The sequence below is a fragment of the Coregonus clupeaformis genome, chromosome 27 (assembly GCF_020615455.1).
Source record: "Coregonus clupeaformis isolate EN_2021a chromosome 27, ASM2061545v1, whole genome shotgun sequence".
Taxonomy (NCBI): domain Eukaryota; kingdom Metazoa; phylum Chordata; class Actinopteri; order Salmoniformes; family Salmonidae; genus Coregonus; species Coregonus clupeaformis.
The window spans coordinates 6017658-6131220 of NC_059218.1; the positions used below are offsets into that span (position 1 = coordinate 6017658).

The 113563-nt window shown below is 42.7% G+C and overlaps 2 protein-coding genes and 1 long non-coding RNA gene across 7 annotated transcripts; all 3 read left to right on the forward strand.

Moving 5' to 3' along the window:
- Positions 1–57597: 57597 nt before the first annotated feature.
- Positions 57598–58702, forward strand: LOC121541751. 2 transcript variants are annotated; one of them, XR_005995789.1, is made up of 5 exons: positions 57598–57657; positions 57909–58055; positions 58176–58321; positions 58430–58566; positions 58691–58702. It is a non-coding gene; the product is annotated as an uncharacterized LOC121541751 (long non-coding RNA). The 2 variants fall into 2 exon arrangements; XR_005995788.1 differs by lacking the exon at positions 58691–58702 and having other exon boundaries at positions 58430–58684.
- LOC121539384 lies at positions 58702–62828 on the forward strand. The gene is made up of 6 exons (XM_041847850.2): positions 58702–58782; positions 58873–58984; positions 59073–59296; positions 59388–59559; positions 59693–59820; positions 59947–62828. Exons 1-6 carry the CDS (start codon positions 58717–58719, stop codon positions 60262–60264), a joined length of 1020 nt encoding a protein of 339 aa, XP_041703784.1. The 5' UTR covers positions 58702–58716; the 3' UTR covers positions 60265–62828.
- Positions 62829–66356: 3528 nt separating this feature from the next.
- LOC121541753 (signal peptide peptidase-like 3) lies at positions 66357–106069 on the forward strand. Of its 4 annotated transcripts, none has more exons than XM_041851033.2 (11): positions 66357–66912; positions 85786–85863; positions 86104–86195; positions 86465–86584; positions 87207–87285; positions 87838–87953; positions 91168–91274; positions 92072–92235; positions 92572–92759; positions 99358–99467; positions 103438–106069. In XM_041851033.2, the coding sequence occupies exons 1-11, from the start codon at positions 66887–66889 to the stop codon at positions 103507–103509; spliced, it is 1152 nt and encodes a 383-aa protein (XP_041706967.1). In that variant the 5' UTR covers positions 66357–66886; the 3' UTR covers positions 103510–106069. The 4 variants fall into 4 exon arrangements, with proteins under 4 accessions (XP_041706967.1, XP_041706965.1, XP_041706968.1 ...); XM_041851031.2 differs by having other exon boundaries at positions 66359–66912; positions 86104–86213; XM_041851034.2 differs by having other exon boundaries at positions 66361–66912; positions 87841–87953.
- The last annotated feature ends 7494 nt before the right edge of the window (positions 106070–113563 follow it).

Below are 113563 nucleotides of genomic sequence, written 5' to 3' on the forward strand. Positions count from 1 at the left end.
TTTGGTAAAAACAGGCCTTCTGCTTATACCCATAACAAGGGAACACACACACACAACACAACCACACACACACACAGGTTATATTACTGAAGCCACTGCATGATGTTGACTGCACATCCATCATTAAGGACAAGGGCTGTATGTGTAAAGAGACTCCTCGGTTAGAGCCAATAGCAGTAAAGGAAGTATTCTCACACACCCTGGCTAGGAGAAAGAAACCCAGTATCAGATTGCTGGGGGTGTGGTGAGGAAATGAGAATTGTAATTCTTAGAACACCTACAGTATACCATGCTCTCAATAAATGCTATTAAATAAATGCTCAATGAATTCACTAGATCCAGTGTGGAAGAACACATCTGGTGGGGTAGGTACTAGTAGTCTGCCTCCACTGACCCCTGACCCCTCACCCAGGCCTGTTAATCCAGCCTGACAGGCAGATGCTGTGAAGGGGAGTCGGAGCTTGCCATTGTCCCACCACAGCCTCTCACTCCCTCCCTGTTGGCTGCTGGGTTATGGGTCATAAATGAGCTAGTGCTAGCTACTCAATCTTTCAGTCTCTCTCTAGTCTCTCTCTTTCTGTCTGCCTCTCTCACTCTCACCCTGTAAGGAAGACTGGAAGTAAGGAATTTCATCTTCTTGTTAATCCGTCCAATTTAAGAACCAGTAATCTGTCAGTGTTTTGAGTTCAAAAGAGTTAGAGAGAGTGAGAGAGAGAGAAATCAAGAGGATGAGAAGGGCTTTACCTATTTGTCTCCCTTTAGAATTCCCTAGAGGTTATAACATCCAATAAGAAAATGTGATGTGTCAAACCATAAACATAGAGGAAGGGATATGGTCCAATCCACAGTTTGCCACCAAAATTGGTCCTTTCATTCTCTCGCATAATGACATAAAACATTGGCATGAAAAAGCCTCCCTGAAGATGCCTCATAAGAAAGCACTGTCTTCTTGACCCAATTCATTGCCACTATCATATGCAACTTTAACCACAACATGTTCACCTACAAAATAACCTGGTCATTGTGACCATCTTTATGCATGAATAGCATCTTGTTTTCTTATACCTAAAGAGGTTTGAATACATAAGTGCCCTACATTTACACATTCAGTTGATTTGACATACAGTCCTCATTTATGATGCATTGAAAAGCGTACAGTACCATTTATTTTCAGTGAGTAATAAAACACAAGGTTGACCAAAAGGTACATAAAGTTTACGAGAATGTCTAAAACAGTTTCATGGTCTATTTTTGTTATTTTATTTCTAATCCCACCTGAAAATACCAGGTATACAATCTTTGCTCTGGTGCCCTGTGTGAGTTAAAGTCACATGGCTTTCCTCAATCTAAAGAGAAGAATCGCTGTATCGCTGTTATGCTGATGATTTTGCTGAGACAAAAAGATTTACTGTGGATTTCCTGTAAACTGCATTTAGAACGTCTAGGTATTTGCCATTTTGAGTACATAAGAATGTGTGAGTGTGCGTGTGTGGGTGTGGGTAAAAGACTGAGACATGCAAATTACATCTTGAAAAATAAGCATATCTGATCGTATACAGGAAATGTATCTGCATAGAAACCTTTGGGTCATGGAACCAAATTCTAGAATATAGCAAGTTCTGCATCTTGTGTTCATCCTCTCAACAGAGTTCTCACTTCCATCAAGTCCAGTGATAGACGATGAACTGAAAGGGCAAATGATCACCAGCTATCAATTACATATCAATGACAGAAGCATTTTCCAGCACCACAAGCACACAGTATCCAGCTGATGAAAATAATTAATTGCATTTTCCAACTTGCCCTCTTGTAGACCGTAAACATATTTTTCATATATTTCCTGACAAACTGACATAAACATGAATTTACTGGTATTGTTTAAAAGACAGATAAACCGTTTCATCATCATTCTGACATTTCCCTGCTATTTGTCACTATGACTCCATCCTCAGTGGCCCTGCTGTGCACCACTACTTTAATTTAGTGACAGATGCAAGTGCCAGTCCAATGGCTGCATAAAGCACCACTCATTCATAAGTTTAGTCATTTTTTTTTCAGCAGACACTCTTATCCAGATCAACTTACAGTTAGTGAGTGCATACATATTTTTTTTATACTGGCCCCCTGTGGGAATCAAACACACAACCCTGGCGTTGCAAACGCCATGCTCTACCAACTGAGCTACATCCCTGCCGGCCATTCCCTCCCCTACCCTGGACCAATTGTGCACCGCCCCATGAGTCTTCCAGTCACAGCCGCTACGACAGAGCCTGGATTCGAACCAGGATCTCTAGTGGCACAGCTAGCACTGCGATGCAGTGCCTTAGACCACTGCGCCACTCGGGAGATAATAGTTATTGCCCATCATTACCCATCCCCCCTTCTCTCTCTAATCTCTCTAATACTATTGCTCTGTCTCTCTTTCTCTCTCCATCCCTCTGACTCTGTCTCACCCTCCCTCTGTTTCTCCCCTTCTTTCTCAGATGGTCTCTGCGCTTCTCTCCCAGCTTCCTGTCTCCCTAATCCTTAATCCTGTGGAAATCGGTCAGGCAGAACGGGGCAGCTTTGATCAGGCTTTCATATCAGACGTGGTAACAGTGTCGGCTCCCCCGGATCCCAGAGAACCCTGGAGCCCAGTAGTACGAAGCGGAGCTGTGGAGCTCCAAGCAGGAGGACACACCCAGCCTGCCCTGGGAGACAGGGAGACAGACAGGCTCCCCGCCCGCCTGCCCCCTCCACCTCAGCATCAGGTCACCAGCCTCTCCATTTCCAAACATTGCATCATCACAACGGAAGTAGCATCAGTGATAACTAAGTAACCATGCTGTATCATTTCGCTATGCGATATCTGCATTGTTGTTCCACTTTTTGTATTTATTATGGATCCCCATTCGCTGCTGCCAAGGCAGCAGCTACTCTTCCTGGGGTCCAGCTAAATTAAGACAGTTAAACATTTTTAAAAAACATTACAATACATTCACAACAGATTTCACAACATATTAAGTGTGTGCCCTCATCCCCCTACTCTACTACCACATATCTACAACACAAAATCAATTTGTACGTGTGGCGCAGTGGTCTAAGGCACTGTATTGCAGTGCTAGCTGTGCCACTAGAGATCCTGGTTCAAGTCCAGGCTCTGTCGCAGCCGGCCACGACCGGGAGACCCATGGGTGGCGCACAGTTGGTCCAAGGTAGGGGAGGGTTTGGTCGGCAGGGATGTGGGTTCGTTTCCCACGGGGGGCCAGTATAAGAAAAAAAAGAATAACCATGTATGCATTCACTAACTGTAAGTTGCTCTGGTTAAGAATGTTTGCTGAATGTAAAGTGCTTGTGTTTGTATGCATGTGTCTATGTTTGTGTTGCTTCACAGTCCCCGCTGTTCCATACAGTGTATTTTTATCTGTTTTTTAAAATCTAATTTTACTGCTTGCATGAGTTACCTGATGTGGAATAGAGTTCCATGTAGTCATGGCTCTATGTAGTATATGTAGTACTGTGCGCCTCCCATAGTCTGTTCTGGACTTGAGGACTGTGAAGAGACCTCTGGTGGCATGTCTTGTGGGGTATGCATGGGTGTCCGAGCTGTGTGCCAGTAGTTCAAACAGACAGCTTGGTGCATTCAACATGTCAATACCTTTCACAAATACAAGTAGTGATGAAGTCAGTCTCTCCTCCACTTTGAGCCAGGAGAGATTGACATGCATATTATTAATGTTAGCTCTCTGTGTACATCCAAGGGCCAGCCGTGTTGCCCTGTTCTGAGCCAATTGCAATTTTCGTAAGTTCCTCTTTGTGGCACCTTACCACACGACACGGTTTAGTGAATGATTTGTCCCAAATACAATGCTTTTAGTTTTTTTTTATATATATCTAGAACTAACTTATTCCTTGCCACCCATTCTGAAACTAACTGCAGCTCTTTGTTAAATGTTGCAGTCATTTCAGTCACTGTGGTAGCTGACGTGTATAGTGTTGAGTCATCCGCATACATAGACACACTGGCTTTACTCAAATCCCTGATTCTACCTGGATTTGTTGGAGAGGCTTCCATTAAAGAACACCCTCTGTGTTCTGTTAGACAAGTAACTCTTTATCAACAATATAGCAGGGGGTGTAAAGCCATAACACATACGTTTTTCCAGCAACAGACTATGATCGATAATGTCAAAAGTCACACTGAAGTCTAACAAAACAGCCCCCCCAATCTTTTTTTCATAAATTTTTCTCAGCCAATCATCAGTCATTTGTGTAAGTGCTGTGCTTGTTGAATGTCCTTCCCTATAAGCGTGCTGAAAGTCTGTTGTCAATTTGTTTACTGTAAAATAGCATTGTATCTGGTCAAACACTATTTTTTCCAAAAGTTTACTAAGGGTTGGTAACAGGCTGATTGGTCAGCTATTTGAGCCAGTAAAGGGGGCATTACTATTCTTAGGTAGGGGAATAACTTTTGCTTCCCTTCAGGCCTGAGGGTACACACTTTCTAGTAGGCTTAAATTGAAGATATGGCAAATAGGAGTGGCAATATCATCCACTATTATCCTCTGTAATTGTCCATCCAAGTTGTCAGACTTAAGGCAAGCAGGGGCTTTCGTTTTGGAACATGATCTTCTGTCAACAGACAATGTGACTAACATTTTTTATGGGTCTCGTAAAACGTCCAATGTATTTCGTATCTCGGCACTGGTGTCTGACATTGTGTGGTACAGCCAAGGATAATACCTGCTGCCCGCCCCGTGGCAGGGATGTCACTCAACACCTGCTCGGTAAGGTGGCACAAATGTGACATGAACAGGAAAGCTAGACTCCTTTAAAGGACAGGTTTGCTAAGGACATCCACCAGAGAAAGTTCCAGACACGGCTTCCCCCCTGACACCCACCCTGTCTCAGACTCCAGTCCTTATCATAACCACATACCATTACTATGGAAAATAAAACTAATCTCTCAATCGCTGCAATTTTTTCAGGCACCCAAACATGGAGTTTAGGCTGTCGTAAATGGGTAAAGCATGTCTTGTGATGCGATGACGCAAAAGGTTAACAGTCTGGGATCTGGGATGTAAACAAGCAGGCACAATGCTATCAGACAGAGGAACATAGGGCCTATATGTGTTAAAGACATGCACTTTGGTGACTTGTAAGTCTTTTTTAAACCTCCCCCTTTGGGCTGGATGTGTCAATGTGTAGTTCATACAAACATAATCTATGAGCAGATTTACTGTTTTACCTCAATTAGCCTCAAAATCCCTAGTTTGAAAGCTGACTGTTTTTCTGGAAGCTGTGATGAGTCATTTTCCCTACATTTCCCCCCACGTGGGCCAGCCCCTAGCAATTAGAGTTCTAGCCAATGAGCTTCAGCCCCTCACCATTTGAGTGACAGCTAGCAAGAGGCACACACTGCAGCGCGAGAGAGAGATCAATGATGTGGTGCATCTGCATATATGTAGTATGCAATTTTCAGGGACCACTTTTGGCTTGTGAGCACTGCTTTCAAAGCTACTGGCTAAAAAGTATACAAAAGTACTGGAGAATCTCTTTAACAGGGATGACTCCAACACACACAATGTCTTCCCCTTACTCCATGTGACTGGCGGGTGGGCTGGAGCTCTCTCCCTGCATCCACAACAATACTGACACTGTGCTCAGACCCCATTTTAATCAGTTCAGATATGTAATCAAGCGCTTTGAATCATCCTGAAAGACTGAGCATTACCGTGGCCCAGCTGTGTACAGGATGTGCAACACCTGATATAAAACCCATCTCTCTCGCTCTCTTTCTCTCTCCTCTAGTGAAGCATTGCAGAACGCGATCGGTATCTCATTTTCAAACCCCTGAAATGAGCACAGTGCAGTTGGTGAGATGATTACACATTTGACTAACACATTTGATCACCCGCCAGTTCATCCCTGTGCCCTTGGCTTTCATTAAACAGAGAGAGAGAGAATAAAATAGTTTTTCACATCCCCTACCAGAGCTTGGAGGCACTACATCATGGCAGCTAGGACAAATGTAGTGGTGATGTATGAGTATTTAATGAGCAGGGATGACACATGATACAATGAGAGCAGAGGCAGTGGGTGGCAGGCCTGAGTAACAGAAAATGTTCAATCACAGATTTGGTACGCAGGCGTGCATCAAAGAATGCGCACTCCCCCTGTTGACCTAGATAAAATCTAACAACAGGCATCTCCATCTCTATCTCTATCTCTATCTCTTGCGCTCTCAATCTTCTCTGTTCTATCGCTCTGTTTGTCCCTCCATCTCACTCACTTCCTCACTGAAAAACATTTATATATGCATAAAAAGGAGAATAATATTCAGACTCCTCTAATTAGTAGACAAACAAGCAGATGATACAGCAACACATGTGTGCCTCTCCTCCAAGTCCATGAGATAGCATTGTGTTTGTGTAGATGAGGTTGATGAGATGATCAATGGCAGCATTTCAGGTAACAATCATTCACTGGATGGATCTGGTTCTCTATCATTGATGTGCTATCCTCCTCTGCGTTAAGACCTGCTCCACAATGGTTTGAATGTCTAGCCCGACATCTAGTGGCCAAATATGAGAATAAGGTGAGTAAAGATAGAGGAATTCAGATATGGGTCGTTCCATCAATTCAGTGCCTTTTGAGAAGTGGAACTTAGTAAATAATAATATAATATAATATAATATGCCATTTAGCAGACGCTTTTATCCAAAGCGACTTACAGTCATGCGTGCATACATTTTTTTGTGTGTAAATAAACAAATGTTTTTGATTTCACCTCATTTTAACATTCTGTCATAAAGTTCACATGTTCAACTTCAGAAAAAACATGTCCTCCCATCTCAAGAGGTAAAAAAAAAGATGTAATACTATAGTAAGTGCATTTTAAGTGCCAAATAAAGTAGGGTTGACCGTAACAGGGTTGACCGTAACAGGATTGATGATTATTTATTAAATCAGCCATAAATCCCCTTGTGACAGGGGGAATGGAAGCTTGTTGTGTGTAACACGTACGGTCAATTGAATGCAAGTTTTACAAAAAAAAAATCCATTTTTAGCCTGTCTATCTATGGGTAACAGCGTTAACATGTTATGCTCGACCAGCTCAGTTTTCCACCGCAAAACACCAGAAAATTGCCAAAAAGAGTAGAAACAGCTTACCTGCTTTTACTCTATGATTTGACTATTAGATGTTCAATGCTTCTTTCTAAAAAATATCATTCTAAATGAATAGTTTCACCATTAAAATGAGAGTACAGTTCACGTAACAGGGTTGACCTTAAAATGAGGGACAGACGTAAATTACTCACTAATCACATGAAATAAATTATCATCTTTAGGAATGACTGTCAAAGCAACAAAATAACTAGGGCCTTGCAATGATGGAGAAACTTGGAGACATTTGTTTATTAAGTTGGTTAAAATCTTCCTAGAAGTGACACAGAGTTGACTGAAGGACATGAATTTTGCCACTTCAGCAAGCCTTTATTCGTAAATCAGATTTATTGAATTCTCCATTTGGTCTATATGAACAGGCACTTAATTTGATATAACAGGCTTTTAAAATTAAATATTGGTGCACGATTTCTACTTAAAATATCAAAGGGACACATTGTTTTAGCACTACACACAGAGTTTTCAAACTACAGTGCGCCACACGGTTCAATGTGCCAATAAATCAGGACAATCTACTTTTTCACATTGCCGTTGTCTTGGAGCTGGAATTAGGATCAAGTTTACAGTGCTAATGCAGATACAAATAAATGGTAATGGAGAGCACTGTATAATACTGCGAACTTAGCAAATTAGGCAATTGTGGTAAGTACATGAGGGCCGCCTGTAACACATGTATCTAACTTAAATTACAACAGTATTACAGTTCTACAGTTTGGCAAAAATATATAGTATATTTCAAATATTGCAACAACAAAAATAGGACAGTATTATACGTCTACTATAAATAACAGCTGCCATGCGTTTGACTCTCTGTGCCAAATGCATGTGGTGCTTATATGTCTTCCAAATGGCCAAAGCCTTGTGCAAACAAGCAGAACTTTGAGCTCATCTCTTTCACACACACAACTTCAGAGTGCAAAAACACACCTATAACCACATCCCTTTTCTGCGTACTACAGCTAGTGCTTCATGTCAATGTTACAATTGGTGACCCCAGCATCAAGGTCACAGAAATTGTAAATGGGTTATATGAAAAGTTTACAACCTTGTAACAATCAGTTACATCAGGGACCTCAGCCACCTGAGCTACAAACTGTTATCCCCGCTTCCATCACTCAGATGCGGGCAGTACAGGAGCATCATGGCTTAAACTAACAGACTGGACAATAGCTTCTACCCCCAGACAATCAGGCTGCTGAATAGCCACCACTAGTCAGCTACCTGCTCCACCTGTCCCCCTCCTGGCCCCCGGACTTCCTACCAGAGAGGAGGGTGGAGAAAAAGAGGCTCAGGCTTCAGTCCTTTCCAGACTCCCAATAGATTTAGGAATACATTGCCCCTGTCCACCTCCACCCCCATCCCATCACTCTGTAAGATACAATGGACCTCCATCAAAGAGTAGAGGGCGGACATCTAAAGGCCCCACCTTGTCTCAAAGCATTTCATATTATTCTGTACCTACTCCATTTAGTATGATATGTTACGTTTCGTATGGAATGTATTTGTGGATGTCCATCATCCATTTTTTATGATATGTTACAAATTTGCAAAATCTACAATATGTTACGAATTCCAATGTGTTGTTGCTAATGTTAGCTAGCTGGCTAACGTTAGCTAGGCTAGGGGTTAGGGTTAGAGGTTAAAGGGTTAGAGTTAGGGGAAGGGTTAGCTAAAAAAAAAGGGTTAAGGTTAGGGTTAGGGAAAGGGTTAGCTAACATGCTAAGTAGCAAAAAAGTAGTAAGTAGTTGCAAAGTCACTAATTAGCTAAAATGCTAAAGTTGTCCGTGATGAGGTTTGAACAAGTAACCTTTGGGTTGCTAGATGTTCGAGTTTAACGCCAACCCATCCACCAAGATCAACCACCCTCTTTTTGCTTTTGCCTTAAGTAACCTTCTGTCTTATGTAACCATATCATACTAAACTGAACAAAAATATAAACGCAACATGTAAAGTGTTGGTCCCATGTTTCATGAGCTGAAATGAAATATCCCAGAAATGTTCCATGTGAACAAAATGCTTATTTCTCTCAAATGTTATGCACAAATTTGGTTACATCCCTGTAAGTGAGCCTTTCTCCTTTGCCAAGATAATCCATCCAGGTGTGGCATATCAAGAAGCTGATTAAACAGCATGATCATTACACAGGTGCACCTTGTGCTGGGGACAATAAAAGGCCACTCTAAAATGTTCAGTTTTGTCACACAACACAATGCCACAGATGTCTCAAGTTTTGAGGGAGTGTGCAATTGGCATGCTGACTGCAAGAATGTCCACCAGAGCTGTTGCTAAAAAATATATATTTATTTCTCTACCATACCAACATCGTTTTAGAGAATTTGGCAGTACGTCCAACCACATGTAACCACGCCAGCCCAGGACCACCACATCCGGTGCCTTCACCTGCGGGGTTGTCTGAGACTAGCCACCCAGACAGCTGATGAAACTGTGGGTTTACACAACTGAAGAATTTCTGTACAAATAGTCAGAAACCGTCTCAGGGAAGCTCATCTGCGTGCTCGTCGTCCTCACCAGGGTCTTGACCTGACTGCAGTTCGGAGTCGTAACCGACTTCAGTGGGCAAATGCTCACCTTCGATGGCCACTGGCACGCTGGAGAAGTGTGCTCTTCATGGATGAATCCCGGTTTCAACTGTACCGGGCAGATATCAGTTTGCAAACAATGTAAACAAAATATATACACTACCAGTCAAAAGTTTGGACACACCTACTCATTCAAGGGTTTTCTTATTTTATTTTATTTTACATAATAGAATAATAGTGAAGATATCAAAACTATGAAATAACACATATGGAATCATGTAGTAACCAAAGAAGTGTTAAACAAATCAAAATATATTTTATATTTGAGATTCTTCAAATAGCCACCCTTTGCCTTGACAGCTTTGCACACTCTTGGCATTCTCTCAACCAGCTTCATGGTGTAGTCACCTGGAATGCATTTCAATTAACAGGTGTGCCTTCTTAAAAGTTAATTTGTGGAATTTCTTTCCTTAATGCGTTTGAGCCAATCAGTTGTGTTGTGAGAAAGTAGGGGTGGTATACAAAAGATAGCCCTATTTGGTAAAAGACTAAGTCCATATTATGGCAAGAGCAGCTCAAATAAGCAAAGAGAAACGACAGTCCATCATTACGTTAAGACATGAAGGTCAGTCAATACGGAACATTTCAAGAACTTTGAAAGCTTCTTCAAGTGCAGTCGCAAAAACCATCAAGCGCTATGATGAAACTGGCTCTCATGAGGACCGCCACAGGAATGGAAGACCCAGAGTTACCTCTGCTGCAGAGGATAAGTTCATTAGAGTTACCAGCCTCAGAAATTGCAGCCCAAATAAATGCTTCACAGAGTTCAAGTAACATACACATCTCACCATCAACTGTTCAAAGGGGACTGTGTGAATCAGGCCTTCATGGTCGAATTGCTGCAAAGAAACCACTACTAAAGGACACCAATAAGAAGAAGAGACCTGCTTGGGCCAAGAAACACGAGCAATGAACATTAGACCGGTGGAAATGTGTCCTTTGGTCTGGAGTCCAAATTTGAGATTTTTGGTTCCAACCACCGTGTCTTTGTGAGACGCGGTGTGGGTGAACGGATTATCTCTGCATGTGTAGTTCCCACTGTAAAGCATGGAGGAGGAGGTGTTATGGTGTGGGGTGCTTTGCTGGTGAAACTGTCTGTGATTTACAGTGGGGAGAACAAGTATTTGATACACTGCCGATTTTGCAGGTTTTCTTACTTACAAAGCATGTAGAGGTCTGTAATTTTTATCATAGGTACACTTCAACTGTGAGAGGCGGAATCTAAAACAAAAATCCAGAAAATCACATTGTATGATTTTTAAGTAATTAATTTGCATTTTATTGCATGACATAAGTATTTGATACATCAGAAAAACAGAACTTAATATTTGGTACAGAAACCTTTGTTTGCAATTACAGAGATCATACGTTTCCTGTAGGTCTTGATCAGGTTTGCACACACTGCAGCAGGGATTTTGGCCCACTCCTCCATACAGACCTTCTCCAGATCCTTCAGGTTTCGGGGCTGTCGCTGGCAATTCGGACTTTCAGCTCCCTCCAAAGATTTTCTATTGGGTTCAGGTCTGGAGACTGGCTAGGCCCCTCAAGGACCTTGAGATGCTTCTTACGGAGCCATTCCTTAGTTGCCCTGGCTGTGTGTTTCGGGTCGTTGTCATGCTGGAAGACTTAGCCACAACCCATCTTCAATGCTCTTACTGAGGGAAGGAGGTTGTTGGCCAAGATCTCACGATACATGGCCCCATCCATCCTCCCCTTAATACGGTGCAGTCATCCTGTCCCCTTTGCAGAAAAGCATCCCCAAAGAATGATGTTTCCACCTCCATGCTTCACGGTTGGGATGGTGTTCTTGGGGTTGTACTCATCCTTCTTCTTCCTCCAAACACGGCGAGTGGAGTTTAGACCAAAAAGCTCTATTTTTGTCTCATCAGACCACATGACCTTCTCCCATTCCTCCTCTGGATCATCCAGATGGTCATTGGCAAACTCAGACGGGCCTGGACATGCGCTGGCTTAAGCAGGGGGACTTTGCGTGTGCTGCAGGATTTTAATCCATGACGGCGTAGTGTGTTACTAATGGTTTTCTTTGAGACTGTGGTCCCAGCTCTCTTCAGGTCATTGACCAGGTCCTGCCGTGTAGTTCTGGGCTGATCCCTCACCTTCCTCATGATCATTGATGGAGCCCCAGACCGAGGGTGATTGACCGTCATCTTGAACTTCTTCCATTTTCTAATAATTGCGCCAACAGTTGTTGCCTTCTCACCAAGCTGCTTGCCTATTGTCCTGTAGCCCATCCCAGCCTTGTGCAGGTCTACAATTTTATCCCTGATGTCCTTACACAGCTCTCTGGTCTTGGCCATTGTGGAGAGATTGGAGTCTGTTTGATTGAGTGTGTGGACAGGTGTCTTTTATACAGGTAATGAGTTCAAACAGGTGCAGTTAATACAGGTAATGAGTGGAGAACAGGAGGGCTTCTTAAAGAAAAACTAACAGGTCTGTGAGAGCCGGAATTCTTACTGGTTGGTATGTGATCAAATACTTATGTCATGCAATAAAATGCAAATTAATTACTTAAAAATCATACAATGTGATTTTCTGGATTTTTGTTTTAGATTCCGTCTCTCACAGTTGAAGTGTACCTATGATAGAAATTACAGACCTCTACATGCTTTGTAAGTAGGAAAACCTGCAAAATCGGCAGTGTATCAAATACTTGTTCTCCCCACTGTATTTAGAATTCAAGGCACACTTAACCAGCACGGCTACCACAGCATTCTGCAGCGATATGCTATCCCATCTGGTTTGGGCTTAGTGGGACTATCATTTGTTTTTCAACAGGACAATGACCCAACACACCTCCAGGCTATGTAAGGACTATTTGACCAAGAAGGAGAGTGATGGAGTGCTGCATCAGATGACCTGGCCTCCACAAACCCCCGACCTCAACCCAATTGAGATGGTTTGGGATGAGTCGGACGGCAGAGTGAAGGAAAAGCAGCCAACAAGTGCTCAGCATATGTGGGAACTCCTTCAAGACTGTTGGAAAAGCATTCCAGGTAAAGCTGGTTGAGAGAATGCCAAGAGTGTGGAAAGCTGTCATCAAGGCAAAGTGGCTATTTGAATATAAATATATTTTGATTTGTTAACACCTTTTTGGTTACTACATGATTCCATATGTGTTCTTTCATAGTTTTGATGTCTTCACAAAACCCTTGAATGAGTAGGTGTGTCCAAACTTTTGATTGGTACTGTATATCATTGAGTTAATAAAGCCGCATACAAACATGGTCTCTTTTTTGTTTTCTTGAGTAACGCAGCTCCAAAATGCAGGTGTTTCAGCCTAGCTCAGTGCTTTCTGTGGTGGTGGGGCAAGCCAGCAAAAAATACAGAGCGTTGCGCCGTGATTGGCTCAGTGTTCTGTCACTCATGGGGACACTTCCTCACCGCCAAGTCTAAGGGTAGAGCTAGAAAATTCAAGCCCCTTGGGTGCTGCCATAGAGTTACATTAGAAGTGCCCATCCAAGAAGGCTCAAGGTCATTGGCCACAGATAAAATGACGTCAAATCACATTATATGTACAGTAGCTTTGATTGGACTGATCATGTCAACATCATACTTTCAAAATCTTAGCTAGCAGTCATCATCATGAATCAAGTCAACAATCTACTGGCAAATTCTTTTTAATCCTTTTCATATGAAGAGAAATAATGAAGAGAAATTATAGATAAAATGTATCGGTGCTCATCGGCCATTGGACATAAACATTACACAACAAGTTGGAAATCACAAATTCAACAGTGAGTGTTTGGAAGGAATTGGTGACAGTGGCTAACTGCAAGCATTGCAAAGCAGCCACCAGCCTGCTATTCAGTGGAGTGGCTGTGTGGTCCCAAATCTGGGATTATGGGGCTCTTTTCCAAGTTTAAATGATAAACATTCAACATTGGCCATGCTGTCAATGAAGCATGATTTGTGCCACGCTCAAAACAACTGTTAACTCGGAACTGCGAAAACTGAACTTCAGTGAGTTCAAGACAACTGGGAAGTTAGGAATAAACGAGCTCCGACTGGGAAAATACGTTTTGAACGGTCATCCAAATCGGAATTGTAAATCTGGTCTCTTTCTCTCTATTTGATGACATAATTTGCCCACGAAGGACCGCCGCGCCATCTTCCTGTTCAAGTGAGCACAGGACAACAAGGTGAGTCCAAAAATGTATTGTATGCTGCTGCATAAATTATGTAATATGCCAGAGAGATATGTATACTGTAGCTAAGAAAGTAATACTAAGTGTGTGTTGTGTAGTAAGATGTTAGTAGCCCATGTGCCTCACCCTAATAATTTGGTATATTTACCCCTCTTAATTTTGCCTACTGTTCTGACATGGTGGTGCACATCTAGCTTATAACCTGTTTTAGAGAAATGTAATCATCAAATATTGTAAGCGCTATCATTGTCTGCTTATATGCCCCCTTTATTTATCCTATGGTTCTGACTTGGTGTACAGGGAGAACACTGTAAGAACGGCCCATGTTCTAAATTGTGTCGCTGTACATTTCAAAAGTGCTAAACAAATAGTTATATTGTCTACGTCCGTCCTAACTCGCTCATTAATGTCTTAATCAAAAGTACAGATTGCCTCTTATCTGCTTGTCGTCCCCTTATGCCATAGTTTGTACATCTCAATTGTCATTAGAAACCACATTTGTTTAAGCAAGTCAGCCATATCAGCTATGTTTTTTTAAAGGCAGTAAATGAGGCTGAATGAACTGTTTCGCTGCCAGACAAGGCTCCGCTGATAATATACTACAGGTGTAGCAGTGGTAAGATGTTGGGACTGCTGTTGGGACAGCTTTATGTTGGCCTTAACAGTTTGTTGGCACCGTTTGTCACCATTATAGTGCAATTAATGTATTGTTTAGTGTTGTGTAGTGGCTTTGCTGGCATGCATCCCACTTTCTTGTTTTTTTGCCCCACCAAGATTGACATGCTAAAATCGCCACTGCAGACTGTGTGTATAGCGTTGTGCGGACAAGCGGTTTGCTGATGTCAATGTTGTGAATAGAGTGCCCCACGGTGGTGGAGTTATGGTATGGGCAGGCAGGCATAAGCTACGGACAATGAACACAATTGCATTTTATTGGTGGCAATTTGAATGCACAGAGATACCATGACAAGATCCTGAGGCCCATTGTCATGCCATTCATCCACTGCCGTCACCTCATGTTTAAGCATGATAATGCACAGCCCCATGTCGCAAGGATCTGTACACAATTCCTGGAAGCTGAAAATGTTCCAGTTCTTCCATAACCTGCATACTCACCAGACATGTCACACATAGAGCATGTTTGGGATGCTCTGGATCAACGTGTACGACAGCATTTTCCAGTACCCACCAATATCAGCAACTTCGCACAGCCATTGAAGAGGAGTGGGACAACATTCCACAGGCCACAATCAACAGCCTGATCAACTCTATGCGAAGGTGATGTGTTGTGCTGCATGAGGCAAATAGTGGTCACACCAGATACTGACTGGTTTTCTGAGCCACGCCCCTACTTTTTTAAAAAGGTATCTGTGACCAACAGATGCATATTTGTATTCCCAGTCATGTGAAATCCATAGATTAGGGCCTAATGAATTTATTTCAATTAACTGATTTCCTTATATGAACTGTAACAAAGTAAAATAAAATAAAATGTTGCATGTTGAGTTTATATTTTTGTTCAGTGTAATTTGAGTGTCCCGGATTTACTTTTACGATGTTTTTAATTATAGTCTATGAGACCAGGCTGAGGCCACAAATGACACAATGCAGGACATGATGGGATATATTAGAACAGTTAATTATTGACATGGTTGAGCCTTTAAGGAAGTGAATTAAAGTAAGCTTGTGGCAAATACTGAAGTATTGCCTCTCCTGCCCCCTAAATCTGTGGTTGTGTTGGTAGGAACAGATTGTACATACTATCTAAAAAGAACAGCAGCTCCTTGCATATTTTGGCAATCCTAGGCTAGGGCTGCACGATTTGGATAAAATATCAAATAGTATTTTTTTTGTTGCAATATATTGCAATTGCAAGTTTGAATTCCAATTCTGTTTGAATTCCATCAGACAAGAGTCAGGGTAAAGAACATCTCTTCAAAAATTAGATCATATGAATCAATACATACTGTGTTAACTGAATACAAAACCAAATGAAATATTGTTATACTTATGATAATAGATAGGATTATTACACCTACATATTAACAAACATTCATTTTGAACATGATCATCAAAAGATAGTGTGCTATAACCACAACACTTATTCATTAATTAATAACATTGAGTTCCTACTTCACAATTATGAGTTCTTAAATAACCTAAGTTAATTATTTATTCAGGCAGCCATAGGCTGCAGATGGAATAGGAAGCTTATAATTGTGTAATTATGTATAAGTAGGATCATTATAAACATTTAAATGGTAAGTCAAAGTGCCTTAAAAACATGTAACACGTAGTCTACCAACTGCAAGGTGCAGCCTGTGTCCAAAACATTGTGTCCATTCATTCAACACGTTTGCACCGTTATCATTATGCATACTTGCTGCTCCTCATTCAGGACCCAGGCGGCTAAAGCATCTCGCAACCCCAGAGCGATGTTTTCTCCCGTGTGATCTCCGGGGAGGTAGCCTATGATGTTTGCAAGCACCGGGCTTTCAGTTGAAACTCATCAGCAAGTGTATTGTCAAACGAATGAAGCTAGGGCTAGGTTGTTCTTGTTCTACTACATTTTGGGGAAGGTGACTTTTGAGAAATATGTGCGAGATGGAATCTTGTATCTCCTGTCCAGCTTGTTTATCATCTTGAAGCCGTCTTTGTGTCAAGGGGTGCTGAAGGTGGGTGTGGTGCATGAATCAAGCGCAGGACGCAGAAGCTCAGTCCAAAAGACTTTAGTGCAATAGTCACGTAGAAAATAAGCACAATAAGCCCGAAGGCGAAATAACGGCGCACACAGGCGTCAATCAAACGGCGCACTAACATGTGCGAAAAACCTCTCCAAAACACTGGAGGGAAGTACGTAGCTCCAACACGAAACAGAAGAGCAATCACACACAAAGACAAACACACACAACGAGAACTAAATAGGACACTAACAAGGACTAACAAGACACAGGTGTACAACATCAAGACAAAACCAAACGAACATGAAACATAGATCGGTGGCAGCTAGTACTCGGGGGGACGACGACCGCGAAGCCTGCCCGAACCAGGAGGAGGAGCAGCCTCGGCCGAAACCGTGACAGTACCCCCCCTTGACGCGCGGCTCCAGCCGTGCGCCGACCCCGGCCTCGGGCGACCAGGAGGACGCGGAGCAGGGCGCGCGGGATGGTCCCGGTGGAACTCCGACAGGAGAGATGGGTCTAGGATGTCCCTCCGCGGCACCCAGCACCGCTCCTCCGGGCGTACCCCTCCCACTCCACGAGATACTGGAGACCCCCATCCGGCGTCTTGAGTCCAAGATGGACCGAACGGTGTACGCCGGAGCCCCCTCGATGTCCAGTGGGGGCGGAGGAGTCTCCCCTATCTCATTGTCCTGGAGTGGACCAGCTACCACCGGCCTGAGAAGAGACACATGGAACGAGGGGTTAATATTCTTATACTCAACAGGTAGATGTAACCTATAACACACCTCGTTCAATCTTCTCAGGACTTTAAAGGGCCCCCACAAACCGCCGACCCAGCTTCCGGCAGGGCAGGCGGAGGGATAGGTTTCTGGTAGAGAGCCAGACTCGATCTCCGGGTGCGTACACCGGCCCCTCACTGCGGTGGAGATCGGCGCTCGCCTTGTGACGAAGGGACGGCCCGCTGCAGGTGGACGTGGGCAGCGTTCCACGTCTCTTCCGAGCGCCTCATCCAATCATCCACCGCAGGGGCCTCGATCTGGCTCTGCTGCCAAGGTGCCAGAACCGGCTGGTAACCTAACACACATTGGAAGGGGGTTAGGTTGGTAGAGGAGTGGCGGAGAGAGTTCTGGGCCATCTCGGCCCAGGAATGTACCGTGCCCACTCCTCCGGCCGGCCCTGGCAATAAGACCTCAGAAACCTACCCACATCCTGGTTGACACGTTCTACCTGCCCGTTACTCTCCGGGTGGTACCCTGAGGTAAGGCTAACCGAGACCCCCAAACGCTCCATGAACGCTCTCCAAACACGGGAGGTAAACTGGGGGCCTCGATCAGACACTATATCCTCGGGTACCCCGTAATGCCGGAAGACGTGGGTAAATAGGGCCTCAGCGGTCTGTAGGGCAGTAGGAAGACCCGACATAGGGAGAAGACGACAGGCCTTAGAGAACCGGTCCACAACGACCAGGATGGTGGTATTCCCCTGAGAGAGGGGAAGGTCTGTCACAAAATCCACCGAGAGGTGGGACCATGGTCGTTGTGGAACGGGCAGGGGTTGTAACTTACCCCTGGGCAGATGTCGGGGCTCCTTACACTGGGCGCACACCGAGCAGGAGGAGACATAAACCCTCACATCCCTAGCCAAAGTGGGCCACCAGTATTTAGTGCTAAGGCAATGCACTGTCCGGCCAATACCCGGATGTCCAGAGGAGGGTGACGTGTGAGCCCAGTAAATGAGTCGATCCCGAATCTCGAGCGGAACGTACTTCCGACCCTCAGGACACTGTGGAGGGCTGGGGTCGATGCGCAATGCTCGCTCGATTTCGGCATCGACCTCCCACACCACCGGTGCCACAAGGCAAGACTCCGGTAGTATGGGAGTAGGCTCAACGGACCTCTCCTCCGTGTCATACCGCCGGGACAGCGCATCTGCCTTACCATTCTGGGACCCAGGGATGTACGTGATTTTAAATACGAACCTGGTGAGAAACATACTCCATCGAGCCTGGCGAGGGTTCAGTCTCCTCGCTGCCCGGATGTACTCCAGGTTCCGATGGTCAGTCAAAATGAGGAAAGGGTGTTGAGCCCCCTCTAGCCAATGCCTCCACACCTTAAGGGCTTGAACTACAGCTAACAGCTCCCTGTCCCCAACGTCATAGTTACGCTCCGCCGGGCTGAGCTTTTTTGAGTAAAAAGCACAGGGGCGGAGTTTAGGTGGCGTGCCGGACCGTTGAGAGAGAACGGCCCCTATACCAGCCTCAGACGCGTCTACCTCAACCTGAAAGGGTAATGCGGGATCCGGATGCGCCAGCACCGAGCCGACGAAACAGGTCCTTCAGTCTTCTAAAGGCCCTGTCCGCATCAGCTGACCACTGCAGGCGCACGGACCCCCTTTCAGAAGGGACGTGATGGGAGCTGCCACCTGTCCAAAACCCCGGATAAACCTCCGGTAGTAATTCGCAAAGCCCAAGAACTGCTGCACCTCTTTTACAGTGGTTGGAGTTTGCCAATTACGCACAGCGGACACACGATCCACCTCCATTCTCACCCCTGACGCGGACAACCGATAACCCAAAAGGAGACCGACTCCTGGAAAAACAGACATTTCTCTGCCTTGACATATAGGTCGTGCTCCAACAGCCTCCTCAATACCACGACGCACCAGGGTTATATGCTCGGCCTCGGGTAGACGAGTACACCAGAATGTCATCAATGTACACGACCACCCCTTGTCCCTGCATATCCCGGAAAATGTCATCTATGAAGGATTGGAAGACTGATGGAGCATTCATCAACCCATATGGCATGACGAGATATTCTAAATGACCTGACGTGGTACTAAACGCTGTCTTCCATTCGTCGCCCTCCCTAATGTGCACCAAGTTATACGCGCTCCTGAGATCCAATTTTGTGAAAAACCACGCTCCATGCAATGACTCTGTCATGGTCGCAATCAGAGGGAGTGGATAACTGTATTTCACAGTAATCTGATTGAGACCACGGTAATCAATGCACGGGCGCAACCCTCCATCTTTCTTCTTCACAAAAAAGAAACTCGAGGAGGCGGGAGAAGTGGAGGGCCGAATGTATCCCTGTCTCAAAGATAAAAGCTATGTAAGTCTCCATAGCTTTTCTCTCCTCTTGAGACAAAGGATACACGTGGCTCCGTGGGAGCGCTGCTCCTGCCTGGAGATCAATCGCACAATCCCCCTGTCTATGAGGAGGCAACTGCGTCGCCCTAGTTTTACTAAACACGAGAGCTAAATCCCCATATTCAGGCGGAATGTGCAGTGCGGGCACTTGGTTTGGACTTTCCACCGAAGTCGCCCCCACGGAAACACCCAGACATCGCCCCTCGCACTGAGCAGACCACCCATCGAGAGCCCTCTGTTGCCACGAAATAGCACGGTTATGGGTGCTTAACCAGGGAATTCCCAGCACCACTGGGTACGCAGGAGAGTCGATCAGATACAGCTGTATAGTCTCTTCATGACCCCCCTGCGCACACATCCTAAGTGGTGCTGTGATCTCCCTAATCAACCCCGACCCAAACGGGCGGCTATCTAAGGCATGAACGGGAAAAGGTTTGTCAACAGGTAGGAGAGGGATCCCTAAATCTAAACAAAACTTCTGATCAACAAAATTCCCAGCTGCGCCTGAATCTACTAGCGCCTTATGCTGGGAATGAGGTGCAACCTGTGGAAAACACACAGGTATACAAAAGTGCGCAACAGAAAGCTCTGGGTAAGTGGGACGTCTACTCACCTGGGAGGCCCCCCCAGTGCGTGGCCTGTTGCCTTCTCCCCCGGAGAACCCTCCCCAGCACCTGGCCGCAGTGTGCCCTCCACGACCGCACTTGGTGCAGGAGACAGGCCCCCCTCGGGCTCCTCCTCCTCCTTTCTCTAGCGCCGGCACCCCGAGCTCCATAGGGCTCGGCTCGGAGGTGCCGGAGGGCGGAATGGACGGACCCCCTCGGGGCGTCCACGGGTGGCCAGCAGGGTGTCCAGACGGATGGACATATCGACCAACTGGTCGAAGGTGAGATGGGTATCCCTGCAGGCCAACTCACGTTGAACGTCCTCCCGTAGGCTACATCGAAAATGGTCGATGAGGGCCCGTTCATTCCACCCTGCGTCCGCCGCTAGAGTCCGGAACTCTAGAGCAAACGCCTGTGCGCTCCTCCTCCCCTGTCTCAGGTGGACTAGACGCTCCCCCGCCGCTTTGCCCTCAGGTGGATGGTCGAACACGGCCTTGAAGCGGCGGGAGAACTCGGCGTAGGAGATGGTGTTGGCGTCCATCATCTATGTCCACTCGGCGTTAGCCCACTCCAACGCCTTGCCCGTGAGACAGGAGATGAGGGCGGAAACGCTCTCGTGTCCCGAGGGCACCGGGTGTACAGTGGCCAGGTAGAGCTCCACCTGTAGGAGGAACCCCTGACACCCGGCAGCTGTTCCGTCATACGCCCTCGGGAGCGAGAGCCGAATCCCCCTGGGTTCCGGACCTGGGACTGGTGGACCGGCCGATGGGGTTGGCAGGGTAGGTGGAGGTGTGGGTACCCCGCTGGACTCCCATCGGTGCAGGGTGTTGATGACTTCCTGTAGAGCGGTCCCCAGTTGTCGTATCTGGTCATCTTGGCCGCGAACATGCTCCTCGAGCGACTCAGGCGTAGCTGCAGATCCTGCTGATTCCATTTTGGTGTGTGATTCTGTCAAGGGGTGCTGAAGGTGGGTGTGGTGCATGAATCAAGCGCAGGACGCAGAAGCTCAGTCCAAAAGACTTTAGTGCAATAGTCACGTAGAAAATAAGCACAATAAGCCCGAAGGCGAAATAACGGCGCACACAGGCGTCAATCAAACGGCGCACTAACATGTGCGAAAAACCTCTCCAAAACACTGGAGGGAAGTACGTAGCTCCAACACGAAACAGAAGAGCAATCACACACAAAGACAAACACACACAACGAGAACTAAATAGGACACTAACGAAGACTAACAAGACACAGGTGTACAACATCAAGACAAAACCAAACGAACATGAAACATAGATCGGTGGCATCTAGTACTCCGGGGACGACGACCGCCGAAGCCTGCCCGAACCAGGAGGAGGAGCAGCCTCGGCCGAAACCGTGACACTTTGCTTACTGTGTAAATAGAACTCATGGCTTTGGCTATGTGATGGATACACTACATGGCCAAAGGTATGTGGACACCCCTTCAAATTAGTGGATTTGGTTATTTTAGCCACACCCGTTGCTGACAGGTGTCAGTGACTTTCAACGTGGCACCATCACAAGATGTCACCTTTCCAACAAGTCAGTTCGTCAAATTTCTGCCCTGCTAGAGCTGCCCTGGTCAACTGTAAGTGCTTTTGTTGTGAAGTGGAAATGTCTACGAGCAACAACGGCTCAGCCACGAAGTGGTAGGCCACACAAGCTCACAGAACGGGACCGCCAAGTGCTGAAGCGTGTAACGTGTAAAAATCATCTGTCCTCGGTTGCAACACTCACTACCGAGTTCCAGACTGCCTCTGGAAGCAACGTCAGCACAATAATTGTTCGTCGGGAGCTTCATGAAATGGGTTTCCATGGCCGAGCAGCTGCACACAAGCCTGAGATCACTATGCGCAATGCCAAGCGTCGGCTAGAGTGGTGTAGAGCTCGCCACCATTGGACTCTGGAGCAGTGGAAATGCGTTCTCTGGAGTGATGAATCACGTTTCACCATCTGGCAGTCCAACGGAGGAATCTGGGTTTGGTGGATGCCAGGAGAACGCTGACTGCCCGAATGCATAGTGCCAACTGTAAAGTTTGGTGGAGGAGGAATAATGGTCTGGGGCTGTTTTTCATGTTTCGGTCTAGACCCCTTAGTTCCAGTGAAGGGAAATCTTAACGCTACAGCATACAATGACATTCTAGACAATTCTGTGCCTCCAACTTTGTGGCAACAGTTTGGGGAAGGCCCTTTCCTCTTTCAGCATGACAATGTCCCCGTGCACAAAGCGAGGTCCATACAGAAATGGTTTGTCGAGATCGGTGCGGAAGAACATGACTGGCTTGCACAGAGCCCTGACCTCAACCCCATCGAACACCTTTGGGATGAATTGGTACGCCGACTGCGAGCCAGGCCTAATCGCCCAACATCAGTGCTTAACCTCACTAATGCTCTTGTGACTGAATGGAAGCAAGTCCCCGCAGCAATGTTCCAACATATAATGGAAAGCTATATAGCAGCAAAGGGGGGACCAACTCCATATTAATGTCTATGATTTTGGAATGAGATGTTCAGCGAGCATGTGTCCACATACTTTTGGCAATGTAGTGTAGGTGAAGCCCTTTCTCTCCAGCACCTAACTGCGCGCTCTAAGCAGGGACACTTGTGATTGGCCAGCATGTGCATGCCATGCAGAGTGCTAGAGCCCACTTATGATTGGTCAGCATCCTCTGTGCATGTAGAGAGTGAATGAACAGAGTCAAGTGCATCTAATTGGAGGATGCACCGTAGTCTAGTTGTTGTTGTAGTGTCAAAGAAAGGAGAAAATCGCAGCGTCTTGTGATATGGATATTGCACGTCAATATCGCAATTTCGATCTGAATTCGATTAATCGTGGGGAGGGGGAATCCCTGACCCTATGTATCGCCTCTTCGTCCATCCCAGCAAAGGCACCATACCTAATATCCTGTCCCCATGTTCACTGTGGTCAACTATGGCTATTGCATCCATTTCCTTAGAGTTGACTAGACGTGAAACTAACCGGTTGTACCACAAGCTTAACTGTTACACTCTTCTGCTCAAAAATGCCATAATATGCATTGGTTATGGCTAGCTCTCAAACGCTAGGCGGCATTCTACCTTCTCCCTACAGTTCTCAGCCATTAGCTTCGCCCATGACTGCCTCATTTGACCTACAATCCCGACGCTGTATTTTAACGTTTACAAACATCAGCAATCATCGCTTGCGATATGGCTTTCGAAACATATGGCCCTTATCTTTCATCAGTGAGAAAGAATCCTTCAAATAAAATAGATACACTTAATTCTTCTACACTTCCCGAGTTGCACCTACACACAGGTGTTCGGAGATAGCTAATTAGTACAGGTGGTCGCCTCTTGTCTTCCATCTGTTTTCCGTAAACAAACGCTGTAACATGGAACTCTGGCCATGTGGGAACACTAACCCTAACATGGCGTGTATCAATTTAACCTTTTGTTTTTTGAAAATTCTTCAAGTGTTTATTGGTGAATCACAACCAACTGACAGTTGCATTCATCGCCACCTACTGTACTGGAGCGCGAGGCTGGTCATGACCTATCTATACCACTATATTCTCTTAACTAACCCTGAAAAATATATTCTCTACGAACCTCACTACTCCCATCACCCCCACCCAAAATACCACCCCCTCCCCATTCCCGTCCAACCTCTCCCTTTCTACATCATACGTTTCACAAAATAATAATACATGTTCAACCGTTTCCTCTACCATACAGCCATTACACATTCCAGTACCATGTTTCCCTATCAACTTCAAAGAGGAATTCAATCCCATATGCCCTAATCTCATCCTACACAACATAACTTCCTTGCTATTATAGCTACTATATAATTTCCATAAACTCCTGTATGAGCCGGAATCCAACAGAACTGAATTTCAATACCATTTATTTGTAAACACAACAACAGCATCATTATTTCTAACCATAATTCCTCACCTTATGTATAAAACCACGGTGACACGTGTCCTATTGCCACATATGGCCCTATAACAAGGTCCCTGAGTCCAAGGTCCCTGAAAGGCTGGTCATGGCTCACATCAACAGCATTATCCCAGAAACCCTAGACCCACTCCAATTTGCATACCGCCCCAACAGATCCACAGATGATGCAATCTCTATTGCACTCCACACTGCCCTTTCCCACCTGGACAAGAGGAACACCTACGTGAGAATGCTATTCATTGACTACAGCTCAGCATTCAACACCATAGTGCCCTCTAAGCTCATCACTAAGCTAAGGATCCTGGGACTAAACACCTCCCTCTGCAACTGGATCCTGGACTTCCTGACGGGCCGCCCCCAGGTGGTAAGGGTAGGTAACAACACATCTGCCACACTGATCCTCAACACGGGGCCCCCTCAGGGGTGCGTGCTCAGTCCCCCTCCTGTACTCTCTGTTCACCCATGACGGCATGGCCAGGCACGACTCCAACACCATCATTAAGTTTGCCGACGACACAACAGTGGTAGGCCTGATCACCAACAACGATGAGACAGCCTATAGGGAGGAGGTCAGAGATCTGGCCGTGTGGTGCCAGGACAACAACCTCTCCCTCAACGTGACCAAGACAAAGGAGATGATTGTGGACTACAGGAAAAAAAAGAGGACTGAGCACGCCCCCATTCTCATCGACGGGGCTGTAGTGGAACATGTTGAGAGCTTCAAGTTCCTTGGTGTCCACATCACCAACGAACTATCATGGTCCAAACACACCAAGACAGTCGTGAAGAGGGCACGACAAAGCCTATTCCCCCTCAGGAGACTAAAAAGATTTGGCATGGGTCCTCAGATCCTCAAAAAAATTCTACAGCTGCACCATCGAGAGCATCCTGACTGGTTGCATCACCGCCTGGTATGGCAACTGCTTGGCCTCCGACCGCAAGGCACTACAGAGGGTAGTGCGTACGGCCCAGTACATCACTGGGGCAAAGCTTCCTGCCATCCAGGACCTCTATACCAGGCGGTGTCAGAGGAAGGCCCTCAAAATTGTCAAAGACTCCAGCCACCCTAGTCATAGACTGTTCTCTCTGCTACCGCACGACAAGCGGTACCCGGAGTGCCAAGTCTAGGTCCAAAAGACTTCTCAACAGCTTCTACCCCCAAGCCATAAGACTCCTGAACAGCTAATCATGGCTACCCGGACTATTTGCACTGCCCCCCACCCCATCCTTTTACGCTGCTGCTACTCTGTTAAGTATTTATGCATAGTCACTTTAACTCTACCCACATGTACATATTACCTCAACTACCTCAACTAGCCGGTGCCCCCGCACATTGACTCTGCAACGGTACCCCCCTGTATATATAGCCTCCCTACTGTCACTTTATTTTACTTCTGCTCTTTTTTTTCTCAACACTTATTTTTTGTTGTTGTTTTATTTTTACTTTTTTTGTTTAAAATAAATGCACTGTTGGTTAAGGGCTGTAAGTAAGCATTTCACTGTAATGTCTGCACCTGTTGTATTCGGCGCATGTGACCAATAAAATTTGATTTGATTTGATTTGATATTCATCAACCCTTATCTACTGTACTACCCTTCAGTCTTGCCCAGTATGCCAGGGCTAGCTTAACTCGTCTAAGGGATAGTGGTATTTCCCCAGTATCTACTTGTAAAGCGTCAACCGGTGTAGTTTTAAATGCACCATCACACATTCTGAGTGCCCTCGCTTGCATCCTATCAAGACACAACAGTGATGTAAAAGCTGCAGAACCATATACAAAGCACGCATAATCTATGGACGATCTCATCAAAGTACGATAAATATTCAGTCAAAATTGCCTATCTGCCCCCCAATCATGCCCAACTATTGTCCTCATAAGATTTAATATTTTCTTACATTTAGTCTCAATACATGTAATATGATGTCTCCATGTAAGCTGTTCATCAAACCATAGCCCCAAATACTTCCATTCTGTTACCCTTTCCATTCGTTCTCCATATAATTGAACACTGACATTTTTAGATACAGATAACTTGAAACCCCATGATAAGGTCCATTCCTCTACTGATACAACAGCACCTTGCATAAATATTTTTTTCCAAATGGCACCATCATCTGCATATAAGGCCTCCCCTATACAATGTCCGATATCCCCAAAGATACCATCAATCATCAACGTGACTAAGATAGGATTAATAGCACTACCCAGTGGAGTTCCATTTTCCACCTCATATTCTCTTGATAACTCCAAACCCACCCTGACCTGGAAGGTTCGGTCAAACAAGAAATCCACAATCCAGTTGTACATTCTCCCACTAATACCCATTCCATTCAACTTAATCAGTAGACCTTCCCGCCACATTTTACCATATGCTTTTTCAATGTCAAAATATACTATTGACATCACTTCCTTCATTGTCAAAGCTTTGGTTACCTCAGTACTAACTTTAACTAATGCATCAAGGGTAGTCCTTGATCTTTAACAGGCTACACAAAAGTCACCATAGCACGTTTCCATCCTGATGGTAGCACTCCTGTCCTCAAAATTTTGTTAAATAAACTCAAAATCTTTCCCAAAAATTCTGTAGGCAGATGTTTAAACATAATGTAGCATAATCGATCCTCACCTGGAGCTGTGCAACCACACCCCTCCAAAGCACTCTTTATTTCAAACATGGTGAATTCAGCATCCAGTGATTCTTCAGATTCACAGTTCTTATGGTATATATATCTTCATGCATTGTTAGCTTTTATTCCTTACGTCTTTTATTTTCATCACTTAGATTGTCAACTTAATGCACTGCTGCAAAAGCTCTTCCTAGAGCATCTGCTTTTTCTTTGTTTCTTTTTTTAGGGGGTAGATCAGCTTTAATATTGCAGATAGAATGTAACGTCCATCAATGTAATTGTCTGCATCATTTCCAATCCCCCATATGTTGTTTTTTTCGCAAATATATATATATGAATGAAGGAACTGTATATATATATATATATATATATACAGTGGGGGAAAAAAGTATTTAGTCAGCCACCAATTGTGCAAGTTCTCCCACTTAAAAATATGAGAGAGGCCTGTAATTTTCATCATAGGTACACGTCAACTATGACAGACAAATTGAGAAAAAAAAATCCAGAAAATCACGTAGTAGGATTTTTAATGAATTTATTTGCAAATTATGGTGGAAAATAAATATTTGGTCACCTACAAACAAGCAAGATATCTGGCTCTCACAGACCTGTAACCTGTAACTGGCTCCTCTGTCCTCCACTCGTTACCAGTATTAATGGCACCTGTTTGAACTTGTTATCAGTATAAAAGACACCTGTCCACAACCTCAAACAGTCACACTCCAAACTCCACTATGGCCAAGACCAAAGAGCTGTCAAAGGACACCAGAAACAAAATTGTAGACCTACACCAGGCTGGGAAGACTGAATCTGCAATAGGTAAGCAGCTTGGTTTGAAGAAATCAACTGTGGGAGCAATTATTAGGAAATGGAAGACATACAAGACCACTGATAATATCCCTCGATCTGGGGCTCCACGCAAGATCTCACCCCGTGGGGTCAAAATGATCACAAGAACGGTGAGCAAAAATCCCAGAACCACACGGGGGGACCTAGTGAATGACCTGCAGAGAGCTGGGACCAAAGTAACAAAGCCTACCATCAGTAACACACTACGCCGCCAGGGACTCAAATCCTGCAGTGCCAGACGTGTCCCCCTGCTTAAGCCAGTACATGTCCAGGCCCGTCTGAAGTTTGCTAGAGTGCATTTGGATGATCCAGAAGAGGATTGGGAGAATGTCATATGGTCAGATGAAACCAAAATAGAACTTTTTGGTAAAAACTCAACTCGTCGTGTTTGGAGGACAAAGAATGCTGAGTTGCATCCAAAGAACACCATACCTACTGTGAAGCATGGGGGTGGAAACATCATGCTTTGGGGCTGTTTTTCTGCAAAGGGACCAGGACGACTGATCCGTGTAAAGGAAAGAATGAATGGGGCCATGTATCGTGAGATTTTGAGTGAAAACCTCCAGCAAGGGCATTGAAGATGAAACGTGGCTGGGTCTTTCAGCATGACAATGATCCCAAGCACACCGCCCGGGCAACAAAGGAGTGGCTTTGTAAGAAGCATTTCAAGGTCCTGGAGTGGCCTAGCCAGTCTCCAGATCTCAACCCCATAGAAAATCTTTGGAGGGAGTTGAAAGTCCGTGTTGCCCAGAGACAGCCCCAAAACATCACTGCTCTAGAGGAGATCTGCATGGAGGAATGGGCCAAAATACCAGCAACAGTGTGTGAAAACCTTGTGAAGACTTACAGAAAACGTTTGACCTGTGTCATTGCCAACAAAGGGTATATAACTAAGTATTGAGAAACTTTTGTTATTGACCAAATACTTATTTTCCACCATAATTTGCAAATAAATTCATTAAAAATCCTACAATGTCATTTTCTGGATTTTTTTCCCTCATTTGTCTGTCATAGTTGACGTGTACCTATGATGAAAATTACAGGCCTCTCTCATCTTTTTAAGTGGGAGAACTTGCACAATTGGTGGCTGATTAAACACTTTTTTCCCCCACTGTATGTATGTATGTATGTATATATATATATGGGGCGGCAGGTAGCTTAGTGGTTAAGAGCGTTGTGCCAGTAACGGAAAGGTCGCTGGTTCTAATCCCGAGCCGACTAGGTGAAAAGTCTGTCCATGTGCCCTTGAGCAAGGCACTTAACCCTAATTGCTCCTTGTAAGTCGCTCTGGATAAGAGCGTCTGCTAAATGACAAAAACAAAATATATATATACACTGCTCAAAAAAAATAAAGGGAACACTTAAACAACACAATGTAACTCCAAGTCAATCATACTTCTGTGAAATCAAACTGTCCACTTAGAAAGCAACACTGATTGACAATAAATTTCACATGCTGTTGTGCAAATGGAATAGACAACAGGTGGAAATTATAGGCAATTAGCAAGACACCCCCAATAAAGGTGTCTGGAGACAGGCCAGTACATCAGGAGACATGGAGGAGGCCGTAGGAGGGCAACAACCCAGCAGCAGGACTGCTACCTCCGCCTTTGTGCAAGGAGGAGCAGGAGGAGCACTGCCAGAGCCCTGCAAAATGACCTCCAGCAGGCCACAAATGTGCATGTGTCTGCTCAAACGGTCAGAACGGACGACTGCACCGTATTGAGGGGAGGATGGATGGGGCCATGTATCGCGAGATCTTGGCCAACAACCTCCTTCCCTCAGTAAGAGCATTGAAGATGGGTCGTGGCTGGGTCTTCCAGCATGACAACGACCCGAAACACACAGCCAGGGCAACTAAGGAGTGGCTCCGTAAGAAGCATCTCAAGGTCCTGGAGTGGCCTAGCCAGTCTCCAGACCTGAACCCAATAGAAAATCTTTGGAGGGAGCTGAAAGTCCGTATTGCCCAGCGACAGCCCCGAAACCTGAAGGTCTGTATGGAGGAGTGGGCCAAAATCCCTGCTGCAGTATGTGCAAACCTGTTCAAGACCTACAGGAAACGTATGATCTCTGTAATTGCAAACAAAGGTTTCTTTACCAAATATTAAATTCTGCTTTTCTGATGTATCAAATACTTATGTCATGCAATAAAATGTAAATGAATTACTTAAAAATCATACAATGTGATTTTCTGGATTTTTGTTTTAGATTCCGTCTCTCACAGTTGAAGTGTACCTATGATAAAAATTACAGACCTCTACATGCTTTGTAAGTAGGAAAATCTGCAAAATCGGCAGTGTATCAAATACTTGTTCTCCCCACTGTACATACTATATACATTTTATGGACACAGTCAATTTTACAATAATTCTATTTTGTGTGTTTTTACTCCTGAACTTGCTCTACCCTCAACCTCTCCGATCATTTTCATGATGCCCATCCGGTTTGATATGCCATATCTTTCTAACTGTGCTCTTTCACAAAAGCTCTCAACCTATAACCTATATACTTATTATGGACAAAGTATGCTTTACATTAGTTATCTTGTTGATATTGTTGTTAGTTCTTATTAGTCCCATCCTTCAACTCCATTCAACACCACCCATCTATCTCTTAAAACCATCCATATTGGATTTCTATTTGCCATATATACAGTGGGGAGAACAAGTATTTGATACACTGCCGATTTTGCAGGTTTTCCTACTTACAAAGCATGTAGAGGTCTGTAATTTTTATCATAGGTACACTTCAACAAAAAAATCCAGAAAATCACATTGTATGATTTGTAAGTAATTAATTTGCATTTTATTGCATGACATAAGTATTGTCTGCTATGAATAGCAGGCCTGGTTTCCCAGATTTTTCAGTGTTCTATTGTTTCCAGTACTTGCCTTATATTATCTCCAATGTATCGTCCATGTAAAAAACCTGTCTGGTTATAATGAATAATGTTCGACAATACCTTTTTAATTCTATGCGCTATACATTGTGCTAGAATTTTTGCATCACAACACTGAAGTGTAAGGGGCCTCCAATTTTTTTAATGGACTGGATCTTTATATTTTCCACTTGTATCCTGTTTCAGTAATAATGAAATCAGACCTTCTTCTTGAGTGTCTGATAATCTACCATTTACATAGGAGTGGTTAAAACATGCTAATAACGGTCCTCTGAGTATATCAAAAAAAGGTTTGGTATACCTCGACTGGTATGCCATCCAACCCTGGAGTTTTCCCGGACTTATAGTGAGGGAAAAAAGGATTTGATCCCCTGCTGATTTTGTACGTTTGCCCACTGACAAAGACATGATCAGTCTATAATTTTAATGGTAGGTTTATTTGAACAGTGAGAGACAGAATAACAACAACAAAAATTAGAAAAACGCATGTCAAAAATGTTATAAATTGATTTGCATTTTAATGAGGGAAATAAGTATTTGACCCCTCTGCAAACCATGACTTAGTATTTGGTGGCAAAACCATTGTTGGCAATCACAGAGGTCAGACATTTCTTGTAGTTTGCCACCAGGTTTGCACACATCTCAGGGGGGATTTTGTCCCACTCCTCTTTGCAGATCTTCTCCAAGTCATTAAGGTTTTGAGGCTGACGTTTGGCAACTCGAACCTTCAGCTCCCTCCACAGATTTTCTATGGGATTAAGGTCTGGAGACTGGCTAGGCCACTCCAGGACCTTAATGTGCTTCTTCTTGAGCCACTCCTTTGTTGCCTTGGCCGTGTGTTTTGGGTCATTGTCATGCTGGAATACCCATCCACTACCCATTTTCAATGCCCTGGCTGAAGGAAGGAGGTTCTCACCCAAGGTTTGACGGTACATGGCCCCGTCCATCGTCCCTTTGATGCGGTGAAGTTGTCCTGTCCCCTTAGCAGAAAAACACCCCCAAAGCATAATGTTTCCACCTCCATGTTTGACGGTGGGGATGGTGTTCTTGGGGTCATAGGTAGCATTCCTCCTCCTCCAAACACGGCGAGTTGAGTTGATGCCAAAGAGCTCGATTTTGGTCTCATCTGACCACAACACTTTCACCCAGTTCTCCTCAGAATCATTCAGATGTTCATTGGCAAACTTCAAACGGCCCTGTATATGTGCTTTCTTGAGCAGGGGGACCTTGCGGGCGCTGCAGGATTTCAGTCCTTCACGGCGTAGTGTGTTACCAATTGTTTTCTTGGTTACTATGGTCCCAGCTGCCTTGAGATCATTGACAAGATCCTCCCGTGTAGTTCTGGGCTGATTCCTCACCGTTCTCATGATCATTGCAACTCCACGAGGTGAGATCTTGCATGGAGCCCCAGGCAGAGGGAGATTGACAGTTATTTTGTGTTTCTTCCATTTACGAATAATCGCACCAACTGTTGTCACCTTCTCACCAAGCTGCTTGGCGATGGTCTTGTAGCCCATTCCAGCCTTGTGTAGGTCTACAATCTTGTCCCTGACATTCTTGGAGAGCTCTTTGGTCTTGGCCATGGTGGAGAGTTTGGAATCTGATTGATTGATTGCTTCTGTGGACAGGTGTCTTTTATACAGGTAACAAACTGAGATTAGGAGCACTCCCTTTAAGAGTGTGCTCCTAATCTCAGCTCGTTACCTGTATAAAAGACACCTGGGAGCCAGAAATCTTTCTGATTGAGAGGGGGTCAAATACTTGTTTCCCTCATTAAAATGCAAATCAATTTATAACATTTTTGACATGCGTTTTTTTCTGGATTTTTTTGTTGTTATTCTGTCCCTCACTGTTCAAATAAACCTACCATTAAAATTATAGACTGATCATTTCTTTGTCAGTGGGCAAACGTACAAAATCAGCAGGGGATCAAATACTTTTTTCCCTCACTGTAAAGTCTTTAATTGCATCCAGAAGTTCCTCCTCTGTAGTTTCACCTTCACATTAGTATTTCTGTATGGCTGTTAATTTTACATTATCAATAGAAAAACATCTCTACAATTAGCTTCAGTTAGAGGAGATGGAGGCGACTGAAACGAAAACATATGCTTAAAGTACTTTGTTTCCTCCTGGTGAATAATGGGTGACTCCGTCATTTGTAACCAGTTTCAGTAAATTATTTATGGTAGCATTTCTATGTTGAAGATTAAAAAATAATTTGGTGCATTTTTCCCCATATTCCATCCAGTTTGCTTTATTTTTATAATATATTACACTTGATCTTTCTTGAATAAGTTTCTCCATTTCTTTTTGTTTTTCCTCTAATTTATTCTGAGCCTCTATGTTACACTTTTTATTGCTATCTATCTGTTCTGTTAGACCTTCTATTTCCTTTGTTAGTATGGACTCTTTTGACCTAAATTGCTTTTGTTTTCCAGATGAGTACTGAATTACATGGCCTCTAAAGGCACATACAAAAGTGTCCCATACAATAAGGGGATTTGCTGTACCTATGTTATGTCGGAAAAAATCAGTTATAAATCCCTCTGTCCTAGTTAAAAACAAGTTATCATCCAATAGGCTTTAATAAAATTTCCAATATCCTCACCCACGTGGAAATTCAGTAAGAGTAATGTATATGCCAATTATATGATGGTCCGACCGCATTCTGTCCCCTATCAACACTTTCTTAACTTTTGGTGCCAACGAGAATGACATAAGAAAGAAGTCAAGATGATTAGCTTGATTGAGTCTCTGCCATGTATATCTCACTAGATCAGGATATTTAAGCCATATATCTACTAGTTCTAATGTATCCATGACATTCACGATTTCCTTAAGAGCGTGAGGGTGATAGTTTGTAATGTGATTTCCTTTACGGTCCATTGAGCTATTTAAACGATATTATAATCTCCCACCATAATAATAGAGTCTTGTATTGCTTGCAGGGTTGATCATTTATTATATATATTGTCAAAGAAGTGTGGATCATCATTATTTGGTCCGTAAAGGTTAATGAGCCATATCTGTTTATGGTCCAATAACATATTTCAATTAATACATCTACCTTGCGGATCTGTTTGGACAATTTGCACATTCGGATCAAAATTTGCACATTCGGCCCCTGAGAGGCCAGGACCCATCCATCGAAAACAGCACACAGTGCCACCCACAAAACAAAAGCAGGTCAACCGCCAAAAGCATTTCCAATACTCTCACCTCAATATATATATATATATATATATATATATATATATATATTATTATTTTTTATTTTTTTAAGATATATAGCTATTCAAATATCTTGCATATCTTAATTTCCATCATTAACAATTAATATGCGTAATAATGTCGGCAGTTCATGCGTAGGATTGTTACCTATAACCCGGATTGCCATTGTATTACATTACATTTTTGTAAAGCAAATATTATTTTAGCAAACAATTATTGTGGTTCATCCTATATTCTCCCTAACATCCTTACCCCCTTGCAACAGATGTGGGATAAACACACACGCACATACTCTAACACACTCAACCCCTTTCCTCCACAATCAACCATAAGATCAGATGCTCAACGGTTGTTACATCCCAGAGCCCAACTCAAGAAAGGACCTGATTTCCGAATGCATATACAGTTACAGCTGTTTGAGAAAGCATGCAAGATTTAGCAAAAATTGACAACAATGTGAGATTTGATTAATCTATGTCAAGTCCTAGGTGATGGAGATCAGATCGACCCTCTTCCCCTGAGACACAAACACTCTGGTCCCCCGTTGTAACCATTTTTCCCAAGCATCTCTGTGCACTCAGACCTTTGATTATTTTGTGCCACCAGGGCCACAATAATATGCCCCCTCTCTGCTTGTTCGAGTGTGACCCTCTCCCCATGGGTTACTGCAGCCAGTGTTGCCAGCACTGCCACTACCTGGGTGGGGGTACCCCACTGGAATCCCTTACCGGCTAGGTACAAGGTCGTCAAGGTTCTCATTAGCAGCTTTGAGAATTTATTAGAATATTATGCTCTCCCATCAGGGGGCTCTGGCTTTGTAGGACCAACCCTGCCAGGCAGGCTCAGAATCTTGAGGGAGCGGTGCTGCTCAAGTAGGTCTCTGACCGCATTTATTTTTCTGTTTTGGCTGCATATAGGCAACTCACAGCAGGGCCATAAAACAGATGGGGACTTCTCTTTGGTGTATGGGTCGCTCAGGTGGGTGTCTAGGATATAGGGTTGGGGATCATTCCATCATGATAGGACAATAAAAAAATAGATTAGATGTATACTTTATTTGAAAATGTATATCCCTCATCTGCACAGAATTGAAAGCTCTCTCTCACAACCCCTGCTCACAGACACACGTTGGTTCTGGGATATGCAACCATTTCCTTTCTCACTCACTTATTGCCACACTTTTTCAAACACAAAAACGCATACCACACCTTCCATCACAATACATCCACACATACCCACAGACTGTGCCTTCTATGTCTTCTGTTTGCTATGTTTTTATCTCCACTATGTTGATTGAGTACTTGTGTTCTAATTAGTTGTATTTGAAGATGTATTATTTTGCTTGTTATCTTTTCTTGTAATACCGTCTCATCCCTTTATAAAATACTATAAATATTATAAATGTGCTTTATTATTACAATCCCTACCATGGCTAGTATTGGGTGTTCCATTATTCGACTCCTCTATTAGAACTTTCAGAATAGCCATGGAGTACTTTGTGTCGCGGAACATTTTGTTGTCAATATACAATTTATCGACAACGAGAGCAACACGCTTCCCTTTTAATCTATTTTCCTTGAAGATTGGGTACAGAACTTTGCGCAGTTCTGCATTCTCCCTCGGGAACTGATCATTCATGCCTATTTTTGTGCCAGCAAGTCTTTTACCTAGGCTTTTAACCATTACTTTATCCTTTAAAAAAGCAAATTTGGCAACGATTGGATGCTCATATCTCTGTCCGAAACGGTGTACACTTTCGAGTTGGATTTTATCGACAGCCTCGAGTGGGATTTGAAGCACTGTAAGAAAGTAACGGTAACCTCTCCTTCTTTTTCTTGGATACCCGTAAGTACTAGATTTTCTCTCATCGATCTAGTTTGTATGTCTAGTAAGACTTCTCTCAGAAAGTTGTTCTCCTTTTTAAGTTCCTTAACGTCCGTTTCCATCCTAGTGACTGTCCCTTTTAGTTTTTTTGTATCGTTTTCCATTATTGCAGCTTTTCCATCACTCATTTCAAGACTCGCCTTCAACTCTTTTACATCATTACTGACCAACTCTAGTATGCCTAGTTTGTCATTTATCGACTTCAACAGATCGCTTTCCACACTTACCAGTCCCAGTGGTGAAAAGCATAAATCATCTGTATCAGTCGAGGAGTCGCGTTTTCTCTTGGAGATTGATTCTCCTTGTTTATCCTCAGTCATGTTTGAGTGTTGCTTGTTGTTGTAATATTTGTCGATACATTACTCTAGCCTTATGATTTGTTTTGTGTTATTATCCAGATTGAATGTTATTACCCGTGAATATATGAAGTGCTAATATTTAGTCTAACTTACTGATATTGAATATTATGTTTTTATCTTGAGGTGATTCGTACCACTGTGTATTCAATACGCCATCTTGTCAACCGGAAGTCCTACTACTGTTGGATAGCTCTTCTTACCCAAACTCTTTCTTTGTTTGAAACAGTCATAACATCTTCCTCAGCTAACACAGGTATCTGTACTGTCTTCATCATCCTCCTGAACATTTTCCACATATCCCCCAGTTGTTTCCCTTCCTATAGAAGAACAGAATTCCCGCCATACACCTGTGGTATAGTGCATCGGAGGCCACGTGACCACTTAGCGGACGCACAGCCTGTGCACAGGAGTTGGAGAGTGGGAGATTACAGCTCAATGCACTATACTTGTACGGCTCTGGTTAACTTGAATAAAGAATAACTTATGTTTTAAAGAACAATTGTTTTATTTAGTATTTCTTAGACAAGAAAATACAACATGGTACCAGGAGTGACAGAACTCGCCTTTGACTCAAGTTTTGGTCAAAAATGCTGAACGACGCCGAGAGGCTTTACGTCAACTAGCTAATGTTAGCTAACTAGCCACTGGGCTAACGAGTAGCAGTGCATGCAGTGCATGTAGCTAGTCGTTTTGCAGTGCTAGCTGGCTAACGACATGGAGCAGCTAAAGCCTCCAAGAGAACTGAAACTTAATGGCAACGTTGAAGAGCAATGGAAGCGGTTCAAGCAGCGTTTCATGCCCCGTGTACACTAGCATGCGCCGCCGCAGGGTGAAAAGCCACGTTCAATGGAAGGAAAGCGGTGAGAAGCGGAGAGTGCAGGGGACCGTTGGGCGGCACGAACCTGGCGTGGGGGGAAGTGAAAAAGTTTGTCATAACGAATCATTTACTGCAAAGTGAATGTACAATTTTGTAAGCTTGCCTTGCTCATATTTGCCATGCAATGCAGCTGAAGTAACAAAGCTAGCTAACTATTTTCTTGCTTATTGTGCAGTGGAGGATAAAAATACCTGTATGCCTATAGATGTGTATCTAGCTATGTAGCCGATCTGTGTATGGACCCTAAAACCTTTGGAATAAATATTAGTTCAGAACCTAGCTATGAGCCTTGGCTATCATAGCCTGTTGTATTGACTTCAAAACAGTCTGAATGGCATTAATGAAGCCTATGGATTGAGTAGAATATAATAACTTTGTGCCAAGGTTGCAAGTCCTATATACATGTAGTTCTTACCAAGCATGAGATCCCCACATTGCAGCCTGTTGTCACGCCCTGGCTCTGGGGACTCTGAAATGTTGAGCCAGGGTGTGGATTTTCTATGTTTAGTTTCTCGGGGTAGCTTCTATGTTGTGTTTTCTATGTTTTGGGTTTTGTTCTAGATCATATAGATCTATGTTGGTCAGGGTGGTTCCCAATCAGAGGCAGCTGTTGCTCGTTGTCTCTGATTGGGAGCCATACTTAGGTAGGCTGTTTTCAGCTATTCTTTGTGGGATCTTGTTCTGATTTGGTTTGTGTTATACCGTAGACGTCACGTTATCGTTGTTGTTTTGATCGTGTGATCATTCTAAATAAATAATATGTTCACCTTCAACGCTGCGCCTTGGTCCGCTTCATCATGTGTCAACGATCGTGACAGAAGATCCCACCTCGACTGGATCAAGCAGCGTGACGAGGAGAGAGGATGGACGTGGGAGGAGATGAGTGCGAGTCTGGCAAGAGGGATGGAGGCCTTGGCCACGGGTAGGAGTGAAGCCCATAAATTTTTTAGGGGGGGGCTAACGCCGTGGACGGCGGGGCAGCAGGAGGACGCCAGGTTACGGGAGTCACTGGTCACCAGGGGGAAGGAGGTTGTAGAGGCACGGCGAGAGGTACTGCGTGTGTTGCCAGTCCGGTCCGGCCTGTTCCTGATCCCCACGTAGGGCCAGTGGTGTGTGTTCCCAGTACGGTCCGGCCTGTTCCTGCCACTCACACCAAGCCAGTGGTGTGCGTCGTCAGTCCGGCTCGGCCCGTTCCTGCTCCCCGCACCAAGTCAGGGGTGCGCTTCGACAGCCCGGCTCGGCCCGCTCCTGCTCCCCACACCAAGCCAGTGGTGTGCGTCGTCAGTCCGGCACGGCCCGTGCCTGTTCCCCGAACCAAGTCAGGGGTGCGCTTCGACAGCCCGGCTCGGCCCGCTCCTGCTCCCCACACCAAGCCAGTGGTGTGCGTCGTCAGTCCGGCACGGCCCGTGCCTGTTCCCCGCACCAAGTCAGGGGTGCGCATCGACAGCCCGGCTCGGCCCGCTCCTGCTCCCCACACCAAGCCAGTGGTGTGCGTTGTCAGTCCGGCACGGCCCGTGCCTGTTCCCCGCACCAAGTCAGGGGTGCGCTTCGACAGCCCGGCTCGGCCCGCTCCTGCTCCCCACACCAAGCCAGTGGTGTGCGTGCGTCAGTCCGGCACGGCCGTGCCTGTTCCACCGGTGGCTGGTCCGGCACCGGTCAGATGCTTCACGTCGGAGCTAGAGCAATCCGCTCCACCAGTGGTCAGTCCAGCTCCGGCCAGCAGGGCCAGACCGGACCAGGGGTACTGTGGGGGGTTAGAGAGGAGTGGGGATCATGCCCAGAGCCGGATCCGCCGCCAAGGCGGAGTGCCCACCCGGTCCCTCCCCTGTGGTGTTCTGTTGGCGCGGTCGGAGTCCGCGCCTTTGGGGGTACTGTCACGCCCTGGCTCTGGGGACTCTGAAATGTTGAGCCAGGGTGTGGATTTTCTATGTTTAGTTTCTCGGGGTAGCTTCTATGTTGTGTTTTCTATGTTTTGGGTTTTGTTCTAGATCATATAGATCTATGTTGGTCAGGGTGGTTCCCAATCAGAGGCAGCTGTTGCTCGTTGTCTCTGATTGGGAGCCATACTTAGGTAGGCTGTTTTCAGCTATTCTTTGTGGGATCTTGTTCTGATTTGGTTTGTGTTATACCATAGACGTCACGTTATCGTTGTTGTTTTGATCGTGTGATCATTCTAAATAAATAATATGTTCACCTTCAACGCTGCGCCTTGGTCCGCTTCATCATGTGTCAACGATCGTGACACCTGTACATGGAATATATTCACAGATCATGTACTCTACCTTGGCAAATAAAGGTGTGGTTCATCCATTCTATTGGCCAACGTGCAATCATTGGAAAACAAAATGGATGATCAAGAATATCCTATCAACGGGACATTAAAAACTGTAATATCTTATGTTACACTGAGTCATGGCAGAACGACGACATGGATAATATAGAGCTGGCGGGATTTTCCATGCATCGGCAAGACAGAGAAGCTACGTCTGGTAAGACGAGGGGCGCGGGTGTGTGTCTATTTGTCAATAGTCTCGAGGTATTGCTCGCCTGAGGTAGAGTACCTTATGATAAGCTGTAGACCACACTATCTACCAAGACAGTTCTCATCTATATTATTCATAGCCGTCTATTTACCACTACAAACCGATGCTGGCACTAAGACCGCACTCAACAAGCTGTATAAGGCCATAAGCAAACAAGAAAATGCTCATCCAGGAGCGGCACTCCTAGTGGCCGGGGAATTTAATGCAGTCAAACTTAAATATGTTTTACCTCATTTCTACCAGCATGTCACATGTGCAACCATAGGAAATAACACTCTAGACCACCTTTACTCCACACACAGAGACGCATACAAAGCTCTCCCTCGCCCTCAATTTGGCAAATCTGAACATAATTCTATCCTCCTGATTCCTGCTTACAAGCAAAAACTAAAGCAGGAAGTACCAGTGACTCGCTCAATACGGAAGTGGTCAGATGACGCGGATGCTACGCTACAGGACTGTTTTGCTAGCACAGACTGGAATATATTCTGGGATTCATCCAATGGCATTGAGGAGTATACCACCTCAGTCGTTGGCTTCATCAATAAGTGCATCGATGACGTCATCCCCACAGTGACCATACGTACATATCACAACCAGAAGCCATGGATTACAGGCAACATCCGCATCGTGCTAAAGGCTAGAGCTGCCGCTTTCAAGGAGCAGGACACTAATCCGGACACTTATAAGAAATCCCGCTACGCCCTCAGACGAACCATCAAACAGGCAAAGCGTCAATACAGGATTAAGATTGAATCCTACTACACCGGCTCTGATGCTCGTCAGATGTGGCAGGGCTTGAAAACTATTAGACTACAAAGGGAAACCCAGCCGCGAGCTGGCCAGTAATGCAAGCCTACCAGAAGAGCTAAATGTATTTTATGCTCGCTTCGAGGCAAGCAACACTGAAGCATGCATGAGAGCACCAGCTGTTGCAGACGACTGTGTGCTAACGCTTTCGGTAGCCGATGTGAGCAAGACCTTTAAACAGGTCAACATTCACAAAGCGGCGGGGCCAGACGGATTACCAGGACGTGTCCTCAAAGCATGCGCGGACCAACTGGCAAGTGTCTTCACTGACATTTTCAACCTCTCCCTGACCGAGTCTGTAATACCTACATGTTTCAATCAGACCACCATAGTCCCTGTGCCCAAGGAAGCGAAGGTAACCTGCCTAAATGATTACCACCCCGTAGCACTCTCGTCGGTAGCCATGAAGTGCTTTGAAAGGCTGGTCATGGCTCACATCAACAGCATCATCCCAGATACCCTAGACCCACTCCAATTCGCATATCGCCCCAACAGATCCACAGATGACGCAATCTTAATCGCACTCCACACTGCCCTTTCCCACCTGGACAAAAGGAACACCTATGTGAGAATGCTGTTAATTGACTACAGCTCAGCGTTCAACACCATAGTGCCCACAAAGCTCATCACTAAGCTAAGGACCCTGGGACTAAACACCTCCCTCTGCAACTGGGTCATGGACTTCCTGATGAGCCGCCCCCAGGTGGTAAGGGTAGGCAACAACACGTCTGCCACACTGATCCTCAACACTGGGATCCCTCAGGGGTGCGTGCTTAGTCCCCTCCTATACTCCCACGACTGCGTGGCCAAACACGCCTCCAACACCATCCTTAAGTTTTCTGACAACACAACAGTGGTAGGCCTGATCACCGACAACGATGAGACAGGCTATAGGGAGGAGGTCAGAGACCTGGCAGTAGTGGAGCAGGTCGAGAGTTTCAAGTTCCTTGGTGTCCACATCACCAACAAACTATCATGGTCCAAACACACCAAGACAGTCGTGAAGAGGGCACGACAACACCTTTTCCCCCTCAGGAGACTGAAAAGATGTGGCATGTGTCCCCAGATCCTCAAAAAGTTATACAGTTGCACAATCGAGAGGATCTTGACCGGTTGCATCACCGCCTGGTATGGCAACTGCTCGGCATCTGACCGTAAGGCGCTACAGAGAGTAGTGTGTACGGCCCTGTACATCACCGGGGCCAAGCTTCCTGCCATCCAGGACCAATATACTAGGCGGTGTCAGAGGAAAGCCCAAAAAATTGTCAAAGACTTCAGTCACCCAAGTCATAGACTGTTCTCTCTGCTACTGCACGGAAAGTGGTACCGGAGCGCCAAGACTAGGACCAAAAAGCTCCTTAACAGCTTCTACCCAAGCCGGACTATTCACATTGACACCCTCCACCCCCCTCCATTTGTTTTTACACTGCTGCTACCCACTGTCTATTATCTATGCATAGTCACTTTACCCCTACCTACATGTACAAATTACCTCGACTAACCTGTACTCCCGCACATTGACTCGGTACCGGTACCCCCTGTATATAGCCTCGTTACTGTTATTTTATTGTGTTACTTTTTATTATTTTTTATTTTAGTTTATTTGGTAAATATTTTTCTTTAACTGCATTGTTGGTTAAGGGCTTGTAAGTAAGCATTCCACGGTAAGTTCTACACCTGTTGTATTCGGCGCATGTGACAAACAAAGTTTGATTTGATGTGGCGTTTCACTGAAGAATGATGTGGTAGCCATGCTGGTTAAGTATGCCTTGAATTCTAAATAAATCACAGACAGTGTCACCAGCAAAGCACCTCCACACCATCACACCTCCTCCATGCTTCACGGTGGGAACCACACATGCAGAGATCATCCGTTCACCTACTCTGCGTCTCACAAAGACATGGCGGTTGGAACCAAAAATCTCAAATTTGGACTCATCAGACCAAAGGACAGATTTCCACTAATATAATGTTCATTGTTCATGTTTCTTGGCCTAAGCAAGTCTCTTCTTCTTATTGGTGTCCTTTGGTAGTAGTTTCTTTGCAGCAATTCAACCATGAAGGCCTGATTCACGCAGTCTCCTCTGAACAGTTGATGTTGAGATGTGTCGGTTACTTGAACTCTGTGAAGCATTTATTTGGGCTGCAATCTGAGGCTGGTAACTCTAATGAACTTATCCTCTGCAGCAGAGGTAACTCTGGGTCTTCCATTCCTGTGGCGGTCCTCATGAGAGCCAGTTTCATCATAGCACTTGATGGTTTTTGCGACTGCACTTGAAGAAACTTTCAAAGTTCTTGAAATCTTCATTATTGACTGACCATGTCTTCAAGTAATGATGGACTGTCGTTTCTCTTTGCTTATTTGCGCTGTTCTTGACATAATATGGACTTGGTCTTTTACCAAATAGGTCTATCTTCTGTATACCACCCCTACCTTCTCACAACACAACTGATTGGCTCAAACGCATTAAGGAAAGAAATTCCACAAATAACTTTTAACAAGGCACACCTGTTAATTGAAATGCATTCCAGGTGACTACCTCATGAAGCTGGTTGAGAGAATGCCAAAAGTGTGCAAAGCTGTCATCAAGGCAAAGGGTGGCTACTTTGAAGAATCTCAAATATAAAATATATTTTGATTTGTTTAAGTATTTTTTGGTTACTACATGATTCCATATGTGTTATTTCATAGTTTTGATGTCTTCACTATTATTCAACAATGTAGAAAATAGTAAAAATGTCCAAACCTTTGACTGGTACTGTATGTATTACAATTATACACTTCAACAGTGTTTACCAATCCTGGTCCTGGGACATCAATGGTTACACATTGTAACTATGCAATAGATTAGAAACATGATTTAACTAGTTAAAGACGGATCTGTAATTCATATATACAGAAACAGAATTTTAAAAAACAGTACACTACACTTCCTATGCATCATGTAAATACTATAAAACCGGTTCATCTCAATATCTAATTTCCTTCATCTGCATTGATCTGAGGACACAGGATAGGTGTAGTATTTCATCAAAAGAGAGACTTAACTTCAACCAGTAGAGAATGTGAAACGCTTTATTGAAAGAAGTTGATTATCCAAGTGTTATATATACATAATACATGGATTCTAAATATTATAATTGTAATATTATATTATAAATACAAGTTCAATCTGTACTTCAACGCACATCTGGTGTGCATTATAAAAACAGAGGAAGAAAGAGGAGGTGGGGAGAGAGGTGTGAGAGTGTAAAAGACAGAAAGGGAAAGAGAAAAGAACAGAGGAGCATGGAAGACAGCATATGATTAATGAATTACAGTGCTACTAAACTTAATATTATCTCAGTTCATCACAATTACATAATAGTTTCTCTAGCGGTGTCTCCTAACCAGACTTGGGCTCCCAGTTGGCCTGAAGGTTATCTTAAGAACGGGTGAGGTGGCGATGACGGGACTGGGGGTTGGCATCCTCTCTCACATCAAAACACAGATTGAGAGAGAGAGATATAATAAAAAAAACAAGGCTTAATCATGCAAACACTGTCAGTCATCATAATCATCAGGAGGTGAAATGCAAAACTGACCTTGGATCATTAACTCTGGGACTACTACATCTCTATCTGTATTTCAATGTAAAGCATCTCTTTAATAATACTTCCTGTTGACCTGACCAAGTGACCTCTCACCTCTGATCATGTTGTTCCCTCTATGTAGCCAGTTCAGATGCAGGAGGGGTTCACCGACACAGCTGATATAACCTAGAGGATTTAGGGAGAAGGGGGGAGAGGGATGAAGTGAAGGAGAGAGACTTATTGAGAAAATAAGGTAGTTAAAGAGACAGTGTTCAACAGGAAAATGTGTGTGGCCTCACCTGGTGTCCACACTAAGTGGCTGCAGAGTACTTTATACTGAAAAACATGCACAGACACACGAGGACAAACAATATAGCGTAGTTGTATAACTATTCTCCATGGTTGGTCCTCTTGCCTATTCTTCGAAGGTGGAAGGAGCCACAGCTATACACCTGAGCCTGCTTACAACACAATCCATCAATCAGATTGACACATGAGTGTGTAGGTGTGGGTTTTAGGGTGTGTAATTGTTCTAAATTTTTTCAAGATGGGTGACTTAAAATAGCCTGTTTTGTTTTTGTACAGACATCACCCTTACCTAAACAGAACCCTCACCTGAGAAGTAGAAATCAAAGGGGAGAGAAACTGGGAATTGACTAACTGCAGTTGACATAGCTAAATAAATGGAAGAATACTCTTATTGCAATGTGGATGGCTCTTAAAAGAGCCTTTGTTGTGCATAGTGTAGTCTATGGTGTTGCCAGGGAACAGCACCCTCTTCGAAGAAGTAGGAGGTAAAGATCTCCCGCACACGGATTGCCTCTCTTGCTGCGTTGTTGGACCCCATCCTTAAAACATCCTGCAGAGGAGCAGACCTCTCCTCTGGCACACGGTGGCGAGCTGCAGATCCCCTCCTGGTCCTCGTGTCCATTCTCATGAAGCTATGCAGGACACAGGTAGCCTTCACACACCTGAATTCCCTCAGGAGGCAGTCCCAGATGGCCCTTGTCACCCAACCTTGTAACTATAGGCAATCGTTTTGAAGGAATCTCCAATTGCAAGGTATCTGTAGGAATATGGAAGATCATGTCATTATTAGACTTTTACCAGGTCATTGTGGATTACTAAAGTATAATATCTCTTATAACAAATCATGATAACATTGGATAGATGCATGTGCACACACATGTGCAGCGTGTGACAACAGCAGGATCATATCAAGGATAGCATCACAAATGAATACATAAATACCACTTGAAGATTGATGATGAGTTGATCATTTGAACCAGCTGTGTAGTGCTAAGGCAAAAACAAAAATGTGCCCCCCTTTGAGTCCCCAGGACCAGGACTGAGAACCACTGCTCTTCATTGGAACCTCTTCATCTGCAGACAGGCTTTCACAGTTCTCTGTATCTGAGGACGGAAAACATCAGAAGAAACAAACTTCATTATACTCAAATTATACAGCACTGAACATTGTTACTATTATCTCTGTCCTCACTTCTAGGGACTAGAACTACACAAAAGTACCTGCCCTATCCAGAATAGCCTACTCTCTCACTTTGACAGTTGGGCTTTATCCTTTCACCCTCCTCCATGGCTGTTAGCTAGCTACCTACAAATGCATTTGGAATTTGTTTTTTACAATGATAAATACACTACCGGTCAAAAGTTTTAGAACACCTACTCATTCAAGGGTTTTTCTTTATTTTTACTATTTTCTACATTGTAGAATAATAGTGAAGACATCAAAACTATGAAATTACACATATGGAATCATGTAGTAACCAAAAAAGTGTTAAACAAATCAAAACATATTATATATTTGAGATTCTTCAAATAGACACCCTTTGCCTTGATGATAGCTCTGCATTCTTTCAACCAGCTTCACCTGGAATGCTTGTCCAACAGTCTTGAAGGAGTTCCCACATATGCTGAGCACTTGTTGGCTGCTTTTCCTTCACTCTGCGGTCCGACTCATCCCAAACCATCTAAATTTGGTTGAGGTCGGGGGATTGTGGAGGCCAGGTCACTCCATCACTCTCCTTCTTGGTAAAATAGCCCTTACACAGCCTGGAGGTGTGTTGGGTCATTGTCCTGTTGAAAAACAAATGGATAGTCCCACTAAGCCCAAACCAGATGGGATGGCGTATCGCTGCAGAATGCTGTGGTAGCCATGCTGGTTAAGTGTGCCTTGAATTCTAAATAAATCACAGACAGTGTCACCAGAAAAGCACCCCCACACCATAACACCTCCTCCTCCATGCTTTACGGTGGGAAATACACATGCGGAGATCATCCGTTCACCCACACCGTGTCTCACAAAGACACGGCGGTTCGAACCAAAGATCTTCAATTTGGACTCCAGACCAAAGGACACATTTCCACTGGTCTAATGCCCATTGCTTGTGTTTCTTGGCCCAATCAGGTCTCTTCTTCTTAATGGTGTCCTTTAGTAGTGGTTTCTTTGCAGCAATTCGACCATGAAGGCCTGATTCACACAGTCTGCTCTGAACAGTTGATGTTGAGATGTGTCTGTTACTTGAGCTCTGTGAAGCATTTATTTGGGCTGCAATTTCTGAGGCTGGTAACTCTAATGAACTTATCCTCTGCAGCAGAGGTAACTCTGGGTCTTCCATTCCTGTGGCGGTCCTCATGAGAGCCAGTTTCATCATAGCACTTGATGGTTTTTGCGACTGCACTTGAAGAAACTTTCAAAGTTCTTAATCTTCATTATTGACTGACCATGTCTTCAAGTAATGATGGACTGTCGTTTCTCTTTGCTTATTTGCGCTGTTCTTGACATAATATGGACTTGGTCTTTTACCAAATAGGGCTATCTTCTGTATACCACCCCTACCTTCTCACAACACAACTGATTGGCTCAAACGCATTAAGAAGGAAAGAAATTCCACAAATTAACTTTTAAGAAGGCACACCTGTTAATTGAAATGCATTCCAGGTGACTACCTCATGAAGCTGGTTGAGAGAATGCCAAGAGTGTGCAAAGCTGTCATCAAGGCAAAGGGTGTCTATTTGAAGAATCTCAAATATAAAATGAATATTTTGATTTGTTTAACACTTTTTTGGTTACTACATGATTCCATATGTGTTATTTCATAGTTTGGATGTCTTCACTATTATTCTACAATGTAGAAAATAGTAAAAATAAAGAAAAACCCTTGAATGAGTAGATGTTCCAAAACTTTTGACTGGTAGTGTACATAAAGACAGCTAGCTAATATGAAGTTAGGTTGCTGGTGATATTTAATTCACTGGTCCTCTGTAGCTCAGCTGGTAGAGCATGGCGCTTATAAAGCCAAGGTAGTGGGTTCGATCCCCGGTACCACCCATACACAAAAAATGTATGCACGCATGACTGTAAGTCGCTTTGGATAAAAGCGTCTGCTAAATGGCATATTATTATTATACTTATCTAGCTAGTGATACCGTATGTAAAGTTGGCCTGCCCTGTAGCTAGTTAGCTAATAATACATTGTTTGTCTTTTTACATTTTAGAAATGTATTTACTTACTTGAATAGGTTCTCCAAGCCATGTGGACGATTGGAAACAGGGCAGCAAAGTTTGTCACCAGAGCGGTTTAGAGCATATTACTATTTACCTGTGAATAAATTCATTTAACGGTTCAAGAATTGTGATACCAAGTGTGTTACAGAAAAACTACAGGGCTACTCCACTAAAAGCTCCTGCAGAGCTGTTGTTCAACAGAAAACTCAAAACTAGGTTGCCAGTACTCCTAGAAACAGAGAAGGATGACATGGTAATTCTTAACAAACGGAGAGAAAAGAGTGAACAGAAAAGGTACTATGTCAAAGGGTCCAAGGTGCTCAGTGCGCTTAGTCCAAATGATAGAGTAAAAATGCATAATGGTAAAACATGGAACATCGAGGCTCATGTGGTGAAAACAGTGGCAACCAGGTCAAATAAAATAAAATGTTATTTGTCACATACACGTGTTTAGCAGATGTTATTGCGGGTGTAGCGAAATGCTTGTGCTTCTAGCTCCAACAGTGCAGTAATATCTATCAAGTAATATAATGGTCTGCTGTAGCTCAATTGGTAGAGCATGGCACTTGTAACGCCAGGGTAGTGGGTTCGATCCCCGGGACCACCCATACGTTAACAAAATGTATGCACACATGACTGTAAGTCGCTTTGGATAAAAGCGTCTGCTAAATGGCATATTATTTATTATTATTTATCTAACAATTTCACAACATATACCCAATACACACAAATCTAAGTAAGGAATGGAATTAAGAATATATACATATATGGACGAACAATGACAGAGCGGCATGGACTAAGATACAGTAGAATATTATAGAATACAGTATATACATATGAGATGAGTAATGCAAGATATGTAAACATTATTAAAGTGACTAGTGTTCAATTTCTTAAAGTGGCCAGTGATTTCTAGTCTATGTCTATAGGCAGCAGCCTCTAATGTGCTAGTGATGGCTATTTAACAGTCTGATGGCCTTGAGATATAAGCTGTTTTTCAGTCTCTCGGTCCCAGCTTTGATGCACCTGTACTGACCTCGCCTTCTGGATGATAGTGGGGTGAACAGGCAGTGGCTCAGGTGGTTGATGTCCTTGATGATCTAGTTGGCTTTCCTGTGACATCGGGTGCTTTAGGTGTCCTGGAGGGCAGGAAGTTTGCCCCCGGTAATGCGTTGGGCAGACCGCACCACCCTCTGGAGAGCCCTGCAGTTGTGGGCGGTGCAGTTGCCTTACCAGGCGGTGATACAGCCCGACAGGATGCTCTCAATTGTGCATCTGTAAAGGTTTGTGAGGGTTTTAGGTGCCAAGACACATTTCTTCAGCCTCCTGAGGTTGAAGAGGCTTTGTTGCACCTTCTTCACCACACTGTCTGTGTGCGTGGACCATTTCAGTTTGTCAGTGATGTGTACACCAAGGAACTTGAAGATTTCCACCTTCTCCACTGCGGTCCTGTCGATGTGGATAGGGGGGTGGACCCTCTGCTGTTTCCTGAAGTCCACGATCATCTCCTTTGTTTTGTTGACGTTGAGTGAGAGGTTATTTTCCTGGCACCACACTCCCAGAGCCCTCACCTCCTCCCTGTAGGCTGTCTCGTCATTGTTGGTAATCAAGCCTACTACTGTTGTGTCGTCTACAAACTTGATAATTGAGTTGGAGACGTGCTTGGTCACGTAGTCATGGGTGAACAGGGAGTACAGGAGTGGGCTGAGCACGCACCCTTGTGGGGCCCCAGTGTTGAGGATCAGCGAAGTGGAGGTGTTGTTTCCTACCTTCACCGCCTGGGGGGCGGCCCGTCAGGAAGTCCAGGACCCAGTTACACAGGGTCAATGAACAGCATTCTTACATAGGTATTCCTCTTGTCCAGATGGGATAGGGCAGTGTGCAGTGTGATGGCGATTGCATTGTCTGTGGATCCATTGTGGTGGTAAGTAAATTGAAGTGGGTCTAGGGTGACAGGTAAGGTAGAGGTGTTATGATCCTTGACTTGTCTCTCAAAGCACTTCATGATGACAGAAGTGAGTGCTACGGGGCAATAGTCATTTAGTTCAGTTACCTTTGCTTTCTTGGGTACAGGAACAATGGTGGCCATCTTGAAGCATGTGGGGACAGCAGACTGAGATAGGGAGAGATTGAATATGTCCGTAAACACACCAGCCAGCTGTTCTGCGCATGCTCTGAGCACGCAGCTAGGGATGTCGTCTGGACCGGCAGCCTTGCGAGGGATAATACGCTTAAATGTCTTACTCATGTCGGCCACGGAGAAGGAGAGCCCACAATCCTTGGTAGTGGGCCGCGTTGGTGGCACTGTGTTTCATGATTAACGACTCATGGTGTAATTGTAGTAACCTAAAGGAACTCAAGTCGTTTTGTTCACCCGACCTAGAATACCTCACAATCAAATGCCAACCGTATTATCTCCCAAGAGAATTTAATGACACCTGATGAGTTAAATAGAGAAGAAATAGGATACATTTGTTACATGTACCTGAGCATTAGCTAACAGACAGGCAAGAGAGTGACATTAGAAGTCAGACAACATCAAGCCCAGACACTCCTGTGTCAGACTCACCAGGGCAGCCTGTTGAAATGAGACGGTCAGGTAGAGAAGTAAAAGCATTTCTGATGCTGATTGAGGAAGTGTAAATGTGTTATTGAAATGCAGTGTTCACTATGCAAAGAATTGTAAGCAGGATTAATAGAGAATTGTTTTTGTTTTTTCTTATACGGGAAAAGGCATATATTGATAAGGGGGATGTGGCATAGTGTTGGAAAGCGGGAGATTCCAGCTCAACGCACTATACTGGTACGGCTTCGGTTAACTTGAATAAAGAAGAACTTATGTTTTAAAGAACAATTGTTTTCATTAGTATTTCTTAGACAAGAAAATACAACAGCACCTTTCTTTGCATTCTTAATGACTTTCCTAGCCAACGCTCTCTTTCTCTGAATGACTATCATGCTATCAAATGTCAAATTATTCTTCAAAGTTTAAAAGCATTATCACGATCATTGATGGCCTTATTACATGCTTCAGTCCACCAAGGAACTATCTTTCGTCTACCACCACCCCCCCCCCCCCCCTCCCCCTCTTATTGGAATAGCCAATAAGGCAGCATCCAATATGACAGAATTTACAGATGCAGCACAGTCATTTATGACCCTCATTTTCACACAAAGTGTGTAAAGTCCCCAGTTTGCTTTGTCAAAGCACCAATTTGAAACCAGTTCCCTTTCCTGAAAACATACTGTACGTCACGATCCATGTTGCACATGACTGGGAAATGAGCACAGCCTATTGTGGATTCTATCTTCACATCCCACTCACATAATAGTACCAGCAATGGAGAACGACACCAATGTAAGATCTAAACATCATTTATACAAACTAGTCCCCTCCGCTCCATAAAATCTTCAACCGCTAAACCATTGGCATCTGTGGTATTGCTCGCCCAGAAACTGTTATGCGCATTGAAATCTCCACACCATATCTCCTTATCACCTGAACTGGATTTCGCAACTATGTCTAATTCAGATAGAGAAATGGGTTTACAAGGATTATAGTAGTTAAACAACGTGATATTACTCGATTATCTACAAATCTCCACCGCCACACATTCATGTTCTTCGAAACCATTAATCACTCTATGTGCTACACCTTCTTTGATAAAATGTAGCACACCAACCACCCAAGCCCTCTATTCTATCACTTCTCACAGAGATAAACCCAGGTATAATATAATCCAATTCAGGTTTAAACCATGTTTCTTGTATACACATCACATCCGGTAAAACATCTAAATCATGTATTTAAAAAAAAGTGTCCATTGGCTATCAAACTCCTAGCATTCCATTGTACATCAAGGAACAGCATAATAGTAGGCTACTTATTATCCTGGTCATCATTTGAATTTTGATTCAGCATCTGATGTAGGCCTATCATTTCTACCGTAACTTCAGAAATCCCCAGAATGTCTTTGGCTGCCTTCACTTATTATTTTATTTGTGCAGTCCTGCTCATGTGGAGCTGTCATATTGATTGCCCTACACATGAAGGCCAAGTCTACATGATGTACTACCATGGTTTTCTTTATAATCGAGCATGTATGCTTGCATGTCACATTAAGTATCAGCTGAGGTTCCACTGGCCTCCTCGGAGAAGCCACTATCTGCCGATATGTTGTATCTGGAGCATTTTGAACAATCGGTTTGTTATTCACTTTCCGAACAGCCTCAGCATACGATACATTGTTTGTAATGTTGTACCTCTGCGCTTCCATGGCTTTCTGTTGTACTTAACATCCTCCATATGCTGCATCTCCATCAGTTACAACCAATGTTCCCTCAAATGTTTTGGGGCACTGAGCAAATTTTAGGTCTTGTGAGCGGACACTTGAACAGTGTGAGAATTTTGTGCAACTTCCAGTGCGCTTTTACAGTGAACACTGAGGCTGTACCTACCCTTACAGTTTTAGACAGTAGCCAATAGGCTATTGTGGCTATTTGAGCATAATGTAGGCCTACCAACAAAACCAATGGAGCTAATCCCATAACGTTTTCGGAAATAGCTTTTGATTTCTATTATATAGCCTACAGTAGCCTATATATGGTGTTCAATGCAGGCCTACATTGCATGAGACTTTTAAAAACGTTTTCACATTATGAAGGGCTTGACATTCATTCATTATTTTTTTACTTGGTCTGTAACACCATGGGCCAAATATCTGACTGTAAATTGCATTGTATTGTGTTGTATGATGCAAGAAACCACTTTACAAAATAATATTAATTATTATTACCATACAGAGAATTAGACAATGTAGCCTACCCCTCTGCCTATTGGCTTATTTGCATATTGACGCCTGTCTCAAAATACAACACTGCCCCTTTATTAAGACATAAGCTTTTTACCTGACTGGCTTTTCAAAGACAGCTTGAAATGTAGTATCGTATCTGAAGATTATGCCTTTGTTAAATGTTTTTCATGACGAAATGGAATGTTGGTTGTTCAGGCCAGAGGGGGGATGTTTTATGATGTTATTTGAAATGTGCCGCTTGGAGGGTGACGCCCGAGGGGAGACTGGTGATTGGCCAGAAGAGGGGGTAACCCTTATTTTGGTATTGTCTATATAAGAAGGGTTTTAGACAATAAACCCCAGAACGGCCATAGCAATCTGGGGAGCCGTTCTCCGGACATCGCGAGTCTGTATCTATGCTGTAAACTCGTGATTTTAATAAAAGCCTCTAACACGATGCAGCATAGCGGACTTTTTGTTGACAGCAATGATGACCATCATTCATCATATACGACAGTAGCCTACACGTTTTGATCTCTTGTAGGAAGCAGTAACTCCCAATTGCTGACCTATACTTATCTATAACTGGGCTAATAAATCGCTAATTAGCAAAGAATATCAACACATGTGCACACGCGCGACTCTGCGCTCTGAACTGATCTGAAAAGCCCATTCACTCGCCAGTGATTGAAAGACCGCTCGTTGGCTACCCCCACCAATAGAATTCTACTCCGTTGCGCTTTGCCTACAACAAAATCACAGACTCAGTTTTGCAAAGTTAGATTTGTTTTGGTTTGTTGCATGAAAAGGGGCTGATATAATTTTGATTCGATCACAGGAAAAAACGTTGATCTATATAGTGCAAACTAATGGGTTGAACTCAGTCAAGTTCAATCTCTTGCGTCTCTGCGCGACATGGCATTTCTCCTGCACAGCAGTCTTCGAGAAAGTGCGCGGCCGCGCACGCACGTAGCTTAGAGGGAACATTGGTTGCAACATTTAACTTTAGAATCAGGCAATCATTTCCCATTCTCGTGATCCCCACCACAATTTGCACATCTTATTTTACCTTTGCACACATTAGCAACATGACCCATCCGTTGGAACTAAAGCACCAAAGTGGAGGCGTCACATACTCTCTAACTGAGTGATCCTAGCTGCACCCTATTCGGCAGGTTCCCTTCAAATTGTAACAGTACAGTTGTAGTGTCCACTCGACTGTCACTTGTTTTGCTTTTCATCTTCAATAACTTTTCCTCCTTTCCGGGAAGTCTTAACTTCTTCTATGGTAATTTCAAATGGCATCCCAGCAATTACTCCGCTCAGTTTAGACATAGCACCAGGAATGTGACAGTTCACCTGACCCCCATTTAGTGAGTAAAATTTCAAAACGTTCTCCTACTGAATTTTACTATTTGCAATGATCAGAACCTTCCCATAACCCAGCGGTTTGGCATCCTTAATCACCCCAATCTCTTTCTTAATTGCTTTTGTCAAATGCAACGGATGGAAGTACTTACTTGCCGGTTCTGCGAACACTACCATAACTTTATAACCTACTCCAACCTCTTTGTCTAGAGTGGTCCTTTACAGGTCTACTCTCAATACTACTCAATGTTTCCCCAGCAGTATTCATCCCTCCATCACCCTCATTGCGATTTATCTTACTCCTGTTCCTCCTATTTACGATCGACAGGGCTATGTTCAAGAACAAAAGGATGACTAAGAAAAAGAAATACAGAACCTTTCAATCGGTTGTAATATGGCTTTTTTTCTGGCTTCCCCAGTGATTTTACCCACACACCGCTACTGAAAACCAGTGATAGCATAGCGGTTCTTGAACATAGCCCTGTCTTTCATTTTTGTTCATTGATTTCACCTGTGTTAGTTACTCACCTGGTCTCATCAGCTCCTTATTTAGTTCAGTTCATTCTGTTTGTACCTTGTGAGGTATTGTTCGTTTTGACTCTACTAAGCCTTTTCCTAGCTTGTTTGTGAGAACCAGTTATAGCCTTCAGTCCTAGTTTTTGATTCTCCTGCCTGTTTGCCTACCTGTGTTTGACCATTGCCTGCCTGTGACCATGATTCCTGCCCTCTGCGAAGGCTAAATAAACACCTGCTGCGCTCTGTGCGTGAATCTACACCTTTTTTCTCCCTGAGTATTCATTACACCTATGTGTTGTGATAATTGCGTTGTTTGCTCTATAACCTGTTAGTTCATATGCCTTCCAACCAAGATATATAGGCCTAAAGGCCGAGACAATAAGAAGACACAGTGGCAGAATAAATTCAGCCACACCTTTGTTTAATCTGTTCGGTAAAGTCCACAAACCATATTGCATGTAACAAACAGTTACATGACCTACAGCATGCTCAAGCAAGTTAATGTTTCCGACATTTTTGGACCACTAAAAAACTATTGATTTAGAACCACGAGAGTTACCGCAAGTCGCAAAGAAAACAGGAGCTGCCTCCACTATTCCAGCACGATTTCAACTTCAACATCATCAAATCACCTATGCTTAGTCAAATACAGTGGCAACTAAAAGATACCAAAAATATTTTAGTCCAATCAACGTAAGCTAAATATGATGTGGCTGTCCATGGTTCTGTAAGTTAAAAAAACATGTTGACTCACCCCACTTGTAGAGAAATGGCAATGCCATCCTCCTCTCTTTCATGTTGACGAAATGGTCTATCACTATTTTTTGTTATCCTCGGCTACCTGGCTAAAATGCTTGCTTGCTAGCCTAACTTCCTTTAATGGGCAACGTTAGCTAGTTAACATTAGCCTTCTACATCCACCTCTGGCCTGCTGGCTCCCCTTCCTCTGCGGAAGCATAGTTCCCGCTCAGCCCAGTCAAAACTGTTCGCTGCTCTGGCACCCCAATGGTGGAACAAGCTCCCTCACGACGCCAGGACAGCGGAGTCACTCACCACCTTCCGGAGACATTTGAAACCCCACCTCTTTAAGGAATACCTGGGATAGGATAAAGTAATCCTTCTACCCCCCCCCCCCAAAAAAAAAAAATTAATAATAATAATAATAATAATAAAAATAAAAAACATTTTTTTTTTTTTTTAACTATTAAAAAAAAAAAATGGTCAAGTGGTTATCCCACTGGCTATAGGGTGAATGCACCAATTTGTAAGTCGCTCTGGATAAGAGCATCTGCTAAATGACGTAAATGTGCCCTTGAGCAAGGCACTTAACCCTAATTGCTCCTGTAAATCGCTCTGGATAAGAGCGTCTGCTAAATGACTAAAATGTAAATGTAAATCTAGCTACATATTGAACTTCCATCTCTCAGGCCAGGGGCACAATGTATGAATTAATGGTTGGATCAGAATCGCCATTATAATCATTGGCCAGTACGGAGAATTAAGTCCAAATCCCTATCTTCATCCATGGCTAATTTAGGAAAGGGCCAATTTTAGCTAGCTAGATAGCCACCGGAGGACAACAACACAACCACAACCAGATGCAACAATTCAAGTTGTTTTTGTCAATGACATATGCTCTCGGTGAGATTTGATAGGAGTGATGCCAAATCCAAACTGGCTTCCCTTTACACTTTTTTTTGTTGCGCCAGGACCATTCACAATTGAGCTCACTCAGTTTAGCTCAAGGCTGAATGGCTATTATTTTAGACTTTTTTATCAAGGGAGGCCAAATGCTTGCTGGCTTCTCTTGCATTCAATGCTATGGCGGCAACAATGTCATAGGCCTACTCTTTTGGACCAGACAGCACACGATAGATGGCATACACATATAGAGACAGAGGCTCTGTTTCGCTTGCTCCGATGCTTTCTCTGGTGAGATACATTCAACCTCTTGTGAATTGAAGAAAAATTATGAACCACAGAGTGACGAAATATACATTATTTTATGTATTATTTTGGGGGGGTCCATTTTTGGGGCTAGCCTGGCTTCCCTTGGCATCCATGAAAACAAGCCACTGCTGGTTTTATCATCATTATCAATATACATTGCCCTAACGCTACCATCTGAACTAGCCGCCATGCCAACCCCACACAGTAAAAAATGGGGTGTTAATATTTCAGAGTAAAGTTATTTTAACCCAGATAGAGTATTTTCAACATTTTTGAGAGTAAAGTTGCTCTATCAGTGGAGTTAAAAGTGAGTGTAAAAATCTGCAGATACGCAGTGACAATTTCAACTCTACAGCAGTGATGAATACCCGCCACTCTGCTTTGCTGAAGTTTGGCACGTACGTTGGTGGAGGAAGATTGCGAAGGAGTAGCTAGGCCACAGATATTGCTAGGTAAGTTACATCCCCGTTTTTTCAACACCAAACCGGTATTTTTTAACTTTACATAATTTTAGAGTTGTGCTGATGTCAAGGTCATATTTTAAGTTACGAGTTCCATGCGGCGGTCCCCCTTGCAGTGAGCTCGTCATCAGCCAGCTAAATTAGCTTGTAAGTTCAGATGGTTGACAGTAATAACTGTTATATGATATACCCATGGAATATGTTTGATATTTTTGTGAATGGCTTGCTGTTTCATATGGCTAAAAATAGGTAACGTTAACTTAGCTAATCAGTTCGTTTGAAGGACACCACCGTTTGGCATGAGCGCAGACTGTGCTTGTCATGCGGTTAGCTAGCTTGCAATCAGTATCGGTAACTGTCTTTCTTTGTGTTGCAATATTTTCACGAATGAAGTTTGTCAGAATGGTAAATACGTAAAATAACGTTCGCTAACAACAAAACATTTATACAGATAGTATTGTTAGCTAACGTTATTGTATAGCTTCCCAGGCTTCCTTACACTAACGTTAACTGTTTTTTATAAAGCTATATATAACGGTAATGTTAGCATGCTTCTGATAGTTAGCCAGCTAATGTTGGTGTTATAAAACGATAACTTAGATCACTGATTTGCATGACGGGTTTGTTTAACATTGCTTAACCATTTTAATGGTTAGCTACTGTTCGAACTAAAATGGCTAATGAGCTAGCTAACTTTGACACATAGCTAGTTATTTGGTAGCTAATGGGACAATGTGCCTCTAAACTTGAACTAGCCTACACCCATTTGCTGCAGAAAATGGCAGCTTAACGTTATATTCAACCAGCACAACTTTGTCTACTTCAGCCTTTGTAATTGCAGTGTAACGTCTAAGTAATGCATAGTGCATTGCGTAGCTAGTACTACTGAGATAAATGGATAGTTAGCTAACGCTTAGTTGAACCAGCACTAAATGATGATTTTGAATATATATTTTCTTTGTTAACAGAGGCAAAATGCTGTTGCGTGTTCAGCTCGGGAAGAGCAGAAATACGTCAAGCTGTCTGAGCTGACATTCAATGCTTTCTTGAAAGAAGGTAGGTATAATAGGTTAAAGCAATACATATCACCCTAATGACAAAATAATACAGCATTAAGCTATTATCTTATGATATCTATTTAGGTCTATAGTCATTTCTGCTGTGCTTTATATTTTCAGTAACATAAAATCAGGTGCAGATCCTTGTCTTTCATCATTTTGTGAACACATGAGGCAACCTTAAGTATGAACTTGGATTCTTGTGAGAAGGGAATGCATGTTTTTCTTTTTTTCTTCTTTTTTTAACAGTGTGTCTAAAATTCAACATACCAGAAAGCAGAAAGCCAGACATTAAGGTGTATGACCAGTCTGACACAGAAGTTGACTCAGATGTTTTTGAAGAATTAGTAAAGGAGTCACCTGGAACTTTCAGAATCATGCTGGGCAATGGACTTGGTATTCATTCATTCAATTAGTTTTTTAGTTTAAAGGCCAGAATGAGAACCTTTATTGTCTTAAAAATAACAGTTTATTGTAATATGTTTCTATGTTTTGCACAAATTTCATAATGAACAGATACCTCTCATTCATCATCATGCTCGGGTACATCTGATGACACCATCATTCTGAATTTCACTGTGTGTGACGATGTTGAAGAAGTAGCGGCTGGCGAAGGAAGCCAGCCTAAAAGGCCATGCCACATAAACTATGAGGCAAAAGCAGTAAGTGGTGAACATTGCTGTTAAGTCCAATCTGAATGTTGTTTCATCATGTGACAGCATTACATATTGTTTTACAATTACGGAAAGCACATTTCTTTCCACCTATAGCTGATTGAAAAAATCCTAACATCAAAGCCTGGTGGTGAACGCATTATGCAAGAGTATGGAAAAACCAAATCTCTGACAGATGCCACCAGAAGACAGATGATCAACATACTTGCTGCTGAGATGACAGAAACACATGGGTAAGCATTAAGCATATAGATGGGCTGTAAAGAAACATTGTTATTATTTTCCGGTTATTAATTATGTAAAATGTGTTGTGCAATATCAATTCAGTGTGATGTTAACTTTGAATTCATATGCTAGGACATCCCCCCAAAAGTGTCAGAGTGATGTATGCACAGGGGATAGTAGCTTTGTTTCCCTATCTAGAAGACCCATACTCACAACATGGATATGTAAGTAAATGGGTTATTGCAACATTATGCACATATTCACTCTATGAAATGGGAATAGTACTCCTTTATAATTTATTTATAATAATATAGGATCATTACTACGATCCGGAGAGTGGTTCCGGATACCTTGCATGGCGATTGAAGACCATACAAAGAAAAACAGCAGAGGAAAGAGGTGCCTCAGTCAGCAAATCTCCTAAAGGTATGTTTTCTGATCAGTGACATGTAATTATAATGGTGACCTGTGAATTGTACAGAAAGGATTTCTTAACACTGTATTTTGTCTTAAGTTGGTGGGCCAGGCCGTGATCGTCAGCCCTTCACCTATGACAGAGAGCCATCTGATGAGGATGTGGAAGCAGCTATTGCTGTTTTGAGACACTCTGCTGATGAAAACACTGTCCGTGAGAAGATGAAAATGACCTTCATATATCGGCAAGCAATGGTCAACGATGAAGCCAAATCATCAGATGTCTTCTCGGTCTTCCCAAGATTTCTGGACACACCAGGACTGGTATGACAACTTAATTCACTGCATCACCAAAAATATCCAATGAAGAATAAGGTAACACTCATTATTTCTGTCTTTGTGTGTTACATTGCAGATAGAACAAGATTTCAGACTTCTGTTTGGTGAGGCCACAGCCAACAAATTCTTGGAGAAGTGGCCAACCACTTTCAAAGCAAAAGTAATAAAGGAAAGCCATGGACTTGTATCCACCACAGAACTCTTGGATTTGATGCGCAATGCTGAGTCAGCTGCTGAAGTTGAGAATGGTATGAATGAACTGTTTTACTTTTTATGTGGATAATGTAGGTGTGCATTATATGTCCATAATGGTGCAAGTTGTGAATAAGAATGTTATGCTACGGCACAATGTTAACCAGGTTTTTATTTACTTATTTGTAGGCTGGGACAGTGACATGTCTGCCATCTTGCTGCTGCTACATTTGCTACCACCATCTGCACAAGGTAGAAAGAGGCCGGGAAAGATGTCTGCATATCAAGCTGTAGATCAGCTCATCAGATTTCAAAAGGTATGCTTAACAGTTGTTTAAAATATATATTCCATCATCTCAATCTTGTGCACAGTTTGAGGTGATCTTATCTATTGTCAGAGGTTAGTCACCAAAACAATTCTGTTGAATGTGGTTTTTTTGTAGGTTGGAACCAGTGTGCAGCAGCATCTTGACAACATCACCCAAAGCAGTCAGCCCTACCTTCTCGCCCAGGGATCCACACAGAGCAGCATTCACTCCTACTTCATTGTGGTTGACAAGCATGCTCTTCCATGCAAGGCAACAGGTTCAGTAGGAGCTTTTGACGAAGTCTTTAAAGCCCATTACGTATTTGGTACGTCATACAGTTCTTCCTTGAGCAGCTTTTTCACTTTTGTGCAAACAACCATCTATAACATCGACATGGGGGAAACAAAGGAGACTCCTAGAGTTGCTGAGTTGCGAGCAAGAATGGTGCGTTAGTTGAGATAAAACTATGAAGTGTTTTCTTTGCAAAAGTGACCATGGAAGTCCAAACAACCTTGTTAAGCACCTTAAGATAATTCATGGGCTATGTACAGGCAGGACTCTTTTTCTGAAATGTGGTCAAGAAGGATGCTCACGTTCTTTTGGTAGCTTTTCTGGTTTTAGAAAACATCTTAACAAGTGCCACGGAGAAAGTTTAGTAGATTCTATAGAAGATGATCTTTCAGACCCTCAAAGTACCGTCAACACCAGTAATATTTCTCATGTTGAAGTGTCGACTGAATGTTTAGAGGCTGAGTCAGAGTTATCTTCGCCATACATTGTAAATAGTTGTGCAGCTGTTATTTCTGATCTAAAGGCAGCAGGTGTTGGTCAAAGTACAGTAAATACTGTAGTGATTTCCATGGAAGAGATTGTTCAAGATATTCATCAGCATGCTAAAGAAACAGTGATAAAGCATGTATTTAGTAATGAAAGAGAAACAGAAATGTGCAAGAAAGTTGAGGCGTGTTTTGAGGGGTTAGAGAATCCTTTCACAGTTCTAAATTCGGAATACAAGCGATCAAAATTTATGACTGCCAAGTGGGAAATAGTAGAACCAGTTGAATGTGTGATTGGTTCAAGATTTGACACAAGACGAAATAAAAAGACTGGAACATATGATCAGGTAGTAGTTCAAGATAAATTCATGTATATTCCAATTTTATCTACACTGCAGTCAATATTTAAAAGTCAGTATTTTGCAGAAATGTTGCAAAGCTCAGCTACCAGCAACTCTAGACTGAGAGATATTTGTGATGGATCTTTTTTTAAAAGTCACCCCCTGTTCTCAACTGAGAAGCAGACAATACAGGTCCAGATGTTCTATGATGATTTTGAGGTCGCCAACCCATTGGGTTCCAAGCGAGGTATTCATAAATTGGGTGGAGTATATTTTACTTTAAGAAACTTCTCTCCAAAATGAAATTCTTTTTTGGCTAACATACACCTGTGCGCCTTATTTCATACTCAAGATGTTAAACGATATGGTTTTAGTGAAATTTTTGCTCCCATTGTTCGAGACATTAAAGTGTTAGAGAGCGATGGTATTGAGATTCCATTATACAGTGGTTATGTACGTGGCACTGTAGTACAGGTAACAGGTGATAATTTGGGTTTGCATAGTTTGTTTGGTCTGGTGGAGTCTTTCAGTGCAAGGTACTGTTGCAGGTTCTGTTTAGCAGAAAAGGAGGACTTTCAAACAGAATTCTCTGAAGATTCTTCCAAAATAGTTTTACGCACCAAAGATATGCATACTGCTCACTGTCAAGAAATGGCTTGTAATCCATCCCTTCCGTATGTTTTTGGTGTGAAAAGGTCATGCATATTAATTCATTGAGGTATTTTCACACAACTGAGAACTTCTCAGTTGATGTGATGCATGATGTGTTAGAAGGGGTTGGCCAGTACGAATTGAAGTTATTATTTCTGTATTTGAATGAAAAACATGTTACATCAGGAGAAATACATTCAAGAATACAAAGTTTTGATTATGGTTTCACAGAGAGAAATAACAGGCCTGTGACTGTTAATTTAAGTGAAGGATCTAATGATCTGGGACTGAATGCAATTCAGTCCTGGTGCTTACTTAGGAATGTTCCTCTTATCTTTGGAGATTTGGTAACTTCTACTGACCAACACTGGGGCCTGCTTCTTTTATTATTGCAAATAATTAACATTATATTCTCGCCCATGTTATCTCAAGGTCTATGTGTATATTTAAAACATTTGATTGTTGATCACCATACACTGTTTAAGAAGTTGTATCCTCAGAAAAAACTTTTACCAAAGCACCATTTTCTTATCCACTATCCCCGCTGCATCCAGAAAATAGGGCCTGTACTTCATAGTTGGTGTATGAGGTATGAAGGCAAACATAATTTTTCAAAAAACAGCTTAAATCGTTTAAAAATATTACCAAAACGCTGGCAAAAAAGCATCAGAATCATATGGCATATAGTTGGCGAAGATCAACAACTTTTAGTCGGTTAGATATTGGTCCAGGAAAAATGGTGGCTTTAAATATGGTAAAAGGAGGTTCTGAAATTGCTTTGGCAATGCAAGTGCCCAGTAGCATTCAGGTTATGAAGGTTAATTGGGCTAAACATAATGGGTATGTTTATCGCCCACACTTGGTTATCTGTGGCGAAGTTGACTCTGAAGTGCCCTTGTTTTATCAGATTGAGTCAGTTCTGATAATGTGTGAAAAACTGTTACTACTCACAGTGCCTTTAGTTACAGTAACTTTTCAAGAACATTTCCATGCATATGAGGTGATCAGATCAAAGCATGATTTAGTTTTTTTCATGTCGACAACCTGCACTACCCTAGACCTTTTGACATACAAAGGTCATATGGAGGAAATGACACAGCTCTCCTTGTTGTGCCATATTGCTTTCTCTGGTGAACATTTTTATGATGTTATACTTCTGTCATAGACAAGGCAATGGGTGTACAATGTAAATTCACGGACATTGAAATTATACTTTTTTTTTTCAATAAATGTGGGTGCTCTCATCTTGTATTATTGTGCTTTGTTTTATTTGATAGTATTGATATTTCTATAATTCAGTAACACTACATCATATGATTTAAATAAAAAAAAAAAACACTGTAGAGAAATGAAAAGTAAATATCATTACACTTTAAAGTGTCATTTTTTAAAGTAAAATTGTAGTTGACTTAACTCTATACAGTGTAATCATATTACTCTCAACAGTGTGATTAAACTACAGTGTTAAATATTTTGACACATTTCATTGTTATTTTTTACACAATATGGAGTAGAATTAACTCTAAAAGTTTTACACTGACCAAAGAGTACATTTTACACTGATTTTGAGTGGGACCAAATGTTATCTGAAACAGAGTTAAATTCAACTCGATAGGAGTTAAATTAACACTTCTGTTTTTACTGTGCAGTCATAGTACAGTTGTGCCAAATCCGACAAATACCAAAGATACAGCTTTGTTACCCATCGTCTTCCATAATCCTCATCAAATGTTCCGCGCGTGTTTGCAAGCTACTGTTATGGTTGTCTCTCTTTGAAAATGATTTATTGTTGATATGAAAGATAAGGTTCTTAACTGACTAAAATGTAAATGTAAATGTTAACTTCTTATGCTTCCAAAACCGTAGGCTACCGCAAGCGATGCATGTTATGCCTTGATCACACCAATGCATTTGGTACTCCATAAGTACATTCATTTCCAATGGAACGCTGCATAAGTTTGCAGCATTGCGTTGCAGAGGCAGTTGTAGTGCGTTCTGTGTGGTGCATATGTTGGATGTATCAAACTGACGCTTTGAACACACCGACTGTGTATTTGCGCAAAATGGTACGCAGCATCATCTGAACATGTGTGCAACAAAAGTTCAACATTCGCGTTCTGCTACCATTTCTGTCAAGCCGTCTATACACTGACGCTTCAAACACACCGACTGTGCTTTGCGTTTTAGCACACCAGAAGTACATTCATTTCCAATGGAACGCTGCGTTTTCCTTGCAGCATTGCGTTGCAGAGGCAGTTGCAGTGCGTTCTGTGTGGTGCATACGTTGGATTTATCGAACATATGCGTCAAACTGTAGGCGTAACGGGTTGACAGAAATGGTAGCAGAAGGTGAGTGTTGAACAGAAGGTGAATGTTGAACTTTTGTTGCACACATATCTAGATGATGCTGCATACTATTTTGCGCAATGACACAGTCGGCGTGTTCAAAGCGTCAGTTTGATACATCCAACATATGCACCACACAGAACGCACTACAACTGCCTCTGCAACGCAATGCTGCAAACTTATTCAGCGTTCCATTGGAAATGAATGTACTTATGGAGTACCTAATGCATTTTGGTATACCAGAAGTACATTCATTTCCAATGACTGACTCTCGTCCAATGACTGACTTCTCCAATGATTGACTCTCTTATGTGTAATGTAATGGAACTGAGAGTCATGATTAAGGGCTGCCTACCGCAGTTCAATAGTTAGTTCAAGGCTAAATTTCCTCTTCAATAATCTGAACATCTATTGATCATTAATCATCATAGAAAATACTTATTTATTAAGGATTAGCTAAAGCATAATATGCTTATCACATCATTGGTAGGGTCGCGCTCTCTACGGTCTCACTTTCACTCAATTGACTACATTGGAATGGTGCACTTACTTTGAAGAGAAAGATGACTGTCTCATTTACATTACATTTTAGTCATTTAGCAGACGCTCTTATCCAGAGCGACTTACAGTTAGTAATTTTTTTTTTTTTTGGGATATATATATATATATATATATTTTATACTGGGCCCCCGTGGGAATCAAACCCACAACCCTGGCGTTGCAAACGCCATGCTCTATCAACTGAGCTACATCCCTGCCGGCCATTCCCTCCCCTACCCTGGACGACGCTGGGCCAATTGTGCGCCGCCCATGAGTCTCCCGGTCGCGGCCGGCTGCGACAGAGCCTGGATTCGAACCAGGATCTCTAGTGGCACAGTTAGCACTGCGATGCAGTGCCTTAGACCACTGCGCCACTCAGGAGTTGGAGGTACCACCACTGAAAAAAAATCTCAATACTAGGTATATAGTTGTGTGCATTCATTAAAATTGTATTTGTTAATGCAATTGACTAACGAAGAGTAAAATGTCACATCAAATGGTTCAAGCGTTATTGAGGCGCATTCCATCACGTGGTATCTCTGCTGCTGCAACAGTGACCACGTTTACATGCGCACAGTACTCCAGATAGTCGTTTATATCCCGATTAAGAATGTATTCAGGATAAACTGTTTACGTGCAGCTTTGATATCCCCTTCACGAGTATCCCTGAATCCGTGAATAACAAAATATTCCTAATTGAAGTTCATATGGGTCAATGGAATAGTAACTGAACTATGGACAATGGATGTAGTCCTATAACCTCTCACATGTAGCCAATATAATATGAACTCCTGCAGAATTATGCATTTCTTGTAGTAAAATGATACAACAAATGTTAATTTTGTCTCGGGAACAGGAGTGGAGAAATATGATTTATTTCTTTCAGCATCTCTTGAAAAAATGCAAAGGCTTGTGTAATGTGTCATATTTGACTCTGTTATGCAAGCAGACAGTATTTCAACCACAGAAAATATGCGCCCAAGATGAACTGAAGTCTTATCAGAAACGTGTTTTATCGTTTTCTTAGCTTTAATTTTCTAAAACTGGTCAAACTGATGACATTGTAAATTTTGCACAGGACACATCTTTCCACTGTTTTGAAGTTATTGCGTTTTCTCCCTGTCCCTTAACGAAACAGACAACTTTACTGGCGTATCAGCAAAATACATTATTTTTGAATTATTATGGTGGATCGAACTGCGCAGGTAGCCTACTTTTTGAAGTGATTTATCAGATGAAAACACCATGACACAACACCATAGACTGCACAACACCCATGATATCAATCAATCAATCAGTCAAATGTATTTATAAAGCCCTTTTTACATCAGCAGATGTCACAAAGTGCTATACAGAAAGCTACGCACAACTGAGCCTGCGCAGACCTCGAAAAACAACAGTAAACGGGATAAGATTTTTATATGCCACAGTATCCCGTCTAACATCAGCATATCCCAGGCATGCTATCCTGGTTTCACATAACCGCGATACAAGCTTTTTTCGGGTTATTGTAAATGGGATATGATGTTTATATGTGTCAACTCAAAAACAGAATAGCCTACTTGAGTATCCCGAATAATAACGGGATATTGGTGTGCATGTAAACGTGGTCACTGCCAACTAACTAGTGGGTTTTGACTAGATTAGATGGGATGCAGCTGTCAGAAGTGACTTTTCGTAGCAGAAGGTTTAGAATAGCAGGAAATTAGCTTTAAAAACGCAACATTTTCTCAGCCTCATTGCAAAATGTGTAGAATAGCATGATATTAGGTATGCTGCACATTTTTCTCTTTGTCCCATGGCAAAATGTGTAGAATTAGCTGTTTCTATTGGACAAATTCAGGTAGGTCCCTCCCAGTTTCGTTCCGTTTAAGAAACGTTTCGCAACAGAATTGGCGGAATGAATACAACCACAGTTCAAGTGTTTCCATTGCACACAAATTACTCGTAAAACCTCTCTAGCAAGGGCGATATTGCGCGTACCCGTGACTCTCTTGCCATAGAAAACAAAGCTGTCCGCGCGGCATCCATTACAGCCGAGTGTGCAGACTTCGGGAATATATGAATATAGACGCTAGAAAACACTCCTAAATATGGATTTACAGCGAGTATAGGATTAGTTGATACTCGGGCCTGTAAGGGCAGTGAGACTGCAGGACACTCGCGAAACTGACGAAATATACAGTTTTTCTCGGGGCGCTTTGTCTTGGCCACCTAGCAAACCATCATTGGCATTCGATTGGAAGCTGTTCGCTAGATGGGGGCTGGGGTACATCGCCATGTTGTTATCAAATAGTAACTGTTAAAAAATACATCTTGAAGTAAAGGCGGAAATTTTGTCCACAAGGTCCTACCTTTTGGCCACAGGGAACCGAATCTCTACAGTCGCGGAACCCACCACTGACTGTTGTCGTCGGTGACATGGCGGAGCAAGGCTACTCTTCTTGGTGAGTGCGCATAGGCATAGCGCGAGCTGGCTAACCAGCCTGACTTGATTGCTGTATGTACTTTTTTTTAAACATAGATATAGTTAACAACCTACTTCGTTCCTAAATAAAACTATTTTGCTTAGCTAGAATTAGATGGCCCTGTTTTCAAATTGTGTTCGTGAGCTAGCTAACTACGGTCCAAGTACAGTAGCGTCAACAGGGCTAGCTCGCTATCTGTCAGTTAGCTAACGGTACATAACTTAGCCTTTCGTCTGTTGGCATTTCATTGGTCATACGGAAATGGTTATTCAAGGTAGACGAATGTGTAAGGTTGTATATAATTAACGTTAGTTCGCCAACTCCTACCCAAATAATATTATTTAGTTAGCTATCTAGCGTGTAAGCCCCTCGTCAAATTCATATTTATGTATTTAAAAAAAAAGATATCGTTAGCCAGTTGCACACAAAGGGAGCCTATGAGCGTAACTAGTTAGCATACCTAGCCAGTTTACACTTGCTAGGCAGACTACGTTAGCAGAAAAGCTCACCGGCTTTATTCATAAAATGTCATATTTTTCAGACAACTGTTATTGTCATTGTGATCTATTTATGACACGCCCGGTGTTTTATCAAGTAAGAGAGAAATAACTATGTTATTGAGTCATCAATCTTTATTTTGTTAGTAATGACGTGCGTAGCTGGCTTGCTAGCTAGCTAGCTAGCTAGCTAGCTAGTCAACACACCTAGATAGTTTAGCTAGCTACCTAGCTAGCTTGTTAGGTTATCTTGATTGTCCATCATAATAACCTGCTTCCTAAGAGTAACGTTAGCTAGCTGGCTAAATAAGGCCTTTGTAAATCAGGGTTTATCTTCCCACATTGTCAGCTATAACTAACTGCTAGCAATCCCTACTTATATGTGCCAGAATAAGTTTTCAAATTTTGTACATTAGCTAGTTAAGTCATTGTTTTTTATGTATGATAACATGTGGTGCCAGTCAGACCAATATTAGGTAGACAGATAAATAACATGTCCATCCATGTCATTTATCTATTTTTCGCAATTGGAAATGGGGTCATTTGTCTGTCCACTTTAGCTGTAAATTCGATGTTTTTAATTGAAGGCCTATGCTGCAGATCATGGCATTATTAAAGGCAAATTATGTGCCATCTAAATGGCTAGTATTGTCTTTAAGTATTGATGTGGAGGCAACCATTTATAGCTCACACACCAGTATGATTGTCAAACGTTTGCCTTTGTTGGCAGCCGATCTCTTTTGTGTTCACACAGCAAAGACCTTGAAGTCGTCAGCAACTCAGCCTTGTTAAAATACTCCAAACCAGAAGGCGGCAGTAGCATTGTTTTGGCAATGCATGTTCGTGTGTGTTGCTTAGGTTTGGTGTAGATTCCAACGTTAACTAGCTAGCTGCGCTAATGTTGCTATTTTGAAGAAAGCCCTTGTTAATACTAGCTGGATGGCCACAGCTAGATAACTACCTAGCAAGATGACAAAGAAACAATTTAATTCACTCTCCATTATCGCATACTGTCAGTGCCAGCCCATAGCCAAATGTTTAGCTAGCTATGTAACGTTAGCATATTCGCTACCTAGCACAACAGTGCAGTGTCCATAGCTAGCTAGCTAAGTCGGCAGCTAACACAGGCAGCTGTTTCATGGAAACTAATCCATTGTGATTTAATTATAATGTCTATAATAGCTACAGTGTTTAGCTATCTTGGGGGAAGTATTTAGTGTTGTGTGCATTGCGTCTGTGCACTTAGCTAGCTGCCATCTCATAGCCTACATTGCATATGAAGTATGACTGGCTCATGACATTTAATAATATAATAATATGCCATTTCGCAGCGACTTACACCGTGGATGTACGGAGAAAATGCCCTCTGTTGGCTCCGCCACATGGGGGTTTGTGCTCTCTGATTGGCTCAAAGTCAAGTTGTTGGCCACTGACACACATTGCGATTCTACAAGTAGAAATGGCAGGTTCGTCGTAAACAGGTCGGCACGCAGCAGGTACTGCTTTTGTTTTAGCAAGAGAAGGAACGGCCACCCACTATGATAAGTACCTATCGGCAGTGAGATTATCTATGTGTTCAATGCTTTAGATTACGCCATTAAGACCAGGTGTATTTTGAATAAGAATGCCCCTCTTGGTCACCAATGTTTGGGAAAATAGCGCAATCACTAGAAGTCTATGGGTATCTGCTGGCATGTTATTAGATATCCATGGACTAATGCCAGTTAGCATATGCTCGCAAAACTACCTCTAACTTTCTTCATACTGGACACAGAAACATAAAAATTATATCCACAAATTCATCTGACTATTGGGAAGTAGATAAAGGACCTCATTGCCAAAATCCCAAAGTATCCCTGTAAACACTGGACCATGTCTTTTATACTGTTTTTCACACTGTATTCATATACTGTGTTCTTTACATAGCTCATTCTAATATATCTACTACTGGACATTGCATTTTGTTACGCTGTTTATTTATACACTGGATTAGGTCACATATGCCTTCAGAAAGTATTCACACCCCTTGACATTTTCCACATTTAGTTGTTACAGCCTGCATTTAAAATGGATTAAATGTATTTTATTTGTCACTGGCCTACACACAATACCCCATAATGTCAAATCGGAATTATATTTTTATAAATGTTTACAAATTAATAAAAGCTGAAATGTCTTGAGTCAATAAGTATTCAACCCCTTTATGGCAAGCTTAAATATTATATATATAAAAAACATTTTTTTTTATATATATATATTTTTGGTCATTTAGCAGACGTTCTTATCCAGAGCGACTTACAGGAGCAATTAGGGTTAAGTGCCTTGCTCAAGGGCACATCGACAGATTTTTCACCTAGTCGGCTCGGGGATTAGAACCAGCGACCTTTCGGTTACTGGCACAACGCTCTTACCCACTAAGCTACCTGCCGCCCTCACATAATATGTTTTTTGAAAGACTACCTCATCTCTGTACCCCACACATACAATTATCTGTAAGGTCCCTCAGTCGAGTAGTGAATTACAAACACAGATTCCACCACAAAGACCAGGGAGGTTTTCCAATACCTATTGGTAGATGGGTAATAAAATAAATAGCAGACATTGAATATCCTTTTGAGCATGGTGAAGTTATTAATTACACTTTGGATGGTGTATCAATACACCTAGACACTACAAAGATACAGGCTTTGTTCCTAACTCAGTTGCCAGAGAGGAAGGACACCACTCAGGGATTTCACATTGAGGCCAATGGTGACTTTAAAACAGTTAGCATTTAATGGCAGTGATAGGAGATAACTGAGGATGGATCAACAACATTGTAGTTACTCCACAATATTAACCTAAATGACAGAGTGAAAAGAAGGAAGCCTGTGCAGGGATATTTTTTTATTTCTTAAACATTCATCCTGTTTGCAACAAGGCACTAAAAGTAATACTCCAAAAAATGTGTCAAAGCAATTCACTTTTTGTCCTGAATACAAAGTATTATATTTGGGGCAAATCCAATACAACACATTACTGAGTATCACTCTCCATATTTTCAAGCATAGTAGTTCAAACGGACACACAAGCACTCAAACACATACAGTTGGCCTTGCTGTTTTGATTTTTGTTGTCGTTGATGTCTTTAGTTTTTTTTCATTGTTTTGTTTCTTTTGTTCCCTTTTTTCTCTTTTGTTCTTTTTGTTGGTTGTTGGCGGGAAGGTTGGGTTGGTGAGATTTTTCGGGGTGGGGGGGTCTCGGATGGTTGGTGGCCTTGTGGTTGGGAGCTTGGGCCGGTGGCCGAGAGGTCGCTGGTTTGGGTGCCCGATTTGACTTGGTGGGAGATCTGTTGATGTGCCCTTGGGCGGGGCGCTTGACCCTGGTTGCTCCTGTGGGTTGCTCTGGATGGGAGTGTCTGCTAAAGCATAGGATTGGCTGCATCATGTTATGGGTATGCTTGTAATCGTTAAGGAATGTGGAGATTTTCATGATAAAAAAAGAAACGTAATGGAGCTAAGTACAGGCAAAATCCTAAAGGAAAACCTGGTTTAGTCTGCTTTCCACCAGACACTGGGAGATGAGGTGGGCGGCAGGTAGCTTAGTGGGTAAGAGCGTTGTGTCAGTAACCGAAAGGTTGCTGGTTCTAATCCCCGAGCCGACTAGGTGAAAAATCTGTCGATGTGCCCTTAAGCAAGGCACTTAACCCTAATTGCTCCTGTAAGTCACTCTGGATAAGAGCGTCTGCTAAATGACTAAAATGTAAATGTAAATGAATAGACCTTTCAGCAGGACAATAACCTAAAACACAAGGCCAAATCTACACTGGAGTTACTTACCAAGAATACAGTGAATGTTCCTGAGTGGCCCGATTTTACAGTTTTGACTTAAATCTACTTGAAAATCTATGTCAAGACTTGAAAATAGTTGTCTACCAATGATCAACAACCAATTTGACAGAGCTTGAAGAATCTTGAAAATAATGTGCAAATGTTGAACAATCCTGGTGTAGAACGCTCTTAGAGACTTACCCAGAAAGACTCACAACTGTAATTGCTGCCAAAGGTGACTCTTACATGTATTGACTCAGAGTTGAATACTTATCTAATCAATATGTTAAGTGTTTTATTGTTCATAAATTCTAACAATTGTTAAAAAGATTCTACTTTGACATTGGAGTGTTTTGTGTAGATCAAATCCATTTGAATCCCACTTTGTAACACTACAAAATGTTGAGAAAGTAGAGGGGTGTGATTACGTTCTGAAGGCACTGTATTTGTCATGATAAGTTTTTTTATAATAAAAACGTATCACTTAATTCAATCGCAACTGTTTTGAGTAGACTGAATAAAAGTCTTTTTAAATTGCGGAGGTGGTAGACTGTATACCAGGGTATTTGGAAAAAGCCACAGGATGGTTTTTCAATACTGTCAAAACTAGTTTTTAGAAGTTTTTCAATACATTTGAATATTTGTAGCTACTTTTTAAGTCAATACCTGCAGTCAACTTGTGCAATACCTTAGGAGATAAAGCAGATTGCGTTCTTCATTTCACCTGTCATGGCTAGTTAAGCTAATGTTTGCAAAGCTAGCTAGGTAGCTAAATATTATAACAAGCGTGCTACCAAAAGAGCTTGCCAAGACTAATACACTATATATACAAATGTATGTGGACACCCCTTTAAATTAGTGGATTTGGCTATTTCAGCCACACCCGTTGCTGACAGGCGTATAAAATCAAGCACACAGCCATGCAATCTCCATAGACACACATTGGCAGTAGAATAGCCCGTACTGAAGAGCTCAGTGACTATCAACGTGGCACCGTCATAGGAAGCCACCTTTCCAACAAGTCAGTTTGTCAAATTTCTGCCCTGCTAGAGCTGCCCCGGTCAACTGTTAGTGCTGTTATTGTGAAGTGGAAACGTCTAGGAGCAACAACGGCTCAGGCGCAAAGTGCTAGGCCACACAAGCTCACAGAATTTTACATTTTAGTCATTTAGCTCTTATCCAGAGCGACTTACAGTTAGTGAGTGCATACATTTTCATACTGAATGGGACCGCCTAGTGCTGTAGCGCGTAAAAATCATCTGTCCTCGGTTGCAACACTCACTACCGAGTTCCAAACTTCCCCTGGAAGCAACGTCAGCACGAGCTGTTCGTCGGTAGCTTCATGAAATTGGTTTCCATTGCCGAGCAGCCGCACACAAGCCTAAGATCACCATGCGCAATGCCAAGTGTCAGCTGGAGTGGTGTAAAACTAGTCTCCATTGGACTCTGGAGCAGTGGAAATGCGTTCTCTAGAGTGATGAATCACGCTTCACCATCTGGCAGACAGAACTAATCTGGGTTTGGCGGATGCCAGGAGAATGCTACCTGCCCCAATGCGTAGTGCCAACTGTAAAGTTTGGTGGTGGAGAAATAATTGTCTGGGGCTGTTTTTCATGGTTCTGGCTAGGCCCCTTAGTTCCAGTGAAGGGAAATCTTAATGCTACAGCATACAATGACATTCTAGACGATTCTCTGCTTCCAACTTTGTGGCAACAGTTTGGGGAAGGCCCTTTCCTGTTTCAGCATGACAATGCCCCCGTGCCCAAAGCGAGGTCCATGCAGAAATGGTTTGTTGAGATCGTTGTGGAAGAACTTTACTGGCCTGCATAGAGCCCTGACCTCAACCCCATCGGACACCTTTGGGATGAATTGGAACGGCGACAGCGAGCCAGGCCTAATTGCCCAACATCAGTCCCCGACCTCACTAATGCTCTTGTGGCTGAATAGAAGCAAGTCCCCACAGCAATGTTCCAACATCTAGTGGAAAGCCTTCCCAGAAGAGTGGAGGCTGTTATAGCAGCAAAGGGGGAACCACCTCCATATTAATGCCCATAATTTTGGAATGAGATGTTTGACAAGCAGGTGTCCACATACTTTTGAAATGTTTGTGTAAAGTGCATTCGGAAAGTGTTCAGACCCCTTCACATTTTGTTACGTTACAGCCTTATTCTAAAATGGATTCAATTAATTTTTTTCCTCATCAATTTACACACACTACCCCATAATGACAAAGCTGAAATGTTTGAAAACCCTTTGCTATAAGACTCGACATTGAGCTCAGGTGCATCCTGTTTCCATTGATCATCCTTGAGATGTTTCTACAACTTCATAGGAGTCCACCTGTGGTAAATTCAATTGATTGGCCATGATTTGGAAAGGCACACACTTGTCTATATAAGTGCATGTCAGAGGAGAAACCAAGCCATGAGGTCGAAGGAATTGTCCGTAGAGCTCCGAGACAGGATTGTGTCAAGGCACAGATCTGGGGAAGGGTACCAAGAAGTGTCTGCAGCATTGAAGGTCCCCAAGAACACTGGCCTCCATCATTCTTAAATGGAGGAAGTTTGGAACTACCAAGACTCTTCCTAGAGCTGGCTGCCCGGCCAAACTGAGCAATCGGAGAAGGGCCTTTATCAGGGAGGTGACCAAGAACCCGATGGTCACCCTGACAGAGCTCCAGAGTTCCTCTGTGGAGATGGGAGAACCTTCCAGAAGGACAACCATCTCTGCAGGCCTTTATGGTAGAGTGGCCAGACGGAAACCTCTTCTCAGTAAATTGCACATGACAGCCTGATTGGAGTTTGCCAAAAGGCACCTAAAGGACTCTCAGACAATGAGAAACAAGATTCTCTGGTCTGATTTTGGTTATTTCATTAGGATCCCCATTTGCTGTTGCAAAAGCAGCAACAGCTAATGGGAAACCAAGATTGAACTCTTTGGCCTGAATGCCAAGCGTCACGTCTGGAGGAAACCTGGCACCATCCTTACGATGAAACGTTGTGGCAGCATCATGCTGTGGGGATGTTTTTCAGCGGCAGGGACTGGGAGATTAGTCAGGATCGAGGCAAAGATGAACGGAGCTAAGTACAGAGAGATCCTTGATGAAAACCTGCTCAGGACCTCCGACTGGGGGCGAAGGTTCACCTTCCAACAGGACAATGACCCTAAGCACGCAGCCAAGACAACGCAGGAGAGGCAAAGGTACAAGTCTCTGAATATCCTTGAGTGGCCCAGCCAGAGCCCGGACTTGAACCCAATCGAACATCTCTGGAGAGACGTGAAAATAGACACTCCCCATCCAACCTGACAGAGCTTGAGAGGATCTGCAGAGAACAATGGGAGAAACTCCCCAAATACAGTTGTGCCAAGCTTGTAGCATCATACCCAAGAGGACTCGAGGCTGTAATCACTGCCAAAGATGCTTCAACAAAGTACTGAGTAAAGGGTCTGAATACTTATGTAAATGTGATATTTCAGTTTATTTTTCATACATTTGCTATAATGTCTAAAAACCTGTTTTTGCTTTGTCATCATGGGGTATTGTGTGTAGAATGACACACACACATTTTCACAGTCTGCTGCCTCAGTTTTGATGATGGCAATTGCATATACTCCAGAATGTAATGAGTGATCAGATGAATTGCAATTAATTGCAAAGACCCTCTTTGCCCTGCCACAAAAGGAGAGGTGAGAGTGTTGACAAGGACAAGGCTGCAGATCACTCTGTCATGCTGATTGAGTTAGAATAACAGACTGGAAGCTTTAAAAGGAGGGTGGTGCTTGAAATCATTGTTCTTCCTCTGTTAACCATGGTTACCTGCAAGGAAACACGTGCTGTCTTCATTGCTTTGCACAAAAAGGGCTTCACGGGCAAGGATATTGCTGCTAGTAAGATTGCACCTAAATCAACCATTTATCGGATCATCAAGAACTTCAAGGAGAGAGGTTCAATTGTTGTGAAGAAGGCATCAGGGCGCCCAAGAAAGTCCAGCAAGTGCCAGGACCGTCTCCTAAAGTTGATTCAGCTGCGGAATCGGGGCACCACCAGTGCAGAGCTTGCTCAGGAATGGCAGCAGGCAGGTGTGAGTGCATCTGCACGCACAGTGAGGCAAAGACTTTTGGAGGATGACCTGGTGTCAAGAAGGGCAGCAAAGAAGCCACTTCTCTCCAGGAAAAACATCAGGGACAGACTGATATTCTGCAAAAGGTACAAGGATTGGACTGCTGAGGACTGGGGTAAAGTCATTTTCTCTGATGAATCCCCTTTCCGATAGTTTGGGGCATCTGGAAAAAAGCTTGTCCGGAGAAGACAAGGTGAGCGCTACCATCAGTCCTGTGTTATGCCAGCAGTAAAGCATCCTGAGACCATTCATGCGTGGGGTTGCTTCTCAGCCAAGGGAGTGGGCTCACTCAATTTTGCCTAAGAACACAGCCATGAATAAAGAATGGTACCAACACATCCTCAGAGAGCAACTTCTCCCAACCATCCAAGAACAGTTTGGTGACGACCAATGCCTTTTCCAGCATGATGGAGTACCTTGCCATAAGGCAACAGTGATAACTAAGTGGCTCGGAGAACAAAACATTGACATTTTGGGTCCATGGCCAGGAAACTCCCCAGACCTTAATCCCATTGAGAACTTGTGGTCGATCCTCAAGAGGCGGGTGGACAAAGAAAACCCCACAAATTCGGACAAACTCCAAGCATTGATTGTGCAAGAATGGGCTGCCATCATTCAGGATGTGGCCCAGAAGTTAATTGACAGCATGCCAGGGCGGATTGCAGAGGTCTTGAAAAAGAAGGGTCAACACTGCAAATATTGACTCTTTGCATAAACTTAATGTAATTGTCAATAAAGTCCTTTTTGTACCTATTTGTAAGTCGCTCTGGATAAGAGCGTCTGCTAAATGACGTAAATGTAAATGTTATGGAATGCTTGTAATTATACTTCAGTGTAACATCTGACAAAAATATCTCATAACACTGAAGCAGCAAACTTTGTGAAGACTAATACTTGTCATTCTCAAAACCTTTGACCATGACTGTACACCTTTTAATGTAAACAAACAGATTTGATTACACTTGGTAATACATCTAGGGTAAGTTTGCTGTGCCAGATACCTGAGGTCAAGATATCTCCTCAGCCATCCATCATCATGGTCCAGTACCCAAAGCTGAGAGAGATAGGCAGGCTACATCCCACTGAACGGCTATTGTATCTGTAAGTGTTTGGTTTCTGTGTCTGTTTTCTCAGTATGTTTATTAATGCGTTCATCGTTTTTTTTAACCCTGTGTATTTTTTATAATTTTTAGCTTGTGTATGAACATTTGGGCATGCTCAAGCTGCTACTACCGATGAGTTATCTCTCTGAAACTAGAAGTTGCCAGCCTATAAAATCCATGTTGCGGGCGGAATCACAGAATCCAGACATTTTAAAACAGAATTCAACAATATATTAAAATGTATTGAACTACTTAGGAAATCAACTAAATGTATTGAACCTATTAAAACAATTAATTTGCTCAAGATTATCATAATTATTCATAATCATAATAATGATCATAGCCTTATCTGAAGCTGTGGAAGCCAATCACTCAATCTGCCATCTGTTTTTGTTTTTTAAAGCGACAAAATTGTTTTAATGAAAAGCGCTATATAAAATCTATTATTAGGACTAAATGCATCAGTGATTTGTATTTTCCTTCAACTTTCTGAAGAAGCAACGGCACAGGAATGCCCCTCCTGTGTGTGCGCGTTTGTCTGTAATGCCAACATTCTTCAGGTAGATGGAAAGGTTCCCAAAAACCTGTGCAATTTAAATGTTAACTATAAAGTAGCCTACCTGGCAGAACGATATCATAATTTTTTTTATCAATCCAGTGGCCATTTGTTTTGCGAGCTTTGCAATCACATTTTTTTTTTTGAGCGCTACAGAAACATTGAGCGCTACAGAAACATTGCTAACCAAACAACGGTCTCTGGCTAGTGCGCTTGAATTAAAGGGTAACTACACTAAAAAATCTAACTTTCTACGATTTTATTATTATTTCTTTCATTCAGACCTCAAGTGGTCTCCTGATGTGATTTAACCTCTTAAAAGTAATGGCAAAATGTAGGTTTCTGTCCTAAATAGACATACCCAAAAGTAACTGCTATTCATGTGTAATTACATGATTCTGACATGCCAAAACTTGGTATATTTGGAAAGAAGACATCTGGGAGATTATGAGGAAATGATCAGAAGATTGATAGGAGTTACATAGTTAAGAATACACAAGATCAAGTACACACAAAATAATGTATTTTCTATTTTGGAAGTCCTCTTTCATTGACAAGCTATAAGTGAATTATTGATTCCCAGAGCTGGAAACACATCAGATGGCTTCCACAACATGTGAACAATATCAGAAATAAAAATGGGATTGATGGACCTAACAACTAGAAATGGGCAGATGTTTTAGTAAGTGGTGTCAGGTGTGGTCACAGGACGTTTCCAAGTGCCCCTAAACCTCTCCAGAGTGCCATATGTCGGTAAATTAGATAATTCCAGTGCTATTACATATTTGCAATCCCTAAATGCTATTTGTTCAGTATAAAAACAAAATTTCTACCATATCAACCTCACTCAAACATTGTGGTGGTGTTATGGGGTATCCAGGGTACATTCAAGTTTCCGACTGTGGTAGTTGCACTGTTTTTTTTGTACACCGGATATTCCTGAAAGTTATTGTTCACTATAAAAACGAAATTTCACCAACCTCTCTCAAACATTGTGGTGGTGTCGGGGGACATACAGGTGATATCCAAGTGTTGTTGTTTTTTTTTCAACCTCTCCAAAGTGCCTGAACGTTTAGCCTAGGCATATGCAATGTATTGATCCCACATACAAATGAACTGTTTACAAAAACAATATAAAAAGCAGCAGATATACATAAAAAAATATACAAATGTCTTATCAAACAGAAACTTGGTTACACACGTGTCCTTCACCAAAAAAGGTTCAAAAATAGAAAGAAGCTGAACTATTTAAAAATTGCATTCGTGTTCATTTTATATCCCAGGTGTAGATGATTACATTTCACTTTCACCGTAGCTTTTGCATGTCATGAAAGTCTTTTGAAGCAGTCCCTCTCTGCCAAGAAACAAAAAGCGAACTGGCATTTAGGACAGAAGATCTGGCATTTGACCCTTTTCCCCCCCTGTGTTTTGTTTAATGCTTGCAGTTCTATCTTTTGTCTTATGGCATGTGTGTTGGATAGTGGCGCTCACCTTGAGTGGGGGGTCTTGTAATGGTTGCTTTGGGCCCCCCAATTCAGCCATTTCCAACACCAGCTGCTCTCGGAAGGCCAACGTATTCGCTCCTCTTTCACCCCAGCTGCCAAACTATCCCTGATTCAGATGACCATCCTACCCGTGCTAGATTACGGAGACTTAATTTATAGATCGAGCAGGTAAGGGTGCTCTCGAGCGGCTAGATGTTCTTTACCCTTCGGCCATCAGATTTGCCACCAATGCTCCTTATAGGACACATCACTGCACTCTATACTCCTCTGTAAAGTGGTCATCTCTGTATACCCGTCGCAAGACCCACTGGTTGATGCTTATTTATACAACCCTCTTAAGCCTCACTCCCCCCTATCTGAGATACCTACTGCAGCCCTCATCCTCCACATACAACACCCATTCTGCCAGTCACATTCTGTAAAAGGTCCCCAAAGCACACACATCCCTGGGTTTCTCCTCTTTCCAGTTCGCTGCAGCTAGCGACTGGAACGAGCTGCAAAAAAACACTCAAACTGGACAGTTTTATCTCCAGCTCTTCATTCAAAGACTCAATCATGGACACTCTTACTGACAACTGTGGCTGCTTCGCGTGATGTATTGTTGTCTCTACCTTCATGCCTTTGTGCTGTTGTCTGTGCCCAATAATGTTTGTACCATGTTTTGTGCTGCTACCATGTTGTGCTGCTGCCATGTTGTGTTGCTACCATGTTGTTTTCATGTTGGGTTGCTACCTTGCTGTGTTGTCGTGTGTTGCTGCCATGCTATGTTGTTGTCTTAGGTCTCTCTTTATGTAGTGTTGTGTTGTCTCTCGCTGTGATGTGTGTTTGGTCCTATATATATATATATATATATTTAATTTTTTTAAATATCCCAGCCCCCATCCCCGCAGGATGCCTTTTGGTAGGCCGTCATTGTAAATAAGAATTTGTTCTTAACTGACTTGCCTAGTTAAATAAAGGTTACATTAAAAAAAATATGTTGACCCCCCTCCTCCATGCTGGCATTGTAGTCCTACACAGAAACAGGAATGGGGACATTCTTCCTTTTTCACCCTCCTTGAGACATGGTTGTTATTGAATGCCTTATGCTGTGTGGTGAGCATGGTTACTTCCCTAGTGTCCTTCCATTTCACAACAAGCAGCTTGTTAGTTCTGATTCAACGTATGGTCCCCCTCTCCGCTGTCTTTGTCATGTCGTTTACCTTGGTCTTGGGGAAACCGATTCTGTTAGGACGAATGGTGCCATAAGACCCTATTTTATTTTTCAAGAGGTCTATGAAAAGTGGATGTAGAACCATCAGACGGGGTGATTGACATAGCAGTGGGGGGTGAAGACCTTGACTGGCGGGGGCGCTTGCTGGGGAGGGGTGTCTCCCAAATGTCATCATCCAGATCCTCTGCATCCTCAACTCTGTGGTGAATAAAATAAAGGGATATATTGTTGTAAGACACACAATTACAGTTGACTACATTTACAAAACGACATTACTGTAAAGTTTAGGCGTGGTGTTTTTTTACTTTATCTGTACAGTGATTCACATAGATGTGAAGCACACACACTGCAAACAGTAACACTTTGGAGACAAAGGCAGAGGTGAGAACAAAAAACGAAATACATATAGTACATTAGCCAAATAAAGTCATTTAAAATAATTTACTTACAGATCTAAAAGTGGATCCAATCCTTCTAGAAAGCAATCTTGGTCGGCCGAGTCGAAATACTCGTTGTCCAAATTGCTCCCCTGATCCAAGTCCGACCAGTATTTTATTCAAAGCTTCTATGTCGGTATACTTATTCATAGCTGCCTTCTTTTTAGCTTCCTGTTGGATATTGTTAGTTTTTACCCCCCCTTTGAGAAGCCATCTTTTATGCTAAAGCGACGAAATCTGTTTACAATGTAATGTAGTGTGCTCTGTGCATCTCGTCTCTAAGCCAGGTAGCAATAGTTTGCATGACGCATAAGGTTTTAGGCCTTGCTTTGTCCCACCCAGGTCAACTGCATATCCCTGGAAAGCTTATCTCATTGGCTACAAGACTGTCAAGGTGCCATTGTAGCCAATCCCCTGTGTAATGGATGCCTTCAGCGCATAAGCAGGCAACATCATATTTTTGATGCGCAAAGATAGTCACTCGGTGGACTTTCGATATTGCCATTCAGTCATACATCATCAGATAACATTGGCAATATGCTAGATTTGTTCCTACCAACCTAAGGATTCATTTCAGACCCTCCATGTAGCTACAGCTCAAACACAGACCAAATCGAAGCTTACCTTGTAAGATGTTTGGTGAAAACATTATGTAAAATAAACATTTTGACTCTCGGGGGCTGGTAGTCAATAACGGTAGGTCACAGGCAGACAAATAAGACTTCCTCATGATCTGTGGAGTCCTGGCTTTCGGTGTGTGTCGACTTATTCCGTGTTTATTTCCTTTATGCTTCACAACGCTAACCGGAATGTAGGTAGCAGCCGTCTTGAAATGAGGTCATCGGCTCAGCCAGCCCATATACATTCGTATGCCCATATATGGTAGTAAGTCACACCAAAGATTAAGGCACAGATCAATAGCCAAGATACTCAGCTTTCCGCAGACACCCTGCTTTTGCAGATAGGGGCTACCGTTCTCATACCAGACTGAATTGAATAAAAAAAATCTAATAGGGTCCCCAAATATGGGTACTTTACATTTTAAGAGGTCAAGCATGGTTGTGGAGATAACATCCAATTGTTTTTCTATTTACCCTTTAGTCCCCAATAGAAATCTAGAATGCTGCTGTAGATTACTGAGAATTTTCAAGATTAAGCTAATCTTCTCACATTTCAAACAGACATAGCTCAAAAACAAAGCACAAATGACAATTACAAGTTAACTTAGTTTTAAAGAGTGCAACCTCTTCTTTAATGATGCCACATTTATGTCAATAGGAATAACTAATGTTGTCTTCCATTGTGTAAAGACACTACCAAAAAACGATGAACACAACACTACAAAAAAACCTAGCGTATTTAAATTTTACTAAATTACTCATTCAAAATGTACCAAGTATAATATATTATACTTATAAATATTATTTACATGTGCATTCGGAAAGTATTCAGACCCCTTGACTTTTTCCACATTTTGTTACGTTACAGCCTTATTCTAAAATTGATTAAATAGTTTTTTGCCCTCATCTACACACAATACGCCATAATGACAAAGCAAAAACAGGTTTTTAGACATTTTTGCGAATGTATTAAAAATAAATATGTAAATGTAATAAGTATTCTGACCCTTTACTCAGTACTTTTGTTGAAGCACCTTTGGCAGCGACTACAGCCTCAAGTCTTCTTGGGTATGAGGCTACAAGCTTGGCACACCTGGGTTTGGGGAGTTTTTCCCATTCTTCTCTGCAGATCCTCTCAAGCTCTGTCAGGTTGGCTGGGGAGCGTCGCTGCACAGCTATTTTCAGGTCTCTCCAGAGATGTTTAAGCTGGTTCAAGTCCGGGCTCTGGCTGGCCCACTCAAGGACATTCAGAGACTTGTCCCTTAGCCACTCCTGTGTTGTCTTGGCTGTGTGCTTAGGGCCATTGTCCTGTTGGAAGGAGAACCTTCGCCCCAGTCTGAGGTCCTGAGTGCTCTGGAGCAGGTTTTCATCAAGGATCTCTCTGTACTTTGCTCTGTTCATCTTTCCCTCGATCCTGACTAGTCTCCCAGTCCCTGCAGCTTAAGAACATCCCCACAGCATGATGCTGCCACCACCATGCTTCACCGTAGGGATGGTGCCAGGTTTCCTCCAGACGTGACGCTTGGCATTGAGGCCAAAGAGTTCAATCTTGGTTTCATCAGACCAGAGAATCTTGTTTCTCATGGTCTGCGAGTACTTTAAATGCCCTTTGGCAAACTCCCAGCGGCCTGTCGTGCATTTTTACTGAGGAGTGGCTTCCGTCTGGCCACTCTACCAATAAAGGCCTGATTGGTGGAGTGCTGCAGAGATGGTTGTCCTTCTGGAAGGTTCTCCCATCTCCACAGAGGAACTCTGGAGCTCTGTCAGAGTGACTCAGGTTCTTGGTCACCTCCCTGACCAACGCACTTCTCCCCCGATTGCTCAGTTTGGCCGGGCAGCCAGCTCTAGGAAGAGTCTTGGTGGTTCCAAACTTCTTCCATTTAAGAATGATGGAGGCCACGGTGTTCTTGGGGACCTTCAATGCTGCAGAAATGTTTTGGTACCCTTCCCCAGATCTGTGTCTGGACACAATCCTGTCTCTGAGCTCTACGGAAAATTCCTTCGACCTCATGACTTAGTTTTTGCACTGTCAACTGTGGGACCTTTTATATAGACAGGTGTGTGTGCCTTTCCAAATCATGTCCAATCAATTGAATTTACCACAGGTGGACTCCAATCAAGTTGTAGAAACATCTCAAGGATGATTAATGGAAAAAGGATACACCTGAGCTCAATTTTGAGTCTTATAGCAAAGGGTCTGAATACTTATACTTAATGTATTTGTTTTTTATTTTTTGTAAATTTGCTAACATTTCTAGCTTTGTCATTATGGGGTAGGGTGTGTAGATTGAGCGGGGGGGGGGACAATTTAATAAATCTTAGAATAAGGCTGTAACAAAATGTGTAAAAAGTAAAGGGGTCTGAATACTTTCTGAATGCACTATAAATACAAAAAATATCCGTAATGTGACCAGAGGAGAATATTCAGAAAGTATTTTAAAACCCACACAAAGTAGGCTATTTGATTGACAACTATTCTTTCTTCTGTAACAATGTAAAAATGCAAATAACTATTCAGAGACTATTTCAAAATGTAGGTAACCTCTCTCAATAAGATTTAGTAAAGGCCTGACACAAAATGTAGAAATAGTAGCCTACTTTGACAACAATTCAGTGAATGCAACAAGTATTAAATAGAGAGAGGATACAAAACACAACTGTTCAGAGACAATAAAAGATTTGTAGGACATATTTCACACTGTCACTTTAGTGTTTGCATTTAGCCTACAACATCTCATGGAACTTCTGGAAGCACGGCCCCATCTTGAAAAGTGGCACAGAACACGTAGAGCACCCAAAAGCGGTTTCTCCCACTCTTTGCCCTGCGTCCACTCCGGATGCACACCACACACCCTCTCTTGTGCCCTTCAAACTTCACCTGCTTTCAAATGAGTTACAACTCAGTTCACACGTCCTGGTGCCACACTCTTGGCTCCCCTCTTCCTGTCACTGTAGCCATATCACAAAGTGAATGCATAAGCTGCATTTTGAATGCCTTCAGGGACCAGCGCCTGGGGTTTCTGGGAAGGGGCCTTTGCAGGGTCCCCCACACAATGTACGCATTTATGATGGCAATGTTGAGCATACCCCAAAACACATACTTCCACCATTTTCTGCCTGTGCGTCCAACATTTGTAACAGTTGTTCAAGATGGTCAACCCCGCCCATTCTCTTGGTGTAATCCATTACAAGCTCTAGAACATAAGTTCCTACCACTTAAAAACGACTCCAAAACCCCTGCCACTGTCACTTTAGGCCCAGGCTGTGTGGCACAAGGGTGAATGGTGGGACTTGGGGCAGACACTCCATGGAAACGTAGGCTTCCCTCTCAGGTGTGCTCTCCCTCTTCCCCTCCCTCTGCTTTGTCCTCTCCCTCTGCTTCTTCCTCATTGTCTCCCTCTCAACGTTCCTGTCCCTCCTCTTCATTCTCCTCTTCCTCTCCCTCCACTCTCCTCTCGCTCCACATCTCTATCCCTCCAATAATTTAGAACTCCTCTTCCTCCCTGCCTTTTTGCTGCTGAGCCCTGACTCCATATCACTTCCTTCACTTTCATTGACCTAGAGGAACAGAGTAACAGAGGGAGAGGAGCAACAGATGGGATACAATTGTAGTCAGGAACATAATCCCTCTTTCCCTCTCACACCTTCTCTCTTCCTTCCTCTTTCTTTTTCTCAACCACACACACACACTGTCTTCCTAATAAGGGGTTGCCGTAATAAATTGTGTGATAGTTACACGCCTCCCATTCCACACACATTCTCCCTGCTTTCTTGCCTGACAGACTAACTACAGAGTTAGCCAATGTTAGCTGATTAGTTACGAAGCTGGGACAGTTTCCAAAAGAATTGCATCGGTAGAAACAGGACAGAACAAGTAACTTGTTAGCTGGCTATGTAAACAAATATCTAACTCATCATATGAGCTCCACAGCGCGGGCATCTACTACTGTAATCAAATAATAGGAAAACGAGGCAATGTATAGCCTATAAATAAATGCACCTAGCAAACATGACAAACCATAACCCAAGCCCAACAGATAAACACGAATTACTCTAGCCTTCATTTCGGTGGCTAGTTAGCTGGTTGTCTGTATGGCTGGCTAGTGAAAGTGACAGCTGAGGTTGACGCTTTGTGAGCGCAGCCCAAATGTACCTCTAACTTGCCTGACAGACTAACCAGTTAGCTAGCTAGCTATAGCAAGCATCTTGGGCCGTTTTCCATATTAATTACATTGGTAGAAACAAGACAAAACACCAACTAGTTAGCTGGCTTTATACAGCTAAACACTGCGACTATTTCCATGTGACAGAGCAATCATTCGAGCTCCTCCGCTGATGTGCTCGCCACTGATTTCACTCACTTCGACGTCATTGCTTTTCAAAGTGCAAGGATGTGTCCACTTCGGCGCCGTCATTTTGAGTAATGAAGTTTAAAAACGTTGAAAGTAAAATGACCGCATACACTGTTTCTGGTTGATGACAACAGCCACGCGAATACCACAACAGGTTGTTAGCAAGTTAATTTTGCGATATTGACACAGATATTATTGTTAGAAAAACAAGGCTGTTTGTGGCCGCTATAGTAATTTAAACAAAGGGCAGTAGGAAACGGAGTTTTCTCCAAAATAATACATCGTTTAAATGCCTAAATAATTTAACAGTGCACCAGGAGTACTTGCTACTGTGATTCCTGAAATGCAAAGCCTGTTGATGGAGTATTTTTCGAATCCGAAATTATACTTTTGTTACATTGTTTGCTAGCTCAGCTGGTTAGCTAGCCCTCAGTCTCATTGACCACCAAACGTTGCTAACGCTAGCTAGCTACCCACTTAATATAACTTGTTTACTCGAAATGTAGCCAAGTTAGCCATGTTATTAATACAACTTTGTTGACATATGCAACACTGAAAGTATACTATGGGCTACTCTGTAATATATTCTGTGGAGGAAATGGATGATCATCTGAAATCTCTCTTGCTCTATGTCTATAGGGCGTACTCCCTCGTCGACTCCAGCCAGGTGTCCACTTTCCTCATCTCCATCCTCCTCATTGTCTATGGCAGCTTCAGGTGAGTCTATTCTGTCCAACCCGCTTACATCACAGATAGGCCAACACTTTTCACTATGGGTCTCATCTTCTTTATCATGTTACTTCCGTTACAGTAAGCACTGAACACCTATGTTGAGCTATCAACTCTTTTTAAAACAATCCTTTGCTATTCTGTCAGTGGGAGAAGCTTGATTTATTTCAGATAGTCAACCTTTCTTTCCACCTTTCCCTCTCTGTCCCTCCATCTCTCCCTGTGCAGATCATTAAACATGGACTGTGAGAACCAGGAGAAAGATAAGGATGGTAACCCAGTCCCAAATGGGGCCTTCAACAATGGCAACACAAACAACAGTGAGTCTCACATATTTGGTGAGACATAAGACATACAGAGTGTGTGTTTTTCTTTTCTGTTTACAAGTTGGAAGTCGTCATACCATGGATTCCATATATTTAGTGGTTGGTTTGTTTGCTGTTACCAAGGCTATAGATGCAGCACATGCAGAAATGTGTATGCCTGTGTCTCTGCCTATATGTGTGTGGTGTGTGTGATAGTGATTGTGTGTGTCTATCTCTGTGTGTTTGAGCATTCTCACTTGTGCATGTATTGTGTTGTCTTGCAGGTATTCAGACCATAGACTCCACGCAGGCTCTGTTCCTGCCCATAGGAGCCTCCGTGTCTCTGCTCGTCATGTTCTTCTTCTTTGACTCTGTCCAGGTGGTTTTCACCATTTGCACCGCAGGTACCTGACCCGTCACACACACACACACACACACACACACACGCATGCGCCATAATGTCCCAGAGCAATTTCTTGTCTAAAGGCAAGCAGACATGAATTTAGTTGTTTCCTTAGAGCATGATATATTAGTCGTGCAGTTAGGCAAAATGCAGATCATCATGCATCAACTACCTCAACTAGCCGGTGCCCCCGCACATTGACTCTGCAACGGTACCCCCCTTTATATATAGCCTCCCTACTGTCACTTTATTTTACTGTATATATAGCCTCCCTACTGTCACTTTATTTTACTTCTGCTCTTTTTTTCTCAACACTTTTTTTGTTGTTGTTTTATTCTTACTTTTTTGTTTAAAATAAATGCACTGTTGGTTAAGGGCTGTAAGTAAGCATTTCACTGTAATGTCTGCACCTGTTGTATTCGGCGCATGTGACCAATAAAATTTGATTTGATTTGATTTTGATTTGAACAAAACATTTTCTCTGCATAATGCTTATGGGTGAGATGATAATGACTATGACTCTGTTAAACTGACTGGAAACCAATGGACTGAAACTGTCTGGTTTCGATTACTTTGTGTCTCGTTCACTTATCTAACTCCCTCTTTTTTTTATTCCTCCTCAGTTCTTGCGACAATTGCATTTGCATTCCTCCTGTTGCCAATGTGCCAGTACTTGACCAGACCCTGCTCCCCACAAAACAAGTAAGGGAGTTTATTTGTCCATCTCTCTCTCTCCTGCTCTATTTCTCTCTCACTCACTCACTCACTCACTCTCACAAATAAATGCCATGTGAATCGGTGTATACATATTGGTCTGTGAGCACTTTTGCACCAACAATAGCAAAATACCAATAATGGTTCCGCAGCATATGCTAATGAGCCTCTTCACTCCAAAGACACAACTGATTCACTGACTTCCGTCCTCAGGCTCATCAATAGGATGTTAGAGATGCATAGTATCATGTTGGTCCACATGTCAAACTGAGAGACTACCATAGCCAACTATCCAATAATGTCACAACTCTTTTTAATTCCCCTTTTTTGTTTGACTGTGTGAAGCATCTGGCCTTTATCTGAATTCTTAACCTAGACCCCCTTGTGTGTTGAACACATTTTGAGTCAATTTCTTCTGTATCTACACATTTGACCCCGTACATATCGACTTGCGTTTAGAGAAGATCATGTATTTTCCAGTGAAGCGATTGTGTTTTGTCCAGTGTGTATAAACCATCTCTCTCCCTCTCCTCCCCCCTGTAGGATCTCGTTTGGCTGCTGTGGGCGCTTCACTCTGGCCGAGCTCCTCGCCTTCTCCCTCTCTGTCATGCTGGTGCTGATCTGGGTGCTGACTGGACACTGGCTGCTCATGGACGGTATGTCAGTGTGTCATGACTGCCTTTTGTACGTGTGTGTGTGTGTGGGGGGTGTAAACGGCGCGTGTCAGATTATTGGTTTTTCCATACGTCTTGCCGTTGCCTTTCTTTAGTTTCTCTATCTCAGCTCGTGTGTCTCACTCTCCAAGCTCCATTAAATGTGTTTTTGAGCTGCATGAGTTCATATTAGAGGTCTTCATGGGTCCAACGGGCCCAGGTCCTAAATTCTGACTGGGTTGGGTCTGATATAATTGCCACGTGTCTTGAGTATGTGCAATTAAAATTGATTCACCGACTGGACCTGATTGGACCTGTCCTCTGTTAATTTAGTGTTGGTGTGATGAGAACTGCGCAAGCTTGTTATCTGAGTCAGCTAATTGCAACTCAATAAAACTTCTAGCTTATGTCCAGCTGAAACTGGTTCCGGCTGCTCATCTCACGTGCGCTTGCTGCTGAGAAGGTGAGAGAGAGTGAGTAAAATGAGCCTTACGCTTCGAACACACTGACTGCATCATTGCGTTTTGGTACACCAGAAGTACATTCATTTCCTTTTATTTATTTTATTTTATATATATATATATTATTATTTTTAGCCTTTTTTTCCTTGCAGCATTGCATTGCAGAGGCAGTTGCAGTGTGTTCTGTGTGGTGCATACGTTGGATTTATCGAACGTATGTGTCAAACTGTATGCGTAAACGGGTTGACAGATGGTAGCAGAAGGTGAATGTTGAACTTTCTAGATGATCTGCGTACTATTTTGCGCAATGACGCAGTTGGTGTGTTCAAAGCGTCAGTCTAGGCTACTGTTGATTGCGAAGATGGAGTAAAAACGAAAGTTAAGAGGAGGAAGGGTATAGTGAAAAGAAGCCGACAGGGGGAATGTCCTCGGGGACAAGTTTTAATATTGTAGTGGACAAAGATGCGAAGAACGTTGGCGTGGCCAAATGGACTGTGTGCTATTTAGGTTTGATGCAATTTTCTACCTTTCATTTATTTATTTTCGTATTCTATCAATTGTGTAGTTATTATTATTATTATTATTATTATTATTATTATTATTATTAATCAGTATTATTATAGGCCTATTAATAATTGAAACCAGTTCTTTAAATAGCTTATGCAAAAAGTGTTATGTTTTATTTTATTGAGACATTTTTGTTGGCTAAATTAAGTTATTTTTAATTTTGTGCTCCGTATTTAGTTTAAGGCTAAATGACAAAAATGTAAATGTTAAAAGTAGCCCTATTGTAAAATAAATAGCATTAACCTATTGCTGTCATTTGTTGGGTAGGACTACGGTAGGCAATCACCTTTGGTAATAGCTGCTTTAGGCCTAGCCTGTTCAAAACTTTTTTGAATGTTTCATTCTCTTGAGCCATTTCTGTTGGCCAAATGAAGTTCCAGCTGCAATGTAGTGGTATTACTGGTAGGCCTACTATGCTACTCGCACTCAAACCATGAAAAATAAAAACCAAAGAGGGCAAGATGCGAAACTTAATTTAATGCCGCAATATGATAACCTGTTTGTATTTTTCTTATAAATGACTTTACTTACTTTTGATATTACCCTAATAAAGTTAAGCAACTGTTGTGAAGGTTTGGTGTGGAATGGCTATTATTAGGCTTAGCTACTGCAGGCCTATGAAGGCAGTGCGCACCAGCACTCCGACAGTTGAACTTAAGGTGAGGAAGACTGTTTTAGGCTTACCAGAGTTGCTCCATAACAATATAATGCTTATCGTTCTAAAAATTATTCTGATAGAAATGTTACGAATTAGCCTCCTTCTGTACGCCTATATCTGTATAGCCGTAGTGGCCTATCTGACAAATATAAAGAAATCCATGTCGCGAACATGGTGCCGGCATATCTCAATTTTTCTCTAGGTCTAAGCTTGTCTCCCTTAATATATATATTTTTAAATATGAATATCATACAGTGGACGTATAGGCCTATATGCATGCAATGCCTTGATGCATTTAGCACTTTAACCTCCGACAGCTGAACCTGAGGTAGACAATTTTGTTTTGGGGAAGTAAAAACCAATAAAACAATAGACTAAAGTTTTGAATATGCTACACATCGAAACACAACAAATTAGTTTTTTTTGTAATTTGTTATAGGCAGTTAAGGGCACGTAACTGTGGATAATTTGGCCAATATCGCTTTTTTGAAGATGCCGCTGGCAGCAGTGGTGTAAAGTACTTAAGTACTAATTAAGTAGTTTTTTTGGGGTATCTGTACTTTACTATTTATATTTTTGACTACTTTTACTTCACTACAGTCATAAAGAAAATAATGTACTTTTTACTCCATACATTTTCCCTGACACCCAAAAGTACTCGTTACATTTTGAATGCATAGTAGGACAGAAATTGTCCAATTCACACACTTATCAAGAGCACATCCCTGGTCATCTCTACTACCTCTGATCTGGCGGACTCACTAAACACAAATGCTTTGTTTCTGAATGATGTCTGAGGGTTGGAGTGTGGCCCCTGGCTATTCGCAAATTTAAAAAACACGAACAATTGTGCCAACTGGTTTGCATAATATAAGGAATTTGAAATGATTTATACTTTTACTTTTGATACTAAAGTACATTTTTGCAATTACATTTACTTTTGATACTTAAGTATATTTAAAACCAAATACTTTTAGACTTTTACTCAAGTAGTATTTTACTGGGTGACTTTCACTTTTACTTGAGTCATTTCCTATTAAGGTATCTTTTACTCAAGTATGACAATTGGGTACTTTTTCCACCACTGGCTGGCAGCGCCCAGTTGGAGTTTTCTTTCTCTCTCTACTTTCGGATCTGAACAGGTCTCTGAGCCAAACCAGCACGGGTCTGTTTTCAACGGCCCTTTTCGGAATGGGTCTGACTGTCCTTGGGTCCATTGGGAACGGTCTCCCTTTAAAACATTTTTAATTTCTGCATATTCGGTCGGGTGGGAAAGCCACAGATCCATTTCGGAACGGGTCCAAGTTTTTGGACCCTTGAAGACCTCTAGTTCATTTGTCTGATTCCTCTCTCCCATCACTGTGTGTGTGTGCATCTCTCGCGCACTCTCTCTGAGCATCGTGTGTGTGTTAATAAAGGTTTGGTTCCTCTGTCTCTCTCAGATCTGTGTGTGTACGCATTTCTTTCCCTCTCTCCCCCTCCCTCCATGTGTGTGTTCGTATGTCTGATATTCCTCTCTCTCTCTCCTCAGCTCTAGCCATGGGGCTGTGTGTGGCCATGATAGCGTTTGTGCGGCTGCCGAGTCTAAAGGTGTCTTGCCTGCTGCTGTCAGGGCTGCTCATCTATGACGTGTTCTGGGTAAGAGAGCCGCTCCCCTCCCTTCACCCCACAGCCACCCAGTTGACCCAAATACGACCGCTAAAACACAGGCAGGGCCATGAGTAATCCGGCCCGCAAGGGGGTCCAAGCCAATCCAAATTCCAAAACACTATGATGGAAAATGAAGTGGGGAGCTGTCAATGTTTTGACCCCTAGTTGCACCACACTTTCCCTATCCATCTTTAAAACTGTAGTGCTTTGTGTTTGTTGTAAATGTGTCTGCAACTTTGTGTGCTATTTTGGCCAGGTCTCTCTTGTAAAATAGGTTGTTAATTTCAATGAGACTAACCTGGTAAAGTATAATTCAAAATAAAATTATAGATAGAGGACTATTTTTAGCACGTTTTGACGGCGAGGAAATGTATATAAAAAAATATATATAATTGTGTGTGGCAACCCCAATCCCCAAAAGCGGCCCCCGGGGCAAAATGAGTTTGACACCCCTGCTGTAGACAATGTCAAAGTGGCTTACTGTATGTGCGAAGACAAGGTACAGAGTTCCACTGTTCCAGATCTCTTAGGTTAATTAAGGTTGTCAGAGCAGAACAAGGGATAGAGCAGAATGGCATAGACTGACATTTCCATGCTAACAGGACAGTAGACGTTTCTGGTTATCTCCAATGTACACTATGGTAGAGCCTAAAAGGCCATCTCTGTTCTTCGATAACATTTGTCGTGCTTAAACGACGTGTAAGACAGAACTACAAACAGTGGCTATTTCTTAAAAAATGCTTGAGCCTCAGTAGATGACTCCTCCATCTGTGTCTGTCCTGCAGGTGTTCTTCTCGGCCTACATCTTCAACAGCAACGTGATGGTGAAGGTGGCCACCCAGCCGGCTGACAACCCCTTAGACGTGCTGTCCAGGAAGCTCCACCTGGGCCCTGGGATGGGCCGTGACGTCCCACGCTTGTCGCTGCCTGGCAAGCTGGTTTTCCCCAGGTACCATAGACTGACCTTGGGGGGTGGATCGCTGGACCTATGTGTAAACCTCCAGCTCCATTCACTAGAGCTGTATTGATTAACCTCTGCCGTTGTTATAAGCGCTGAAACTCGCGCTTGTATTTCCTCTTCTCTTGCCTTTTCCCACCCTGCCTCGCTCTCCTGCTTTATTCCCTCCTGCTATGATACAACCCACGATTCATCTCCTTATTATTCCCTCTCCTCTTCCTCCTCTCTTTGCATCCTCCCCCCCTCTTCTTTTCTCCCTATATTTCATCCACCTCTCCCCTCCCGTCCTTTTTCCTTATCTCATCCCTCTCTCCTCTCTCCCTCCAGTTCCACAGGCAGTCACTTCTCCATGCTGGGGATCGGGGACATAGTGATGCCGGGGCTACTGCTGTGCTTCGTGCTGCGCTACGACAACTACAAGAAGCAGGCCAACGGGGAGGCGGGGAGTCCAGGCACGCCGGGACGCATGGGGCGCGTCTCCTACTTCCACTGCACTCTCATCGGATACTTTGTGGGTAAGAACAGAGTGGAGAAGCGAGAGCGGCAGGCTGGACCATCATGCAACACAGGGCTGCCCAACCCGGTTTTCGCTCCAACCCGAGTAGTAACTAGGGCTGGGCGGTATACTGCATTTTACTATATACCGTTGTTAATGCATGGACCGGTTTGTTTTTTTACTTAACCTTCTATAATGGTATTTCAATGTTTGGTTTGTTAAATGTGATACGCAACACCGACGAGTGTAATGTCCATTTTTATAGTTTACTCGTCTGTGTCCCTGGCTTCCTGCATGCCGCTTGGAGAATGGAGTGGAGATGGAGATTGCCTCATTTGAAATCACTTATCATTTTAGTTGCCACCCTAGGGTCCTGAACTACTCATATTTATAACCTAAGCATATTTTGAACTTTATTATTCAAAACATCAAATGTGAAAAATATTGTGATATGAGATTTAGGCCATATCCCCAGCCCTAGTAGTAACTAACCTGATTCATCTCATCAACCAGTTAATTATTAGAATCAGGTGTGTTAATATAACCTACAGGACAGTAGCTCTCCAGGAACATGGTTGGGCTGCCCTGATGTAACACAACCACTGGTTTGGAGATGATATAGCCTAATACAGAAGTATGTCTGTTCTACAAAATACACTGAGTGTACAAAACACTAGGAACACCCACTCTTTCCATGGCATAGACCGACCAGGTAAATCCGGGTGAAAGCTATGATCCCTTATTGATGTCACCTGTTAAATCCACTTAAATCAGTGTAGATGAAGGGGAGGAGACGGGTTAAAGAAGGATTTTTAAGCCTTGAGACAATTGAGACATGGATTGTGTATGTGTGCCATTCAGAGGGTGAATAGGCAAGACAAAATATTTAAGTGCCTTTGAATGGGGTATGGTAGTAGGTGCCAGGCGCACCGGTTTGAGTGTGTCAAGAACTGCGACGCTGCTGGGTTTTTCACGCTCAACACTTTCCCGTGTGTCAAAAAGAAAGGAGGACCAAGGCACTCTTCATATAATTCATTAAAATGCCTTTATTAGTATGGCATGTTCAATAGAAACAATATATTTTTTTTAATCTGATGCGTTTCGGCTGCATGGCCTTCGTCAGGGAGTACAAAGAAATAATACAATGTCCTCTTTTGAACAGCTTTTCCAATTAGCCCTAATTTGAAGAGGGAGTGGTTACAAAGTTGATTGGACACACCTAGTAAGCAATACTATACACAATAAAAAGTTAAATACTGTAACTATGTTATCATACAAATACAACTCCAAGTTAGAAGTATCAGAACACTTAGAAAGGTAGTTCTAACCTTAAAGACAAGCGTGGGACGTCACGGCCCATCCCAGGGCCCAGGTGGAGCTTCCTGGACAGCACGTCTAAGGGGTTGTCAGCCGGCTGGGTGGCCACCTTCACCATCACGTTGCTGTTGAAGATGTAGGCCGAGAAGAACACCTGCAGGACAGACACAGATGGAGGAGTCATCTACTGAGGCTCAAGCATTCCTAAGACTGTTGTTGTTCATGTTTTGCTGGTTTCTAGTGTACTATGGAATATATTGCTTTCTTATTTTTGACACTTTTCCCAGTCATATTTAAGGTTAGAACTACCTTTCTAAGTGTTCTGATACTTCTAACTTGGAGTTGTATTTGTATGATAACATATTTACAGTATTTCACTTTTTAATGTGTATAGTATTGCTTACTAGGTGTGTCCAATCAACTTTGTAACCACTCCCTCTTCAAATTAGGGCTAATTGGAAAAGCTGTTCAAAAGAGGACATTGTATTATTTCTTTGTTACTCCCTGACGAAGGCCATGCAGCCGAAACGCGTCGGATTTTTTAAAAATCTTGTTTCTATTGAACATGCCATAGTAATAAAGGCATTTTAATTAATTATATGAAGAGTGCCTTGGTCCTTTCTTTTTAATGACCAATTCACCCCTTTGACCAAAGAACACCTTCTGTCTACCAACATTTACTATTGTGTACCTTAGTAGCGCTTCCTTTCCTCCTCTTTCTACTTTCACGTGTGTATCAAGAATGGTCAACCACCCAAAAGACATCCAGCCAATGGTCGAAAACGGGTCATTGATGAGAGGACAGAGGAGGCTGACACGAATTGTGCAGAGCAACAGACGGGCTAGAATTATTCAACTGACAGTTCAGTACAACATTGGTGCCCAAAGACCCATAAAGGAATGCACAACTCGTCGTACTTTGAAACAAATGGGGTATGGCAACCGATGACCTTACGGAGTTCCACTTCTTTCAGCAAAAAACAAGAAGCTACGTTTGCAGTGGGCATAGGAAGGAAAACACTGGAGAAGGGGTATCAAATTTAAGTTGTCACATGCGCTGTATATAACAGGTGTAGACCTAACCGTGAAGTGCATACTTACGAGCCCTTAACCAACAATGCAGTTGTTATTTTAAGATTAGCTAAATAAAATAAAGGAACAATTTTACCACAATAAAATGACAATAACAAGGCTATATATTAGAGGTACTGGTACCGAGTCAATGTAAAGCTGACGATGCGTAGATAATAGAGTAGCAGCAGCGTGTGTGTGGTCAATATGCATGTGTGTGATGGTGTCAGTGTGTGATTAGCCCAGTGAGTGTATCGAGCCTGTGCAAGAGTCAGTGCAAAAATAATAATCAAATAAGGAGGTCAATGCAAATAGTCCGTGTAGCCATTTGATTAACTGTTCAGCAGTCTTATGGCTTGTGGGGTAGAAGCTGTTAAGGAGCCTTTTGGTCCCAGGCTCTCCAGGACTGATTGCCGTGCGGTAGCAGAGACAACAGTATATGACTTGGGTGGCTGGAGTCTTTGACTATTTTTAGGGCCTTCCTCTGACACCGCATGGTATAGAGGTCCTGGATGGCAGGACGCTCAGCCCCAGTGATGTACTGGGCCGTACACTACCCTCTGTTCCCATACCAAGCAGGGGTGCAAGCAGTCAGGATGCTCTCGATGGTGCAGCTGTAGAACTTTTTGAGGATCTGAGGTCCCATGCCAAATATTTTCAGCCTCCTGAGGAATAGGTGTTTTCGTGCCCTCTTCACAACTGTTTTGGTGTGTTTGGACCATGATAGCTCCTTAGTGATGTGGACACCAAGGAACTTGAAGCTCTCGACCTGCTCTACTACAGCCCTGTCGATGTGAATGGGGGCGTGGTCGCCTTTTCCTGTAGTCCACGATCAGCTCTTTTGTCTTGCTCACATTGAGGGAGAGGTTGTTGTCCTGGCACCACACTGCCAGGTGTCTAACCTCCTCCCTATTGGCTCTCTCGTCGTTGGTGATCAGGGCTACCGCTGTCGTGTCGTCGGCAAACTTAATGATGGTGTTGGAGTCGTGGAGACTAAGCACTCACTCCTGAGGGGCCCCCGTGTTGAGGGTCAGCGTGGCGGATGTGTTACCTACCCTCACCACCAGGGAGCAGCCCATCAGGAAGTCCAAGATCCAGTTGCAGAGGGAGGTGTTCAGTCCCAAGGTCCTTAGCTTAGTGATGAGCTTGGGCACTATGGTGTTGAACGCTGAGCTGTAGTCAACAAACAGCATTCTCACGTAGGTGTTCTTTTTGTCCAGGTGGGAAAGGGCAGTGTGGAGTGACCAGCCTTTCAAAGCATTTCATGGCTACGGAGCGGTAGTCATTTAGGTATGTTACCTTGGCATTCTTGGGCCAGGGACTATGGTGGTCTGCTTGAAACATGTAGTTATTACAGACTGGGTCAGGAAGAGGTTGAAAATGTCAGTGAAGACACTTGCCAGCTGGTCAGCGAATGCTCTGAGTAGGAGTCCTGGTAGTCCGTCTGGCCCTGCGGCCTTGTGAGTGTTAACCAGTTTAACGGTCTTACTCGCATAGGCTATGGAGAGCGTGGTCACTCAGTCGTCTGGAACAGATGGTGCTCTCATGCATGGTTCACTGTTGCTTGCCTCGATGCAAGCATAAGGCATTTAGCTCTTCTGGTAGGCTCCCGTCACTGGGCAGTTAGGTTTCCCTTTGTAATCCGTGATAGTTTGTATGGTATGGAGAACCACATGAGTACATGTATCCATCATGCCGCGTGTCGACACTGCAGGCTGGTGGTGATGGTGTGGGGTGTGTTTTCATGGCACACATTGGGCCCCTTGATAAAAGTGGAGCAACGTTTGAATGCCACATGATATCGGAACAACATTGCTAATCAGATGCATTGATGAAAATGTATGCACTCACTAACTGTAAGTCGCTCTGGATAAGAGCGTCTGCTAAATGACTAAAATGTAATGGCAGCAGTGTATCCATCTGCGAATAGATTTTTTTCAGCATAATGCTCCATGCCACAAGGTTAGGATTGTCCAGGAATGGTTCCACGAACATGACATTGAATTCAGTTTACTGCAGTGGCCTGCCCGGTCACCAGATCTTAATCCAATTTAGCATCTGTGGGATGAGAGCAATTGAGCCATGCCCTGAAGATTGAGGCAGTTCTGAAGGCAAAAGGGGTGCAACTCAATATTAGGAAAGTGTTCCTAATGTTTTGTACACACAGGCCAGAGGGAGTGTGGTATATGTCCAATATACCACGGCTAAGGAAACAGCCGTTAGCTGTGGTATATTGGAAATATACCACAACCACCTGAGGTGCCTTATTGCTATTAGAAATTGGTTACCAACGTAATTAGAGCAGTAAAAATAAATGTTTTTCATACCAGTGGTATATTGTCTGATATAGCACGGCTTTCAGCCAATCACCATTCAGGGCTCGAACCACCCAGTTTATTATCCCAAATAAATGAAATCTCATTATTTATTTATTTTTGTTAAGCTGTGTGCACTGAACTGACATGCATGATTGTTGCTGACACTCAGATGTTCAGATTAAGGGAATTAAATAGTATATCATGCGCACCATCGCGGCACTCAACTCAAACAGCGGTGTGTAGCCAACTGTAGCTGCAGTCAGTCATTCAAAGCCTATACTTTATCATTCAGGTGTGGATGCAACTTTCCAGTGCTACTACTTTTACCATGTAATGTTGTTACTAGAACAAAATCAGGCAACACCATAGAATAGTTTACCTATTTACCTAGTCTGCTTGTTGTGTGTTCTATGCAAGATAAATATTCCTCTCAAGGCGCATTCAAGTTGCAAGAGTCATAGGGAGGGAGACATGTATTCTGACAAGCAGTCAATGCACAACAATACTTACTGCAAAAATACTTTTGAACACTGTTTTGGCCTTTAGTAAAAAAGAGGGGGGGTCCCAATTTTCCATTGCTACCACTATTTCTTAATTACTCCTTCAATATTATTAGACTTTCAATTGCACGAGTGGCATCGTTTTACAAATGCAGTTCCAACCAGCGTTTCAAGCATGGTTTAGGAGCAGCTGCGCAACAGTAGTGATGAGTCGTTCGCGAACGATTGGCTCTTTTTGAACGGCTCTTTATGGTGAACGTCGGGAACCGAATCGCATATGTGAGAGACATGTTCATTTGGCTCCTTGATTTGCATACTGTTTCTATTGCTTTTTGGCCTCCATACATCAATTATCTGCAGATAAATTATAAAAACATTCTCTGAAGATGGTAATTCCTCAGTGCAGGAACAATATAGTGAGGAGAGAGCCTCATTCTAGTCCACGCTATTTTTTTTCAGTGCGTACATTATTTTTTATTTTTTCGCAGGCTGTCTAATAATTTGGTCAGGTAAAAATATATCTGAACTCACATTTCACCATCTGACGTGGTAGGCAATATTTTAGGCTTTAAAATACTATTTTTTTTTCATGGTTTTAGGTCAATTTCTAAGCATTACTGAACGAAGAGCCGTTTGGGAGCCAAACGTACGGCTCTTTTTAGGTGAACGGAGCCAAATGATCCAGCTCACAGAAAATACTCAGAATGCCCATCGCTACGCTACACGGCTCAAAGGGGGCAATGGAGTCTTAAAAGGGCAATGACATGCTTTGTAATAAAAAAAACTATTATTTAGTAATTATTTATATGTATTTATAATAAAATAATTAATAATAATAATAACAACAACAATCAGGATTGACAAACCCCATGCTTCAGCCTATGTACAATTTTGTAGCCACTATGCTTCATCGGTTGGGCTACAGGTGAGGATGCTTATTGCTAATAGCACATCTGACAATAGACCACGCCTCATTCAACTCATTGAAGGCTTGATGATTAGTTGACAAGTTGAATCAGGTGTGGTTTCCAGGATTACAATACAAATGTGTACTGTTGGGGGTACTCGAGGACCAGGGTTGGGAAACACTGGGCTATATGCATGGTCCAATATGTTACAATTATTTTGACTACATTTTTTACCAGTATGTTTTGGGGCTTTTAAGAGGTCACCAGAACTGGGCTCCTCAGTCCTTCGATATAAAAATTATCCCGTGGAGGACCCCGGACCCCCTAAGCAAGGTGACTGGAATTGGCCGTACACGCAGTTTAATACATGTACAAAATGACCCACTTTCCCATAAAACATAATGGTCATGACTTTCTTACATTAAAGGGGAGGTGAACTTTTTTTTGCTTTAACCCCTAGAAGTTTGACTGGAGTGTTTCTGACCTGTCTCTGTTCCCTCCAGGCCTGCTGACTGCCACTGTGGCCTCCAGGATCCACCGTGCGGCTCAGCCTGCCCTGCTCTACTTGGTGCCCTTCACCCTGCTGCCTCTACTCACCATGGCCTACCTGAAGGTACATATGGGGAGGCTTGATAAGGGGGAGAGGGGCGTGATGGGCTGGGAGATAATATGATGGAGTCAGTCATATAAGTAAGTTAAGAGATCAGACAAAACAGCAGGACTGCTGGGGAATCATTTTATATGACTCAAGTGTTTTGTGTAAATGTGTTTTGACTGAATGCTGACCTAGAGGGAGGGAGACGGGCCTGAGATGAACCGATAGAGGCAGTGTTTAAGTGGTAGAGGAGGCCTAGAGGAGTAATCCAGGATCAAGGCAGATGGGATACCAGGCCAGTGACCAGAGGTAATGGATGAGGACATAAGTGGATGTAGAGGATATTATTGGGGACGTCAAACGTTCAGCCTGCTGCACAGACACTATGGAGGCTCTAGTCTAGAGGGCCCGGTTAAATTGTGTTTTAATGGTTAAATTAGTGATAAATAGATGTCATTGTTGCAGTATTTTGTTAGTGGGCAACATAATATCATCGTAAATTGACATCTATAATTATTTTGCCATATTCAATTATTGTATATTGTGCTAATTTCCCTAATGTGGACAGTTTGTTACTACCTTACACACGCTGCATTTTCACCCCATAACATTTAGTGGAATTACACATCCTTTTTACCTCTGATTGGTGACGTTAGTTTAAAAGTTTATAGTCGTCACAATGACATAAGATTGATTGCTAAAAACAGATCAACATCTTTGGTTTTGTACCGTTGATTTAGTCACACATGCTGGGATGTGCAGGACTTAGAACGCAGAGTTAATGAAATTGCCAGGAAATGGCATGGAAAATTCGGGGCGGTCTCTATAAAAGTCGCTGACCACACACCAATACATGGATTTGACAGTCAAACTATTACTTAAATAGAAGCCAACCGTTGTGACTGTTGATGTCTTATTCGTTTAAGTTAACTAACAGAAAAAGTGGTCTGTTCCCTTTTTCTGGTTGGCAGCCTCCCGAAATCAATATCCACCATTCCAAAATATAGATATAAGCCTTCTACAAGTTCTCATCTAACCAACCATGTATAGGTTATTCCAAGTTTCCGTGTGGCCTTTGAATACTGTTATTTTAAACAGCACTACACCCCAAACATTTGCCCCCTGTTCTATTGATTTCAGCGTGATATCGATGGAAGTGATTAACAAAAAAAGTGTTGTTACACTTAGCGGGTTGGCGTCCCACTTCAATGAAAATGCAACCTTTGTGGTTTTGGTAATCAGTGTCAGCTGCGATCTCATCGTCAAAACTAAGACCATCGCCGAAACAATGACGGTTCTGCCAAGTTATTTGAGGAATGAAGCAGAGGAAGGCTCCACACCACTCTCTCAGTTGGGTATCTTACCTAGTTATTTTCAGATCTCATTTTGCTTTTTTGTAGCTTTGGCAACTGTGTGTTTTCTATCCCAGTTCGGTCCTCTCCCTGGGGGAGGCTGCAAGCCTTCTAATTTAGTGTACCCTGCGCGCACAACCCATGTGGAATTCCTGGTCTCTGGCAGAGTTTGGAACTGCCAATCGGCGGTCAAGAACGCAGTTCATCTCAGCCTATGCTGTCCTTCAGTCCCTAGACTTTTTGGCCCTGACGGAGACATGGATCACCCCAGAGAACTACTACTCCAGCTGCTCTCTCTTCATCTGACTACGTTTTCTCTCATAGTCGGAGAGCATCTGGTCGTCACGGTGGTGGCACAGACCTACTCAAGTGGAGATTTTCTCTTTTCACCCTCACTCACCTGTATCTCCTCATTTGAATTATATACTGTCACTTGTCCACTCAAGCTCAACATGGTTGTCATCTATCGCCAACCAGGTGCCCTTGGAGAGTTCCTTAATGAGTTTGACAACTTGATAAGCTAATTTCCTGACGATGGCTCATTGCTCTTCATACTGGGTGACTTCAACATCCTGACGTCGGCCTTCGATTAATTTCTTTCCAACTCTTTCTTTCCCCTCCTTGCCTCTTTTGACCTCATCCTTTCCCAGTCCCCTCCCACTCACAAGGCAGGCAATACTAGAGGCTGTTCGCCTACTAATCTCACAGCAACACCTCCAGGTCTCTGATCACTACTTTGTTTCCTTTTCTGTCTCCCTCTCCTCCAATCCTAGGCACTCAGCCCCTCTTGGATTGCACCCTACCTGGCAGGCCCCTCCTACCAGGTGACGTGGAGAGATCTGTGTCTGCACCACGTGCTATCACTTCTGGTGTCCCCCAGGGCTCGGTTCTAGGCCCTCTTCTCTCTATACACCAAGTCACTTGGCTCTGTCATAGCCTCAGATGGTCTCGCCTATCATTACTATGCGGATGACACTCAACTACTTTTCTCCTCCCCCCCTTCTGACACCCAGGTGCGTGCCTGGCAGATATCTCAGCTTAGATGTTGGCCCACCACCTCAAGCTCAACCTCGACAAGACTGAGCTGCTCTTCCTCCCGGGGAAGGACTGCCCACTCCAAGACCTCCATCACGGTTGACAACTCCCCTGGACAACACCCTGTCGTTCTCTGAAAACATCAAAGCAGTGACTCACTCCTGCAGGTTAATGCTCTACAACCTCCGTAGAGTATGACCCTACCTCACACATGAAGTGGCGCAGATCCTAATCCAGGTACTTGTCATCTCCCGTCTGGACTACTGCAACTCGCTGTTGGTTAGGCTCCCCACTTGTGCCATCAAACCCCTACAACTTATCCAGAACGCTGTAGCATGCCTGGTGTTCAACCTTCCCAAATTATCCTGTGTCACCCAGCTCCGCCACACACTCCACTGGCTTCCAGTCAAAGCTCACATCCACTACAAGACCATGGTACTTGCCTACAGAGCAGCAAGAGGAACTGCCCCTCCCAACCTTCAGGCTCTGCTCAAACCCTACACCTCAACCTGAGTACTCTGTTCTGCCACCTCTGGTCTCTTGGCCCTCCCAACCCTACGGGAGGGCAGCTCCCGCTCAGCCCAGTCCAAGCTCTTCTCTGTCTTGGCATCCCAATGGTGGAACCAGCTTTCCCCTGAAGCTGGAACAGCAGAGACCCACCCATCTGCCGAAAACATCTTAATCCCAACCTCTTCGAAAAGTATCTTAAATAATCACACAGCACCCACCCTCGCACCCCCTCCTCATTGTAAATGGAAAAACACTTCAGAATGTAGCTATCTGTCTTCTACAAATTGTCCTCTAGCCAGTGATGTACACATTATTATATGGTTTTTGAGATGTTAGTTTTAACAGGACGTGCAACCTCATCTCCCCCCTCTCTCGCAGTTGATTTCAACGTGATGTCAATATAAGTGTTGCGTTTCACTTTGCGCTTCGGCGACCCCAAATCAAAATGCATCACTCCAAAATGTAGCTGGCTGTCTTCTGCAGGTTGCTCACTAACTAGTGATATTTACATTTTTTTCCTTTGGTTCTTTTAGTTAGTATTCAATAGGATCCCCCCCCAGCAATCGATATCAATGATTTATTACCACAACAGGGTTTTTATAAGGTGCTCGTTTAAAATAAAATACAAGTAATATAATTACAATTATTGCAAATGTATGTATTGTATAGATTTTTAGGTTTTCATAACTAACTGTTTCTGCATATTGGTTATTGATTTGGCCATGTTAAAACTGTGTTTTGACATTGGGCTATTTATCCAAATGTCTTGTCATTTCAACTTAAGTTTTAGGAATATAAATTTAACTTTCAACATTCATTTCCAATGGTATTGTACTTAATCAGGTAAAAACTGCTAAATGAGTCCAAAAACATGCTGCTATTTGATTTATATTTATGATATACCAGAAATCACTGAAACGGGTTTGCCCTGCCTAATATGTGGTAAGGAATCCGCTAGGCTAGTTGGTAAAGGCAGTCTAACACGTGGTATGCCTAGAGGAGTAATATATGTGGCTGAGGATAGGAGTGGTGTGATAATAATTGAGCCACTAGTACTTACAGGGAAGCTAACCCTGTGGTGTGGCCTACAGGGAGACCTGCGGCGTATGTGGTCAGAGCCTTTCCACACAAAGGCCAGCAGCTCCCGCTTCCTGGAGGTATGATGCACCCTGGGAACACAGCCAGCGTGGGGAGGACCAGGGACCCCTACCCCCTGTCCTGAGAGAAAGGGAGCGAGCGGGAGAGTTGCACACTGAAGAGAGGCCTCGTCCTCCTCATCACTAGTTCATTCTTTCCACCCATCCTCTGAGCAGCAGACCTCACATATGGACAGCAGTGTGTGGACCTCATTGCCAGACATAACTCCTCATTGCTTCCTGTTTTCCTCTCTCTCATCTCTTCCCTTTCTTTCCTTATCTTCTCACACTTCTATTTTTGTCCTCTCTCTCGCTTCCCTACTTTTCCATCCCTCACCCACCTCCCCCTCCCTTACCATGGTCCATTTCATTTTGTCAGGCCTCTCCCTCTCTCCTTTTGCTCTTGGTCTCTGTTTTACTACCGCCCCTCCGTCCCCTCATCTGTGTATCTCACCGTCTCTGCCGGACTCCAAGGCCAGGCCTCCCCCTATATGGACTACTGTGTGTGGGATGTGACTGAGGCTTTTTTTTAGCATCATCTCCATTACAGTTATTGTTATTATTCTGGAATGAACTGCAGAGGAGGATAGGAGAGTAGGCAGAACTGTTGCTGCCACTACGCAGGACAATGACATCAGTGCACAGGACCAGCAGCCTACGGGAGAGCGAGAAGGAACGGCAACGGTTCATCAGTCGCTCCCTCCATCCATCCATCTCTCTGCCCTCCATCTACCCCTCTGTCCCCTGAACGCCTCCTCTTTTTCCTCAACACCCTCCCCCTCTCTAACAAGCTCACCTTTCGTCATTCGCTGCCCCATCACAGATACAGGTATTTTATTTAGAAAATATTTTATTCTTGGCATATACAGAAATTATGCATTATAAATTGTGAATGTGTCCCTACTATTGAGGGGGAAAGCATCTCTCTTTGTATATATAAATGTGTACACAAGTATTTGGGTGTCATGGTGTGTGTGTGTGTGTGTGAGCGCATAGTATGTGAGACTGTGTTATTTCATTATTATGAACCATTGAATGATGTTTTTGATTTTAGATCCAGGACAGGTATAAAAGACATTGACAATGAGAACTTGTGGTTTGACATTTAGAGAGTGGGGGTTGATGGGACATGTCGTTTTTTGGGCAGGTCTCTTACTTGGATCACAGCTCGGTTCTATAAGGTTAGACACACTAGGAGTGGTTTACTTGTGAACACATTCCCTCCCATGAGTGACAAAATGGACATCGGGGAAACAAAGTTAACCCTCGACATGTGCCGTGGCTGCACCTGGAGGTGTGTCTGTTTGTGTGTGTGTGCCTGGTCTTATAGAATTACCTCTATAAAGTCTGTAATGGACCTTGAGGGAGGAAATCTCTATTACGCCCTTCAGAGGGATTTATCTCAATAAAGGATTGTAATCAATGGACCCTGAGAGGTTAACTAACCCATAGCTAGGTTTTACTGTCAAAGGTTGGGTATCCCAACAGTTATTGGATGTTTTTGGATTGTCATTCCTCCCACAGTTTTGTGGTGCTTGTCAGTTAGATCAGGGCTTCTCAAACCCCTCTGGGTGCACGTTTTGTTTTTTTCCCTAGCACAACACAGCTGATTGAAATAATCAAAGCTTGATGATGAGTTGGTTATTTGAATCAGCTCTGTAGTGCTAGGGCAAAAAACCAAAACGGGGGCCCCAGGACCCAGTTTGAGAAACCGTGAATTAGATCATAGCTTAAACAATGCTGGAATTAAAGTGTGTGCGTGTGAAAGAGTGTTTGTGAGAGCAAAACAGTCGGAGGGAGAGAGAGACTTGAATGGAAAATGCAGTTTACTGGCTTCCTGTCTTGAGTTTTATTTTTTACCTGTTTTTTATGTTTGTTCTCTGGCCTTGCATGTCAAGTGTACAGTGTGTCATTCCTCAGACTGCAGCAACAGGGCAGAGACTGCTGGCACAAACCAATGCATTAAGCTTTGCCAGCAAGGCTGCAGAGAGGAAAGTTACATGGACATAGGCCAGAAGTCTGGAGGACTAAACAGTTCTGACCCAAAAGGCCGCCTGGCAGATCTGAGACTCGTTTAGCCCCGAATTTCACTCTTAATACATTACCTGGACATTGTCTGGCTGTGGGACAGACCACTGTCGGACAGCCTAAACATCATGGACCTGTATGTTACCACAACAACTCCATCCCTGTCCTCTCTGCCTCTTTATGGACTTGGCAAAGAAAAGAGAACTGATGATGATCATAGTGATGAATAATTGAAGAAAAATACAGATGTTTTCATTTTTTTATGGAAGATGGCTTTCTATTTCTCCCCTTGTTTGTATGTTTTAGGGGTTTCTTAGTTTTCCATCTTATACTTTTCTTTCCTCCTCCCTTGCAGCAGAGGGCTCTAGCTCTTTTGCTGCGTTGACATTACAGCTGAATGGATTCTGTATAAAAAAATATATATATATTTAAAACTGTTTAGTGACACATGAATCCTAATGAGCTGAATCTAAAACAGTTTGTCTCCTTTAACCCCCCCTGTTCCTTTCCCTCCATTCAGTCAGGATTCTGCTGTAAATAAAAGATGATTCTAACTGTACTGCTCCTGGGTCCATCTCTTATTGCCATAGCTGCTAACTTAGGGGCAGAAAGTTGGAGACCTTTTTGATAGATTACTTTCGTCCACACTAGCTCCTGTATCGGGCAAAGGGGATCATGTTTGATTAATTCAGTCATACTCCGTGTGATGAGGCCAATGTTACTGGTGGTTTATATTAATAATACTCTGTTTTTGTACGAGGAATAGACGTTGAAATGTGTTCTCTTGAGATAAAATATGAGCAAATGCCCTTTTGTTACACTTATGTAAAGATGTGCTGTAATTCTAAGATGTACCACTGGATGGCGACACAGTCCAAGTCATACTTGAGGCATGGTGAAAATGAATATCTAGACATGCTCAAGCCCGATTATGAATAGCTCCCTCAGACACACAGCATGTGAATTACAACAAATAATGTATACAAAGAATTTGCTTGGGCTCCCCCAAGTGCATTAGGTTAACTAAACAAAACATTTATACAGATATTTTCACTTTGAACACTGCTGAACTTGTCTGCTATGCGTTGATTTTAAAGCACTGTATGGTGAAATAGGTGTTTTGGGTTGTGCCAGGTGTTTTGTATGTGTCCCATGATCTGAAAGGCTTTCCCTTGAAGAAGCTGTAAGGTACAGTATGTTTTCTGTATTTTTTTTTACCCTTGTGGAGCATCTGACAGAATTGGTGAGTATCATTCTATTTTCTAAAGATGCTTTTCTGCTCTGTTTTCCATTCTCTAGTCTAGGTCCACCAGAGAATCCGCTGCACGTCAAAGGATTGATGGAAGCTCTAGCATGGAGGAGCCTTTTAAGCTTCTGTGGGAAAATGGCTGCCTAATCGCACCAAAGATGCTGAGTAAGGGATTTATCAAGCACAGTGTGAAAGGCGACTGGACCAGAGTTGCGATGGGTGGCAAAACTGCTGAGTCACCTCTGGTCCTGTTACACTTGTCTACCTAAATAGGAAAGTGGCAATTAAGATGTTGCATTTTGTCTATAGAAAATCTGTCTGCAAATTAATTTGGCCATGATCTGAATATGCTATTGGATGGTGGTGGGCAGTGTGTACATCGAGATTGAATTAACCGAAGACACTTCTATCAATTTAAAGTTTCATATTTGTTACTGAAGCCACAACCAATCTGCCCACTTCCGACATTGATCAGAGTTACCAGAAAATGCCTATCAATCAAAAGGCTATCACACCTAGCGAATATGGTGAGGAATTCTGTACCATTTGACAGGAAGAGGGAGTAGGATACTGGTGGGCGAGCGAGAGCGACCATATTGAGGGGGGGCTTCCAGGACATTGGGGGTGGGGAAGGGTCAGGGAGGTCAAGGCAGAAAGCGGGACAGACGGGCTGTTGAATTTCCAGGGTCCGCCCCTCGTCACGTATTGGCCAGAGCATCCAGTAGTTTCTCCCCAGTTACAGGGCCCTGAGGTGGCAGGATTCCACTGGGGCCATGGGGATTGTAGCATGGCATCTGGAACATGGTTCGCCAAGCTGGGTGTCCTAAAATAAGGAGAAGTCAACCCACCATTGGAATGTAGGGTTCTGTGTAAAGAGGAGGTCCCTTTCACATGAATTTTCAGATAAGACCGGCAGGTAAACGGGCAACCCAAGAACTAGCCAACCACTGAGTAGATTGATAACCTTACTCTCAAGAGTAAATCAGTTATCAGCCAAATCCTTATTTTCAATCTGCCAAGAATACATGTTTTGACAATGACATCACTCATGTTAACTTATTATGGTCAAAAACAGAATGATGAAAATCATACTCAATTAAAAAAATATCTTGCTACATAATTCAGAGGAAGGCCCTCAAAATTGTCAAAGACTCCAGCCGCCCTAGTCATAGACTGTTCTCTCTGCTACCGCACGGCAAGCGGTACTGGAGAGCCAAGTCTAGGTCCAAAAGACTTCTCAACAGCTTCTACCTCCAAGCCATAAGACTCCTGAACAGCTAATCATGGCTACCCGGACTATTTGCAATGCCCCCCCACCCCGACCCTATTTTTTACGCTGCTGCTACTCTGTTAATTATTTATGCATAGTCACTTTAACTCTACCCACATGTACATATTACTTCAACTACCTCAACCTAGCCGTTGCCCCCGCACATTGACTCTGCACCGGTACCCCCCTGTATATATAGCCTCCCTACTGTTATTTTATTTTACTTCTGCTCTTTTTTTCTCAACACTTTTTTTTGTTTTATTTTACTTTTTTATTTAAAAAAAATGCACTGTTGGTTAAGGGCTGTAAGTAAGCGTTTCACTGTAATGTCTGCACCTGTTGTATTCGGCGCATGTGGCCAATAAAATTTGATTTGATAATTACAGAACAAGCGTATTTGTTATTCAGTATTAACATTTTACATTATTTTGTTGGCCTTTACCATAACTTTTGCAAACTCAAGTACTATAGTAAGCCTACAACAATGGTTGTTAGTAGCCTGCTATAAAAGTGTGTATGCATGTGCTGGTCGTGACCCATTCTCACACCCATGCAAATGGCAGAGGTTTCTCCCATCCCCTCCGCTCCTGTCCTGCAGCCTGGCATTCCAGGCTTGTTTAAATAAGGTTTGCCTGCCCGGGCGTGGGTGGATTCCCCTCTGGCCCTTTGCCCTCTGACCCTAAGTGCATTCCGCATGTGAAGTGAGGAATTCCTCTGAAGTTCAGTTAATGAGGTTGAGTTTTCATCCTTTGGACTCTGCTCCAAATGGTTAACCAATGGAAGGAAAAACAATCTTGGTGTACACCGAAGAGCCATAGGTTGAGTAGGCTGTTTTTTACTTATTTGTAAAATACCATTCTTACAAGAAGACTTCAACAATGATCCTCACAATCCATTGGTGATTGTTTTTTTGGGCAATGGAGTAGAGGGATTTTAAACTATCTAAAGTAAATACATTTTCCATAAGTAACTGTTCTATTTGGGGTGGCAGGTAGCCTAGTAGTTAGAGCTTTGGGCCAGTAACTGAAAGGTCGCTGATTTGAATACCCGAGCCGACAATGTGAAAAATCTGTCTGTGCACTTGAGCCAGGCACCTAACCCTAATTTGGTCCAGGCGTGCCATACTACTATGGCTGACCCTTTAAAACAACACATTTCACTGCACCTATCTGGTGTGTGACAATAAAACATTTCTTTATTGTTCAAACCATTACAGTAAAATAAATTAAATGAACAATTTTAATTGATTAAATTACAATGACTTGTATAGTATAATGTCCATCTTTTGCTTTGATACAAATGCAATGGGATTGACTAAACAAGTAAAATCATTGCATTACCAGTTACTCCTGTAGACAAAGTAACTACTATCATTTGGTCAATTACACAGTCAGTTTGATTAACTTTTGAACAACACTTCCCAAACACTTCCTGCCCAACTTCACCGTTCAACCATGACTACATTACAAAGTAACACTCCCAAGCACCTGGTGAAACGGAGGTAGGTGTTTTCTGTCGCGCTGAGCTTCAGAACCCCTCCATATGGTTGGAGACGCTGTAAAAGGCAGTGCCACCCACACAGCTGGAATGTCTACTCTAAGTACTAGAGGTGGGGTCTACACTCTGTGTGAGAAAAGATGGGGAACACCCCACCCCCACACCGCCCATACACACACAAAAAAAAACGAATCCATTAACCTTTTTTGGTGGGAAGTTATCAATGACTATCCATCACAGTTGTTTGCCTTTCTCCTGATGAGAGGGAATCTGAAGAGAGACTGTAGATGGGGGGTTGGGAGAGGTTAAAGGGCAGAGGAAGAAGGGAGGTACATTTTCTGAGGAAGGGAGTTTGGAAAAATAGGGAACAATAACTCCCATGTTTAAAAGGATCCTCTCAGCCCACATGAGACCTCACAGTTGAGAGTTTAGAATCAAAGCATGGAAAAGGGACTGGCTGTTTATTGCACAACATTTTTCAGGATTCACACTCTCCAAACATGCTATTGGATTAGGCTGTTAATTATTGGCTAGGGTGTATTTTTATTTTCTTACAAATAAATCCATTACCAAAATAGGTAAAGTACATCAAGATATAATTTCAATGTATTGAACTGTACGTATATAGGACAATGCTAAAGCCGGGTAGGTGTTTATACCCATTTCCCTCTATTTGTAATGCACAAATAGCAGGGAATGTCTATCCATAGTGTCACCAACCATTGAAGACAGACTCTTGGCAAATATTTGCCATACAGTCTACATTGAACCTTGAATATGTTTGCAACCGTTTGTTTTTCAACATCTGTTAGAACAGTATTTTGCCTAAATATTGAAAATATCAATTACCAGTTTTATTCTAGATCTGCCTTTTGAATATTAAACCTTGAGGGTAATTATTTAGTTTGGTTGTAAGGAAACCCATCAGAAACGCTGTGATATGATGTTGGAAAACACTTATTTCGTTATCTTAAAATATTTAATATCTATTATTTTGGGAAGGATATTCCTTTTCAATCAAATACAATTGCCCTTCCAAAAAAACAAGGTAAGTCTGTTCTCTCTTGAAGTTTGTTTTGAGTTAAACATTACATTAACATTTTAATTATTTCATCAAGTAATATTCTGAATATATCAAAAGAGGCATGTTGTTTTCAATGAAAGTACTCAAGAACATCTTTAGTAAAATGCTTCTATCACATCAAGGAGTTTAAATTAAACTTTTCATGTTCATTCTTGATCCTTGATCACATGAATGAAATCAGTATACATTTATGAATGAAGAGCTAAAGATGTAATAGCAATGGGAAGACATTAATGAATGAAACTGTCTTGCTTGAAAACCTGTACAAGACAATACAAGTACATTATTGATTATATCAGTGGTATTCTGCCACAAATAAGTTTATTTAATTATAAATCAGATAATTATAAAAATCAATTATACAATATTTTGTTTGATTCCTTAAGTATTTTGAATGTAATGATGATAAGGACAATAACACTGATAAGGATAGTTGGAAAAATAATCAAAATTAATAAGACCTTGGCCGTGACCCCACTCTCCAAGGGTGTCTCGGGGGAGTTGGGATATGCAAAAAAAAATAATTCAAATTCACACATGCGTATAATACACAGTTGTACATGAAATAGGACAAATATAAGCACCCACCTAATTATTATTGTTTTTATTATAATACATTTGAGTATATACTTTAGCACTAATCTTTTGTTTGTGCCACAAACTCAAGCTTCAGCAATTTTGTTAAACAATGTTGATATCGCATGGTAATTCTTATATTTAAACCCAATATCCTTTCATATTTAGGCTAACATATAAATATGACATAGTAAATACACTTTTTGAATGATTTAAAAAATTGGTTTACATTGAGATTCGATGACAAGAAATACTCACATGTATGTGTTTTCAATGCTTAAAAGTTTCTATTGAAGTCATTAAACCAATTTCAATGCAAAGAATATATTCTATGTACAGAGCTTCTCTTGAAGCTGAGATGTTGTTGAGTTCTGTTTCTGAGTTGATAGTTAAAGTGCAGGGTTTAGATACTGCCAGACCCTCATTGGCAAACCTGCTTCCCAAAGAAGTGGTGGTCGTCTGGTCTAACTCCTTAGTACAAACAACTTAACAGAGGATATAACAGATGCTTATTCTTTATTGTATAAATCATTTTTAGTATGGAGTGGACATTCTGGATACTATTAGGATGATACATTAAAGGTTCTCTATTCTAGAACTGGGATTAATTTTACTCTCTCAGTACACTCTAATCTCATTCTCTATTCTGCTCTTCTCTCTCCCAAAGAAGAGTTAATTTATTTAGCTTAAATTCAGTTCCCCTTAGGAATCCATAAATGCAGTTCCACAAATGTTTTCCAATCAATACCTCTTATTTGTTGTCCATGGCATGTTTCTCTCGGACCAGCAATAAAGTTGATATCAGTGAGACTAATTAACAGTTACATAAAATTGGCCAGTATGTTGTCAAATACAATTCCTTCAGCTTCACCACTATTCTCTTTCATAGATTGATCTGATGTATCAATTTAGAATTACTTCAACTTACAGTATTTGTTCATAACAATTGTTTTTCTATTCAGGTTCTATGTCAGTTTGCAATCTTGAACCAAATTTATAGTAGTTATTTGTAATGAGCTCTTTGGTCTAGATTGTGGTCTGACATGGCAAGAGATACTGACACTAGCTACATCCCATACCAAGCCACCCACTGGGCACAGACTTCAGTTAAATGTCTATTTTTATTTTTTATTTTTATCTCACCATGTCATTGGATTCAGGTTAAAAGTTGGGTGAAAACACCATTGAGTCAACCAGTTTTTGCCCAGTGGGCAGTGCTTTGAGGACAGGGTCAAAGAGGGAGGCATGAGTTCTGGGGGGCAACAGAGACTTGCTATCAAGAAACGTTTTTGAGTGGCATCTTTTACAAACTATTCAAAGTCTATATTGGGAGCATTGATCAATGTTCATGACTGTTTTATGTTCTCCTCTTTGCATATAGAAAACAGTTTGATCTGACTATTTCTGTTGAACTAATGAGTGGTAATGAAGAGACTTTCAGTAACCTACTGCTTTATAGAGAGAGATGAGTGAGAAAGAGAGAGACATTGAGACAAATAACTCCTTCTGTGGTGTTTAATGGCAGTGTGTAAACCAAGAGATAGAGCGCATCCCTGGCCTCCTCTAAATCTCTGTACCCCTCTGAATTCATCATGCCCCGCCGTACTTTTTTATTTTTATTGCCGATTGGCTGCACAATCAGATCCCTTCAGAGTTGGTGGGGTGGGGGGTGAAAAGTGGGCCCTCTCCCACTCTACAATACCATTATTTCAGCTCCCCTGGTCAGGAATGCCAGATTTCACAGCCCGCTACCCTCCTCCAGGCGTCAATCAAAGCTTTGCAAGGGTTCCAGTGCCCACTGGTCCACTCCACAGTTATAAACCAACCCCAGAGCCCCCCAAAACCTATAGCCTATGTTCAACTCATGAAACAATTCAAACAGTCATCACTGTTGGAGAAAACGGTCACAATTTTGAGTTCAAATTAGGCATACATATGTTTTTAAGAATTGCCAAATGTATAATGTGCTTATTTGAGTGGCATGGCTGGGTGTGCAAAAGTGTGTAGGAGTCAAGTATCATTAGCTAAATCTAGGCAATTAGATGGGCATAAGATTTAGTTTATATCCACATATCTACAGCTCTGACAAAAACAATCATAACATTTAAATATGAGGTTATTTCTTTAATCACAAATAACTGTTTATTATTGGCTAGGCTAGTTTATTCACATCTTGAGTGTGGTTGAGGTTAATTTATGTCCTAAAGCTAGTCTTAGAGGTGATGTTCAAATTATAGTAATAACATCCACAAGCATAATTATAATCATTAGGCTATGCTATTGTTTATTCATGTTATAATCCCTTTTAAAGGCGTGTGCGACTTTTACGCTCGAAAAGGTGGATAGAGTAACAGCATAATGAAAAGTAATGGTGATG

Excerpts from the sequence above, each read along its gene's own strand:
- LOC121539384 (XM_041847850.2), top strand. The coding sequence starts at position 58,717 with ATGTATGCACAGGGGATAGTAGCTTTGTTTCCCTATCTAGAAGACCCA. Across the intron at positions 59,560-59,692 it reads AGCTGCTGAAGTTGAGAATG|GCTGGGACAGTGACATGTCT; the intron begins GTATGAATGAAC and ends ACTTATTTGTAG. Across the intron at positions 59,821-59,946 it reads AGCTCATCAGATTTCAAAAG|GTTGGAACCAGTGTGCAGCA; the intron begins GTATGCTTAACA and ends GTTTTTTTGTAG.
- LOC121541753 (XM_041851031.2), top strand. The coding sequence starts at position 66,887 with ATGGCGGAGCAAGGCTACTCTTCTTG. Across the intron at positions 87,286-87,837 it reads CCCTGCTCCCCACAAAACAA|TAGGATCTCGTTTGGCTGCT; the intron begins GTAAGGGAGTTT and ends TCCTCCCCCCTG. Across the intron at positions 92,236-92,571 it reads GGCAAGCTGGTTTTCCCCAG|TTCCACAGGCAGTCACTTCT; the intron begins GTACCATAGACT and ends CTCTCCCTCCAG.